Source organism: Protopterus annectens, chromosome 1.part0 (genome assembly GCF_019279795.1).
Source record: "Protopterus annectens isolate FY-2018-M chromosome 1.part0, PAN1.0, whole genome shotgun sequence".
NCBI lineage: Eukaryota > Metazoa > Chordata > Ceratodontiformes > Protopteridae > Protopterus > Protopterus annectens.
Window position 1 is genome coordinate 938,972,735 of NC_056725.1, and position 144,179 is coordinate 939,116,913.

Sequence of the window (144,179 nt, forward strand, 5' to 3'; positions counted from 1 at the left end):
GTGGGAGAGTGTTCCATTTTTTGGCTAGGGAAAAGGATAGGAGCAGCTGGCCAGCAGGACATTTTGGTTTGTTTACAGAAAGTAGATTTTGTTGGGCAGATCTTAGGGGTCTAAGAGGTGTGTAAAATGGTAAGATATTTGCTAGGGCAGGGCATGCAGTAGGTTTAAAGATTAATTTGTGGGCTGTAGTGAGTTGGAGGTAGTCAAGATAGCTGGGAAGCTCTAGCCAGTTTAGCATATGGAGGGAGGTACAATGGTGGGGGGAGTGGTCAGATTTAGTAGCAAATTTAGAGATTTTGTTGTAACAGGTTTCTAGTTTAGCAGAGATGGTGGAAGAGAGGTTGGTTAGTACTGGAGCACCATACAGCAGTGATGGCAGTAAGTAGGTAGTGGCGAGAGTTTGCCTTGTAGAGGGAGAGAGAAAGTGAGAGTTTCTGTATAGCATACCAAGTTTCTGATGGGTTTTCTTAATATTTAGTTGGACATGTGTATCGAATTTCAGGTGTTCATCCATGGTAACCCCAAGAAGTTTATCAAAAGGAACAACTTCAATAGTGGAGTTGGTATTGGTGATGATATTGAAGAATTGTTTGTTGAGAGGGAGTGCTTTTGAGGGGGAGAAAAGTATTTTGGATTTTTTGGCATTAAGGGAGAGATGGTTTTGAAGCATCCAGTTCTCTGTAGTTGTAAAGGCTGTTTGGGTTTTAGCCTGGAGCTCGGGAAGGCTAAGAGCAGAGCAGACTAAGGTGGAGTCATCTGCATATTGCACTATTTGAGTGCTAGGAATCGCAGAGTGAAAACCATTGATGAATATGTTGAAGAGCATTGGTCCGAGTATAGACCCCTGGGGAACCCTGCAATTCTATATGCTTGTACAGTGCATTGTGTTCTTTTCTTAAACTTATATCTGATAGATGCTTAAAAATGTTATCTTTAAGTCTACAATTTGTTTTTCCTACATAGTATGCAGTACACTGTTGACAGTTCGCAATATAGACAACATTTTGTGTGTTGCAGTCAGCATACATATTCAAAAAGTAATTCTTGTTGGTCCTGGGGTGTATAAAACAGTTCCCTTGTAGAATGTGTTTACAGGCTTTACAATGTAGGCGTGGATAAGTTCCCTTCTTCTTAATGTCTGAATTTTTAAGATGCATAGGCACTTGACACAAAATATCTTTCAGATTTTTATTTCTTTTAAAAGTAAATCTAGGTTGTGTCCCTACAACTCTAGTTATATTCTCATCTGTTAAAAGGCTTCTCCAGTTGTCTCTAATTATATTACATACACCACCTATATCATTACTGTATGTTAAACTTATTTTTAAACCTTCATTAGGTTTTTGGACCTGTGCATCTACCTTATTAGGCCATTTTTTTACCTCTGTGTAACCATGGTTTTGCACTTTGTTTTCTAAAGAAAAAGCTGTTGTCCATTTCCTTTTTTGAAAATTATTCTTTAGAGTCCAATTCCTGTATAAGGAATTTTCATTCGTGCAAAGTCTGGATATTCTACAGACTTGTCCCTTGACTATGTTTTGGAGTACATTGACCTGATATGTAGAAAATATATTAAAAACTGAAGGGAATCTAATAATATTTGGAGTCTCTCCACAGGGTCTGATAAATAGATTAAAAAGTTATCTGTAAACATGGGCATTTTAATCTTCCTGTTGTTCATATGGTACACCATCATGAGATGGACTCCTCTTAGATATGCCACCAAGGTTTCTAAGTACATTGCAAACAGTACTTTGGACAATCCCTTGGATGTACTTCTAAATAAGGAAAATCACCTGGGTATCCCCTCTCAGCATTTTTATCCTTGCTGAGGAAAGCCAATGAAAACAGGTTGAAAGATAAATCATTCCACAATCAGAAGCAAATATTACCAATCAACATGATCAAATGTATTCTCTGTGTCCAAACTCAGTATCACTGAGGGGAATTGTATCATCTGAATGCTATATTAGAGTTAATATCTTAATAATGTTGTCATACTTCCCCCACCCTCTTGCAACCCTACATGGATCCATATGAATCAACAGAGGACTTACGGGTGGTAGTCTAGCAGCTGAGACTACTCTAAATATTTTATAGTCATAACTGTGCCCTCATACAGATGATGCACAGTTACTCAGGATTTCACTATTTTGGTAGGATTCATGTCAATAGATCAATACCGCTTTTGCTAAATGCATTTTACTCTCTAATTTATATATACCTACTCTGAGGTCACACAACAGTAGTGAAAACAAAATTCTCCATTATTACTGAAAGTATTTTCAGCTAAATATTTTCACTGAAATTGCATTTGGCAAAAGTGGCATTGATACAATGACAAGTTCTATTGTGGAATTACACCTATAACTGCATATTTCTATGGGAAGGAATCACCTAAGTCACTAATACTTCATTTATTGCACTTAATTCTCCTGCAGTTATTTCATTGCAAGTTTCATATATCGTCAAGGAGATTCCATCCATATGCATCATACACAGGGATTTCTGCTTAGGTTGCTTTATCATACTGCCTCAAGCTCCTCATAAGTAAGAAGGTTGATCAAGAGAGAGCACTGATGCCATGTCAGGGATATTGACTCTAATGTCCAAAAGAAAAATATTGATAGTATTTAGTTTGCCTGGATAATTTAGATAGAATATTTCATAACCACACATGAAAACTTCTTTGATCCCTCTAGGTACTGTGTACCCTTAGGAAAATCACCCCTCTTTAATCCTTGGAAAGCTCTATCTATTGTGCCAGTCTAGAACAGACACACAGACAGTGCTCCCTGTGCTGTTGGAGAATGCTTGTAATATTTCACTTTCAGCATATCTAATGTGAACTTAATCTTGTTTTTTGTAAGCCTATGTTTATCTGTTGTAATATTAGCTACATTTGTTTGAGTTGCTAATCAGCCCGAGGCATCAATGGCTGCAGTACCTTTAATCTATGCTCCGACATTAGAGTTTTTCCTTAGTATGCCTCCTATGTCTCCTTGAATATTCCATCAATGCCACTTTCAATTTTTTTTATCACATCTCACCTTTCTAGCAGTGCTTGGTACTCCTGTGTCTTTCCTACGAAAAAAAAATTACAGTAGGCACATGACCAATTTTTAATCTGCACACTGGTGGACAAATAAGAAGGAAACTATAGGGTTTTTAAGGAACTTGCTATTGTCTCAAAGAAAACATCAGCCGGGCATGATTGGGCAGCAAAATGGGAAAGATCTCAAAGATGAGAAAATAAACAACACTTTTCTTTTAGAATAAAAGCTGTGCTCAATCTGGAAGACGTTCTATACATAGGACAAGAATAAGTATCCCCCATCTCCCAATAAACAAACAACATACAGAAGGCTTATTTACTTGTAGTACCTGATAAAAGAAGTTAGTCATTCCCCCAGGCCTCCTGAGATTTTAAGTAATTGTCATACAGGACACCGAATTCTGAACTAAAAGGAGAATCCCTTCATGAAAATACAATATCTCAGACATTAACCTCTTGACATGCAAAACTGAGATACTGGGTGGAAATATATGGAAACCATTGTATACCCAAAAATGTGCTGATGCCTCTCTACAGAGTCATATCTTTCCTAAAGATCATTTAGGATACATTAATGCTTCAGAAGAAATTTTATTATCATCAAAATCACTGCTTTCCTCCTCCTGTATTTTGGATAAGAAGGAAAAAAAAATCCAACATCTATATCCCAGTTTATTTAAAATTTTATGCTCTGTATGTGATAAATATGTTTCTTCTAAAAAGCCATACATGATGATTGCTTCTTTGCATAATATGCAATATTATGATTATTGATTGGGGGCGGCCACGTTGGTGCAGTGATTAGCATTGCCACCTCACAGCAAGAGGTTCTCCAGTTCGATTCTCGGCTGGAGTGACTTCTGTGCGGAGTCTACATGTCCTCCCTGTGGTCGTGTGGGCTTCCTCTGGTTGCTCTGGTTTCCTCCCACATGCCAAAGACATGCTGTAGGTGGATTGGACACTCTAAATTGGCCCTAGGTATGTGTATGTGTGCCTTCTGTGGAAGGTTGGGCGCCGGGCTGGCAACTCGACACCGTAAAACTCCACTGCCAGTCATGAGCAGACAGGTGATCCGCTGTGGCGACCCCTAACTGGGAAAAGCTGAAAGAAGAAGAAGATAATTCTTGATTGGTGTTGTTAGCTCATTAACATTTCTAAGTATTGCTGAATCCTTCCACAGAAAGGATATAGAAAGCCTTTATGAAAGATCTGCTTTATAAAGTATTCTCACTCAAACTAATGAGAAAAACAGATCACTCACCCCTGGGACGCCTAACACAGAAACCTTATTAAAGACTAGTTTCAAAAGACCACATTTTAAAAATAAATCTATCCATCTGGTCAAAAACATCTCTCACTTGCATACGCATAGTGCCATTAGCACTAATGTTACATGAAAAATACCTCTATATAATCAAAATTCAACAGATGAAAAAACACAGGTTATTTATGTAAGCTATGAAATGCTTTTTACATCTCTTTGTCAGTTTTCCAAGAACGACAGCCATCTCACACCTTGACAATATGGCATGCAACTGGCCACTTGTCACCTACCCGCTATAATCCAGGAAACCTAGTTAGGTCTATCACTTGGAGTCCAGCTTAACTCCCTGCAAAAGCACACCACACTAACACATAAAGAGAATAGCAAAAGGGTGGGAGTGCCTAACCCAAATACACCAAGAAAGATAATTCAATTATCAAATTGCAATATATTCCTACAAGAATAATGTCACATGTAAAAATAAAGTAATAACACATTTGGAAAAGGGAAGAACAGATGAAAGATTGAAGGAATTGCTCCTCCTCATTGAAGGTGTACTCTTTCCAGTACTACAGATTGTGCCCCTGACTAAAGCAGCCAGTAATGGATCACAGTGGAACTCAAGCCAACGCCTCTGCTATTTTAATAAAAAATTACTACATGTTTTCATAGCTATGTGTCTTTCAGCTTTTCCCGGTTAGGGGTCGCCACAGCGGAACTCCGGTCCGCTAATGATTGGCAGTAGATTTTTATGTGCTGGCTTGCCGGGCCTAACGCACAACCTTCAACGAAGGAACATCCAATTCATGCATGTCGACACACAGAAGATGCTCTAACTGAGAATCGAACGGGCAACGTCTAACTGTGAGGCGACAACGCTATCGCAGCACCACCACCGCATGTCTTCATAGCTATCATAACCTAAATTACACCAAAATTCCATTAGTAATAAAAACAACAAAATAAATGTAGTGTTATTATGGAACCATGTTTATATAGATCCTATCCATTCTTCTATTAAATGGAATGTTCAGTTATTAACACAGGTACTGCCCACCCCTGGTCACAGAACTGCTTTTTGTTTATTGGCTATCCATTTTCTGAATAAATGAAGCAGTTTAAGTTATATTTTCTTCTCCCTGCTCTCTCCTGGAACAGTTCTAGTATCTGATTTTTGACTGGGAGAAGCTGCATTCAACTGTTGGTTACTCTGTCAATCATTTCCCTAATGCTGCAGAAAATCAAAGACATGCTGCACCTGTAAAATGGCTTTACACCCATAGGATAAAACACCTTAAAGCAGGCAGGCTATTGGATTTGTAACTTCATCCCCTTCAGTCTGCAGAGTCACATGACAAGGAAGAACTTGGTCTGCTGTCACCGTGTCTCAGATGAAGAGCCTTGTTCACAATAAATTCTAGAGCTGTAGTAAGAAAGCACATTGCTAGGTGTCCAGAATTAGACAAGCACTCCTTTTTTTAAAGTGAAATCACATTTTGAAATGCCTCTGCTCTTTTGCGGCAACAATGTCATGGAAGAGTAAATCAATTGTGGTCTGTCAATTTGCACCTGTGATGCTTTTAAATCCACGTTGCTGTGTTAAGGCATGCCCCATATATTTAATATGTGTCGCACATATTTGGAATTTGTCTCTATTCAGTTGCAGATTGCTTTGTCTCAGCCTGGTCCAGCAACTTTTTCCGTTTCTCATCATGCTGTGTTTTGGTCTCACCCCAGAGTATATCGTCAACGATGTTCACAAAACTTCCAAGACCTTCGATGATTTGTGCAACTACTCTCTGAAAAACAACAGACTATGTACTGAAGAAATAACTGATACTCTAAGGAAGCTCTGACTTCTAAAAGGATAATTAAATGTGCACAGCTTTGAACTATCTACATCCAATTTGATCTGCTGGAAGCACTGACTAGCATTAAACAACAAGAAATATTTAGCTCTAGGCATTACAGAACTAACCTCATCAACACCTTTAAGTGAATAACACTCAATTAGAATTTCTTTGTTTAGCTCATGTAGATTCCTGTTCTGTCTGATTTAATGACTGATTGACTATCTCAATATTGTTGATACTCAGAATAGGTTTCATTTGTTTCATAATCACAACCTGCTCCATTAACTTTAATTCCGTCTTACTTCTTTGCCTCAGTGTTTCAGTAACTCCACTTAGTGCGTGCATTACTGGTGAAATATCAGGGTTTATCTTTGAGCTTTTCTGCTCCACAGTACAACCAAGACACAAAAATAAATTATTGTAATTTCACAAATATCTGTTTTGTCATCAGACTTATTATTTCTTAATGCACTGACCTTTACATAGGCACTTTAGTTTGCATTAGTATTTTTGGAACTCAGTGTACCATATTCTATTTCTCAATGTAGTATTGCTAGATTCCACTGAACAGATTGCGAACTGTACTGCACAAAAGTGTGGTCTGCCTATGAGTGTGTATCATTGCCTGTCAATTTCTTGGAAATCCTTTCCTGCATCAACGTTTGAATGTTTATCCTCAAAAACATGTGACTATGCACTGCACCAGTTTGTGTTTGACTTCAAGAATCTGAATGTTTGTTGCTATTGACTGTGCACTTTCATTTAGTGATCTGAGATAGGATCTGTACACTCTGTGTGTGTGTGTGTGTGTATATATATATATATATATATATATATATATATATATATATATATACATATATATACATATATATATATATATATATATATATATATATATATATATATATATATACATAACTATGTTCAGGAGTTCACAACCCATTATACCTAGAAATATCTAGAATACTGGATTGTTGTAATGACCCAATTTGAAAGAAAATATTGTAGGTTTTATTTTATAAATACAACATAACCCTTTCTGACCTACTGAAGTTATCTTATGATCAGAATATGTTGGCAATGTAGCTTTAGAGCCTCTTTTTGTGTATTTCAAAACCGAAGTTTCAAAATACACTTTCAGTTAACACATTACACCTTCCACCAATGTGAAACTTAAAATTAATATTTTTGCAATTGATATATAGTCTCTTAGGCCTGTGATTCTTCTTGTGACAATAGTTCTTTGTTTCTGTCCTTTCTGACACATGAATATTTCCTACATGCATTCATAGTATGCACAAATAACTCCTGTTTAGCCCCTGAATTAGTGACTGAACTGTCAGTACTTTAATTTCATTAGTTAAGAGAAAAATGCTTCTGTGTTCATTCTCTTTATTTTAATTTTTTTTTTAATCTTTAGAAATGGTTCAGTAACCTACATTTTCTACACACTTTGTTTATAGCGGTGTACTTTTTTACTTTCATGTTTAAAACCACACCTCAGGGAACATGACATCTTTTCAAATGAAAGTCTCTTATTTTCAACTGCACCATCATGGCCATGCATTTTGTTATGCCATTTTGAAATGTGGTTTCTACAAAACTCAATTACTTAAAAACAAAGATAAGATGAATATTATCATCTTTCACATCAACCACTTAATCTACTTCATAGGTGGCAACAGTGTAGTGGACAAGTACTCTTTATAAAAGTATAGTGCACTCAAACTCCCCAGTAATCAGCTAACCTAAATTATAACATATCCTAAGGCAGTTACTAGTGAGCATTCAGTGGCAGCTGTAAACTATCCTAGAATCCACTCTGTGCTCTATGCTACCACCAACTCTATGTGTCATACGACTATGTAGTTTGTACACTATAGTATCTACTATCCAAAGTGATCTTCTGATTATCAAAGAAAAATGTTATTCTGTCAGAAAGCTCAAATAATACACTGGAAGAAATACTTCCTTCTACAATTTTTGGTTCTTTGGTTTATTAATATCTTTGTTTGCTTTTAGTACATTGAGAACGCAAATAGTTTATTATCCCACTACTCTAAATCAGCAGCCAAACACTGGACTATCTTCACTCAACAAAAGACAACTTATGTGCCTTCTCTGTATAACTCCATAATAAAGTATTATTAGTTGCAGAAAAGTGTCATCTGTGCATTTCATTCCACAAACTATGTCACCATCAAAATAAATGAGGTCTATATCTTTATAATCAAGCATTCAACCCTCTCACCAGCACTAATTTTGTTTATACTGATTGGAGATTTCCACACAAATACAGGCCCATCAACTCTATTTACACTCACCCCCACTACACCAGACACATGAAAAAATACAAACAGATTGAAAATAGTACTTTCCAATGTGAAAAGCATCTGAAAACACTAACACTTCCCCCATATACACTTAGTTCATAGATGCATCTATCTATATTAGCCAGACCTCCTTCCATGCCATCTTGAAAACTTCACTGTAGTTGACTGACTGACAATTCTGATTTATAGATGTTACTGAATGCATAAATGTGCAGGGGGTATAGCAGTACTTTGTAAAGATAATCTAACATGTTTCATCTTCTTTGACAAATTCCTCATCTTGAATCCATTGTAGCCCACATTAAGACTAGTGAAAATACACTTACTGTTATCTGTAGCTACATTCCACCAGGGAAAGAAGAATCAATTTCTGAGGAAACCTTGCAATGGCTAATCTTTAACCTCAATTCAAAACAGAATAAACTTTGCAGATTTCAACATCATTACTAACCAGAGAAGCCACACATATCCTTCTGCAATTTAAGGGGTTCTCACATTACTCAACTGGATCCTTGTCTCTTCAGCTAATTATATTTCTCATAAAGGTGCTCCTTCAATTACATCTTACCTACCATAATTTCATGATGGGCCTAGATTATATGACAAATTAAGAAACTAATAGTAGATAAAGCAATATGTAAAATGCATATCACAAATCATGGAACTACAGTGATCTCAGTAAATTTTGCACAGAAAGAAATAATATAAAGAATGCCATCCTCAGTAACAAAAGAACTAACTTCATTGAATAGCAGAAGCAGCATATTTACTACTTGCAGAAATTATGGAACTCAACTGACCATCATCTTCACCCTGGCCAATCACAAACACCATTATTTTAACCTGCTAAACATAGCTCATTAGCTGAAACCTTCTACAAAAGCTCATTTCCAATTCCATTCCAGTGCATAGTATAAAGCGTGTGTCTAACAGGTTTCTTACTTTTTCCATCCTAGGAATTCATACCTCCTCTGTCTGCAAACTTCTCATGAAAGTAACACGATGGTCTTCAGCCATAGACAACTTCCTGACACAATTGTTTCTTAAAACATATTGCTCCTACCATTACCTACCCATGAACCCTACTCAGTAATAAAACCATTATGGAGAGTACTGTGTTACTTTGTGATTCCCCTACATAAAGATGGCGCCATAGATCTCAACCTCTTAAGAGGCCAATGTGGAACACATACCCTGGCAATGTGTGACAAACCATTAAAATGTGGAACACCCTATTTTTGCACTGTGCAAAAACGCACCATTTCCATGGAGCCTGGACAAATCTGAGCAGAGTCAGGGACAAACCCAGAATTAATAAGGAACACTTAAAATATTTCTACTAATACTTTGAGACATTGACAGAATAAGAAAATGTAAATTAATATAATTTTCTGAAATAACAGAAGTTTATAATTCTAATTTGTCATTTAAGTGTAATTCACGATCTTTTCTCCAATAGTCACCAGTTTTTAGAAGGATTAAAATGGACACAGGTAAAATTGTCAAGTCAAAGTCAAAGTAAACTTTATTGTCATTTAAAACTACAAGTGTAGCCTAAATGAAATGTTGTGCATCAGCTCAATTCATGAGATCTCAAAGGAAAGTGAAACAACACATACGAGTAGAGAAATAAACATAACTAACAGTTACAATACTACTCCCAATACACACAAGAAAGAGCAGAGACATTTACCAACACACATATACAAAAAGAATACCCTGCCCTGAGTTGAAAAGAATACCCTCCCCTGAGTTAAATTAACTACCCTATTTAAAGTAATACAAAACACAGTACAGATTGGACAATGCCTAAGTTATTTGTTTAATATTGTACTTGAGTGAGTTAAATAATACAGACTATGGATATAATAAATAAATATTGTACGTACTTGGAATATATGTAAGTATTTATTGCACAAATAAATAAAAACTGACTTATGTGTTCAGACCCCTGGGACTAGTGCCAGAGTTCAGAAGTCTAATCACTGTAGGGTAGAAATTGTTATTGAATTTTGTAGTCCTGCAGTGGATGCTGTGATATTTCCTGCCCAGTGCCAGATGCTTAAACAGTCCATGTGCAGGATGTGTGTTGTCTTGTATTATTTTTGTGGCATTCTGGATGTTTCTTGCAGAATAAAGATGTTTTATCGATGGAAGACTGGAACCTGTTACCTTCTCTGCAACACTCACCACTCTTTGTAGCACGTTGTTTTCTGTAACTGTGCAGCTTCCAAACCACACTGTGAAGTTGCAGGTGAGGATGCTGTCTGTTGCTTGTCTATAGAAGGTGGAGAGAATATGAGGAGGAAGCTTAGATTTTTTCAACCATCTTAAAAAGTGGAGGTGTTGGTGCTCCTTCTTGACCAGATGGCTGGTATTTCCTAACTATGAGAAATCCTGTGATATGTGTACACCCAGGAATATCGTACTCTGAACCCTCTCCACACTCTCACCATTGATCATGAGACTTGGATGGCTTGTTCACTTTTTCCTGAAGTTGATGATAATCTCTTTGGTCTTGCTGACATTCAGGTCAAGGTTGTTCACCTCGCACCAACTGATCAGAGATGTCATCTCCTCTCTGTAAACCCTTTCATCCTCCTTTGTGATGAGCCCCACGACTGTGGTGTCATCAGCAAACTTGATGATATGGTTGGACTTACGCCTAGTATAGCAGTCGTGGGTCATCAGGATGGCGAATAACAGTGGGCTGAGAACACATTCCTGTGGAATTCTGGTGTTATTTATGATGCACTTTGATGTGTTCTTACCCGAACACATATTCTGTAGTCTCTCAATCAGGAAGTCCAGGATCCATTTACAGAGATGTTTACTGATTCCTAAATGTGCCAGTTTTTCTATTAGCTGCATTGGTACCACTGTATTAAATGCAGAGCTGAAGTCTATGACCAGCATCCTCACATAGTTGTCTTTGCCCTCTAAATGCTCAAGGGAGATGTGTAGGCTACTGATATGGAATCAGCCGTGGATCGGTCAGCTCTGTACAGAAACTGCAGAGGGTCAAAATCAGGAGGTAGGCATACTGAAAGATGCTTTTTGATCAGCCGCTCAAAACATTTCATAGCAGTGGATGTTAGAGTGACTGGTCTTCAGTCATTAGAGCTGGAGGGAGTGGTTTTCTTAGGTAGTGGGATGATGTTAGTTTCCTTGTAGCATGAGGGTACTTTCACTATGGCAGGAGAGGTGTTAACTATTTCTTTGAGCACTGTGTATAGTTGATCAGCACAGCCTTTTAACACCTTGTCCAGTATGTTGTCCGGACCAGCAGCCTTCTTGAGGTTCACTCTCCTTAGCTCTCTTCTTACCTCCGCTGTGCTGAGGCTGAGTACTTCATCCTTCTCATCAGTGGATAGCTTTAGTGCCAACCTGTTGTTTCTTTCCTCAAATCTACCAAATAAGATATTCAAACTGTCCAGGAATTCAATGCTGTCCTCACACTGTGCTGACCTGATTTTGTAGTCACTGATCTCCTGTATGCCTTGCCATAGTCTCCTTGCATCCTTCATGTCTTCAAAGTGACTCTGTACCTTTTTGCCATACTGCCTCTTAGCCTCCTTTATACCCCTCCTCAGATTACCTCTTGCTACACTTAGGACTGCTTTGTCCTTAGCCCTGTAAGCTATGTTTGTCTCCTTCAGAAGCTAATATACATTAGGGATGAGCCATGGTGTCTGGTTAGCTCTAATAGTGATACTCTTGGTATTTGTATGCCAGCTCCACCTCAGTGTATTCATCAATGTTCAGATGTTGATTCACTGTGGCTGCCTCATTGAACATATCCCAGTTGTTTTTTTTCAAAGCAGTCTTGGAGGGCCTTCATAGTCCCCTCAGGCCATCTACTGATTTGCTTCTTCATGGATTTCTCTATAAGCAGTGCAGGTTTGTAAGCTGGCAACAGGAAGATGGTACAATGGTCAGAGTTTCCCATTTTTGAACATTGCACTGCCTTATAAGCTATCTTTAAACTGGAGTTAAAACCAGGGACTGCTCAATACAGAAATAAAAAAGGAAAGTAGAGTAAATAAAAATGAATAATCAAATACTGACACTTTAAGTTTTACAGACAAATCCTACTCCTGTCAGAGTCATGGAGTGTACAAATTCAGCCACTTACCTCTGATCAATTAGGGGAACAAAGCAGCAGCAGCTCCACTATACGTCTACAACCCCTCAACAGCAGACAGTCAGGTAGGAACAAAAACTCCAAAGCTGTAGCTTCCAGCAGCAAACAGCCCAGCAACAGCACTATTATGGCTGTCCCACCCCCAACTTAAATGACAAATAAATCTTGTTTGGTGGTCGGGTACACCATCACTGTAGCCTGATGCATTACAGTAGCTGTTTGGTGCCTCATTGCCCAATCCTTGACACTGTGTCCCACTGGTACTCCTGAGTCTCATCCATCCACAACACAATCTGGATAAGGAAATCACAGTGAAAACCAATATGGGACTCTTTGAAATCCAAAAAAAACAAAACAAAACAAAACAAAAAAGACCTCTGTCACTCTCTGAGCCCTGCAATACCTTTTTTGAAGGTATTGCAGTGGTACAAAAACTAGTTGCTGCATGTGATTGGCCAAATTCTCTGCATCCTCAAAGACTGCTTTTGTCTTCAGAGCAGTGACTTGATTGGCTAATATACCACAATGCCAATTGGCTGTAATTAAATTATATGAGCAAATCAAAAATTGTAAAATGGATCCAGCACTACTCAATGCAGAACAGCGAAACAGTGTGCTAAGTCAATGTTAAATGCGGAGCATTCTGCACAATCCAGAGCACTTGGCTGCTCAGGCTGGCACTTCCACTTCCTTAAGCAATTACTGTCCAATCACCTGACTTCTTTCAGCTTCAAAATTTATGGAGAAATGCCTCCAAAAAACACCCATCACACATGGAACATGGAGAGAGCACAGCCTTTCTTGACCTGGTTATATAAGTTCCTGGTGAACTTCTCAATGGAAAACCTATAGATACAATGTTCTTAGATTTATTGAAATCTTTCAGGATTGTCTTAGACAACAAACGTATTCTGGCCTGTCACTCAGTGCTATTACATGGTTCAGCAACTACCTAGAGAACTGATCTCAAGTGGCGAAATTGAACTATATCACATTAGCACAACTCTCTTTTGTAGTTGGTGTCCCCAGCTGATTGGCACTTGGGCCACTTATAGGTCTGTAGGTTCAGAGCTACTTGCTAGGCTATTGATCTGTGAATATCTTAAGAAGCCTAAGCTTACTTTACCATGGTAATTTTTAGCCCTTATATTTTGCAAACAAATAACTGAGAGATAGACCAAATAAGGATGTGTTTGGACATTTACATACTTCTCCTATCCACAAGGGACAGGGGTGCAAAACCGGGAGAGAGAATTTGTGGTTAACAATCCATTCAATCAAATTGCATTTGAATAGAGTTTGAGGCATAGTTTGCTTTATGTGGAGCATGGTTCCATAGAAGTGGATTGTCCCTGATATAGACATACAACATTTTTTCTTTATTTTGTAAAAGAGATTGAGATCCCCTTGAGTGGGTGTTTATGAAACCACTGGATTTGCAAATGTGTAATAGGCCTGACAGAATAGGAAGTATTGAAGCTCTATATGCAAGGCAGAGCATGTATGATATTGTGAAGTGGAAAAAGACTTTGATTATGAATTTTCTTCACAATTTAAGCCATTATTTTTTTTCATGAGTTCTGGTCATTCCAACTGTGTTGACAGTGTTTGGAGAGGGCTCAAGGGTTGCAAAAACTACAAGCATTGTTGGTAACTTCCTGTTGATGAAGAAAGTAATCTCTCTTTTTGTCTGTGGGTTGCTTACACTGACAGAGCTGCTTTCTTTTTTTACCTGCTCCCATTTTGTTTTCTATTTTGAGAAATCTTCTTGGCCTGGTGTTTTTGTTTTATGTGGTGGATAGACACTTAACTTGCCCAGGCTGCACATTTCACATGCATTTTCCATTGGTTAATGTGTTTTTGAGTGACACAAATATACAGAGTATATATGTGGCCTTGTCTTTACTGATAAGGAACAGGTAAAAAGATGGCAAACTGAACATTCCTTAAAAATCCCAACTGGTTTATTGTTGTTAGCCCTTTTGTTCAACAAACATACAATGAACTTCTTCAGCTATTTCTCAGTTGTTTGTTGCTGTGTTTCATTTGGAGCTTTACTGATAAGACTCAAGGCCTGCAAACACTACAATCAGTGTTGGTAACACACTGCTGGTGAGGAAAGTAATTTCTTGTCTGTGAGTTGCTTAAACTGACAGAGCTGCTTTCTGTTTTAGTGGTTCTATTTTGTTTTCTGTTTTGAGAAATCTGTTTGCCCTGGTGTTTTTATTATATGTGGCAGATAGATGCTTAAATAATCCAGGCTGTGCATTTCACATGCTTTTTTTCACTGGTTAATTTGTATCTTGACTGATGCTTAAATACACAGAGTATATCTGCAGCTTTGTCTTTTCTGATGACTCAAAGTCTGCAAAATCAGCAAGCATTGTTGGTGGATCCCTGCTGGTTATTTTTCCCACCTACTCTCCCCTTCCTTAATCTGCTTTTTAAACATAGTGATTTTTAAGCTATCTACCCTTACAGTAAATTGAGCTTTATACGCTCCTCCCTTTCTACAGTGCTGTTGATATCTTGAATTATTTATATGCCTGTCCTTGTGCTTACTTTGAAAAAAACTGCATTTTACCTTTTACTGTCTGATCTAGTGAGTTACTTGCTCTAAATTCATTATATAGCTAGCTGTTGGATAAAGTAGTGCATTTTACACTCTAGCAATCTATTTTCTGTGTTCTTACATCAAGCACAGAGATGATTTTCCATCTAGTGACAGCGGTTGGTAGCCTGGTCTGTATAGATTGGGGAAACACACTCTAGATTCCTGCATGTAGTTGTTTTATTGGCCACAGGGCTTATTAATCAGCTTACCTAGTCTTTAGTGCCTTTAAAATTCTGCACAATTGAGTGTCTGTTGGCTCATTTCTACAGAGCAAAGTACTTTTATTGAATAAATAATTTTATACTCTGTTTAAAGTATACTGCTATTATCTTGAATTACGTGGTGGTGCTGCGGTAGCGTTGTTGCCTCATAGTAAGATGCTGACCGGTTCGACTCTCAGCTAGAGCGTCTTCTGCATGGAGACATGCGTGAATGGGCGTACCTTCGTTGAAGGTTGTGCATTAGGGCTGGCAACTCAGCACATAAAAATCAACTGCCAATCATTAGCGGACCGGAGTTCCGCTGTGTCGACCCCTAGCCAGGAAAAGCCGAAAGACAAAACAACAACAACTCATTGCCTTTCCTTAAGTTTTAGTTTGTTTATGGAAGCATTTCACTCAGGACACTCTTTTAATGTGCTTTTACATTAGGTGGACTGGGATTATTCATCTAGAGGCAGTAGGTGTTTACCTGGTCTAGATGAGTTGGGAAGTACACAAAAAGGCTCTAAGTGTTGTCACTTTATTGGCCAGAAGGCTCAGTAGTGAGTTTTTTGTATTTCCTGTGCTGGTATAAATTTGACACATTTGCATGGAGCTGCTAGCCATGCCAGTGCCCTGCACAGATACAAACATCTAGAAACATTGATTATTTTCATTATACTATGAAAGTTTATTGTGTACTTTTTTTTTTTGCACTTCTTTAAAGTTTAAAGTTGCATTTTCAAACTGCTGTTCTGCACTGAAATACAATGTATCTAGTCTTTCTTAGTATTAGACATCTGTGTGTAGTTCCTTAACACCTGGGCTCCAAACCAGTCATTACACATTAAGAGTGACAAAGTCTGCAGTCTTGTGGTAGGAGAGGGCTGATTTCACCTATATGAGCCCAGAATTGCTGGTGGAAAGTTCATTGTGTGCTTAGCTGATTGGTCTTAGGGCATAGTTAGTGTAAAACGTGCCATTTTCTGATCGTATATAAGCCTCATGTTTTTGTGAGTCTTGTATCATTCATCAGAATGACTTAAAAGACCAACCAAAAAAATGTATTCAGAAAAGATACATTCAGTAAGTGCTTTTGCTATCATAAGACTTCTTCAGACTGAATGCATCCTAAAACATCGCATATTTTATATATCAACTAATTAACATTTCTCAAACATATTCAACAATTAAATAATTAAATAATTTTAATTTAAAGGTATAGCTAGTTCTTTCTGTGCTAATGCTTAAGCCTCCTTCTCTTCAAAAAAAAATAAAAAAAAATAAATAAATAAAATAAAATTTTCTTTGTCATTTAACCCTAGAGGGTTGCTGGAATCTAAACTTACTTGCCAGCCATATTCCCTCCAGTCTAACTTATCTTCAGCATCAACCCTATTTGCAAAATTAGAAACACTATCTAGCACTAAAAACTTTGGGAAACCCTTACAACTAGTATTAGAATAATGCTTTCCCCATGCATTATTATTGTATCTTATCTGAATAGCATGTAAATGTTCATATATCCTTCTGTTTAACTCTCTTGTCGTCCTACCTGCATAATAAGAAGGACAAGCTGAGCAGATTGCTAGGCAAACAATAAACTTTGACTTACAAGAAAAACAACCATGCACATAAATATTTGTATCATTTACTACCAAATCTCTTCTATCTACTGTTACATTTATACATCCCTTTAATCCCTTTCCCAATATTTGTCTCACTCAAATTAGCTTGAAAAAATTCTTAAAACACTTCCCTCTCTATTTATAAATATAGTACAGGCAGAACTAATCATACTTTTAAATTAAATTGGTTTAATTATTTATTTGTTTAATATGTGTGAGAAATTTTTAATTTGGTGATATATAAAATGTGTGATGTTTTAGGATGCATTCAATCTGAAGAAGTCTTATGATAGACAAAAGTGCTTACTGAATGTATTTTTCTGAATAAATTTAGTTTTTTTTTATTGCTCTTTCAAGTCATTTTTGTTATTTGTTTTTTCATACAATTTTTTTATTTTCCATTTGGTTTTGTTCTTGTACCATTTATCCAGAGCTGCTCATCTCTTGGCGATGGCATTAGAGGCTTTGAAAGATTTTTTATAAAACATGAAGCCATCCTCTGCAAGACAAAAAAAAAAGATGAAGTATCATTTTGCACTTGCATTGCTTATTTTCATTGTACTGTGAAAGTTTACTGTGCTATTTGTTGTAGATCAGCATGTTTATTGTACTGAGCCAGCTACTTTAGTTAGAGAGCATGTGCATGTAAGTTACTGAGCATGTGCGTCATCAGTGCCATTTTATACAGTCATTCAGTGTGAGTGCTAGCTTGAATGGAGATGGATATGTAAGTGTGTTAAAAGCAATGAGTCAGTCAGTAAGCATATGAAGTTCAAAGTATATCTGCCCCATCCCCTGGCTGCTGTGCATCTCTGGCTCCGATGTTTGCTACCTAGTCTTTTGAATTCCTGCTAGTCCCAGCTCTAGCCTACCTGATTGTGCCCTGCTGGAAGCCAAGGAATTAACTCCTGAACAGGGGAATAACTCAACCTGCTCCCTGAGAATCCTTTTTGTCCCAGAAAAGAATACAGTGAAACTTTTGAATTCCTGTTAGTCCCAGCTCTAGCCTACCTGATTGTGCCCTGCTGGAAGCCAAGGAATTAACTCCTGAACAGAGAATAACTCAACCCGCTCCCCCAAGAATCCTTTTTTTCCCAGAAAAGAATACAGTGAAAGTATGTCTTCTAATGCTGTTATTGCCTGGCTAGATACTTCTGCTAGGTAAAACAAGCAACCCTCCCAGGTTAGCCAGCAGCCAAATCTCCTCCTTATTAGCCTCAAATTACCCTTACTTCCCAATCTGTTACCCTCTTACTCTGAACTAGGATAGCTCCATCCCATACTCCAGCTTCTTATGGGACTTCTTATCTCCCTTGGGGATCTCGTTCTCCTGCTGAATTTACATACCTGGTCACTAGGTGGCGGCCTACTATCAGCTAACTGCCCTGTATTCTTTCCTGTCTCTAGTGACTCCTCCTGATTCTGAGTTCCTAGACTTTCTGTAGTCTATCTCACCCTCTACCTTGTCTCCCAGTAGGTTCTTATCTCACATTTCATTATACTCGTAGCCCAGTCTCTCCCTACAACCTTTCCACTTTCCCTCTAGTTTCTCCCTGAAACCCCCCTTACTTTCCTCCTTAACTCTACAAACTTACCTTCTGATCTTCACATCTTACTGATTGTTCTCCTTGACGTTTTCTTACCCTCCCTGCCTCTTCCCGCTCCGTTCGCCCTGCGGGCTCACTCCACTCCCCTACCTCCAAATTCCACCCACCCCCAGTGCTCCTACATTTATACATCACAAGCCACACCCCTACCCCTAATTAATAAATTAACATCCAATCTTCCCCTAATACTTTACAAGAATACACACCCACATTCCAAACACTCTTCACAATACACTCCAAAATAGCCTATTCTGACTCCAATCTATCTCCTTAACAATCCATATTTCTTGCTGACATTCTGTATTTCTATCTTAAAATGCCCCCACAACACAAACCTAAACTAACTATCCTTATTCTCTTACCTACTTTAATACTAATTCTTTCTATATCATTTAACCTTACTTTGTATGAGAAGCCCCCCATTCTCTAAAACAAACACTGCCTCTGACTCAACCAAGCTCACATAACCATGCTAACATCACCTCTACCTCTACCTACCTTTCCCCAAAGTATTATAGGCTAGCTCATATTACCTTCCATCACGCCAGAAAGTCTCAGAATAGTGTCTATAAAGCCCTAAAGTTCTTACTTACCCTTCACCAACACCCATTACTCCACAGAGATATTCATCCCAACCCAGGACCAAATAATAACATCCCACTAAAGCCCCACCAACCACAGCCTACAACCCCTTTTACCTCTACTAAAGACCCAAAATCCTTACTCATAGGTCATCTTAACATACAGAGCTTAAATAACAAAATCAGCCAACTCCATGCTCTACTCTACACCCAATCCTTTGATATCCTATATCTAACAGAAACCTGGCTAAAACCAGTGACAAAAGACAAAGAAGTCATCTCACCTGGTTATAGTATAATAAGATTAGATTGTACAACCAAAAAGGGTGTAGGGGTGACAATTATGTTTAAATCTTGCCTACAAGTTTCCATAATAGATATACAACTACCCCTTGATAGTCATGCAGAAATCCCTATCTCTAAGCTCCAGATCAATGCAAACAAGCCCATTAATATAATATACTCCTACCTCCCTCCAGGCAACAACATCGATATCCTACAAACCATCCTCTGTTGGCTTTCCTCCTCCTCCACAAGAAATCATCATACTTGGTGACTTCAACATTGATTGGAATACCTGTACCTCAGCCCAACCTGCACTCCTTATAAATCTCTATGGCTTCTCACAAACTATCACCTCACCAACCAGAATCCATAAGCCTAGTAGAAAACAAAGCACCTTAGACTGGATCCTTGTAAATAACCACCCACTCTCATATAAAGCAGATTCCCTACCAGATGATATAAGCAACCATTCCTTACTTATATAATCAGGAAAAAAAAACATTCATTCCCAACCAAACCATCTTTAAAACCATACGTAACAAAAATAATTTTAATCCAGTCAGCTTCCAAGCTGAACTACAAGCTTGTGACTGGTCTCCCTTGAAACAACTTCCACTAGATGAAGCTGTATCCTTTTTAACTCCAAATTCCTACAAATCCTAGAATACCATGCACCTACTAGAACTATATGAACTAGCACCAAAACCGCTCCATGGCTCACCAAAGAGAGTAGACAAAAAATTTGATTAAGAAATAAGATCTGGTCTAAATGGAGAATCACTAAAAATCTAACTGACCACCAGAAGTATAAATAGTTAAGAAATGCCACTAAAAGATCAATACTCCTTGACAAAAAGAACTACTACTTTAAACTTCAGCATAAACATCAACAAAAACCACAAATTTTCTGGTCAGCTATAAATAAACTCTTACACCCAGACCACACAAAGACTTCAACCCCCGCAGGTCTCTCTTTAAACTCTTCAAATGAGATTGCTAATGCCCTCAATACCTGCTTTACTGAAACTACAATCTCTTGCTAACTCCTTACCTCCTTCTTGATCTAACCTCCCATCCACCCTGACTAGCATACCACCCCCCTTTCATTTAAAGCAAGTTCCTACATCTTTCATTTTTACCTTACTTACTAAACTTAAACCATGTACCCCTCCGCTGATCTCCTACCAGCTGAATATCTACTGATTGCTGCAAAAGTACTATCCTACCCTATTTCCATGCTTATCAACAGAACCATTACCGAAGGCCGTATCCCATCTCCCTGGAAAATCTCTCACATTATCCCACTTCACAAAGGTGGTAACTACATCGAACTTTCGAACTATCGCCCCATTGCCCTACTCTCTCCTCTAGCCAAACTAATGGAAAAAGGTATCCACCAACAGCTACTTGATCACCTTCTCCTAAATAACCTTCTATCAGATTGTCAGCATGGCTTTAGGCCTTTTCATAGGACCACTACTGCTCTCTTATCCTTCTCTGACTGCATTAACAAATATCGTAACAATAATAAGCTCTTTGCAGCACTTTTGATTGACCTTTCTAAAGCCTTTGATATGGTTAACCATCAAATACTTCTAAATGTACTAAAAACTCTCTCATTCAGCTCACAAGCACTACAATGGTTCAAGTCCTATTTAGAACATAGACAGCAAGCTGTCCTCTGGGACAATAACCTTTCCACTCATCTTCATATTACTTTGGGGGTCCCACAAGGCTCTATCTTGAGACCTCTCCTCTTCTCTATATTCATTAATGATCTACATCTAAATATTCCTCAAGGCAGCTGCATTCAATATGCAGACAATTCTACTCTAGTATGTACTGCCCCCTCTGCTCCTGAACTCCAAACCATTACTCAAACTGTATTTAGCTCAGTTGAGAATTGGTTCCTACAGCGTTGCCTCCTACTAAATGCCAGAAAAACAAAGCTACTGCTTTTTACCCCGATATTTAAGTCTTCCCCTATTCACCTCACTGTCAAGACCAATAATGGCACCATCACTGCACCAGACCCAACTACCAAACTATTAGGCATAACAATTGATCAACATCTTAACTCTGATTCACATATTAATATGACTATCAAAACTGTAAGCAGAAAACTTGGCTCTCTCTATCGAATAAAATCTTTTTTAACCCTTGAAGCCAGAACCACCATTGCCCATACCCACCTTATCTCTACTCTCCTCTATGCCTCCCCCATTTATACCAATCTCTCCAAAAGTAACCTTAATAAACTGGCAACCTCCTATAACAACATTAGCAGATTTGCCATTGGCTCCCCATTTAAAACCCACCAGTGTCTAAATCTTAAACAGCTTGGTTGGCTAGAACTTCAAAACCAGCTACTTTTTAACAACTTATCATCACCCATAAAATATTACATCAGCCCACCAACACCCCTATTCTCAGTAGCCTAATCTCTCCCTATAGTAATCTCACTACCCATTGCTCAGTGAATAAATTACAAGTGACCATCCAGAAATCCTTTAACAAAGCAGGTGACTCCCTCTTCTCTAATTCAGTAGGGAGAATCTGGAACAGGCTTCCCAGCAATCTAAAATTACGTTCATCATTATCACTCTTCAAGAATCAAATAAAACTACTCCTTAAAACCCAGTGGCTTTGCCCATGCACTAACCCAGATTAAAACTAAATGTAGTATTACTGTTTTCATCCTCATTCAATAACCAAATCTGATTACTAATGTCTCTCTTTGGCTTTAATCTTCTCGAGTCTTCTAGTGCCTGCAAACTACCCTGTAGTGCATAAAATAAGAAAATCCCCCCTACTCCAGGCACCTGCATTTCAGCCTTATATATTTTTCTTTCTGTTTTACTAGTGGGTATAATCCTGAACAAACCCAATAACCACCTTAATCTATCTTACCTTTCCTACTTTTCTCTAAGACAAATGTCTATCCCTTTACCTAATCATCTGCTTACACTGGAAAAAACATTTTCTGAAATACAATCAGTGAAAAAAATGTATATGAATGTTTAAACTGATGTGTTTTTTGGTCTTCTGCCTTTATTGTCTGTTTCTTTTTTTTTCATTTATTCTTTGTAATATTGTTATTTAGCATAGTTTGGAGCTTATCTCCCTGGGCCTCTACTGAAAATGGACATGTATCCAGTTAGACTAGCCCGGTCAACAAATGTAAAAATAAAACTCTGTTCCAGTTACAGCTCCTGATGTGTTTATGTACAGTGAACAATTTGAATGCGTACCCAGCCTCAGTGTCTCATTCGGATACACAAGACATGTGACATGGAGTCAGAATGGGATCCGAAGTTGAAGCAGCTCACAAACCATGAGGCACGCAGTTAGAAGTGGAGTAATATACAGGAGCGAACTTGCAAATAGGTCAGTGGTTATTCAAAGGTACTTAAATTCATTTAAAATGATTTTCAGTCACCAAACATATGGCATAGTGCGAAAAGTGTCCAAAATAATTACCAAGTCATTTGAAATGTCCAAAATAGCGACATAATGATTAAAGTGTTTGAACAATCTCCAAAGTGTTTAAATTGTATGAAAAGGCTAAAATGTCCAATTTTTTTCACAATGTATGACTTTTTTGTAGTAACTAAGATTTTTAGAAGTGTCTGAAGTGTCCGGAGTGTTCATGGTATTTGCAGTGTTAAAATAAAGCATTTTCGGAGAGACTGTTGTGCACCTGAGCAATATTACAAGTACCAGGTCTATACTTATGTGTAAAAGAAATTTGTTGTTATGGCAGAGGGATTTTGTAGACATGCACCACTGGTGTTTGATGATAATATTGGTGACAAATGGCAAGTGTTTGAGCAAGAATATGATATTTTCATACAGGCTGCATTTTCTGATAAAGACACACATACAAGAGCATTTATACTTCTCAATTTAGCTGGCTCAGAGGCCATTGAGTGAGAAGGTTCATTTGTGTATGCACCTGCTGTATATGCAGGGGAGGAGGAGAACTGCCATATTGTGATACAGGCTGAAATGTGGGAAGACATTGAGTGCTTAAAACATATATTTAGAGAAATGTGTAACCCTCAAATGAGTATTACAATGAAAAGGCACAAAATTTTAAATGAGAAATCAAAAGCCTGGTGAAGCTATTGCAGCATATATTACTGACTTAAGAAGTAAAGCAAAAACATACAGATTTTGTGATCTATCAGATGAGTTGATAAAAGGCCATCCTGTATGTGGTGTTGATAATGATGCAGTGAGAGAGATTTTGCTTCGAGATGATGAATTAACATTTAGCAAAGTTATAAAGATTTGACCGTATGTGAGCTTACAGAAAAGCATACAAATATGCTTATGAATGAGAAAATCATGTTTGCAGTATCTACTAGTGAGAATTTTGAGTGTTGCAGACATGCTAAAAGGAAGTATCTGAAGAAGCAAGTAGATCAGATAGAGACTATAGCAAACTCAGAAAGCTGTAAGCAAACTTTCTTTGTTGATGGTGTACAGTAGACTATCAGTTGTCAGCAAAGAGTGAAATATTTTATACTGTACAAATTAATGGGAACCTGAAGATCTTAAAGTAGAGACTGGATATAAGTGCAATGTTATATTACCACAAAGTAAAAGCTGGTGAGAAACTTGATTCAACAAAGTGTGCAAAATTAGATGTTTATGGTGGTGAAGAGATTCAGACTGATGGCGCAGTAGTTCTTTCATGCCATTCTGCTGGAAACAGTTATGACTTGCAGTTTTACATAGTCAGAAGACACGTGCAGTAACTGTTAGTCCTCAAAGACAGTCTAAGTATGGGATTGGTTTCATTTAATAAAGAGATTCACCATATAAGTATGAATAACAACAATAGCTTTACACAGAGCATTTTTTAGTGAATATGTTGATATTTTAAAGACGAGCTTGGTAAACAATCAGTCACATATTCCATGAAGTTAAACTATGAAGTAAGTCCAGTTGTTAGACAAGCATGGAAGATTCCAGTAGCAATGCAGAGTAAAGTAAAAGCAGAACTAGACAGTAGAAGAACTGACTGAATGGGTATCCTCCGTGGTCGTAGCACATAAGAAAAGCTCAGATGATATTTGAATATCCATTGATCCAAGAGACGTAAACAAAGCACTTAACTTTCCTCATCATCAGATGCATACAGTAGAAGAGGTAGCCACTGACATGTCAAATTCCACTGTTTTTTTGGTCTTAGATGCAAAAAGTTCCTTTTGGCAAGTTTCGTTGGATCGCAAATCTTCATTGTTAACCACATTCAGCACACCATTTGGTAGATACAGATTTTTGAGAATGCCATTTGGAATGTGTTCTGCCAGTGAGGTATTTCAGCATGCTATGGAGCAAGCTTTTTCTGGTTATCCATGTGCTATTATAGTAGATGACATTATTGTTGGCAGCAGTGGTGAAGACAAACATGATAGAATCCTCAGGAAAGTTCTGGATGGTGCACGTAAAGTAAATCTCAAACTGAATCATCAGAAATGTAAATTCAAACTGAAAGAAGTTACTTATGTGGGTCATTTGTTTACCAGTTCTGGCTTACAACCAGATCGGTCCAAGCAAGCAGCAATTCTTGAGATGCCAGCTCTAGAGAATGTGACATCATTACAAAGTTTTCTAGGTGTGGTCAACTGTTTTGGAAAGTTCATCCCAGACTTGAGTAAGCTTTCTGCACCATTACATGAGCTTACATGCAAAAATGTAAACTGGTCCTGGCTGGAGCAACACCAAAGAGCATTTGATATTCTGAAGAAGAAAATTTCCAGTCCATCCACATTGAGATATTATGATGTTCATAAACATGTAACTCTTACATGTGATGCTTCAAAGTATGGCCTTGGTGCAGGATGTCTTCGAGAAGGCATATCAGTAGCCTATGCATCAAGAACTTTAACACAAGCAGAGATGCATTATGCACAGATAGAGAAAGAACTTTTGGCAGTAGTGTTCACGTGTTCGAAGTTCAATGATTATATTTATGGTAGACCTATCCAAACAGAGACTGATCACCAACCACTAGTGACAATTTTGAATACCGCTCCAACTGAATTGCAGTGCATTTTGTTAAAATTGCAAAAGTACAGTTTCAATATTGTTTTCTAAAAGGGCAAATACGTGTACCTTGTTGATGCTTTGTCATGTGTACCCAAACAAATGACAAAGCAGCATGAAGATACAACAGCAGACTTTGAAGTCATGGAAGTCAGAAATTTATTGTCATCATGACTTGATAAACTAAGAAATCACACAGCTTCAGACCCAATGCCATAGAAGCTGAAAAACATAATCAGTCAAGGGTGGCCAACATGACAAACCAGTTTACCGCTTGACATTCAGCAGTATTTTCCTTACTGAGACGAGCTCGTGATGGAAGATGGAATAATCATGGAAGGTCCGAAAGTGGTAATTCCTAAAGCATTACAAAAGGAATATATCAAAATCTTGCATCGTGGTCACACAAGTACTGATTCAACCAAAACAAGGGCAAGAGGCATTGTATTTTGGCCTTCTGTATCCAAAGATATACAGAAAGAAACTCTAGCATGTTCAGTTTGGGACAGCACTAAACTGCATCAGCAAAAAGAAGCACTTCATCTACACCAAATTCTTCAGTTATCATGGTCGATGATTGCCACAGATATTTTTGAACAGAATGGTCAACATTACTTAATGTTAGTAGACTCTTACTCAAATTGGTTTGAAATTGACCTACTTCCTAACGTGACATCCAGCACAGTCATTATAAAATTGAAGAGACATTTTTCTATCCATGGTAGTCCGCACAATATCATGTATAACAAACGTGCACAATTTACAAGTCAGCAGTTCAAGAAATTTGCTGAGTCTTATCCACAAGCCAGTGGGTTAGCTGAACGTGCAGTTCAGAGTGTAAAACATTTGTTGGAGAAATCCAAGAGAGATGGTACCGATGCTTTCCTTAACTTAGTCTCAGAAACATTCCTCGAGACAACTTGCTTGGTTCACCTGTTCAGAGATTAATGTACAGACAGACTAGAACAACTCTACCAATTAGTAAACAATTGTTAGTACCAAACACAGAGAACAACAGAGTGGCCAAGGCTCAACTTTCAAGAAAACATCAAGTCACAAAAGTTGTACTATGATAAGACCAGTAAATCCCTTAGAACACTACTACAAGGAGAAGTTGTGAGAATGCAAACAGCTAAAGGATACGACCGAGTGGAAATTGTGAAGAACATTTGTGAGGAACCAAGATCTTACATTATACATTCAGAAGGAATGTATTTCAGATGGAATCGAAGACATGTGTTACCTGTCCCGAAACCAGAGACACAGCAGATTGCCTGTGCCAATGACTCTAATTTCCAGAGTGACTCTACACCTGTTTGAATTCAAAAGGACAGTGTACTTCCTTCAAAATTTTTTGATGTAATCCCTGATGTTTCAGTTGTAAAAGAATCCTCAGAGACTGTACCTGTTTGTAAATCCAGTCAGAATTTCTATTTCTATGTTACCAGATTGGGTAAAATTTCCAGACCGAATCCAAAATACACAGCGACTTGGTATTGAACTCAGTTTTGTTTGCTGAAATGTTGATATAATGTCTAGCTCTTAAAATGTCTTTGTTCTTCTATTTTGCATATCGAACAAAATTAAAGAGGGAGGATGTAGATCAGTGTGTATATTGTACCTAGTCAGCCACTGTAGTTAGAAAGCACGTGCATATAATTTACCAAGCACGTCCAAGATCAGTGCCATTTTGTATAGTCATTCAGTGTGAGTGCTAGCTTGAATGGAGATGCACACGTGAGTGTGAGGGATGGTCTTCACCTGTCACCTCTAGGCTTTCAGATATTGGCCAAAACATTATTCACCCTTTAGTGCCTTTTTTAGGTATTGCCAAACAGACAAACCTTCCAACATAACAAAAGCTACTCAGGACAAGCTAAAGGTGTTACTGCTCAATGCTAGGAGTCTCAACAAGAAACTGCACTTCCTAGAAGCTCTCCTCAACCTGAGAATGCTGATGTCTGTCCAGTTACTAAAACATGGTTCAAAACCATGGAAAGCACTCCTGCAGTGTATGGCTATAACACCTTTTATACATTCTGACCACTCACTGAACATGAAAGAGCAAAAGAATAGAGAATAGTTTGACCAATGGCTTCTTAGCATGCTATAGTAGTTGTTTTGGAACAGAAATCTCTTCAGAGAGTGGTAGAGACGGCAGAGAAAATTGTTAGAACTTCTCTTCCATCTGTACAAGATTTATTCTTGAATCTTTGTCTTAGTACAGCAGCAAAGACTGATGGAGATTCCACTTATCCTGCTTATGGACTGTTCAGCCTTTTGCCTTCTGGAAAACATTATAGTAGTTTGCATTGCAAGACTGATAGATTTAGGAATAGTTTTTTTCCGCAGGCCATTAGACTACTTAATTCTCATTAATATAGAACAGGTTGGTTTATTGTGGTTATTGACTGTGAATTTTTGAATATATCTATATTCTGAGTTCATATTTCTGAAAATTGATAATCTTAATTTATTTGTATCTATATGATTTTGGCTATATGTTATTGCTTTTGTTTTCTATGTGTAATCGTGTTGTGTTTATGTTTGCACATCGAGTTTGGAGAAACATAATAATTTTGTTTAGCTGTGCACATTGTGGTATGGTTTGAATGACAGTAAAGTTTGCCCTTGACCTTGAAGTTACTAGAATCACTCGCCATCCAGCCCAATACCACACTCATGGGTGAGTTTAACTACCCCTCCATTAACTGTGACACAACCACTAACATGCAGGCCCAAAGATTCCTTGACTTTCTAAATTCAAATGCTCTGGCACAACTAGTCTGCACTCCCACTAGGGGAACAAATATCCTAGATCTGGTACTCACAAATATGAGAGAGCTCTGCACCCCTTAGTGTGATGTCCTCATTGGTAATATCAGATCACAGAGTGGTTTCCCTTTAAATAAAGGTAAAACTAGTTCCCCAACCTAACCCCAAAAACTTTAGGAACTTCTCTAAGGTTAACTACCCCATATTAAGGGAGGGCTTATTTAGTTTCCAAGCTCCCCCAAATCTAGAAATCATAGAAATCTATGCAGTGGCATACAAAAAAAGCCCTGTACGAACATATAAACAACTGCACAGAAGCAGTAGTATCAGAATGAAATAATCTCAGGTCAAACTGCAAAAGTAAGCCACCCTGGTGAACCCCTGGTATTAATGGGTTGTATAACAAATGAAAGAAAAACCTGTAGAGAAATAAGATGGAATGTGCACAACAGAGCAAAAAGTCCCTCATTAGTCTAAACAAGTGAATCAGGGAACTAGCCAAGTCTCTGAAAGCAGACTTTGAGGTAAAAATAGCCTTCAAAGATAAGGATAACCATAAGGCATTTTTCAGTTATGTCCACAATCTTAAGGGCAACATCCAACAATGTGCAGAATTAGTTGTAGATAGCATCACCTATATTCAGCCAGAAGATATAGCAAATCTGCTGGCTGACAAACTCAGCTGAAATTTTACCTTCCCATCACTCCCAGTTCTCCTCCCCATGAAATACTCTCCAGAACTTCACCGCCAATTATCATCAAAGAACAGATTGCCACTGCACTCTCTAAAGCTGTGGCCTGTTGATATACCAGGTTGCCTTTTAAACAGATAAACTCACAACTTCTGAGGCCCATTGCAATCTCTTTTTAATCACAGCCTCCGCACTGGCTTTGTCCCGATAAAGTGGTGGACACAGTCATCCTTCTGCATAAAGGGGACAATCTACTGACCCAGGAAATTGCAGATCAAGTTTGACTAGACTTATATGTAAGGCCATGGAATAAATCATCATGGGCCTGATAAATAATGACATAGGAAACCTCCAAACACTGGACTTGATCCAGTTCAGCTTTGTCAAGGGCAGGTTATGCCTACTAAATCTGGTGAATTTCTTTGAGAAAGTCACTAAGGCCATGGATGAGGGAAAAACAATACATGCTGCCTATCTTGACCTGGCCAAGGCATTTGACACAATTCCCCACTCAGGTGTTATAAATAAACCTCACAAAACTGGGCATAAATCCCTATGTCACTAGATAGATTCCCAACTGGCTCATGGGACAGGACACATGGTTAAAATGGGTGAGTCCACATCCAGCAAGAGGCCAGTTACTAGTGGCATTTCACAAGGCATAGTAATGGGACCACGTGTGATAATGTAAGGTATTGCCAGCTATGCCAGAAGTAGAGCAGTGGGTGTGTAACATATGCCAGCATAGCTAGCTGGAGTTTTGCAAAGAATTATATGCCATATGTATACCAAACTGATTTGTACAGGTACTTATGTTGAAAATGTATTTGTAAAGTTGCTTGTGTTAAAAAATGTACCAATAGTGGGTTCTGTTGGACAGAAAAAGAAGTATACGTATATGTTAGGCTGTATGGTAACTATTAAAATGAATACATTGTAACAGAGGATATTGGAAGAGAAGAGGTTACTCTCAGTCCAGCTAACTTTGAAAAATAGTTTGAAATTAAATTACTTGGTATAAGCCATAAAGATTGTAGTTGTCAGGTCTGAATGCAACCAGAGACACAATGTCTGTGAGAAACTTTCCTTAGAAGCTCTGTAGGAAGAGTAGAAGTGTTAAAATTGTTTTATGACTTCCAGAAGCTGTAATAGATCTTAGAAAAGTTGTACGAGTGTGTATTATTGACACATATGTGCTAGATTCTGGTTCAGTTGCTAGTAAAGGGGGATTATGGGAACCAAAATTCAGATGACCATATGTGTGTGATGTCATTCTGTAATCTAGGACTAAAATGATGTTTTAATACTAGATAAGACAGAAGTCTCAGGGCAGTCGGTTTTTGTAACCTGATATAGAAGGATCACTCACCTATTTCATCTTGCCTTGCTTTAGTAAGTAACCAGGGAATAGTAATTCTTGAAATCAGTCAGGAAAATGTAGTGAGAATAGTTAAGTACTGTTTTTCTGTGTCTGTGTGAATCTATTCTTCTGTGTTATTTTAATATTTCCTCTGATTGACACTCTTGTGTTTATTGTAAAGAGATATTTAGTGTTTTCATGTTTTTTATTATTTACTATTAAATATATTTAAACTTTTCATTGTGGCTGGTCCTTTAGAGAATATTTTAACCTTTGAGAGGACTTATATTTATTTGGTGTCACTGTGGCCGCTCCTGAAAGTCTTGCTGTTTGGTCAAAATTACCATTTGTATTATTATTAATTTCACTCATTATAATTAGATACCCTTGTAAGAGCCTTAGAGTAACTGGCTTTGGAGTGTGTGGTGGGAGTAACTACCTTATAGTCTGGGCAAAGGGTAGAAGAGCAAGTAAATTTATGCCAGTCTTTCCCAAGTGTGTGTGTGTGTGTGTGTGTGTGTGTGTGTGTGTGTGTGTGTGTGTGTGTGTGTGTGTGTGTGTGTGTGTGTGTGTGTGTGTGTGTGTGTGTGTGTGTGTGTGTGTGTGTGTGCATGTGTGTGTGTGTGTGTGTGTGTGTGTGTGTGTGTGTGTGTGTGTGTGTGTGTGTGTGTGTGTGTCTGTGTGTGTGTGTGTGTGTGTGTCTGTGTGTGTATGTGTGTCAGCTGCTTGTAGCAGGGGCACAGAGCACTGTTTTCCCCAGACAGAGTGGTGGAGGACTTGGTTTGGACACTTGGTTGAGGACTCAACTCTACAGCTGTGCCAGTGAGGAGTCTTATTGGCTGCCTGGAGAGAGAGAGAGAGAAAGAGAGAGCATAAGAGAGACAGAGTAAGAGAAAGAGGGAGAGAGAAACCCACCCCAGGACTGAGTGTGTTCTTTATGTGCTCTTAAAGGAAATTGTGCTTGGTGCAGACAGGTGCATCTGGAAATACTGTGTGTATCTATCTTTGTTCCAAGTGAACATTCTTCACCGTTGTCAGTGGTGAGGATTGAGGCTCCTTGATTACTGGCCCAGTGGAGGGATGTTACATCACTCCTGCTCAGAATATACTTTTCTGAAGTCAAGGGTAATGTGGAAGATTTCTGGATGACAAAGTTTGCAGACGACAGCAAGCTGGGGACAGTCATTGAATCCGAAAGTGATGTAGATATCCTTCAAGAGGGTCTAGAGCAGACAAATGATTGATGCCAGAACAATGGCCTAAAACTAACTTCAAAAAATGCATTATCATACCCTTTGTGAAGTCAAATACCTCTGGAAATTACAACATCACTAGCACACCCCTAAGAGTAGACTCAGAATTGAGAGATCTAGGTACACTGATAGATAGTAGTCTGAACTTTGACCACTATGTGTCCACAGTGGTGGCAAAGTCCTTCTATGTGGCATATCTTACAAGCAAAGGTTTGCCATCTAGATCAAAGGAAATTGTAGTTCTGCTGTACTCATTGGACCAATAAACATGTACAATGCACCATTTGGCATGTACTTGACTAGGCACTTACAGCAGCTGGAGCAACCTCAGAGATTCCTCACAAAGAAAATACAAGGTGTAAGCAACAAGTCCTATTCAGCTAGACTAAAAGATAACTATATAAACTAGTGGTACCACTGCGGATGAACTTCAGCTCACACAAATAATGAAAATTCAAAAATAACGATGCAGCGAAGCAACAAGGCAGAGTAAAAATAAAAATGTTTAATTGGTTAGCGCTTTCACATCAAACAAGATGCTTCATCAGACCATGCTATCAACTGACATCACTTCCTATATATAGAGCTCAACTATACAATTAACCAATTAAGAATATAAAATCTTAAAGAAGCATTCAACCAACAGTTATACAAATGTTTAATAAATATTAAATATACATATAGATTGTAAATAAAAAATGTGTACATATAAACTGCATAGAACACTATAATGTAGTAGCTAACTATATCCTATAACCATTCTTATTTCAAGGCATGCGCTTTCAGATAGGGTTTGACTGAAGCCCTTTCATTGAGACCTGGTGCACGGTCTTCCCGTAATTGTAGTATCCATTTTAATTCACATTGTTCTGTCAGATTCTTGATGTCACCTAGCCTTAGACTTGGAACAATACACTCAACTACTTTAAAACTAAAATCATGAGTTTCATTGTATTGAGTGGCATGCTTAGCTAATGAACTTCTCTCCACATCATTATTTCTAACAGCAGCTAGATGCTCTCTTATACACTCTCTCCAGGACCGATTTGTCATACCAACATAAAACCAACTGCACGTGTTACACTCAGCTAAATAAATAAGATTTTTAGTGGTACAATCTGCTCTAACTTTAAATTCATATTTTTTAGATGTCATTGGGTGGAGAAATTTATTTTCACGTGCTAGGACACTGCATATACTACAATTCCCACAGGGTCTCAGGCCATAACTGTTCCTTTGAAGAGTCTTATTATTATTAGGGTGACATAACAATATTTTCAAGTTCTTTTTATTTTTAAACCCAAACTGAGGACTATCCCCTAATACATCTCGTGTTTCTTGTTCACATTGCAAAATAAACCAATTTTTGGTAATGATTTGATGTACCTTCTCAATATTACTAGAGTACTGGAGCCTAATCGGTATAATCTCTCTCTTGTGTTTTTTTGCCCTGGGTAGAATGGTGCACCAGTGTATTGTCCGACATATACTGTTTGGCTCTATCATACCTCAAAGTTTTTACTTCACTGATGCCTTTCTCTACCTCTTTTTGTTGTATTTATGCTCTTACAGTTCATCTTTAAACAACTCAATATCTTCATGGAACTTCTCATCCTTATCTAAACTAGAAATATGTATACTTTGACCTCTGATGACATTTTTATAAATATAAACTGGATGGATGCTATCCATGCATAGCACATTGATCCTATGACATGATTTCCTATATAACTCTGTAAAATTTCCACTTATATCCTTCTTAATGGTAATAGCTAAAAAATCCAACATATTAGGTGAGACAGAATATGTAAACTTTAAAAATCCATACTCCTATCTAAAAGCAATAAAAATTGTTCCAACTTTTCAAAAGTTCCTGTCCATATCAGTATCAAGTCATCAACGAATCTTTAATAGAAGAAAATATGCCTAACAAAATCATTGTCTTTTAAAATGAAATTTTCTTCCCAATATGCTAAAACCATATTGGAGTAGCTATTGGCACATGGTGTGCCCATAGCTATGCCAAGTAATTGCAAATAATAAGTATCATTAAACAGAAAAATATTGTTTTCCAAGATAAGTTCTAATAACATGCATATAAATTCTATCTTATTCACATCATATTAATTTTTAGCTATTAAATATGATTTTACTGCATCAATACCATATGAATGCGGTAATATGGTAAATAGGGAATTGACGTCTAAAGTTACTAGGAAACTATGCCTCAGCTAATTGGTATAACCTGTTACAGAGGTATAAAGGTCAAATACAAACTGCTTGGTATCACGTATTATATAGGGTGATCTGTCTACTACAGGTCTAAGATTCTTTTCCACATATATGGATAGTGGATGTGTTCATAGGTTCATAGGTAGGTACTAGGCTATCGGCCCTAGGACCCATACAAGCCTAGCCAAAAAATGTACCCTGGCTTTCGCCACCCAAGAAAATTATTTTCCTGTGCCCCTGTCGAGCAGAGCCACAGAAGTGATCCTCGGGGTGAATTTCCCATTTCCCATCCAATCATCAAGATTTTTCTTGAAGAGTGCTAATGAGGAGCTCTGTTTGACATAGATAGGTAGTCTGTTCCAGAGTATGGGAAGTCTCTGGGACAGGAATCTATCCCTCCAGCATGTTCTGTTTATTGTGGTGACAAGGTTAAGGTCCCTAGAGCATGTAGCTCAGAGGGATTGGGATTTCTTTACGTGGAGTATGTCCAACAGCTCTGGGTTTTACATAGCTTTGTATGTTAGGCAGAGATCACCCCTGAGTAGGCGATATGCGATGGAGTAAAGCTGTAGTTTTTTTAGACGGTCTGCATAGGGCATCTGTTTGAGGCCAGTAATCCTCTTTGTGAGGTATTTCTGTGGTCTTTCCAGTTGTTGTAGATGTCTTGTGAGGTACATACCAAAAGGGGCATTGTACTCTATAATAGGTCTAATGTGTGATGAGTAGAGGGGAACAATGACCTCTTTTTTTCTGGATGAGAATCCTTTTGTGATGAGATGAGCCACATAGAAGGATTTCCTGACCACTGTGGCAATGTGATTATCAAAGGAGAGACTACTGTCCACCTGTGTCCCAAGGTCTCTTATCACATTTTCAGCATTAAGTAGACTACCAGCTATGTGGTAGTTCATGGGTACAGAGTTTTTACCAAAGGGGATGACAATACACTTTTTGGCATTGAGCTTCAGGCCATGTCTCAGTGAGGCCCTTTTGTAGTTTGTCCACATCGTTGGAAGTTTCGATTATGGCTCCTAGTTTGCAGTCATCTGAAAACTTTGTTAGCCAAAGACCTTCTGTGTTGGCCTGCACTTCAGAGAAGTAGATACCAAACAGGAGAGGACCCAGGACTGAACCCTGTGGTACTCCACTTGTCACTGGTCTGATGTCGGATTTGGAATCCACTACTTTCACAGTGTGGGTTCTGTCCGTGAGCCAGTTGGCAACCCATCTTATGACATAGGGATTTATACCTAGTTTAGTGAGCTTATCTATAATTCCAGAGTGGGGGATGGTGTCGAAAGCCTTGGCGAGATCTAGATAATCTGTGTGAACCATTTTACCCTCATCTATGGCTTTGGTGACTGCTTCAAAGAAGTCATTCAGGTTTAGGAGACATGATCTGCCGTTTACAAATCCAAACTGAGTAGGGTCCAGAGTTTGGAGATTACCAATGTCTTTGTTTATGAGTTCCACGATGATATGTTCCATGGCCTTGCAGACCAGGCTCGTCAGGCTAATGGGGTGGTAGTTCCCGGGGTCCGTCATGGCTCCCCCTTTGTGGAGTGGGATAACTGTCGTGGTGCGCCATTCAGTGGGTACAAAGCCTGAGGTGAGGCTATGATTGAACATGGTACTTAGGTAGGGTGCCAGTTCATTCTGTAGTTCATGTAGAACGCAGCCTGGGATAATGTCAGGTCCCATGGATGCTGTGTTCTTGGCTTTGGAGAGTGTGTTTTTTATCTGTGCAGCCGTGATTATAGGAACTTTGCATTCTTCAGGTATAGAGATGGGCCCTCTAGGGGGTGAGAGGGGAGTAAAGTTAGCACTGAACCTTTCTGCTAGGATGTTGGCAATATCAGTTGGTTCTGTATATTTAGTGCCATTATGCTGTAACTCAGAGCAGATCTGAGTGTTCCCATTTAGATTCTTGACATAGCTATAGAATGCTTTGTGGTTTCTTTAAAGTCAGTGGCAATTTTGTTTTCGTAACTAGCTTTGGAAGATTTTATGAGGGATCTCAGCTTCTTACTGAGGTTGACCAGGGTGTTCCTCCAGTCATGGGATTTTACTGTTTTTTGCAACAGTTTCTTTCTTCTGTTCATAGGTTCATAGGTTCGTACTAGGCTATCTGCCCTAAGGCATTTATAAGCCTAGCCAGAGTGTATGTGGCTTACATCACCCCCTTAGGATGAGAATACTACGCCCTTTTAGGGTTTAGTTTACTATGCCTCTGTCTAGTAGTGACACAGAGATGACCCCCGGGGTAAACCTACGATCTCCCATCCATTCGTCGAGATTTCTCTTGAATAGAGTCAGTGAGGGGCTCTGCCTAACATGGACTGGGATTCTGTTCCAGAGTGTAGGGAGCCTCTGGGTTATGAATCTGTCCCTCCAGCACGTCCTATTTATTTCTGTGTTGAGGTTTAAGTCACTTGTTCTCGTGGCTCTGAGGGATTTGGATTTTCTGAGGTGGAGCATGTCCATTAATTCAGGATTGGACATGACCTTGTACGTCAGGCACAGATCACCTCTGAGTAGGCGGTATGCGACTGAATAGAGCTGGAGTTTTTTCAGTCGGACGGCATATGGCATATGTTTAAGACCCTTTATCCTCTTGGTGAGGAACTTTTGGGGTCTTTCCAACTGCTGCAGGTGTCGGGTGAGATACATCCCAAATGGGGCATTGTACTCAATCATTGGCCTGATAAGAGAAGAGTACAGGGGCACAATGACCTCTCTTGACCTAGATGTGAAACCCTTCATGATAAGGTGGGCAATATAGAAGGTCTTCCTAACCACTTTGGCAATGTGAGTGTCAAATGAGAGGTTACTGTCAACCTGGGTCCCTAGGTCCCTGATTACCTCTTCCAGATTAATGGATTACCACCTATGTGGTAATTTGTCGGTACCTTGTTTTTCCCAAAGGGTATGACTATACATTTTTTGGCGTTCAGCTTAAGGCCATGGCTCTGGCATCAATTATCCATTTCTATGAGGCCTCTCTGAAGGATGTTTGTGTCCGCTGGAGTATCAATTATGGCACCCAGTTTGCAGTCATCTGCGAACTTTGTCAGCCACAATCCTCCTATGTTTGCCTGTACCTCGAAAAATAAATGCCGAACAAGAGGGGTCCCAGGACTGAGCCCTGTGGGACACCGCTTGTGACTGGCTTAGAGTCTGACATAGCTCCAGCAACTCTGACCCTGTGGGTTCTGTCCTTGAGCCAGTTTGCAACCCATCTTGTGACATATGGGTTTACATTTAAGCTGGTGAGTTTGTCTATGATGCCCGAGTGGGGTATTGTGTCAAAGGCTTTTGCAAGGTCAAGGTAGGCTGTGTGAACTGCCTTACCCTCATCAATGGCCTTAGTGACTGTTTCAAAAAAGTCGACCAAGTTCAAAAGGCAGGATCTGCCCTTGACAAAGCCAAATTGGGTAGGATCCAATGTCTGTAGGTCCCCAATGTCTTTGTTTATGAGTTCCATAATGATCCTCTCCATAGCTTTGCAGACCAGGCTCGTCAAGCTTATGGGGCGGTAATTTCCAGGGTCCGTAGAAGCACTGCCTTTGTGAAGTGGGACCACTGTTGCCGTACACCACTCTTTGGGTACGTATCCTGTAGTAAGGCTAAGATTAAACAGCAGCCTTATGTGTGGGTTTAGTTCCTCTTGGAGTTCATGTAGCACACAGCCTGGGACACCATCCGGTCCCATTGAGGCTGTGTTTTTAGCTTTAGAGAGGGTGGCTCTCACCTGGGCATCTGAGATGTTAGGGAGGCTACACTCTGCTGGGATAGTTTTTTCTCCTTTTGGGGGGGAGGAGAAATTTGCACTGAACCTGTCTGCCAGAATGTTGGCAATGTCAGTGGGTTCAGTGTATTTTGTGTCATTTTGGACCAACTCTGAGCATATCTGGGAGTTTCCACCCAGGTTTCTAACATAGCTAAAGAAGGCCTTGTGATTGTCTTTTGTGTCTTTTGCGATTTTTCTCTCAAAGTTGGCCTTGGATGATTTTATGAGTGATCGTAGCTTTTTGCTAGTACTGATCAGAGACGCCTTCCCTTTTAGGGATTTTGCTCTGTCATGTAGTAGCTTCCTCCTCCTGTTGTAAAGTTTGTTTATGGCTGGGGTCCACCAGACTGGGCGCCTGCCTTTGGGGGAATGGGCCTTGGTTTTATTTGGGATTGCATGATCCATGCATTCTTGAAGGTGCCCATAGAAGGCATTTGCAAAGGATTCAGCAGTGTGGGTTGTGGTTTCCACTGGCCCAGGGGCCTTGAAGGATACCACTTCAGTCTTAAGAAGTGTGAAGTTTGCTTTTGAGAAGTTCTTCACTGTGGTCTTTTGTGCAGGGGGGGGGGGGGGGATGTGGATTTCCAGTGAGATTAATTTATGGTCTGATCTTACCAAAGAGGGATATACTTCCAGTGTGGAGCATTTTGTCCCCATGTTTGTGATGATCAGGTCTAGTATATTGTCTCCTCTTGTGGGAATGGTGACTAGTTGTTCCATTGCATTTGAGTTTATGAATTCTAGGAACCTTTGGGCTAGGGTGTTGGGGCTTGAGTAATGTTCCCAGTCTATGTTTGGGTAGTTGAAGTCTCCCAAAATGATGGTATTTGGAGAGACATTCATACTCTCCAGTGTCTTCAGGAAGGCTGTGTGGGGTTCCTGAGTTTGAGAGGGTGGTCTGTAGCATGCTACAAACTGTAAGGCAGTTTTGCCTATGGTTAGTTGCACCTGGATAGTCTCCGATGCTTCATGCGTTGCCACTAACCTGGAGGTGTGGGTATCTTTGATGAAAATGGATACTCCCCCTCCTTTTGTGGTTCGGTCCAAGTTTTGGGGCCGGAAAGCATGATATGAGGTAAAACCTGATAGTGCTGGGGTGCTCTCAGGAGCCTTGAACCAGGTTGTAGAGTTTGTTTATGGCAGAGGACCACCAGATTGGCTTCCTTTTTTTGGAGGATAACATCTTGGTTCTATTAGGGATAGCATGATCCATGCACTCGTGTAAGTGCTTATAAAGTGCATTTGTGTAGGATTCGGCAGTCATACCTCTATTGTCCATCTGCATGGGTGTCATGAAGTTTGCCACTTCTGTCTTAAAAAGTGTGAAGTTGGCTTTTGAGAAGTTTTTTATGATGGTTTCCCTAATTGGGGCTGGGGGTGGGATGTGGATGTCTAGGCTGATTTGCTTGTGGTCGGATCTGACCAATGAGGAATTGACCTCTGGTGTGGAACACCGGTTTCCCATGTTGGTAATGACCAGGTCTAGGATATTGCTGCCCCTGGTGGGGGTGTGAATAAGTTGATCCAAGGCGTTGGAATTTATGAATTCTAGAAAACGTTGAGCAAAAGAGTTGGTACATGAGTAGTTTTCCCAGTTAATGGTGGGGTAGTTGAAATCACCCATTATTAGGGTGTTGGGTTGTACCCTAATACTTTCCAGTGTATCAAGAAATGAGGAGTGTGAATCCTGGGGCATGGTGGGGGTCTGTAGCAAGCTACAATTTGATTGCGGTCTTGCCCAGAGTTAGTTGCACTTGGATAATCTCGGATGCATTATGCTGTGCAACTAGCCTGGAGGTGTGGATATCCTTAATGAATATGGACACGCCTCCACCTTTAGTGCTTCTTTCTGGGTTAGGTGGCCGAAAGGTGTGGTATGAATTGAAGCCTGGTAATGCAGGGGTGCTCTCTGGAGCTTTGAACCAGGTCTCTGTCACTGCACAGATGTCAGTGTTCTCCATTTTAAGGAGTGCCACGAGTGAGTGCATTTTGAGGTTTAGACTTCTAGTATTGAGTAGCATTACCCTCAGATTTTGCTTGCTTGTACCTGTTACGGTGGTGAATTTGTCATTTGAACCTTGCCTAAAAAAGGCACTATAGGGGTGGCAAGAGCCTTAGCCAGTATCCGGAATCCTAAGGGCGACAGGTGCAGGCCATCTCTGGCAAAGCATCGTGGACTGTCGATCATGTCGTCCCAGGCAGACAAATACTGGATCCCCTTAGAATGACACCAGAAGCTTAGCCAATTGTTGAAGTCAATCATTTTGTCCTTGTACTGTGGTATCATTCTGGGTGATGGCAGGATGCTACTCAGGGTTAGGGTCATACCTGCCTGGGATACAAGATCGGAGAGCTCCTCCATGTCTCTTTTCATGTAGTCCAGGGAGGTACGTCTCAGGTCATTCACACCAACATGGACAATGACAGTGTCATATTTGTACTTATTGTGGAGTGAACTGAGTGCATGCGTTATGTGGCAGATCCTGGCACCTGACAGGCAGCTGACAGTAACTTTCTCCTTGTTTAGTCTAGTGAGTGGAACATCAGTGTGCCTGACTATAGAGTCACCTATGACTAGAGTGTTGGGTACGTTGTTACGCCTTATTGGCTGTGGTTGAGTGGCACACTGAGTTTGTGGGCTATGTGTCATTTGGGTTGTGTTGGGGGGGGTGGAGTTTGCTTGAGTTTATGCTTTGGATGTCCCTGATGCTTGGGCAGGTTTTTATTGAGAGCCTCCACGAATGTAGGTATGTGTTTTATGTTTCTATGTGTGTGTTTTGGTGGTGTAGGTTTTGAGGGACTATGTGATGAGTGTGGTGTGGTGCAAGTGTTTACCTTCTCCTCTTGACTGTCTAGTCCAGTCTTGGGTGAAGAGAGCTTTGCTTCCAGTTTGGCTATATAAGTGCATCTCTCACAGGTTGTAGTGTTGGGTGGTAGGAGGAGAGGGTTGTCTGTGTACATGAGGCAATTGCTGCATTGCCCCAAGATTCCCAGATTCTTCAGGTAGACAGGAGAAATCACTGGGAGCTGACCCTTAGACATGCCTGGATAAGTGCTTATTTATTAAGTACTAAAAACTGCTTTTCACTAGACAAGTGAGGAAAGTTGAGTGCTGTAGTAATTTGCAGCTTATGTAGTGCTTACAATGAGTTCTGAACAAGTGCTGAGTTCAAAGAAACAGATTTGAGTGCTGGAACTAGAAAACTGACTAGTTATAAGAAAAAAAAACTAAGCTAGAAGGCTTCCCTCCAACACAGAAGGGCTTGGGGGCTCAGAAGCCTACAAACAGTCTATACCACTTAACAGGAAAGGCAGGAAACAAGCTTAAATTTTTTTTTCTGTTTCCCAGATGCTCTCTTTGTACACAGTAGGAGTGCCTGAAATCAGAATATGATCTCACTGCACTCAGTTGAGTGAGCAAATGAGATGGGCCCAGAAGGAGTATCCAAACACAAATTTACAAGAGGGGCGGGCAGTTTCAAGGCCACTAAGATTAACACCAAAACAAAAACAGGCAGGGTGGGTGGGACTAACTGAAGAGCAGAGTCAAAATTTCCAGTTCAGTTAATATTCCTGCAACACAGCCCTGCCCCGACACTATGGGTCTTAATGGTGGGTGGCAATTATCTTTATGTAATTTTGGCTGGCCTTGAATTATAGGAACAACTGGGTGTTTTACTACCAAATAATCTAACAATTGCTTCGAAATAAGATTACTTAAATAACAATCATTCAAAGATTTATACACATAACCGCAAAACAAATCAATATCTAAAAGTGTTACTTTCTTATATACATCTCTGTCATTCAACATATCAATCATGGAATTTGTATAGTCTTCAGTATTAAGTATGACTATACCTCCACCCTTGTCAGCTGAGCAGACAGTTATTGATGTGTCATTTTGCAAGTCATTAATAGCCTTATATTCCTCACTACTTGAATTATAAAATCTCTTTTGGTTGCACCGTTCTTCTGAATCAACCAGTTTCTTTACATCTAATTCACAGACATTACAAAATGTGTTTAATGCAGCATTTAATTCAGGGATAAACGTACTAGGTTTTTTAAACACATCACTCATTTGTTCATTTTTAAACAAAACTTTTAACATAACATTATGTGCAAACACTTTAATGTCCAGCATTGTGCTCACATAGTCCATTGTAGAAGATGGTATAAATGTTAGTCCTCATCGTAGTAAGGATTCCTGGTGTCTTGCTAATTGTTTATGAGATAAGTTAAATACTAACGATTCTATGTTGCTCTTTGTTCCCACATCCACTTGATGTCCTGGTTGGAACTCCGCTCTCACGATGGAAGCCTCCTTTTCCTTCCTCTGCTTCCTGAGCGATTTCACCTGGTCAGTTCCACTGTGTGAATCAGCAGAGGGGGAGATGAAAAAACCTGTTCCACCACCGGCTGTTTAATTTCTTTTCTCTTTACTACCTGTTCTGCAATAGCTGGTTTAACAGATGTGGTAGCAGTAACATTATATGGAACAGTGGTAGTTGGTGGTAAATCATTATTAATGTTCAAACCCTGTTGTTTTGCAACTGCTAGTGCCTCATCATGAGATTCTGCTTGCTGCTTATTGGCATGGGCACTTAAAGTCTCTGAAAGCTGCATTCCCATAATTGATGGTGTAGATGATGGATTTATTTCTGTTGCAACTACATTCGAGAAGGTCCATGGCCATGTAAAAACATGTCCATTGGAAAAGTCTCTCAAATCCCTGTCACATTTCTTTTTCTTTAAAATAGTTAGCTGATACCCTTGTAAGAGCCTTAGAGTAGCTAGCTTTGGAGTGTCTGGTGTGAGTAACTACCTTATAGTCTGGGCAAAGAGTAGCAGAGCAATTAAATCTGTGCCAGCTTTTCCCAAGTGTGTGTGTGTGTGTGTGTGTGTGTGTGTGTGTGTGTGTGTGTGTGTGTGTGTGTGTGTGTGAGTGTGTGTGTGTGTGCATGTGTGCGTGCATGTGTGCATGTGTGTGTGTGTGTGTGTGTGTGTGTGTGTGTGTGTGTGTTTCTGTGTGTGCAAATCAAATCTCAAAGAGTGTGTGTGTGTGTGTGTGTGTGTGTGTGTGTGTGTGTGTGTGTGTGTGTGTGTGTGTGTGTGTGTGTGTGTGTGTGTGTGTGTGTGTGTGTGTGTGTGTCAGCTGCTTGTAGCAGGGGCATAGAGCACTGTTTTCCTGAGACAGAGTGGTGGAGGACTTGACTTGGACACTTGGTTGAGGACTCAACTCTACAGCTGTGCCAGTGGAGAGTCTTATTGGGCACCTGGAGAGAGAGAGAGAGAGAGAGACAGATAGAGAGAAAGAGAGAGAGCAAGAGAGGCAGAGTGAGAGAAAGAGGGAGAGAGAAACCCAGCCCCTGGACTGCGTGTGTTCCTTGTGTGCTCTTAAGGGAAATTGTGCTTGGTGCAGAGAAATGCTGTGTGTGTCTATCTTTGTTTCAAGTGAACGTCCCTCACTGGTGTCAGTGGAGAGGATTGAGGCTCCTTGATTACTGGCCCAGAGTAGGGACGTTACACCACTTCTGTTCAGAATATACTTTTCTGAAGTCAAGGGTAATGTGGAAGGTTTCTGGATGACAAAGTTTGCAGATGACTGCAAGCTGGGGACAGTGATTGAATCACAAAGTGATGTAGATATCCTTCAGGAGGGTGTAGATCAGACAAATGATTGATGCCAGAACAATGGCCTAAAACTAATTGCAAAAAATGCATTATCATACCCTTTGTCAAGTCAAATACTCCTGGAAATTACAACATCACTAGCACACCCCTAAGAGTAGACTCAGAGGTGAGAGATCTAGGTACACTGATAGATAGTAGTCTGAACTTTGACCACTATGTGTCCACAGTAGTGGCAATGTCCTTCTATGTGGCACATCTTATAAGTAAAGTTATGCCATCCAGATCAAAGGAAATTATAGTTCTGCTGTACTCATTAGACCAATAATCATGTACAATGCGCCATTTGGCATGTACTTGACTAGGCACTTACAGCAGCTGGAGCAACCTCAGAGATTCCTCACAAAGAAAATACAAGGTGTAAACAACATGTCCTATGCAGATAGACTAAAAACCCTATCCCTTTATGCTGTCTGCTAGCGACTATTAAGGGGTGACCTATGTCTGACCTACAAGGCACTCACAAATCCAGCCCTGATGGAGCTGCTACACATCGACAAGTCAAACAGCATGAGGGTCATCCGATCTAGGGATCTAAACTTGGTCAGTGATTCAAACAAAACATACTGGAGAGACAGATATGTGTCTCAGAGATTGTCCCTTCTTTGGGACAGGCTTCCTATTCATGTTAAGCAGAACCCTTCCATGGCCTTCTTCAAACTTAATTTGGATGAATGGATGGGGAATCGCAAATTCACACCTGGAGGTAGCACCTATGTCTGTTATGGCTAGGAGCAGTCAGTAACATACTCAAACCCATACCATCCTTTTGCCCCTAGGGGCCATATACTGGGTAAAAATCAGGTTATATTGGCTAGGCTTGTAAGGGCTCTTATGACGTTAGCCTAGTAATCTCCTATGAACCTATGAACCTATAAATACTGTTTTTATAATTTTCAAAAGTTGTATCAGCATGCATTTTTCTGAAGAATATGAAGTAATCAATAATGATTTGCCAATCACAAATTTTATGAGGAACAGACCAAAAATATGTGACAAACGTCTGGGCATTTTGTAAAATGCTGAATAGTTGAGAGGTGTGCCGCAGTGTCTCTTCAAGAGGAATGTTCTAAATATCCAAAGACTGAAAAAGTGCTACTTCAGACTTTCTCTGAGCTGCTCTCACAATGCCTTCGTTTTATGTCTTCTTCCCACAAATATTTTTGTAAATGCTGCTTTCTTTGACCCTGCTGACTTTCCCTCAGGATATAACATTTCCCTGTCAACAGTGTCTCTAATTTTCTCTAGAGTTTGCATATGTTTTCCCAGTTTATTTCCATCTAATTATTCATGCTGACTGCTTACTTCTTTGTCCTTCTCTAATCTTCCTGCTTATTATATACATTGTACTAGAGATGGAATTCCTATACTGCATGCTACAGTATAGATGTGATTTCAAGAACTAGCTGCAAAGAAGAATGTCCTGTATTCTGTGTTACACACCTTCCTAAGTATCTTGTTATCTCCCCAAGCTTTCTCACTGCTTCTCAGTTTGCTTATTTAAAGATGGGCCATCTCTGATGATTGCTCAGCTCTCTTTCCATAGCTTCATATTTTTGGTTGTTGCTGTTTCAGGGTTTTGTTTTCCACGAGTTAATATATTTTCATTCAGACTATTTTCCTCTTTCTGAGCAGTTTTGTCAAATCCTTTCTTCTTCTTTGCACTCCTTTGTGTTAGCTGTGTTGCAAATGTTTGTGCTGTTTGCTTAATGTGATTTTCCCTTCCTGATATTTTTCTTTGCCACTTATAAATGCAATATGAAGTAACATAGCCAGCACTGTGAAACACACTGTTTCCAGTCACTGCTCCCTGAGTAGGAACCTATTTGATAAAAGTGACATTATCATAAATGCAGCAGTAATTAAAACCATAAGTCATATGATGTCTAAATATTTTTAAAGAATGTAGCACAAGCACATAGATTTAGGCAAAAAGTATTTGCTGAAACCCAGTAAAAGATTAAGCTTTAATAGTCTTCAAGAATAGAATAATATCAGCACAGTACCAGAAGGCATGTCTGAGTATGCATTTTAGATTATTATGTCTGAACTGTAGATAGGAAGACAATTAGCTTATACACTGTAATTTGTTCATTTATTCACACTGGCGACTGTGTATTCTCATTGATCATTAACCATTAACCTTTTCTCAGAGGAGAGCTGAAAAGGTAATGTTTTCAATTGTGTGATATAATGAAAGAATACAATATGTAGTATATAATTATTATTATATGCATTTGAATTACATAACATTTGAATAACAAACGGTGATTATAAAACGCACATATCCATTTATATGAAATATCTACATCTCAAACAGGAAGTATGCTGTGCAGAAACATGCCCCATGACAAATAGAAGTGATTTGACTTCAAAAAAGTCCTTCTGCAAAGAATAAATATTAGTGCTTATAAGTGGATTTAATCATACCATGGATGAACACCACAGATATGTATGCCCCATAAAAATGGAACATAAATAAAGGAACAAGGTACTCACAGGAGTGAACAAGGTACTCACAGGAATGAAAGCAGAGCATGAGGATGATGGAGATGTGAACAGTGGTAAAAGATTCAGTTTAACAATCAGTATAAGTATGGATTATAATCTGCGATTGACATAGAAAGGTGAGATGCAGAATGCATGATAAGATGGAAAGAGAAAATGATAGCCGAACAAAATGAGAGATAGCATTAGATTATTATTTTCTATTAAAGGGGCGGCATTGACATTTAGGTGTAGCCATATGGGATAGACTGGATTGTATCGAAGGACAAGAGATTATCATACTAAGAAGAAAATTGCTCCATATACCTGAGTTGCTGTAATGAATGATGTTATGTGGTCCAATCTCGCCTACATTCTTACTCACGGGTTCGGAGCCGAACATCGGCTCTGACTCGGCCAACTTATATTTTTCTAGCACAAAGTCTCTAATTGGCTGGGCTAACCTGGTATCCCATGTTGCACTGCTCCACAACCCCAGATCTCGTTTGCCGCTCGTGGAGCTAGGACGTGGTCTCGCTTGGCTGTGGCTAAGTAGCTTTAAAACTTCTTTTTCCTCACTGAAAATTATTCTTTTTTCAACAAAAGCTATTTTAATAGCTGTTTGCTTGTTATTATCGTTGTTTTTGTGGTGTGAGTGTTTTGTTTGTGGTATTCCTCTGTTCCTACGGGCTAGGCCCGTTTAAGTTAGAGGACCTAGTCCTCCCTCTGTTGTGTGGTTTGTCTGAGGAAAGCCTTTGTCCCTTGCTTCAGTGTGTGTCTTGTTGTCATGTCAGAATCATTTAACTTAGAGATTCTGTCTTCTGTTGTTAGCGGTAGTTTCCCGCCTTATCCGTTGTGGCCTACAGTCCTGTTTCTGTGCTGTTGTGTACTGTGGTTTGGCTGTTATGTCTAAGGATCAAAAAGAACACAAACCCTCCGGGTTTAAGAAGTGTTCTAAATGTAGCTACAAGATGTCCATAACAGATGGACATGCTGTTTGTGTATACTGCCTGGGGCCGATACATTTACAAGAGTCCTGTAGTTTCTGTCACGCTTTTAGCCCCAGGGTGCTACAGGAGAGAAAAAATAAACTTATACTGAAGGGTCTTCTTAAGCCTTCCTTTGAGGAGTCCTTGGACTCTTTCTCTGGTTCACAGTCTAAAACCAAGACTCCTAAGGCTAAGAAAAGATCTCTGGCTCCATCTGTTTCATCGGAGCCACCGGAGAAGACTACCAAATTGGACTCGACCTCCTCAGCTCCCTTGTCCTCGGGGCTGCAGGAGGTAGCTGTGATTCTTGAATCTGCCTCGGCTCCTATCCTGTTAGAGCCCATTCGGAGCCAGTCTCCTAGTGTCAGACAAGGATCTCCAGATAGGAGATCACAGTCACCTTCTCTCTCCTCCAAATCCTCTAGACTCTCTGATTTGGATGTGGATAGGTTGGTCCAGAGGCTCCTGCAGTCACCGGTTTTGGCAAAATTATTTTCGGCTCTGACCCAGTCGGCTCCGGAGCCAGTCCCGATGAGTGCACCCATGTTTTCTCCTCCGAGCACCTCCTTGTCTTCAGAGCCGGAGTGTTCTGCTCTGGGTGATGTTCTGCTGGCTCTGATATCTCTTAAGGCCTTATCGGTGCCGACGTCGGCTCCTACCATGTCGGCTCCGTCCTCTGGTTTCAGAACCCGGGTTTCCTCTGTCGGGCCCGAGGGGGATACTTCGGGACTTTTGTCTGTTCCGAGCCTCCCTCTCTGCACTTCGACTCAGGGAACTTCGGTTCCGATCTTGGCCTCGGAGGTTGGTCGATCCTCGGATTCGGGGGGACCCGCCTTCGAGGCCATGAGGAGCGCACTGGCCAAATCTTCAGTCACATCACCCGGATTGGTCATTCCATCCCCTTCCACGCCGGCGAGAGCCTCTGATGTCCCCCTGTCGGTTGACAGCAGAGCCCCAAGGTCTGGGGATACCCCCATGAGCGGTCCCAACTTTCTGAGGGCCCCTCAGAGTCTGTGCCTGAAGAGCCCCCAAGAAATAAATTGTGCAAGATGAAGCACATAGACTCCCAGGATGAGTCCCTCACCTCTGATACTGACCCCGAGGAGTCAGAGTAGTCCCCCAAATCGTCCTCTGATGACATCCTGGAGATTTTGAGGCAGAGAGGCGGCTGGTCATCCAAAACCCCCTCTGAGGAGGAGTCGGTATTCCTCAAGGCCTTTGGGGATCAACCCTCCGCCTCCTGGGTGTCTCCACCCTTTGATGAGCTCCTGGATTTGATCTGTCGAAGGGCATGGGAGACTCCTGACTCGGTGGAACCTGTACCAAGACGCCCTAATAAATTTCTGTCAGCTCCCCCTGGGAAAGAGTTCCTGTCCAAAGGGGTTTCTGTGGATGCCATGGTGGTGGCGGCGGCCACTCAGCAGGAAGTAGCCGAGTCTTCTTCCTCCGTCCATCCTCCTAACAAGGAGTCCAGGAGTATGGATCGGTATGGGAAATGTACCCTCTCTTCAGCGACCTTCACACTTCGGTCTCTGAACTATCTATGTCACTTTACTTGGCTCCAGAGAGATCTCCTTAAAGAGTTAGGAGATATTCTAATGGGTAACATACCTGAGGCGTTAACACAGATGGTTAATGCCCAGTTGTCTACTCTTGGCCCGATTATCAACTCGTCCATGAGGCTCATATCTTATGCAGCCGAAGGGGCGAGCAGGGCAGCTAGCTCAGGTGTAGCCCTCAGGAGGCAAGCCAGGATGCACCTGTGTCATTTCGCGGAGGCCTTCAAGTCTTCCTTCACTGATGCCCCCTTTGATGGGTCCTCATTCTTTGGGACCAAAGTGAAAGACACCCTCACCAGATGCGAGCAAGAGGGAAAGACCCTGTCTGCCGTAGGGGTCCGTTTTTCCCTCCCATCTAGGCCTTACCCCAAGGCTCAGAGGGGAGGAAAAATGTGGTTCAAAAAGTCACAGAAGTCTTTCCCTGCTGGTCAAGGTGAGTCCCCCCCCAGAGGCAGAGGAGGGGGTGGCTATTCTGGGAGATGCCACCCTAGGGGCAGAGGAGGCCCTTGCAATTCGGGAGACCGTGATTCCTTTCGCGGGCCTTCCTGTCATTGTCCCTGATGTATTACCCGACTGTGCTATTCCAGAGCCACTCAGTGGCTGCATTTCGTTGTACCCGGAAGCCTGGGCAAGTATCACTCAGGATCGATGGGTGCTTCGTATAGTTACCGGAGGTTATTCCATCCCCTTATTGTTAGACCCTCCTCCACCCAAGAGAATCCCAGACGTTCCACCCAGTCAAAGGGATCATACAACACTAGAAATTTCAAAGTTGCTGGAAAAAGGAGTCATCCAACCTGTCCCCTCAGACCAGATCGGATTAGGGACTTACTAAAGACTCTTTTTGGTGCCGAAAAAAACAGGGGACCTGAGACCCATCTTGGATCTCAGCTGACTGAACCGCTACGTTCTAAAATCCAAGTTCCAAATGCTCACCCTTCAGTCTATTTTTCCATTACTGGGAAAAGAAGTATGGATGTGCTCCATCGATCTCAAGGATGCTTACTACCATATCAAAATGGACAGGGCATCCAGGAGTCACTTACGCTTCTGGCTGGGAGCCAGTCATTTCCAGTTTCATGCCCTGCCCTTTAGCCTCACCACAGCTCCCAGGGTGTTCACCAAGTGTTTGGCAGTCGTGACAGCTCACCTGAGACGTCAAGGATTCCAAGTGTTTCCATACCTGGACAACTGGCTCCTCACCGCCGCCACCAGGCATCTTCTCATTCAGGCCAGGGAAAAGACCATTGCCCTTTGTCATCAACTAGGAATTACCTTGAACTGGGGAAAGTATGCCTTGCTGCCCTCACAGCATGTTACATTTATAGGCAGAGCTAGACACCGTTCACATGCAGGCGTTTCTGCCTCAAAAAAGGATAGAGGTGTTGCAGAGTCTGGTTCGCGCGTTGCTACCCCTCAAGAAGGTTCAGGCCAGATGGGTCCTACAACTCCTGGGATCCATGGCAGCCACCATTATGTTAGTGCCCCTGGCCAGATTACACATGAGGCTTCTGCATTGGCTTCTCTCTGCCCAATGGTCCTTTCGGAAACTTCCCCTGTCCCATCTGATCCTACTCACCGATTGGTGCAAACAGGACCTATGTTGGTGGCTGCGTTCCACCAACTTGAACAAAGGGAATCCATTTATTCCTATGACTCCCGTTGCCATGGTGACCATGGACGCCTCCCAGATAGGGTGGGGGGGCATTATATGTGCAGGACGGTCCAAGGCACCTGGCAGGATCACAAGGTACATCTGCACATCAATGTTCTAGAGATGAGAGCGGTGTTACTGGTGTTGCAAGCACTGCAGAGCTCTCTTCCCCTAGGAACGATTGCAATTCACTCGGACAACATGTCTGTGGTGTGGTACCTGAACAAGTAAGGGGGAACCAGGTCTTACCCCCTATGCAGAGAGGCCGTGTGAGTGTGGCAGTGGGCAGTGTCTTCCCGATGGTTCCTAGTGGCAACGCACATTCCGGGGAAGGCTAGTGTGATAGCAGATAGGCTGAGTAGATCTATTCTGATGCCTTATGAGTGGCCCCTGAACCGCCGAGTTGCGGAGCAGATTTTCAACAGGTGGGGTCAGTCTTGCTGCGACCTTTTCGCCAATCCCCACAATACCAAGTGCAGCAACTACTTCACTCTGATCCCCCCCACAGGGGGAGTCACCCAGGGATGCTCTAGTCCACGATTGGCCTCCCGGTCTGCTCTGTGCTTTCCCTCCATTTTCTCTGCTACCAAGAGTGATCTAGAAAGCCATTTCCTCGGGAAGCAAGATGATTCTTATTGCCCCACACTGGCCTCACCAAGTCTGGTTCTCCTTTCTTCATCAGTATGCAGTGGACAGTCCTTGGACTCTGGACCCAGCACCAGACCTACTGACACACATGTCGGGACAGTCCCATCCCTCCCTGCGGACCCTCAGGTTGACAGCCTAGTAACTCCACTTACATCTTTAGTCAGACATCATCGTTTTTCTCCTGAGGTAGTACACATTTTATCTTCTTCTTATAAATCTTCTACCAGGAAGGTTTACTCCAGCAAGTGGAAAAGATTTTCAATTTGGGCTCAGGCCAAGGGACTGGATCCTTTCACAGCCGCCATCCCTGCTGTCTTAGATTTTTTATCCACTGTTTTTCAGCAGGGTTCTGCTCCTGCTGCTATTAAGGTTCAGCTATCCGCTATTTCTAATTTTCATACCTCTCATGAACCTTCTCTCATGGCTCATAAGCTATGTAAGGCCTTTTTGAGGGGCACCTTGTTGCTTCGGCCTCCTGTGTCAGAACCCATCATGCCATGGGATTTAAATTTTGTGTTACAGGCCCTGACATCATCACCTTTCGAACCAGCTGCCACCTGTGAATTAAAATTTCTGTCTTGGAAGACTGCATTTTTAGTAGCTATCACATCAGCCAGACGGGTGTCGGAGATTCAAGCGTTGTCCATAAAATCCCCGTATTTAATATTTCATAAGGACAGGGTTTCCTTGAGACCTAATCCGTCCTTCCTTCTGAAGGTAACCTCTGCCGTTAACCTCAATCAGTCCATTGCGCTGCCAGTTTTCTTTCCTCAATTTTCCAACAAGGCGGAGTTTCATTTTCATCAATTGGACGTACACAGGCAGCTTTGTTTTTACTTACACAGGACAAAACAACTTCGTAAGTCTGACCAACTCTTTGTGTCCTTCTCAGAAAATAGAACAGGTTTCCCTGTTTCTAAGATTACAATCTCCAGATGGATTTCTGACTGCATCTCCTATGTTTACTCATCAGCAGGCAGAGAGTTACCATTCCCTGTCAAGGCTCACTCCACCAGGGCTGTTTCAACTTCAGTAGCTTATCACTCCAGACTATCCTTGGATGAAATTTGTGCTGCGGCCACGTGGGCTTCTCCCCACACCTTCATTACTCATTACAAATTAGACGTGGCTTCTAGGGGCCAGGCTTCCTTTGGTTCCACTGTTCTCAGGAGCATCTTCCATTGAGCCTCCCAGGATAGAGGTGCTAGGGACGCTGTCCCGTGAGTAAGAATGTAGGCAAGATTGGACCACATAACATCTACAAGTTATGTACTCACCATAACGCTTGATGTATGTGGTCCATCTCGCATCACATTCTTATGTTCCCTCCCACCATCCCCCCTCCTGGAGGATTTGGAGGCGACATTTGTCTTCAGTACCCTTCGGTATTGGTTATTTTTTCTTTGCTGCCCTGGTTAGTGTCTACTCTTCTGAACTGTGGTTGTGCATGAGGTGTGACTATGAGCTGCTGCAACTAGATCTGGGGTTGTGCAGCGGTGCAACATGGGATACCAGGTTAGCCCAGCCAATTAGAGACTTTGTGCTAGAAAAATATAAGTTGGCCGAGTCGGAGCCGATGTTCGGCTCCAAACCCGTGAGTAAGAATGTGAGGCGAGATGGACCACATACATCAAGCGTTATGGTGAGTACATAACTTGTAGTTCTATCACCTGTTAAGAAAGGAACTTTAAAAGCAAGCAGCAAGAGTTGGTCAGGGAATCTGAACTGTTGGAGTGAACTGAATAGCCATCTGTCAGAACTGCAAGCCTTGTATTTATGCAGTGATATTTATTATAACTCCCAAACTCATCAGGATGCTGGTAGCTTTGTAAAACAAATAGCATTTATTTTTAGAACAACATGGAAGCTTAGAGAAAATTATATTAATACTCCAAGCAACTAGCATGTGAATAGCTATAGCTTTGAGAGAGGATTGCATTATGAATTTGACTCACTTAAAGCGGCAATGCCCTTTCACATACTTAAAATGGCAGTATTTTACATTCACATTATGCACAAGCCTTGTAGCAACATTATTTCATGTAGTATCACATCTCACCCTTTAAGAGAAAAATCATTTTTTTTTTAAATTATGTATTATGATCCTACACAACTGATGCAGCAGGAATTCATCACATGGACTTGCAAGCAATATAATTATTGTGAAACATTAGTAATGCTTTTAATGGAGTTATTTAACTGTCACAGCAACTGTCAAAACTTCAAAATCTGCTGGGGGGGTGGATCTCATTGTCATACCAGATTGTGTAAACATGGTTTGGATTGTAATTGGAGGCAGATGAATAACCTGTGGATGGAAATTTTTGAAACAAATTATCAAAGCTTGCATGAGAGTCTTTAGTCAATATGTAAGTGTTATCTGGATTAGTAACTTGAATAGTTGCGCTTGATTGCATTGACTGGACAGCACATGGTCCGCCATTGTAAAAAGTTGATCTTGAACTTCCTCTCTTGTCTCAAATGTTTGGTCGACTGTTTGTAGATAGAGGTACAGATTTGCAAGACATTGTTCAGGTCATTCTTGGCTTACACTGGTTGGATTGCTTTTCTGGAGCATTACTTTCAGGTTGGCGCTCATCAGGAACCAGTTGTATATGTTTTCTGTTTCATCTTACCATGGTGATGTCTTTTATTTACACTATGTAGGGTAATGGTTCGGACTTCAAGCAGCAGCATGACCTGGCTGTAATGTAGGTAGTGCACGTGCAGAATGATGTTGGCCATAAAATGTTTTGTATAAAGCTTTGCCTTTCTGGTAATTTTGTTTGATTATACTGTATGCAATTACTTTAGGTACAATTTTGACTCCATCTTTGATGTGTCAGTTCATATTTGCCTTCCAGAATTAGGTGTGAAGGGCTTACTCTTGTTGCACAGTATCGCCTGGGAGCCTTTTTAGGATCTGTCTGTTTTAGAATAATTTTTTGCAGTTTGTACAGCTCGTTCAGCTTCATTATTTGATTGTGGATAGTGAGAACTTGATATAGTATGGATAAACCCATGATCAGCAACACATTATTATACTCACTGGACATAAAGTGTTTACCATTGTCTGTCACTAGTTCAGTGGGTAGAGAATATCTAGCGAACAAAGTTTTGAATCTGGCTATTATTTGCTGGCTGGATGTGGTTTATACATGAAATATTTCTATGTCAGAAAAGTAACAGTCCACAGTGATGAGATAGGTTTTACCTTGAAACTCACATAAGTTAGCCGATATCTTTTGCCATGGACTTTGGGATAAAGGTCTTGACATAAGTGGATCTTGTCTTTGCAATGGTTTATGCACGATAAAGAGCCGACAGTAAGGTAATAATGTTGGGTGCAATATCTGGCCACATCACTGGTATGTTAGCTCTTTGTCAGCATTTGGTGAGACCGTGATGACCTTTGCATATTTGATGTAGCACATCTACTTACTGAGATGAGGATACTACAACTCTGTTTTGATGTAACAACAAAACATCTAATCTGGATAGTTGTTCTCTGACTATATAATACTTATGCATAATCTGTTTGGATAATACCCAACAATTTGACAATTGATTTTTTGGTTGCATAGAGAAGTTTGATTGAAATTATTTGGTCTTTTGATAGTTACAGGTCCAGTCATCATTATTAGACAAAGGCTGGTCACACACAGGATTTCTGGACAGCATATCAATGTCAGCAAGTTGTTTTCCAGACACAAGTATTGTCCTAGCAATAAACCTTCTGAGTCTCGTTAACTCTCTCTGGCATCTTAGTGGAACTTTGTGTACGCCATACGAGTTAATCATTGGAAGTAATGACTTGTGATCACATTGCAGTCAATAAATAAATATCTGGAAAGCTTTTCACATGCCAACATGCTTTCTAGTCACTCATTTTCAGTCTGTGAGTATCTCCATTCAACATCAGCTAGCATTCTAGATCAGTAAGAAATTGAGCAAACTTAGTCTTCATCCATTTGGAGCAAAAGGATGAAGAATTTCTGATAAGTCAAGTATAACTTTGCCCAAATAATTGATCATACCTAGGGTGTACCAACTGAGTCATACATGTTGGGTTTTGAAGTTCAGTATTTCTCTGACTTTGCATCTGGTTTGATTCTGCTAGCATATATGTACTGGAACTCTGATTTACTACAGCAGCATTTGTCTTGGTTCAGCTTTAAACCAGAATTTTTAATAATTTGTAACATTGCTTCTAACCTTGCCTCATGTGCATAGTTGTCCGGATTAAAAACAAATATGACATCCATAATAATAACAACATCTAGACCCTTTTATAAATCAGTCATTTTACTTTGGAAGACTTCAGTTGCCAAGGTAATAACAAATGGCAACCATTTAAAATAGAACATACTCAGTGGAGTAATGAAGGTAGTCAAGTTTTGGCTTCTTTATCTTGAGGAATTTTCCAGAATTCATTGGAATCATATAGTATGGAAACAACTTTAGCATTAACAAACTTTAGGTAGGAAGAACCTTTGTCTCACAACTGCATCACTGAGCTTTTTCAAAACAGCACATATTTGCACTTGACCATTCTTTTTCATTGCTGGGACCACAGGAGCACACAACTTATTCATTTCAGTTGCACTTTTAATTATGCCAGGGCATTGCATTCTGGTAAGGTTTGCCTCTTGGGAGTCATTAAGTCATATGGGACCAAGTTTGATTTTAACTTAATTTTGACTGTCTCGCAATCGAACACACACATCTGCACTGACTTCATGAATTAGTCAGGGACTTAGTTGCTTGGCAGTTTTTTGTTTAATCTGCACTTGAGAGCTGCTTTTGCTGTGCTTTTACATTAAAAAATTACAGAATCATCCATTTTCTGTGAGAAAATGTTTGCCTTGTCTCAGAGTTGGGAATCATGCCAGGAAGCTCAAAGTGTGGTTGTTTATTAGCGAGAAGGAATAAGAATCAGCTTTCATGCTTTTTTTCTCTACAATAAATCAGTCAAGTTTGCACAGAGCTGCTCACCGAGCAGTAGCAGTTAGCAGTGCCCTGAATAACCGCTAACACCTAGATAGTAAAATCTCCCTATAAAGTTACTGTTGGGTCCAAAATATGTTAAATGTGGCATTGTGTGAAACTGAGCATAGAGCAGCTAACTTGTGCATTAACTAGCACTACCATATCCTAACAATATACAACAGCTTGCTCTTAACCCCAGAACTACCCTAGCAGACCCCCCTCTTAAAACCCAATCCTTAATCATAAACAGTCCACTGTATTCCAGGTGCAGAAAACAATGCTATGCAATTTTCAAGTGTTTTCATGGTCACTTTGGTAGATTTGGGCATCATAAGGCAATGTGGCAATTGTCTCATGTTCTCAGGCAACCAGTTAGTCATTAAATAAAATAACAGAGTATGAGAGAGATATAAATACACAACTTCCTTGGATGCAAAAATCTCCCATATTACTAAGGTTGTTGGGAATACCCATGCCACATCCCCCTCACATACGCTGCTTACCACATACACAGATTGTCTTATTCTAAGTTGCTTAAAAGAAACCTTCCCAAATCTCAAAGACCTCCAAAGCGATCTAATGGCAGCTCTGCTACTCAGCAATCACTTAAACACAAACCCAGATGACATCAAACATCTCACATAAGCCTACACCCAACGGTCCCCCATGAGCAAAGCCAATAAGGCAAGTATATACTTTACCTAATACACTTGTCATTGGGCACGCCATTGTGTGACACACAGATGTCCCACTCACCAGGTTAGACAAGGAGAAGATAACAGTTAGCTGCCTATTAGGGGACAGGATCTGCAATAGCATGCACACATTTAAGTCACTGCATCCCAGGTGCCATTATAATTCTATCATAGTCCATGTGGATGTAAATGACCCTGTAGGTTCATAGGTTCATAGGTGTGTACTAGGCTAATGGCCCTGGAGCCTTTACAAGCCTAGCCCATAGGATTACCCTGGCATCGTGCCACCTGACCTTAGTTCCTAGTGCTTCTGTCAAGTAGAGCCACTGGAAGGATCCCCGGGGTGAATATTCTATTTCCCATCCACTCATCAAGAGTTCTCTTGAAGAGGGCCAGTGACGTGGTCTGCTTGACATGTATGGGAAGTCTATTCCATAGTATGGGTAGTCTCTGGGTTATGAACCTGTCCCTCAAGCATGTTCTGTTGATTGCGGTAATGAGGTTTAGGTCTCTGGAGCATGTGGTGCGGCGGGATTGGGATTTCTTTAGATGCAGCATTTCTAACAGAGCTGGGTCAGACATGGCTTTGTAAGTCAAGCAGAGGTCACCTCTAAGTAGGTGATATGAAGCAGAGAATAGTTGGAATTTTTTGAGTCTGTCCATATAGGACAAGTGTTTAAGGCCTAGGATCCTCTTTCTGAGGTACTTTTGTGGCCTCTCCAGTTGTTGCAGGTGTCTAGTGAGGTACATGCCAAATGGGGCATTGTACTGAATGACTGGCCTAATGAGGGAAGAGTAGAGGGAGACAATGACCTCTTTCTTCCTGGATGCAAAACCCTTAGTAATGAGATGTGCCACACCAAAGGACTTTCTGACCACAGTGGCAATGTGGTGGTCAAAAGAGAGGTTGCTGTTAATCTGTGTTAACAGATCTCTTATAACACCTTCTGTGTTCAGTGGACTACCATCGATGTGGTAAATCAAGGGAACCAGGTTTTTCCCAAGGGGGGGGGGTGATGACACATTTTTTGGCATTGAGCTTAAGGCCATGGTTCTGACACCAGTCGTTGATCTCATTGAAGCCTTTCTGTAGGATGTCAACATCACTTGGGGAGTTAATAGTAGTTCCCAACTTGCAATCATCTGCGAACATCATCAGTCAGAGTCCCTTCATGTTGGCCTGGACTTCAGAGAAGTAGATACCAAACAGGAGGGACCCAGGACCGAACCCTGTGAGACTTAACTTGTGACTGGTCGGCAGTCTGACTTGGAGTCATCTACTTTCACACTGTGGTTTCTATCTGTGAGCCAGTTTGCAACCCACCTAGTGATATAGGGGTTGATGCCCAGCTTAGTGAGTTTTTCTATGATTCCTGAGTGGGGAATGCTATCAAAGGCCTTGGCCAGATCAAGGTAGGCTGTATGAACCACCTTACCTTCATCCACAGCTCTGTTGACTGACTCAAAGAAGTCGATCAAGTTGAGCAGGCATGATCTAGCCTTCACAAAACTGTGTAGGATCCAGAGTTTGGAGATTCCCTATATCCTTGCTTATTAGGTCCATGATGATGTGTTCCATAGCCTTGCATATCAGTCTTGTCAGGCTAATGGGGCAATAGTTCCCAGGATCTGTAGTCGCTCCTCCTTTGTGGAGAGGGATGACTGCAGCAGTGCGCCATTTGGTAGGGACAAAGCCTGAGGTGAGGCTGTGATTGAACAGGGCACACAGGTGAGGTGCCAGTTCACTCTGTAGTTCATATATAACACAGCCAGGGATATTGTCACGTCCCACAGAAGCTGTATTCTTGGTCTTGGACAGTGCTGTTTTAACCTGTGCAGCAGTAATACTGGGTGCCTGGCAATCTACTCGTATTGTGATTGGTCCTTTGGGAGGTGAGAAGGGTGAAGTTGGCACTGAATCTGTCAGCCAGTATATTGGCAATATCTGTTGACTTGGTATAAGAGGTACCATTGTGCAGTAGCTCAGAGCAAATCTGGGTATTGCCATGGAGATTCTTTACATAACTACAGAAGGCATTGTTGTTGTCTTTACTATCTGCTGCAATTTTGTTTTCATAGTTAGCTTTAGAGGATTTGATGTGGGATCTCAACCTTTTGTTGAGGCAGATAAGGGAGTTTTTCCAGTCTTAGGACTTCACCTTATTCCAAATCAGTTTCCTCCTTTTGTTGTAGAGTTTGTTTATGGCAGGGGACCACCAGATCGGCTGCTTTTTTTTGAGGAGACCTTCTTGGTTCTATTGGGTATGGCGAGATCCATGCATTTGTGTATGTGTTCGTACAGTGCATTGATGTATGATTCGGTGGTCATGTAACTATTCTCCATTTGCATGGGTGCCATGAAGTTAGCTACCTCTGTTTTTAGGAGCCCAAAGTTAGCTTTGGAGAAGTTTTCATGGTGGTTACCTTTGTGGGGGTGGTGGGAGGGATGTGGATTTCCAAGGTGATTAGTTTGTGGTTGGATCTAACCAGGGAGGAGTTGACTGCTGGTGTAGAGCAACGGTCGCCCATGTTAGTAATGACCAGGTCTAGGATGTTGCGACCTCTAGTAGGGGTAAGAATGAGCTGGTCCAGGGCATTGGAATTAATGAATTCAAGGAAGCGTTGGACAGGTGTATTTGTACATGAGTAGTTTTCCCAGTTAATGGAGGGGTAGTTGAAGTCACCCAGTATGAAGTGTTAGATTGGACCCTAATATTCTCCAGGGTGCTTAGGAATGTGGAGTGTGAGTGTTGGCACATAGGACCTATAGCAGGCTATGACTTGAATCTCTGTCTTACCCACTGTTAGCTGCACCTGAAGTATCTGAAATGCATTACGTTGGGTGACCAGTCTGGAGGTGTGCACATCCTTTATGAATATGGAAACACCACCGCCTTTGGAGCTTCGGTCCAAGTTCTGGGGCCGAAAGGTGTGGAATGAGTTATAGCCTGGTAGTGCAGGGGTGCTTTCTGCTGCCTTGAACCAGGTCTCAGTTACAGCACAAATGTCGATGCTCCGTTTTAAGGAGTGCTTCGAGCAAGTGTGTTTTGAGATTTAGACTTCTAGCTTTGAGCAGCATGACCCTCAGATTGCAACTGTTTGTAGCTGTTACAGTGGTAATTTGGTCTTTGGAACACTGCCTAAAAAAGGCACTATAAGGGTGGCAAGAGCCTTGGCCAATATCTGGAAGCCCAGGGGTGACAGATGCAGTCCATCTCTGAAAAAGCATCGAGGTCTGTCAATCAGTACTATATGAATAGAGACATAATGGATCTCTTGGAATATGTGTCACAAACAGGTATGTGCCTTGCACTGAGCAGCATTCTAGCTCCACCAAGGATAATGCCACATTATGAAGATAAAGTGATAGATTTTAGTAATTGGCTTAGTTTATGGTGTCACTGCTGGGTAATCCAATATCTGTCAGCATGGGAGGACATGGTCAAAAGACCACATTGCTTAGCCAAGGATGGCCTGCACCTGTCCCTCTAGGACTGCAGATATTGGCTAAAACTTTATCCACCCCATTACAGTCTTTTTTAGGCAATGCCAAAAAAGCAAAGCTACCAAAATAGTGAAAAAGACTACAAGCAACCTTAAAGTGTTACTGCCCAATGCTAGGAGCCTGAACAAAAACCTCCACACCCTTCAAGTAAGCCCTCCTCACTCTGGAGAATGTAGACATCTGTTCCATGACTGAGACTTGGTTTAAAGTCATAGAAAGTACTCTGGAAGTGCAAGGTTGCAGTGTCTTCCACACATTTAGACCAACAACAGCACACACTCGGGCCAAATCCAGAGAGGTCTAAGTTTGCATTAGCAACAAACCTACCTCCAGGTTGGTTAAACAGGATGATACCATGGTGCTCATCCATGTGCAAGTCACCATAGATATGGTCCCTCACCATGTCATGACTAACTACAGGTCACCATCTATGTCCCTTCTCACATCTCTTACCTAAACCTACTAGAGGTACTCAGCTTACAATCGAACACCCTATTCATGGGTGACTTTACCCCTCTATGCACTGGGATACATGCACTGTCTCACACTCACAGGCACAACATTTCCTTGACTTTATTAAAACAAATACCCTGGAACAGATAGTGCATTCTTCAAACAAAGGCTCAAACATACTGGATCTGATACTCAGCAACATGGGAGAGTATTATATCCCTCCCCCCAATCACATCCTTGCTAGTGAGGTTGGATCATAATGCCGTCTCCTTTAAAGTAAAAGTCAACCCAGAAAACCCAGCTCAACTAGTATTTTTATTTATTTATTTTTTATTTTACATTTGTTAACCGGGACAGTCCGACCGGACCAGGTCCATTTACAGCAGTGGCCCGGGGAGAAAAGCTCCACTATATTAACAGAAATACTAGAATTTAATACATAGTAGTAAAACTGATACTAACACATTATAACATCAAAACTTCAGCTAGAAAGACAGAAATATAAAACAGACAGGATAAACTCAGCAGCTGAACAGACTAAATACATTTAACATTGAGAGTCATGACATACATCATGTTAAAATGAAGTACCTGTATTAAAAGTATAAACAACTGTAGCATTTACATTAGTCAAGTGATAAGCCTTTCAACTTTCCACAGAGCTTAATCAGTGTTTTTAGATTATGCATGGGCAAAGCCAGATAATTATAAGATGTGATTTTAAAGAGTTTTTGAAGTGTGAGGTGGTGGGGATAGAGGTCAGTGATGGGGGAATTTGTTCCAATTTCTAGCAACGGTGTGGGAGAATAGCACTTTTCCAGCAGTGTTATTAGCCCTAGAGATGCATCAAAGTGATTTGTCACTAGAATGGAGTGTGCGATTTGTTGCATAGTAGGTAAGTAGTTGACTTAGTGATGGGGTTTTATCAGGATACTTCAGAATGTTATAGGCAATAACCAGTTGGTGGTAATTTAGTAGTTGAGGAAATTCTAACCATTTTAAGTCCCTTAGAGCTAGACAATGATGGGATCTGAAGGTAGCGCTGTTAGCAAATTTGGCAATATATTATAGCATGACTCATGTTTGTTAAGGTCAAGTTTTCTGATACAGGTAAGAATTGGTGCTGCATACATTAGTGTGGACAAAAGGTGAGTTTGGGCTAGGGTGATCTGTGCTTGATCTGAGAGGAAGTTTTTGTCTGTATAATGAGCCCATTTTTTGTGAACCTTTTTGATAGTTTGAGAGATATGGACATCAAAGAGAAGGTTTTTGTCAATCTCTTCACCAAGGAGATTGGTTTGGGCAGGAGGAGAAATGATAGTACCATTTTTGGGAGTAATAGAAAAGGAAAGTGGAGCACACTTTGATTTATTGTGGGTAAATAAAAGCAATTTAGTTTTATTAGGGTTAAGGATGAGTCGGATATTTGTGATCCAATGTTCCACAGAGCTAAAGGATTCCTGGGTCTGTTGTTGGAGAATAAAAAGAGAGGGGGCTGAGCAGATTAAAGTTGAATCATCCGCATACTGTATGAGTGTGGCATGCTGGGTGAAGGTATGTAGATTGTTAGTGTACATAGAAAAGACAAGTGGACCCAGTACTGAGCCTTGTGGTACGCCTATGAAAGTTAAAAGTAGGGGAGATAGTGCCCTTTGCCATTGGACAGATTGTTGCCTATCAGCTAGATAGTTCTTGAACCAATCAATAGTAGAAGGGGCAAAGGATAGGGACACTAGTGAATCTAATAGTAGGGAGTATGAGACCATATCAAATGCTTTGGATAGATCCAAAAATATAGCAGATGTATAGTTATAGTTGTTTCTGTGTTGGTTTACTAGATTGGTAAATGAGAGAAGAGCGGTAGTTGTACTGTGGTGTGGCCGGAACCCGTGTTGTGTGGTAGAGAGGAGTTTGTGTGTGTTCAGGAAATACATGACTTGAGAGTGAATACACTTCTCTAGCAGCTTGGAGAGGGGAGACAGAATAGCTGTAGGATGGTAATTAGAGAAGTCATTGGAATTACCACCTTTATAAAGAGGAATAATGTAAGACACTTTCCACAATTAAGGGATGTAAGATTCTTTTATGGAGTGGTTTATGAGGATAGAAATGGGGTAGGATAGTGATTCTGCAGCTAGTTTTAGGAAGTTGGCAGGTAGATTATCAGCTGCAAGGGTGGTAGGTTTTAATTTTAAAAGTAGTTTTTTAATATTGGAGGTGGGAACAGGTGAGAGAGTAAGAATGTTATCTAGACACTTGGCTGGGATATATGAAGGGTTGTTTTTGGACAATTGGCTGGATAGTGCCATTATAGATTCTGCAAAGTGGTGATTAAATTGAGAGGTTATGTCTATGTTGTCATTGGTGGAGTTGGAAGCTGGAGTAGTAGTTTTGCCTGGTTTAATTAGGGAGTTGATAGCTTGCCAAAACTTTTGAGGATTTTTTTGAGTGTTTTGTTTGTACAGTAAGAAAGTAGTTCTGTTTATCAAGTTTAGTTTGTATTTTGGCATGATTCCTAAGCTGTTGGTAGCATTGCTTGGCTTGGATGATATTATCCCTCTTCTAGATTTTCCAGGCCTTATCTCTGGACTTCATTATGGCTTTTGTATCCCTACTTAGCCACGGTGCATAATTCATAGGTTCATAGGTAGTTACTAGGCTATTGGCCCCAGGGTCTATATAAGCCTAGCCAAAAAGGTACCTTGGCTTTCACAATTCAAGAAAATTATTTTCCTGTGCCCCTGTTGAGCAGAGCCACAGAGGTGATTCCCAGGGTGAATTTCCCATTTCCCATCCAATCATCAAGATTTTTCTTGAAGAGTGCTAATGAGGAGCTTTGTTTGATATAGATAGGTAGTTTGTTCCAGAGTATGGGAAGTCTCTGGGACAGGAATCTATCCCTCCAGCATGTTCTGTTTATTGTGGTGACAAGGTCTAGGTCCCTAAAGCATGTAGCTTGGAGGAGTTAGGATTTCTTTAAGTGGAGCATGTCCAACAGCTCTGAGTTTGACATAGCTTTGTATGTTAGGCAGAGATCGCCTCTGAGTAGAAGATATGTGACGGAGTAAAGCTGGAGTTTTTTGAGACGGTCCACTTAGGGCATCTGTTTGAGGCTGGTAATCCTCTTTGTGAGGTATTTCTGCAGCCTTTCCAGTTGTTGTAGATGTCTTGTGGTGTACATACCAAAAGGGGCGTTGTACTCTATAATGGGTCTAATGAGTGATGAGTAGAGGGGAACAATGACCTCTTTTATCCTGGATGAGAAACCTTTTATGATGAGGTGTGTACGTAGAAGGATTTCCTGACTACTGTGGTGATGTGATAATCAAAGGAGAGACTACTGTCCACCTGTGTCCCAAGGTTTCTTATCAGACTTTCGGTGTTAAGTAGACTACCACCTATGTAGTAGCTCATGGGTACAGAGTTTTTACCAAAGGGGATGACAATGCACTTTTTAGCATTGAGCTTGAGGCCATGGCTTTGACACCAGGCATCTGTCTCAGTGAGGCCCTTTTGTAGGATGTCCACATTGTTAGGAGTTTTGATTATGGCTCCTAGTTTGCAGTCATCTGCGAACTTCAGTAGCCAAAGACCTTCTGTGTTAGCCTGTACTTCAGAAAAGTAGATACCAAACAGGAGAGGACCCAGGACTGAACCCTGTGGTACTCCACTTGTCACTGGTCTGAAGTCGGATTTGGAGTCTACTACTTTCACAGTGTGGGTTCTGTCAGTGAGCCAGTTGGCAACCCATCTTGTGACATAGGGATTTATGCCTAGTTTAGTGAGTTTATCTATAATTCCAGAGTGGGGGATAGTGTCAAAAGCCTTGGCGAGATCTAGATAGGCTGTATGAACCACCTTACCCTCGTATATGGCTTTGGTGACTGCTTCAAAGAAGTCTATCAGGTTTAGGAGACATGATCTGCCTTTTACAAACCTGAACTGGGTGGGGTCCAGACTTTGGAGATTACCAATATCTTTGTTTATAAGTTCCCTGATGATATGTTCATGGCCTTGCAGACCAGGCTCGTTAGGCTAATGGGGTGGTAGATCCCAGGGTCTGTGGTGGCTCCCCCTTTGTGGAGTGGGATAACCGTTGCTATGCACCATTCAGTGGGCACAAAGCCTGAGGTGAGGCTATGATTGAACATGGTGCTTAGGTGGGGTGCCAGTTCATTCTGTAGATCATGCAGAACACAGCTTGGGTTGTTGTCAGGTCCCATGGATGCTGTGTTCTTGGCTTTGGAGAGTGTGTTTTTTACCTGTGCAGCCATGATTACAGGAACTTTACATTCTTCCGGTATAGAGATGGGCCCTTTAGGGGGTGAGAGGGGGGTAAAGTTAGCACTGAACCTATCTGCCAGGATGTTGGCAGTATCAGTTGGTTCTGTATATTTAGTGCCATTGTGCTGTAACTCAGAGCAGATCTGAGTGTTGCCAATGAGATTCTTGACATAGCTATAGAATGCTTTGTGGTTGCCCTTAGAATCAGTGGCAATTTTGTTTTCATAACTAGCTTTGGAGGATTTTATGAGGGATCTCAGCTTCTTACTGAGGCTGACCAGGGAGTTCCTCCAATCATGGGATTTTTCTCTTTTTTGCAACAGTTTCTTTCTTCTGTTGTAGTGTTTGTTTATGGCAGGAGACCACCAGATTGGCTTCCTTTTTTTGGAGGATAGCATCTTGGGTCTGTTAGGGATAGCATGATCCATGCACTCGTATAAGTGTTTATAAAGTGCATGTGTGGAGGATTCAGCAGTTGTACCTCTATTGTCCGTCTGCATGGTTGTCGTGAAGTTTGCCACTTCTGCCTTAAGAAGCTTGAAGTTGGCTTTGGAGAAATGTTTTATGGTGGTTTCCCTAATGGAGGGTGGGGGTGGGATGTGGACGTCTAAGGTGATTAGCTTGTGGTCGGATCTGACCAACGAGGAATTGACCTCTTGTGTGCAACACTGGCCGCCTATGTCTAGGATATTGCTGCCTCTGGTGGGGGTGTCGATAAGTTGATCCAAGGTATTCGAATTTATGAATTCCAGAAAACATTGAGCAAAAGAATTGGTACATGAGTAGTTTTCCCAGCTAATGGTGGGGTAGTTGAAATCACCCTTTATTAGGGTGCTGGGTTGTACCCTAATATTTTCCAGTGTATCAAGAAATGAGGAGTGGGATTTCTGGGGCATGGTGGGGGATCTGTAACAAGTTATAATTTGGGTTGCAGTCTTGCCCAGAGTTAGTTGCACTTGGATAACCTCGGATCCATTATGCTGAGCAACTAACCTAGAGGTGTGGATATCCTTAATGAATATGGGCGCACCTCCGCCTTTAGTGTTTCGGTCCAGGTTAGGTGGCCGAAAGGTGTGGTATGAATTATAGCCTGGTAATGCAGGGGTGCTCTCTGGAGTTTTGAACCAGGTCTCTGTCACTGCACAGATGTTGATGTTCTCCATTTTAAGGAGTGTCTCTAGTGAATGCATTTTGAGGTTTAGACTTCTAGCACTGAGTAGCATTACCTTCAGATTTTGCTTGCTTGTACCTGTTATGGTGGTGAAATTGTCATTTGAACCTTGCCTAAAAAGGCACTATAGGGGTAGCAAGAGCCTTAGCCAGTATCTGGAATCCCAAGAGCGACAGGTTCAGGCCATCTCTGGCAAAGCATCATGGTCTATCGATCATGTCATGCCAGGCAGACAGATACTGGATCCCCTTAGAATGACATCGGAAGGGTAGCCAATTGTTGAAGTCAATAATTTTGTCCTTGTACTGTGGTATCGTTCTGGGTGATGGCAGGATGCTACTCAGGGCTAGGGTAATACCTGCCTGGGCTACAAGATCAGAGAGCTCCTCCATGTCTCTTTTCATGTAGTCCAGGGAGGTACGTCTCAGGTCATTCACACCAACATGGACAATGACAGAGTCATATTTGTACTTGTTGTGGAGTGACCTGAGTGTGTGCATTATGTGGCAGATCCTGGCCCCTGACAGGCAGCTGACAGTAACTTTCTCCTTGTTTAGCCTTGTGAGTGGAATATCAGTGTGCCTGACTATAGAGTCACTTATGACTAGAGTGTTGGGTATGTTGTTATGCCTTAGGGGCTGTGGTTCAGTGGCACATTGAGTTTGTGGGCTATGTGTCATTTGTGTTGTGTTGGGGGGTGGAGGTTGCTTGCATTTGTGCTTTGGAGGTCTCTGTTGCTTGAGCAGATTTTTATTGAGAGCCTTTGTGAATGTAGGTGTGTGTTTTGTGTTTCTATGTGTCTGTTTTGGTGGTGTAGATTTTTTTGGGACTATGTGATGAGTATGGTGTGGTGCAAGTGTTTACCTTCTCCTCTTGGCTGTCTAGTTCAGTCTTGGGTGAAGAGAGCTTTGCTTCCAGTTTGGCTATATAAGTGCATCTCTCACAGGTTGTAGTTTTGGGTGGTAGGAGGAGAGGGTTGTCTGTGTAATTGAGGCAATTGCTGCATTGCCTCAAGATGCCCAGATTCATCAGGTAGACAGGAGAAAACATGGGAGCTGACCCTTAGACATGCTTGGATAGGTGCTTATTTATTAAGTATTAAAAACTGTTTTCCTCTAGACAAGTGAGGAAAGTTGAGTGCTGTAGTAATTTGTAGCTTATTTAGTGCTTACAACAACTCTGAACAAGTGCTGAGCTTAAAGAAACAGATTTGAGTGCTAAAACAAAAAAAAACTGGCTAGTTGTAAGGGAACATTTCAAGAGAAGACTTTATGGCGCCGGGAATAGTTTAACCCTAGCTAAGTGGCGATGCATAAAATCTATTTTTTTTCTCTATTAGTCTTAGCTCTAATTTTCCTGATAGGGGCAACTCTATTAAGGACATCAGTGAAGGTGCTATTAAAGTAGTCAACTGCCTGGTCTAAACCAAGGGAAAGTAGTGGGTCCCAGTCACATTGTTTTAGAATACTGTTTAGATCCTGGGGGTTTAGGTTGCGGTCATTATGGATTTGTCTATAAGTTATGGGCTTATGTATGTTGGTACGTTTGTATAGTAGGAATGTAGGGAGGTGGTCACTAATACTATCTGGTGGACTACCTGTCTGGAAGTTTTGCTTAGGGCTATTGACCAGTGCCAAATAAAGGATGGATTATTTTGGGGATTTTTTGTCTACCCTAGTGGGTTCCTGAATAAGTTGAGAGAACCCATACAGATTTATGTGGTTAGTGGGGCTATTAGAACTGCAGGCCAACCAGTCAGTATTCAGATGGGAACTTTTCTACGGCAAACTACATCCTATTAAGTGACAGTTTGTAAAAATTCAATGGTACCCCTATCCTAGAGACCACAGCCTCCTATGCAGAATTATTCAAAGACTCCCTATACAAACGTGTATAGTGTATATGTTGTATATTTATCTATTTATTGACATTTGGTGACTGGGAAAGTCCAACTGGGTCAGGAACCCATTTTCAGCGGAGGCTTGAGGAGAAAAGCTCCAAAAACTTTAATAAAAGATATTACATTTATAACTAAACATTACTTACCATTTTAGAACAGATGCAGACATAATAGATTTTACAGTGTTACTTAAACATACAAACATTTCAAGGTCTATACAATTTATCATTGTGAAAAGAATACAGTTTATGGTAGATTATTACAGATCCAGTTTACAAATCAGTGTAGAGCCGTAGCATTACTGGTAGAGCTGAAAAGTTATAAAATACAGTAGTTAGGCTTTGTAGTATAAAAGTTAGAAGTTTAGTAAGGATAGTAATGGAAGCAAGGGAATTATTGACACAGATGAGAGAAGTAGGGAGGTTAATGTGAGCAGCTAGTCTATGATGTATAGGAGAATATAATAGTGAGAGATTAGATGGGGAGGTTAATATGACAGATATTCTACAAGCTATAGAAGAAATATTATGAAGAGTTTGGACATGAAGAGGGAGGTATAGTGAATAAGATGGGAAGTTGTATTGGCAGTAGTCCATGAAAGCTGGAAAGGAGGAATTAGAAAGTTAGTTGCCAGATGCTGTGGGGAGGCAGCATGGAGTGAATGAGGAAGTTAGGGAGATAGAGTATTTTAGTCTTTAGTTAGAAGTAAGGGCAAATGTGAATGTTGAGATAGTGATTTTTTAGTGTCAGTTTCTAAGTCTTAAAGGAATTTATGGCACTAATATTTGAAGGTAGGGCATTCCATAGTTTTCCAATGTCATAAGAGTAGAGGTTTTGTCCAGCTCTTTTGTTAGGTTTGCATACTTTTAATAGCTGTTTATTTGTGGAACAAAGATTTCATGATGGGATGTAAGGTTGTAAGTTAGGTTTTAAGGCAGGGCAGCTGTCAGGTTTGTATATAATTTTGTAAGCAAGACATTGTTGTACAAAACTGAGATTATGGGAGAATTCAAGCCAGTTTAGTTGAAGAGTATAACAGCGGTGTGTGTGTGGCTGGATGTACCAGTTGGAGGTTGGTAAGAAAAGGGGGCCCATCCAGGAGGGAAGGGAGTAGGAGGATATTGGCTAGGGGGGGTTTAGTGGGATTATCAATGAACTGTTTGTACCTGTAAAGTTTACCAAGTCTGATGTGTGTTTTTTAGTTGGACTAAGTATGTGTTGTTTGTAGGTAAGTTTGTTGTCTATAATGATATCCAATAGCTTTGCCTGAGTTGCAATTTGTGTTTTATTCTGTGAATATATCTTGAACTCATGGGAAAGTGGTTTTGGAGAGAACAATAGTAGCTTAGTTTTGTTTGGGTTAAGTAGAAGTTGAGCTTCATTTAACCAGGTTTCAATACAGTTGAAGGCATCTTTTGTAATTTTTGAGAGATATTGAGGGTTATTGGAGGAGGAGATGATAGTGGAGTCATCACCATATTGGATGAGTGTGCTTTGGAGGGAGATTGTGTGATGTTTGTTGACGAATATATAGAGGTTGAAGTACCTACAAGAAATAAACCCAAAACAAACACTAAAAACAAATCCCACTGGTGGAATTCTCACCTAAACAGGATATATAATAAAAGAAGAAAATTCATGGCCAAAATCAGGAATAGCAACTCCTTTAAAATTCAAGTGGTCTCTTACACATGTAATCAAGTTTTTAAGAGGTCTAATTAAGTCCAGCAAGATCAGCGACAATAACAAGGCCTTCTTAAGCTATGTCCAGAACCTGAACTGTTGATGAAAGGCACTACCTTCACAAATCAGGGTGACAGCAATCTACTGGTTGATAAGTGTAGCTCAGACTTCACCCCCCTACTTCCCCTCCAACTCTACCAGATGAATTCCCCTCCAGCATACTTTTCCCCACTGTTAGCAGGGACCAGGTGCTGGTGGACTCGCTAAAGTCAAGAACACTGCCTCTATGGGTCTTGACGACATCCCTAGTTGGATCCTGAACATTAAAAAACACAGCCTATCAGGATCACTTGAGGCACTCTTCAACTACAGCCTTGAACCCGGCTATGTTCCAAGTGAATGGAGGACTGCAACAGTCATTCTCCTCCATAAGGGTTGACCATCAACTGACCTAGGGAACTGCAGACCTATCAGTTCAAGTTTAATATGAAAAGGCATGAAACAAATTATCATGGAAATGATAAACAAGGACATTGGCAACCTGCAAATATGGGATCCATCCCAGTTTTGCTTTGTTAAGGGAGGTCATACCTACATAACCTGGTTAGCATCTTTGAGAGGGTCACCAAGACAATAGATAATGATAAAGCAGTGCATAATGCTTATATTCACCTGACCAAGGCATTTGATACAATACCCCACTCATGCATTGTTGACAAAATCTCTGAGTTAGGCATTAATCCTTACATAACTTGCTGGATTGCTGGCTGACTCACAGACGAGACCCAAGAAGTCAGGATCTGTGAGACCACCTCTACCAAGACAACGATCACCAGCAGCGTAACCCGGGGCTATGTGTTGGGCCTGCTCCTGTTTGGCATCTATTTCTCATAAATCAAAGCTAACATTCAAGGGCTCTGACTCATCAAGTTTGCAGATGACTGTAAATTGGGAGATATTACAGACCCCCCCCCCCCCAAGACACCAACATCTTGCAAAAGGGTTTAATACAGGCAAATGACTAGTGTCAAAGCCATGGCCTAAAACTCAATGCTAAATAAATACACTATAATGTGCTTTGGGAAACTGACCTAAGTTAATTACTCCATCAGTAAAACACCCCTAAGTGTCAACCCATCAGTAAGGGATCTGGGAACATATGTAGACAGCAATCTTGCATTTGATCAATACATACTTAAAATAATAAGAAAATCATTCTATGCTGCCCAACTTATAGGTAAGGGTATGGAATCCAGGTCCAAGGAAGTTATAGTACCACTTTACTTTTCCCTTATCAGACCTATAATTGAATACAATGCCTCCTTTGGCATGTTTCTAGCCAGACACTTGCAACAGTTGGAACACCCACAAAGGCCTTGACATCCATTGTGGCACTGGGCAACTACTCTGAGCTGCCTGGATTCCTTACAGACAACAGGAGCTTTTCCATCCCAGTGAGTGGTGGTTCAGTAGCAGGACCACCTCCAGTAGCTCTCCTTTCCCATGCTACAGCCCTGGCTCTCTTTTTGGCATTTGTTATCATATCACTGGCCTGATGTTTGACAGCCTTGTAGAAACAGCCATGGCCACCCACAGCATTCATATCATTGAACACCTGCTACCAGACACGGTCACAGAAGGGCTTGCCAGCTAACATTTTCACTAAGATGCATGAGCCATGTTGATGGAGGCCTGGACTATAACTTCATTCTCAGCATCTGAAAATGCAGGTTTATATGGCCTGGATCTTTTTAGGTGTGATATCCCTGTATTGAAGTAAAAAATAGCTATCAGACAAATCAACAGGGGCTGTATGCTTACAAGATTATTCACACTGGGCCGAAAACAAAAATTCATTATGCAGGCATCATCGTTAAAAGCTTGTAAATAATTAATATATATGAATACAGACATCTAACACATAACTGTAAAATCAACCCTTCAGCAATAACAGAACTGAATTAGGGGAATGAAATTTGTTTACATCCAGAATACATAATAGCATTAGCAATGAAAACAAGTGTATGAAATGACACTTTTTAAACTAAGGTAACATTCCAAATTCAGACATGTTAAAAATGCTAAGGACGTGCGCAAAACCCAACTTTTGTATTGTAACACAAGTCAGTAATCATTGTAATAGCAAATGTTAAACCTTCCATACAATCCTTACAAAAAGAACATTGCAAAGTGTAGACAGCACTCTTTTATGTAATAAAAAAGCCAAGACCTCCTACGAATAACCCATCCCCCTCAGCAACCACAAATGGCAGGAACACAGAACTTCTAATGGAATAAAAGTGTTGGATATGTCAGGTATATGCAACAACCTCACCATAGAACATTTTCAGAAATGCCACGCTAACATTGCAACTTCTCCTAAGACAGAAATACATTCACATCTTCAGAGTAGTGTTTCCATAAACCCATGTAACATAAGCTGAGGAACACTGCAGTAGCAAGTGTTATACCTTCATTATAAACACAACTGTGCAATGGGTAGACATGACTAAATTTGCTAGGAAAACATGATAAAGTAATATCTGTAAGTATTACTTGTAAAGAACATAACATAACATGACAAGAATTGTAAAAAGTTCTCTCAAAAATGGAATTGCTGCAAGTCAATTTTGTCAAACAGCAGTATCTTAGCTTTTGAAACACTTAGTGAATCCAAGCAGTCTTTCCTACAATCATAGACGTTCCTTAGCCCCAAGTTGTGATTATATTATATAGATTAACCCCTCTGGACATTTGGAATATGTAAATTAGGTGTCAACTCAATATCATTCCTGAATCACTCAATCTGCTCCAAAGTGTTGGGCAGAGGACCTACATGATACCATGCACATGCCCCGATACTAGAAGACTGAGTATCCAGACCTGTGGGCAGACAATATCTTGCAAGTGTGATTTATAAGCAGTACTACACAACTATGTAAGTCTTTAACACCCCTGCTAGTCAGATGTGCACTTACAGAGGGCATGTCTGGGAGAAAACACTTATAGCAAAATTTGTTATTATATCGGTTGACTTACGAGATAACCTTAATACTACTTTTATGAATACATACTTACAAGTTAACTGTGCCTCTGAGTAAAAAGTGTCTATAAGTCATATCAAGCAGAGGCACTGGAAGCTGTTGAAGACTGGGGGGACGGAGGGTAAGAGGGGCACTTAGTGATCTAAAAAGGGCAAGTTTTTTTTAAAATTATTTACTACCACAACATAGGTTCACTTGGAGGACATTTTAAGCTTAGCCAATTTCCCTTTTGGTGCTTGAATTAATATTTCCTGATTGGCCTTACCTATCCCATGGCTATTCATTGTATATTAGCCCTATTGAGAATAAATGTGATCATACTATAGATAATTTGAGGGAACCCATGTAAGGGATGCAGCATTTAGGAACTGCCTCTATCCATTAGTTGCATGAGGGGCAATCCTGGAGTACATTTTCTGTTACCCATCCTTAGATTCAGGTTGCATTTGAATATGGACGTGGATGAGCTTTGTTTTACTTGAATTGATAGTCTGTTCTGGAACAGTGGTAGCCTCTGTGATATATATCCATCTCTCCACAACATTCAGTTTAGATACCTGGACTGAGTATTTCTGATGCCATTTGACTTGCTGATGTTCAGCAGGTCCATCAGTATTAGGTTGGAGGATGCCTTGTATGCCAGACACATCACCTCTAAGCACTCTGTAGGATACTGAGTATAGTGATAAATCTTTGAGGTGGTCCATGCAAGACCTATTGTTTAGGTCTTGTATCTTTTTAGTAAGGTATCTCTGTGGGTATTCCAATGTTGCATGGGTCTGGACAGATACATGCCAAAGTGGGCATTATACAAAATTATTGACCCAATGAGGGCTTTGTAAAGTGGGACAATAACATCTCTAGATCTGGTCACAATCAATTTGTTTATAAGCTGTGCAATATAGAAAGACTTTCCTATGACTCTAGGCACATATTGGTCAAATATTAGGTCACTGTACACATAAGTTCCCAAATGCTAAACAACTGGGTCATTTCTCAGGGGCATTGTCAATTTGGCAGTTCCCTGGAGTAGATGACTTTCCAAAGGATATGACAATGTATTTCTTGGAGTTTAGTTTCAATTCATGATTCTGGCACCAGTTATTGTTTGGGATAAACCTTCCTGCATGATGGTTAGGTCATTTGGGGATTCAATAACTGCTCCTAGCTTGCAGTCATCTCAAACTTAGTCAGCCAAAGCCCTTTGGTATTGCCTTTTACTTTTGAGATGTATATGCCAAACAGAAAAAGTCTCAGCACTGAACCCTGGGGGACTTCATTAGTGACTGGTCTCTTCCCCTATTTTGATCTCCTGCATCCTGTGAGCAAGCACAAATGTATGCATTCTTTGATTCACCTTCCTAATTGTATTAACCTGATTGTATTAAATTATATTCCTTGTATAATACAACACCACATGTTAGATTGTGTTTTAAATTTGTAGTTTGGAACAGTCTTCTAGTAAGCAGTGAACCAAAATGTATAAACCAATAATGACAAAACTACCCATTTCAGAAAATGTCAACCATAAAAGGCCACTCAAACGTTACAATCCACCAATATCAAAATACGTAAAATCTCTGCAGAAGTAAGTCATCTAAATAATTCCACATTAAAGGGATCTGTAACTAATGAAGAATTTGCTGCTAGCAAACAATTTTATATTTCATTGTTTCATCTACAAATAAATTGCCTGTTGCCCTTGAAGAATAAATTGCCTATGCTACATTAAAAAAAAATGATAAGCTAGGAATTTTGCAATGGGGAATGGATGGCAAACTGATAACAGAATCATAGTTACTAGGTAACTCCTCCAAAGGAGGACATTCATAGGACTGCAGCATCCACTAAAGTACAACACACTACAGTGTCAGCGATCCATCTGCATACTGTGGGAGTAGAACCCACAGACTTCTGCATCAAGAGCAAGTATACTAGCTGTTGTGCTACTAACAATGCAAATGACACAGCATAAGTAGCACTAAACCTTTCTTTTCCTGAAGCTCTCAGCTCCTTGTAAAATCCACTTGACACTCAACTAAATCTCCCAACTTCGTAGCACAAGAAAATCTGGAAAAAGCCAAAATGTATTTTTTGGGGGGGGGGCAAAGCTCCTAAACCAGGGGCACATTTTAAATATTACTTGTATAATCTTAGAAAGGTGCTAAAATAAAGTGGTATGTATTGCCATGTGTTTCCTGAAAGATAGGAAGACTGAAACTTAAAGGGCTATCATTCTTTAGTGAATTCAGTTCTCATTGATTTGCCAGAAAACCACAAATTTTAAGAGGAACAGACCAAATGTATGAGCCAAATATTCTGTGAAAATCTGGACAGCTGAGAGCTATGAACTCAACTCCCTGAATCACAAGTGGTAGTATGGGTAGAGAATTCAGGTTCTTTGGCTCTGGCAGTACCAACAGGACAGCGGCAACATAACTCCTGTAACACAGAGCAGTAAGAGAACAAGAACAGCTAGTTTACTTAGTTTAACTACCGCGTGCGAATCCATGTTAGCATGAACACTCCACTTTGCTAATTTTTCTCGACAGGTCTTGCAGCTGTAAAAGTGCGTGTGTGTGTGTGTGTGTGTGTGTGTGTGTGTGTGTGTGTGTGTGTGTGTGTGTGTGTGTGTGTGTGGGGGGGTCCTCCTCCCCCGGCTCTATGATTCCGGCACAGTATAAACTTCTGTGTGGCCCTTTCATCAACCAATCTCATGACATGCAGACAAAAGAAGGTATAACAGAAATGGAAGTTATGTGACAAACACTGTTAAAATAGTCAAGATTTCAGGGTAATGTCATAGGTGCTGGGTTCCAATCTAGATATTTTGGCTTGCCAGTGCAATTAGTAATCCTTACTGTCACTGTTTCACTTTTAGGAGGTCTCTGCTTGGATAAATCAGCACACTGCCTTATGTCTTTCCCATTTTTTTTTAGCTTCTGCATTTGCGTGACGCTTAGCATCTTGCACTATTGATTATTGGTGGTGACTAGCAGTGAGTGACAGTTAATTACTCAAGGCAGAAACTCAAAATGTTATTTGGCATACACAAATACTTAGCTATCAGTAGCACAAATGAGACTGGAACCAGTGGACCTCTGTCAGCACTCTGGATGGTACTCAGTGCAGAAAAGACACCTGCCATGCAAGTTTCTCTGTGGTCAGTGTGTTAATGTAGTAAGATCTGAATAACATCAGAAGTAATACAGGGTGCAATTACAGATTTCTTTATTGAGGCAGTCAGGATAAAGTATTGTCAGTGACCTTTTAGTAGTAATTGAACATGAAATACAGCTGTCAAGTTGCCAACCAAAATTTGCAATACAACTATGTGTGAAGAATGCTGAATAAGTTACTATGCTGTATGTGAAGTGTGTTAAGCATAATAATGATCATAGTTAATTTGAAGTACATTTACATTTGTATAATGTCACCAATATTTGTTGGGATAAAATTTGACTCATTACAGTTAGCAGCATTAGGTGTGTAAGACAGTATGTCATGTAATGTATGTATGGCCCCTTCCTCAACATGTGTTTCTAAGGTCACTTAAATCAATGCAAATGAAAATGTTTTACAGGAATACATAATTACCTCAGATATATGTCCAATATCATAACAACTCAAAGTCCAGCGCATACATGCTTGTAACAATTAAATCTTCAGCCATGTTCAAATTGTTACACCACAGCTTACATCCTGAAAATGTTAGTTCTCCTGTGGCATTAACAGTTAGTTAACAGAATATAACAGTCCAGCTTTCTTTTTTGTCATGAGCTCAATTCCTAGGTGCTATAAATCACAGTTTGTAAAACGTATGTTCCTCCAACCCATTATGCCCTAATTTATTCAAAGGTATCTGTTAACAGCACTGATTAGTACCAGCATAATTCAAAATATTATGTCATATCTGTCTGTCGCAAGAGTATATGTATGATTACAATTCAACATTCCAGAGAACATGTCCAAAGGTGCCAATATATCATTTTATATGTAAATTGGATATTATCAGCAAAAAGCATTTGATGAATTCACAGTGGATCAAGTGCAAATACACTGAACATCACACATTGCCAAGTCTCACTGCTATGCTTCATGCCTGTAGTGTACCTTGAAGCACTCATACCCAAATGCTCTGCTAGGTCATTTAATGCAGTTAACAGGGTTGCCCTTCTTTGTTCACAGGCTGAAACATGATAGATTTGAATTAGGCACCAATTTCCTGATATCCTTGAGAAGACATGGCAGACAATAGTGAAGGTGGTGCTCCATTTAGAACCCAAAGATGATGTCAGGAGTCCAGTGTCTTTGTTAAACTCCCTTTAATACAGCTATAAGCATCTGCAGGAAGGCTATACCAGGTCTTAGTACAAGGCTGAGGCTTAGAGTAGCTTGGCTATGGCAGTCCCCAGTGCAACTGGCATTCCACATACCAGTACAATACAATGTCATCACCTTTATAGTGACATGAAAAGGAACACACAGGATCGCGTGAGCTGATAGGAGGCAGAATTTAGAACTGTTAACACTCCTGAGTTGTGTAATGGTAGTCACCCCATACCAGCCAATACAATACCATGGATTGACAAGACATGCAGTACTTCTTTATGCTTTTTTTTGTTTTCAGTTCTGTACAGCTTCTGAAGAGATTTAATTGTATTAAGAAGAGCAACAGAAATAATTGTCAAGCAAGCTCAGGCACGAATGCAAGAAAAATCATAATACATCCAAAATGTAGATACTTTTACCAAATTTCAGAACATCAGTCCATATGAGCTTGAGACACATACAACTGAGTAGGCATACCAAGCATAGATGCCTGCTACAATGGCTCTTGATCATTGCATTAGAGAATATGTAAATCAACTTAGCTCATTCTGGGTTCAATTCCAAGCAGCAGTAATTAGCTTTTATCACAGAATAATATATAAAATCTATTTTCTGCAGTCATTAAGTGCAATTAGAATGTTAATCTTTGTAAATGTATTTCTTTAATTGGAATGTATGTATTATATATGGAATAGTCACCAAACTGTTTACCTAATATCTATTATAACAATGAGACTGATGTATTTTATGGCACATTTATGACTTACAATTCATAGCTGGATGTGCCAAAAGTTACTAAATGTACGTGTCAATATGGATATATTTTGAAAGATGAAAATTATATGGGATTGATGATATTTTATATGTTCCCCTGTTAGGAAAATGTATAACTGCAATGCAATATGTAGGCTTAGTGTATTGAAATATATAACTGCAATATGCAGGTTTAGTGCATTAAGGGTTAAAAGGAGTTAATACATTTATTCTGCTTATTCTGTGTGAAAATATGCAGCTGCTAGAAGCTCTGAAAAAAAGAACAATGGATGTCTATAAATCCTCCATGGTCAGCAGAATGTGTATTGAGGCCAGGACTGTACCTTGAATGTATCATATCAGAACTAGAGAAAGAATTGTGAGAAACTAAGGAAAGCTGAAACAAGCCCAAGGCCTGGTAGTTTTTCTCAAATATGATTTTGCAAGACAGCAATTATCTGACCATGTCAGCAGGAAATCTAATAATAGCATCTTTCTGTGAACTTGCAGAAAACTGTATAAAAACTGTAGGCTGAACTATGGAAAATCAGACAACCCTTGTATCTACATGCTTTGTCTCCTTGCTGCAAGTAATAAAGGGTGCCTTGCTTGAACCTAACGTGCATTGATCTTTGTGTTTTCTTTTACAGATTGGTCCTTCGGACCAGAAACCCTCTCTTCACCTCGGATCAGACGGCCAGGTGGCTGAAACCATACGGGGAAGAAACCAAATCGGCTCTTCTTATATGTAAAGTCCTCTGACTGAACTGTCGTCAAAAGAGGCCAGCCACTTTCTGATCTGTGACTGAAGGACGGGTTTTCCGCAAATCGGCGATCAATCACGTGGGCTCAGGTAAGGTGAAGCTACTTTTTTTTCTGTTTCAGGATCAGGGACTAGATGTGTATTGTTATTTGTCAGATTGTATTTTTCTTACAGTCAGGGATAGAAAAGGTACTGTCTTGTCATAGATCAGGAAAAACAGAATAAGTAGACTTTAGGCAGTTATTCTGAAGAGACTATAACAAAATCCGTGGTACACGTTAAAACTAGAGAATCAAGGTGAAGTTACGTAACAATCAAAGGTAAAGGGAAATGGGTAATAACTGTACAAAAACACCCCGAGACCCACCGTTAACGGAAGATGCAAAATATATGCAGTCACAGCGCGCAGACATTAGATACTTTTCAAAATGGGTTATTAAATACAAATTTGACAGAAAATTAGAAGAATCCTCACTCATCAAACTTATTAAACAACTTAAAACTGATTCTAAAGGTCAGGTAAAAAAGCAACGACAGTTAGGAATTCCCCAGGCACACAGGTGGCTGGAGGAAGTAAACCATAGGGACCAAAAGAACAAGGACTCAAAGACAATGTTTTTAGATAGGGAAGATAACAACCTAGTAATAGCATCAGCACTTCCGCCTCCCCCTCCCTTACCAGAATATGGAGCAAGTAGACAGGTTGATCCACCCCCACTATATCCTGTGGTCACTGAGGATAGGGAAGATATAAAACTGAAACTATCTAAAATAAGGGATCCCACTGAAACTAGGTCCCGAACAAAAGCAGGTAATCGAGAGTCATGGCAGAAATCTAAAGACACACAACCTGCGTGAGAAGAGGAAGAGGAAATATGTCCACTCATAGAAGTACAAACCCTCAGGCAGGGCAGGGTAATCCGGATCCAACCATCTTAGTATATAGACCCTGGACTCCGGAAGATATCCGGAAAGCTACAGAAGGGATTCCCCATCCGAAAATTAATTTTAGAAAATTTTCAGACGATTTACAAGGAATGAGGCTAAGTTATCATTTAAACGGGGAAGTAATAGAAAGGGTAGTTCGACAAATTGTAGGGCCAGATTGGTACATGATTTGTGGCAATTGGAATCCTCGTGATGCTGAACAAAAACCCCTTCCTCATAGCAGTGCAGATTTAGGCAGCTAGAGTAAAAGGACTTACAGACCGCATCTCTGAAAAATGGAAACCTAGGGCAGACTGGACGTGCATTAATCAATGCATCCAACAGGAGGGTGAGACAGTTGACCGATATTTCGCTAGGCTGCTGGAATGTTTTAACAACCACTGTGGGATGCAGGTCCCCGAAGACCAAAAACAAGATTCCCCATATGAACAGCAGTTGAAAAATGCATTTTTAAAAGGTATTAGTGCACCTATAAGCAGTTTTATTACAAAACATATGGTTGATCATCGAACTAGCAGGTTACAATCACTACTCGAATATGCTAGGCATGCTGAAAGGCATTTCAATAGCAAAAAGAAAAAGAAGGCTCAAGTATTTTCTGTAGAGGACGGAGCATAAGTTTATGTAGTACACCCTGGGAAGAAGGGCAGGAAAAATGCACAGGGAGGTAGGCAGTCTGATCAACGATCAGAAGACTTTGAAGGACGTAAAAAAAGGGGTGAATGTTTCAAATGTGGTAAAAAGGGATATTTGACAAGGGATTGCAGGAAAAATAAGAGAGCAACAACGGAAGACAAGGAAGGTGAAGACTGACTATATGATAGTCAGGAATCATTAGAAGGGGCTAGTGCAGTAAGGACAAATGAGAATGTGAAAAGGGAAATAGAGGAAGTACAGGGAATTGATGACGGTGAAGTAGAAAATGAAGTACTAGACTTGGCTTTATTGAGCTTGGAGCTCTACTTAGCAGATACCAGAAGTTATACTTTCAGTGGAAGGCAGGGAAGTCAAATTTTTGTGCGACCCAGGGGCATCACGAACCCTGATACACCCCTCCAAATTGCCAGAAAACTCAGAATCATCCGACTACATATTAGTCAAAGCAGCTAATGGGCAGCTATATCAGGAGTTCCTCTCCCGCAATATTACAATAACTGATCCTGTTTCGGGATTGACACAGAAAAGTAAGATTGTAGTTTCTGCAAAGAGTCCAGTGAATCTCTTGGGCAGGGATCTCATGCAGTTATTTGGCATAGCAGTAGTCCCAACCATGCAGGGAATGGAAGCACAGCGACAAACTGACACCTTTACAGTGCAATCGGGAGGTGAAATATTTTATTGGTATAGTCAGGACTTGGTCACAACTGGCCCAGGGACTGTGACCAAGGAGCTGATGAACGTAGCCATCAGTAAGTTTCCCACCCTCGACATTGATAAACAACACCTGTTACATTGTACCCTATATTTTTGTAATACACCAGGACCCGATAAGGAATATGAAGAAAGATTATTTAAGAATCATACAAATAGATTGGTACTGTGTAACCTGTACTGGGACACAGAAGGGAATAGTGTAGTCAGCTGTTCGTTGCCCCAGGAATTTTTAACACTTTATAAATCTAATCGATTACCACATGTTAGCTTGACCAAGAATAAAAATATACAGTGGGCGGGCCTAGGGGAGAAAGCCACAAGATGGGAAAAATAAACAGAACTGGAACTGTCAGGACAGGGAATACAAGTACAGAAATTGAATTGGGTGACACAGACCAACCCAGCTGTGCACCTGCATTCTCTCGAAGACAGCTGATGGATGCTCCTACTGAAGGAGGAAGAAAACGCCTTGCGAGATATACCAGAGACTCTCTGGTCAACAGGGAAATCAGATGTAGGACTTATCTGTATGGCAGGGCCAGTTAATATCACACCGAAATCAGTATTTAGACCACAGAAAAGACAGTACCCCTTAAGGAAAGATGCAGAGGCAGGGATAAAACCTATTATAGCAGCATTACTTAAGGGAGGGGTGCTAGTGGAATCTCCTGATTCTCCGTGTAATACACCTCTATTTCCAGTTAAAAAAGCCAATGGAGAATAGCGTATGGTCCAGGATTTGCAAGCTGTGAATGACGCAGTAGTACCAAGGGCGCCTATAGTGCCAGATCCACACACTCTGTTAAATAACTTAAAACCTCAACAAAAATATTTTTCTGTGGTGGATATTAGTAACGCATTCTTTTCAATACCGATACACCCAGATAGCAAGTATTGGTTTGCATTTACATTTCAGGGAAAAAGATACACATATATGCGACTACCACAGGGATATTGTGAGAGCCCTACGATATTCTCACAAGAAATGTCAAGTAATTTGGCAAGGTTTAATCCACCAAATGGTAGTCAGGTCTTACTTTATGTTGATGACATTTTGTTGGCGGCCCCCACCCTGCAGGATTGTAGGGAAGATACCGTAGCACTTCTAAGATTTTTAGCCGCTGAGGGACATAAAGTAAACAAAGATAGGCTGCAGCTCTGGAGAAAACAGGTTAAGTACCTAGGATATGTGATATCCAAGGAAGGTAGAACTCTAGATGAAGACAAAAAAGTCGCAATCTTGCAGGCACCAAAACCCACCACCAAGAAGGAAATTATGTCCTTCTTGGGAACGACTAATTTCTGTTGAAGCTGGATTCCAAACTATGCCTTGGAAACTGCACCCCTAACTGATCTTATATATATAAGAAGCCTATGGCAGTGCAGGAGTTGTTACAATGGACATCAGAGGCAGAATCTGCTTTTTGTAAACTGAAAGAAGTAATAGCGTCCTCTCTAGTTCTGGGATTACCAAATTATCATAAATGATTTTTCCAGACTGTAGATTGCAAGCAGGGTTATATGACATCAGTACTAACACAACAACATGGGGATAAGCAACTCCCCATTGCTTACTATTCATCACAATTAGACCCAGTGGCATGGTCCTTACCCCACTGTGTGCAGGCAGTAGTTGCAGCAGCGATGGCAGTGCAAACTTCGGCCTCAGTAGTCGTGTTCCACCCCCTCACTCTGAGGGTACCCCACGCAGTCGCGATTATTTTGCTACAAGAAAAGGTGGCATATCTTTCCCCTGCTAGGCATCTCTCCTGCATGACTATATTGTTGAGCCAACCTCATATGACAATTGAACGATGCACGACTTTGAACCCTTCTACTCTGCTCCCGACCCCTGCAGACGGCACATCGCATCGCTGCCTGCAGGTAATCGAGCTAAAGACATTACCTAGAAAAGATCTCACAGATGTCCCCTTGGAGAATGCCAAGGTGACATACTACATGGATGGCTTGTGCAAAAGGGGTCCTGCAGGACATAACCTAGTAGGATATGCAGTAGTCTCTGATACTGAGGTTGTAGAAGCAAAATCCTTACCACACAATTTATCTGCACAGGCAGCAGAATTGATTGCCCTGACATGGGCATGTACCTTAGCAAGGGGTAAATGTGTAAACATTTTTACTGATAGCCAGTATGCTTTTTCCATTGTACATGTGTTTGCACAACAGTGGAAAAACCGGGGAATGATAACATCTACTGGCAAACCTATAAATCATGCGCAGTTTATTTTAGATCTTTTAGAATCTATTCAGTTACTTCAGAAGGTGATCATTTGCAAATGTGCAGCTCACACCAAGCAACAAGATAGGATTTCAAAAGGTTATGCAAGAGCTGATACAGCTGCAAAACAAGTAGCTACAGAAGTATTTCTTTTAAACGAGGAATTACAACCCTCTGAAATTCTGAATCTGGGTATGTTAAAAACAATGCAGACACTCACTATGCAAGCTGAAAAACAGCAATGGATAAAACGAGGAGCAATCCTCAAAAAGGGGTTGTACATCTCTAAGGAAGGGAAACCAATACTACCCTCTAATTTGTTCCACTATGCAGCATTGTTGAGCCATGGGCAGTGCCATGTCTCAACAGGGGGGGATGATACAGTTGGTAAACCAGGTGTTCACAGCATACGGATTTACAAACTATTCTAAAAAATTTTGTTTAATGTGTCAGATTTGTAACAAACACCATGCACAGGGGGCGATAAAGCCCAAGCAAGGGAGTTTACCCACACCACCATATCCATTTCACACTATCTGTATGGATTTCATAGAATTGAACAAATGTGAGAATAAGAAGTATTGCCTTGTCATTATAGATATGTTTTCCAGATGGGTGGAAGCCTTTCCAACCAAAAACCCAGATGCAGCTACAGTGGCAAAAGTACTTGTTAAGGAAATTATTCCTAGGTTCGGCATTCCAGAGAGAATCTATAGTGACAATGGTACGTACTTTGTAAATCAAACCATACAACAGCTGAGTAAGTTTTTTGGTATTTCTTTAAAAAATCATTGTGCATATCATCCGCAGTCTGCAGGGCTGGTTGAAAGACATAATGGTAAACTGAAAAGCAAACCGAGGAAATTGATAGTTGAGACAGGGAAAACCTGGCTGTACTGTTTACCCCTGGCACTGTTGAACATGAGAACCGTCCCTACAGCAAAAGGACTGACTCCTTTCGAGAAGCTGTATGGGAGGGCTTATTATACACCCCAGTGGAAACCTCTCATGTCATCAGACCAGGAAGCTGATTTTACGTTAGTGAATATATGAAAAAGTTGTTGAGTTCTAAACATCTGTTGCAGTTTAATTCTGTTTCAGGTCAAAAATAAACCGAAACATCGGAAGTGGCAGTGACGCCAGGAGACTGGGTGTGGATTAAAATCATGAAGCGAAAGAACTGGGCATCGCCAAAGTGGGAAGGTCCCTACCAGGTGCTTCTTTCAACACCTACTGCAGTCAAAATAGCAGAGCGAGCTTTGTGGATACATCTGACACACTGCAAGTTGGTGAAGAACTTCGAGCTGGACAAAGACCTTACCTCTCCATCGGGACCCTAAGCACAATAGTCTGGCTACATAGGGGGGGGGGGTTCAGATCAATAGAAACTGATCCGTCTCAAACCCAATGAAGCAATCACCGGTGCTAAGGTCCTATAGGGCAGAGAGTAAGATCACGTGTCCTAGGCAAAGATGACGGAAGCAAGAAAGATCCAAATACATCTGTTTGGAGGAACCGGAGGAAACAGGAACGCAGAGCAATCATTCCCACAGAAATATTGCATGACCATCCTGTTAACTGTACTGGTAGCAATAATCTTTTTATTATGGCCATTTCTCTTCTCTGCCACACAAGTAGAATGAAGTAAACATGCAAAGTGGCACCCAAATTTCAATACTTATCAGGCTATTAAGCACGCTTATGCAGACACCCTCAATATCTCCAATTGCTGGGTCTGTGCAGCTATTCCTACTGCACATGGAGGAATACCCTTAATACAGGTTCCCTTAAATATGAACCAAACCTGGCAAGCCCTGCTGAAAGATGCAGTGAATGTGACATCAATTACAAGAGTGACGCTATTCTTACCCAAGGCAAAAAGAGGAACAATGTGCTTTCAAAACTACAGAAAAACAGAGGTTGGATATAGCACCTGTAACATTACAGTGATACATTACTGTACTGGAAATTCCTGCACCACGACAAACGATGGCCAACAATTGCAAGTTGGCAATAGGAATGACTCCACTGAAAAAAAGAATATGGTTGATGAAAATCAAATTGTGTATAGTAAAATGTTCTGGGCTATGACCCAACAAAAGCCTGGCAACTTTAAATTCAGCAACATCTCAGTCGCAATTACTGACTGCTACTTCATGTGTGGTGATAGAGCATATAAATGGCTACCAGACAATTGGTCTGGAAGCTGTTTTCTGGCATATCTGATTCCAGCAATATGACATGTATCTACACTACCCCAGGGGAAAATTTGAAATGTTTGAGAAATCAAGAAACCCGCACATCTGGTGGGACAAGTTGAAGCATCCTGGATATATCACTATGATTTAGCCCATGTGAATGACAAAGGACTGTCGCACATGGATCTGGGTGATGACATCATACCTTGGACGGGCATAATACCAGCATACGGAGCAGTGAAATCAATCTGGGAGCTGAGAAAACTATCCAAACTTCTTGAAACAATGAGTAATGTGACTTTTTCCACCCTAGAATTGTTGACTGATGAACTCACAGCCATGAGGACCGTGGTGCTTCAAAATCGCATGGATCTCGACTTCACCCTAGTGGTGAAAGGAGGTTTGTGCGCTTTAATCCAGGAGGAGTGCTGTTCATTTCTTCCTGACAACAAACATGAAATAGACAGCCATCTCAAAATAATTCAGTAAGTGTTGGCTATGACCAAACCAGGACCGAATCCATTGAAAGACTTTTTCTAAAAATGGTTCGGGGTTGGGGCAGCATCTTGATGAACATTCTGATTGCCATCTGTGTAGGGGAAGCCTTACTGATGGTGTGTGGATGCTGCTGCATCCCCTGTATAAAAGGACTGGTTGAAAATTTCATAGACGTTTCGATTTCAAAGACTTTATATCAGAATGTTGAGTTAGAGGTACTGATTAAAAGCTGAAGAAATACTTTCACAAGCTTGAACTGAATGACTCTCTAACTGAAAATCCTAAGTGGGAAATGGTTAAGGGAAGAACAACTGTTTATGCTTGTTTTGAAAGTAGAATAAAGTATTAAAAGGGGAGAAATGTTAGGAAAATGTATAACTGCAATGCAATATGTAGGCTTAGTGTATTGAAATATATAACTGCAATATTCAGGTTTAGTGCATTAAGGGTTAAAAGGAGTTAATACATTTATTCTGCTTATTCTGTGTGAAAATATACAGCTGCTAGAAGCTCTGAAAAAAAGAACAATGGATGTCTGTAAATCCACCATGGTTAGCAGAATGTGTATTGAGGCCAGGACTGTACCTTGAATGTATCATATCAGAACTAGAGAAAGAATTGTGAGAAACTAAGGAAAGCTGAAACAAGCCCAAGGCCAGGTTGTTTTTCTCAAATATGTTTTTGCAAGACAGCAATTATCTGACCATGTCAGCAGCAAATCTAATAATAGCATCTTTCTGTGAACTTGCAGAAAACTGCATAAAAACTATAGGCTGAACTATGGAAAATCAGACAAACCTTTTACCTACATGCTTTGTCTCCTTGCTGCAAGTAATAAAGGGTGCCTTGCTTGAACCTAACGTGCATTGATCTTTGTGTTTTCTTTTACATCCCCCCACCTGCCTCACTTTTTTTGCAGCATAGCATAATTTTTGCTGCAACACAAATGACCAACAGCATGTAGAGCTAAATAAATAGAAACCAAAACCACATGAGAAACACAAACAAATAAAACTGACCAAATCAGTTATAAAAAACAAGCATTCACTTTATTTACTGAAAGAACGATGACTAAGCGCTTTCACCCTTCAAACCATGGGCATCTTCAGAGTCAACATTTAAAACACATCATTTTCTTATATATTATTAAAAAACCTTCAAGCACCAACCAAATTAACCCTAAAAGAATACATGACATTTAAAATATTGAAAACATAACAAACGTGTACCAAAAATATATAATACTATCATAATAATTACTATTGTCTTGTTACAGAACACAAAAACTTTTACCATTTAAAAGACACAAACTATTTCCTAGTTGCATAACAAGAACTTTTTTTATACATCCCTAGCCTTCTGTTTAAGAGCAGGTACTATAAAAATTCCATCATTCAGTCCAGGCTCATGCCTGACATTGAGTCTTAGCTGCCACTTTGTTTCCTTCACTGATACTTCAATGTCAACATTGCCTCCAAAATTGTTACCATCAACTTTGTCAATAATAAAGAATATGCATTTTTTAAAATTATTACATAAAGTACTGTGTGGGTATAAAGAACTGCTTGTTTTTTTATTTTTGATGTCCCTGTTGTGTTCCATTATCCTGTCCCTTAGTCTTCTAATGGTTTTACCCATATAGAAGCTAGGACATGCCATACAAGTTGCCACATAAACCACATTATGAGTGTTGCAGTTGCAATGCCCCGGGGAGCTCAAAATTCTATCAAACCCTTCAGTTGTTACATAGGGACTATCATTGATGAATCTACAAGCATTGCAGCCTCCACATTTGTACTTTTAGATTTGTAGCATCTACCCTTATTGTTATCATTACTTTCAAAAATGTCCTTTAAGTTCATACCTCTACTATATCCAATTTTTGGCCTAAGCCACAATGTATATTTTAGAGAGGTATCGAAATTTAAATCCCATGCTCTAAAAATAATTTTTACTAGTCGGTGTGCATCCCCATTATACTGTACCACCATCAAATATCAAAACAACCCCCCTTTCAGGCCAAATGGTGCTGCAAGAAGATCTAAAACTGAACCTCTGGCAGCATATGTTGACAGGTATTCTAAACTTTTTTGAAGAACATCCCCCATATAACAAAAGACTCTTGGGATTTTTTGGCAAAGCTAAGGGAAGTGAAAAATGTGGAAGGATGTATTTTTGTGACTATCGATGTAGTCAATCTTTTTTCTGTTATATCTCACGACACTAGACTTGACTACTTTCATAGTAGCCTAACCAAACATAGCACTTTGGGCAACAACAAAGACAATTGGTTAGTTGAGCTTATGAATTTGGTTCTGAAAAACAACTTGATCCAGTTTGAGGGTGAGTACTTCTGTTAGGTAGCAGGTGTTGCTATGGGACTAAATGTGCCCCAGTTTACTCAATCTGGTGCTGCTTGAGTGGGAGGAAAACTTTATTTTCACGTCACCATTTATGAATAAAATAAAGTTATTTTTGAGATTCCTGGATGACATTCTTATTTTATGGAGTGGGAAACCTGATGAGGTAAAGGCATCTGTTGAATATTTAAATAACACCACTAATTTCTTATAATTTACTTACAAGCATGATAGTCAGCAGATTGAGTATTTGGACATTTGCCTCATGAAGAATGGGAACAATGGAGGGGGATTAACCTCCACTATCCACAGAAAGGATACTCAAACACACTTTTGCATTATCAAATTTGTCATTCCCCATCAGAAAAGGAGTGTGGTAAAGGGCCAAATGGTCAGATTAAGTAGGTGGGTGAGTGAGGACGAGGATTTCAAAATAGAAATGTATAAATTGATTGGTATGTTCCTAATAGGGGTTACCTGATCAAACATTTGTTGAAAATTAGATGTAAAATTTTAGAAAAAAGGTATACATCTTTTGCTCCTATATTAAAAAGTAACTCAAATTCAACACAAGGTTCCAACACAAACGATTTTGGTAATGATGTGATGGTGATTCTGTGTAATGAAGATGCACACTGACTAGTAAAAATTATTTCTAGAGCATGAGATTTAAATTTCGATACCTCTCTAAAAAATACATTGGGGCTTAGGCTAAAAATTGGATATAGTAGAGGTATGAACTTAAAGGACATTTTTGAAAGTAATTATAAAAATAAGGGTAGATACTACAAATCTAAAATGTACAAATGTGGAGGTTGCAATGCTTGTAGATTCATCAATGATAGCCCCTATGTAACAACTGAAGGGTTTGATAGAATTTTGAGCTCCCCGGGGCATTGCAACTGCAACACCCGCAATGTGGTTTATGTGGCAGCTTGTACGCCATGTCTTGGCTTCTATGTGGGTAAATCCATTAGAAGACTAAGGGACAGGATAATGGAACACAACAGGGACATCAAAAAAAAAAAAAAAAAAATGGGCAGTGCTTTATACCTACACAGTACTTTATGTAATAATTAAAAAATGTATTTTCTTTATTATTGATAAAGTTGATGTCAACAATTTTGGAGGCAATGTTGACATTGAAGTATAAGTGAAAGAAACAAAGTGGCAGCTAGTGCGTTAATACAGTGTTATCGTGCTATTCATTATACAGTGTTATCGTGCTATCCATTCCTGTGTGGTTTCTTATTTCGTTACACTGTGGATGTGTTGGTGTTTCCACTGTCTCAGGCACTTTTTTGAGTTTATAGTAGCTAAGGCTAAATGCCAAGCATGAGCCTGGACTGAATGATGGAATTTCTATAGTACCTGTTCTTAAACAAAAGGCTAGGGATATATACAAAACGTTCTTGTTATGCAACTAGGGGATAGTTTGTGTCTTTTAAATGGAGAAAGTTTTTGTGTTTTGTAACAAGACAATAGTAACTATTATATTATTATTATATATTTTTGGTTCAAGTTTGTTATGTTTTTAATGTTTTAAATGTCATGTGTTCCTTTAGGGTTAATTTGATGGGTGTTAGAAGGTTTTTTAATAATATATAAGGAAGTGATGTGTTTTAAATGTTGACTCTGAAGAAGCCCATGGTTTGAAGGGTGAAAGTGCTTAGGCAATGTTCTTTCGGTGAATAAAGTGAACACTTGTTTTTTATAACCGACGTGGTCAGTTTTATTTGTTTGAGCATATGGAGCTAGACTGATCACTGGGGATTGGACTGCCATACCTCCACAGGTAGCTGTGGCAGCACCACCCCAGGCAGCAGAGACACCCTGCACATCTGATCCCAGTATGTCAACATTGCCTCCACAACTCCTACACTACCTTCTTCAACTGGATTAAGTAGCTCTACCCTGGGGGCTGGTACAGTGTTACCCATAAGAAGGAGTACTATGGATGATTTTGTCATCTGTCATTGTTGACAGGGCTGGTGGAAGATATTATGGCAAGAGGATTTAATGCCTGAATTTGCAGAACTGAGAAAGCCTTGCATAGAATAGCCAAATCAACGCCATACCCAGCACTGCCACAGGTGTCAGCAACAGGAGACAGTGATGACAGTTCTGAGGGTGAGGACTAGATTCTCACTGTACTCATTCTGGACATGGATGCACCTCTGATGTCCCCTATCTATCCTCAATCAGGATCCCCCACCTTTTGTGCCCATCACCATCCCTGTCTGTCTTGTATGTCCTGTATACATGCACCTGCTACCTATCCTAACCCTCTTAGTCTTAACTACCATCCCCAACATTCTTCTCTCTGCAATAACAAAATAAAATTGACACCTGTCCTACAAAAATTATGTCCCATAAATAGCTCTCCACTTTACCTGTGTGTATCTGACATACTGCATTTGATTTAAATTGGCCATACAAAATTATTAAGCTGTTGTCACTCACCCTGATGTAGTGACCATTCAACATCATCAAATCATTTGTACAAATAAAGTCATTTAATGAATACGTTCTCTCCTAGTGCTCTCCTACCACTACCCCGCACATTCTTCTTTTCTTTCCCCTTGGTCCTACCTTCTTGCCTCCATTTCACTATTGTCCTATCAATCCATTTTCACATGTTTAATCTGGTCAAAAAATAGAACCACACACAACACACATGGCCAGAAATGGCCCATAAACCAATCCTTCAGTTTTAGTCCTCAGCACTTACGTAACACTTGACATCACATAGCAGTGGTATAAAATGATGGAAAATTGCATTTCACTTTCTATGGCAAAATCTGAACATTTTACCTTTAACTACAACAGTATGACTATTATCGCAGAAATGTGCTTAGACTTGCTGTGCTATAGAAATATAGACAGAGAGCACTACTGGAGGATAGTTACTCTTACATGCTCATTAGCCTGCAGGATGCATACTTTATAGGATCTTACAAATGTTATTACTGTGATGAAGCCTGATGCCTACATTCTCCATTGCCTCAATCTTTTGTCACTGTCCCTTCAAATTTGGATTTTAATTTTGTAAAGTATGAGTTCTTGTGTGTTCTGCTCAGATAATGCTCAAGTGTTCAGACTGCTTTTGCATAGTGTAAAGGGTTTGAATACAGAAGTATGTCAAAATTATTTAATGTTTGTTTACATTAATATTATGACTAGGGTTGTAGGGGGTATATATGGTATTAACCCACAATTGCCTGTTTATTTATTAATCATTGTTCTAACCTCCTACCCCTGCTTGCTCTTTATTTATACACTTTATTATACAGAGCATGACATTATCCTCCCTATTATATCCCTGTATCTGCACGCTATTGCCAGTTTAAGTAGGAGTACCCAAGGCTTAATTCTCAGTCCACTGCTCTTCACCATATTCACCAACAGGCTCAGCACAGCCGCCCAGCATGCAACCATCATTCAATACACAGTTGACTCCTCCCTAATATGCGCAGCTCTCTCCTTACCAGAACTCCTACAAACAACCCAACAATCTTTCCAAGAGATTGAAAAATACCTATCAGACTCTCAACTCATACTCAATCCAAATAAAACAAAGCTTATGGTCTTCACTAATAGCAAAGTTCCAGATAACTCTTCCCCTTCACCATCTACTCAGCCAATAAAACTAAAATTAAACCTATCCAGCACACCAAACTCCTGGGAGTCACAATTGACAACAACCTAAAATTGGACAAACACCTCACTCTAACTATCAAATAGGTCCGCATTAAGCTAAGCTCACTATACAGAGTTAAGCCATACCTAACTGAGGCCACTAGACATTCCATAGCTAGGGCTTATCTACTCTCTACCCTTCTGTATGCCTTACCAATATTCACTTGTCTCAGAAAATCATATTTAAACAAACTGGAGTCCTGCTATAAAAAACACAAGATTTGCTACTAACCTCCCTTACAGATCATATCACTGCAAAGCACTTCATAAACTAAATTGGATTGAACTACCCAATATCCTAACCCTCAACCAACTAACTTTCATTCATTCCATCTTCCACCATCCAGACAACTGTCCAGTACTCAAGAGCTTAGTGCAGCCCTACTCAAATGGCAGGCCACTAGGATACTCCAACAAACTACTACTCAAAGTAACAAAATAACTAAGTCCGGGAATTCCATGCCTCAGAGAATGCTAAATTCTAGCAACACATCCAAATTTAAACTACTGCTTAACACACCTAAACAAAAACTGGCTTTTCTCCTGCACTAATCTAAGCTGATCATTCTGTCCTTGTTCTTAGAACCAAAATATCTCTTCCCTTACTAAATTCTAACATCAAAACTATCCCTTCTATCACGGAATTCCTGTTTCTCTCTACCTATCTCAAGCTCAGGTACTTTTCCATTATCGGGGCAACACTGTTAACATGATTGTTCAGCTGTAATCCAGTTCATTAGCATGTCTGTTAACCACTTGTCTGTACAAATTATTTGTTGCAATAATTTATTTGTTTATTTGTAAAAAATAGAAGTTATTTTAAATTGCACACACATCTCGTTGACAGACGTGTTAAGATCTTAGATTACAGCTGAACGATAACGTTTAAAATACTGCCTCACTAAGTTACAAGGACAAAAAGTAGAAAAATAAAGAAATACTTCCAATTCAGATAACAGGCCTTTTTTTTAAATTTTGCTATACACACCACATTACTTGGCATGAAATGTACTATCTCCCTTTACAGTGTCGTAATTCACATGTAGTCCATGCAGTTCTCAAGTGGCGAAACTTGAACATATACTCATGATGAATATATTTCATTAGAGGGATTGTACTTCATTTGGCATGAAATTATGTTAGAAATGCAGGGAAATGGCTATGTATATGTTTGCCTTGAAGTGCTTACAACACAGAAGTTGTTAAGATGCGACTTGGAATTGAAGTAATTATGTTAACCCTTCAAAAATAAAGTATTAGTACATCCCAACAGCGGTCATTTCCGTTGTCAGCGATGCCTTGCTAAATCAGTGGCTGATGCTTTAAAAAAGGAAACACTTTAATACTACTCATTTGTTTTTTTTTTTTGTTTTGATTTTTTTAATATTCCGTTATTTGGCAATTTTTTTAACTATTCTGTTATCGGGCAAACAGTGTAGATGCAGCTGCTGAGCTGCGAATCCACTGTCAGACCATGTATTTTTGATGTTGATGTTACCAGGCGTATGTCAAATCATTACATGGATAATATTTAAAAAAATAAGCTGTAACCACTGCATTTTACACACATCTCTTAAGATTATAATCAAACATACACAGTTGGACACTGGAGTCTGAGCTCAGCAACCGCATTAACAGTGTTGCCCCGATAACGGAAAAGTACCCAAGCTCACTACTGCTGCTGTCTTTATCTACCTATTTCAAGCTTCCTACAGTTTCATTATATTCCCTCCTTCTTGTACTTCACCTTAATATTGCCTTAACTATCACTGTTTAGAACAACTAACACTACCATAGCAACCATCAGCCATATTCTTGTTCATGCATGTATCTCATAAATTTTTACCAGCAAAACCATGATATTCATCTACTGATCACTCATTTCTCTATGATGGCACAAGCTATTTCATGCTAGTTTATTTGTTAGCTTTCTTTTTTTCCACTTTATATTACTTAGTTTTTATAGTTTATGTATAAACTATTTACTACCTATATTTACCAAAGTTATGTATTCTTGATTGTTATCGATTTCTTGTATTGTTTTTAATGTGTTTTTGTAATGGAGCTTCTCTCCTCAGGCCTGCACTGAAAAAGGGCCACTGGCCCTGTCGGACATCCTCTGTAAACAAATGCAAAATAAATAAACAAATAAATAAACAAACAAACAAATAAATAAATAAATAATCATTATGATGACAATCCCAAGAATAACACACTACAAAGATGTCCAGAAATGGCCCATAAACAAAAATGATTTATTTCTCTCTCTCTATTTCTCTCCTCTCCCTTCTGTCTCATTAATCTTTGTCCTCAGTATTTGCATGATACCTGGCACTGAGCAGCAATTGTAACTGATGGTAAATGGCAGATGTTCTTCGTGTTTCACTGTTGCAGTCATCACATTTGGGTTATCTGCCTGCAGGTAGCCCTGGGTCTTAAGACCAGAGTCTTCGGATTTCTGCGTCAGATGCTGTCGCTTCTTCCATGATGTCAGGTCATCAGGGGTATAAAGCATTGCAGCTGATGCCATTACATCAGTCTTTCTTGCCATGCCGTACCCGAAGCAGAAGCAGTTCGCAAGTGCCGGTCGGCTGACTCCTGAAATTTTCATTTTCGAGTTTCAGACCTGAAGTCTTCAAAAAGATAAGTACCCCACTGGGGATCTTTTTTTCTTGCTCTAACCGATGTCAGAAAAAATGAACAATTGTCTTGCTTGTGGAAAGCAAATACCTCATAGAGATTTTCATTCTTACTGCATCACCTGTTTAGGCCCAGATCATGACATCCCTCACTGTCAGTTTTGTGCCTTTTTCAATGCCCAAACTATTCATCGTCTGGCTATTTTTGTATCTAAATACTTTCGTTTTCGATCTCCATACTCCAAAATGGCTTTTTTAAGCCATCTGACTTCCGATCTTCTGAAAAAACATAAGGATGAAGACAGAGACAGCCCGCATAGGACCAAAACTGCCGACGATGCTTCCGATAAGCTAGTTGCCTGTCTGCCAGTACTCAGTGAGGCGTTTTCACAGCCCCTGATACCCACTACTACAGATTCGCAGGCCTCTACTGAGACCTATTCGGAGTCTGGTATGCCGCAAGATGCTTCTTTGACTATGGAACCTGCGGATATCTCTACCTTGGATGGGTCCGGAGCCGCTGTGCAGGCACCAGCTTCTGAGGATGTATTCAGGCCTACTGATTTTCATATTAAACTGATGACTTTGTTTCACACTAAGAATACTGAATTCCTCAGGCCTAAAGCTTGCACTAAGCCTAGAAAACTGATGACCAAAGTGCATTCTCAGGCTCATATGCCTCAAAAACAAATGATTAGAATGACTGAAGACCTTATTACCTTAATTAGGAGAAGCCAGTCTTCTCCCTCTAAGAGACCTATAACTGATTTTCTTCCTGATTCTTCTGATTAGGATTCTGATATCTCTGTTCCTTCTGACTACCAGGATTTACCCTTATCTACTTATGAGGATTCTGATGCAGAGGACTCCATTCCCTCTGCTTCCCCTCCAGAATATTTTTCTTTTGGTGAAACCTTGCATACCCTTAGGGAGCATTTCCGCTGGGAAAGCCAGGACTATTCTCAGTCCAAAAAGAGACTTAGGAACTTTTTAAAGCTGCCTCAAGAGAGGCCTCTAGCTATTCCTCCTGTTCTGGAGATTGTAAAATGATGTTTTCTTGGAATCCAGCCTTACCCCAGACACGTTACCTCCAGCTCCCAGGAAACCTGACAGGTACTACAGAGTACCTGACTCTCACAAATTCCTTTTCAAGAATCTTACTGCAGATCCAGAGACCATTTTCCAAGGACCAAAAGGCATTAAGGCTACTACTGCAAAAAATCCTACCCCTTCTGATACGGATTCTAGAGCTTTAGACAGATGGGGTAAGAAGGTATATATTTCTGCTACTTTGGCCATTAGGGCTTTAAATTGCCAGTTTCATATGTTAAAGTATCAGTAGCATATTATGGGATTAATTAAACAGAAAATGATGTTTATTCCTGACTGGGCTGAACACAAAGATTTACAAGAGTTACTGCATTCTGCTGACCAAGTAGGTAAACATACTTTGCAATGTGGTTTTGATGCTTTAGAAGTATCTTGCAAGGCTGCTGTCACTGGGTCTGTACTTAGAAGGCATGCTTGGCTTAAGGAAAAAAACTTGCCAGATCATGTTAAAGCTAAATTACTGGATGCACCCTTAAACCAAGAGCATCTTTTTGGAAACAAAGCAGAAGAAGTCCTCAAAGGATGGAGGAAAAAGCTAAATCTATGCAAACTGTTCAAGATGTCTTACAAGTACAGCCACCTAAATTTGGTAGGCATTGGCCTTCAAAGAACTGGCCCTTTCCAGTACCTTCCAGGCCTTCTCAGTCCAAACCCAGGAGCAGCAGACCACCAAGATTTCAGTCTCAGGCTATGCACAGATCTATGCAGTGGGGGGTCCCCTCTTCCAAAGCAGGGAGTAGTAAGCCACCCCCTTTGGAAAAATGGCACAATGGTTTATCCTTAACTCTACCAAGCTTGGCTCAACCACTTGCTCCCTTAGAAGGAAAACTCACCCTGCATGCAAAAAACTGGCAACTCATTACTCAAGACAAATGGGTTTTAAACATAGTTTCCTTAGGATACAGATTCCAGTTACACTCACTCCCAACCCTAAGTGGATGGCCAGACCTCCCCCCAAACTAGTTGACGGAGGCCCAAAAGCAAGTGCTGTCTCTCCTAAGCATCAGGGCTATTCAACCTGTCCCAGCAGAACAAAGGGGACAAGGTTTTTATTCAAGACTGCACCTGGTTCCCAGAAAAAAAACTCCTGGCATCCTATCCTGGACCTTTCTAATCTCAACACCTTTCTGGTGGTTCCAAAATTCAAAATGCTAACTCTTCAACAGCTTCTTCCTATGCTAGCCAGGAATGCCTGGCTGGCAACTCTAGACTTAAAACAAGCTTACCTGCACATCCCAGTAAGGGTATCCTGCAGAAAATACCTACGCTTCAGGGCATCAGTTCTCTGCACTTCCCTTTGGCTTATCTACTGCGCTCAGGGTATTCATAAAGTGCCTAGCTACAGCCATTGCATTTTGCAGGCAGAAAAATATTCAAATGTACCCATATTTGGACAATTGCCTGATTCAGGCAGAGAGTCAGGACTTGCTATTACAACACCTGGCATTTGTAAATAAACTTCTAACTTCACTGGGGTACACCATCAATGTGAAGAAATCACAATTGTTAACCTGCCAACAGATTGTATTCCTGAGAGCAAGCTTGAACACAACTTCCCAGATGACATTACTCACTACAGAGAAACAAGTTCATTTAACAACCTACTTCAAACTACTGGCCACAAAAACCCAGCTATCTGCAAGCCCTGGGGTTCATGGCCTCTTGCATTCTGTTAATTCCATATGCAAGACTGCATATGAGGAAACTTCAATGGTATTTAAAAGTCTATGGAGTCAACATTCTCAGCACCTGGAAACAATGATTCCTATCATTCCTTGTCTAAGGGCAGAGTTCCTTTGGTGGGCAGAGGCCTGCAACCACAACAAGGGACTCCCTTTCACTCTACCCCATGCCACCCAAATCCTAACAACAGACACATCAGACTATGCATGGGGGGCTCACATGGCAGGGCAGTGCATTCAGGGTAAATGGAACCCAAAGGAAATGCACCTGCATATCAATTAAAAAGAAATGTTAGCTGTACAGAATACTTTGACAGCCTTCAAAGACCTTATTCGTCCAGGACAACCATTGGTAAAGACAGACAACACCACTGTTATGTGGTACATAAACAAGCAGGGGAGAACCCATTCCTACCCACTCTGCAGACTAGCCATGGCTCTGTGGGACACAGCCTTGAGCTACCAAGTGAACCTGCAGGCTCAATTCCTACCAGGCAAACTCAATTCACTGGCAGATGACTTAAGCAGAAATCTCATGGACCCACATGAATGGAAACTGGAACCCAAGATATTCAAGCTCTTGAGGAACAAATGGGGGACACCAGAGGTAGACCTGTTTGCCTCCCCTCAGAACTACCAGTTGAACAAATTCTGCACCAGAACTCCACACAGTCAAGGATGCCCTGTCCTTTACCTGGGAAAGCCTCTCAGTTTATGCCTTTCCCCCTCTGCCTCTCCTCTTGAAGGTTCTGCTGAAGGTCAAACAGGACAAGCCAAGGACAATACTCATTGCACCAGACTGGCCACGCCAGCACTGGTACCCCATTTTGTGCAGTCTGACGGTGCTACAACCTTGACACCTGCCTCAGACCCCTTCCATATTGTCCCAGCAGGCGGCCCAGATTCTGCACCCTCAGCTTCAAACCCTGAACCTTGCAGCCTGGCTAATTCCCTGTGCTCACCTCCAGCAACCCTCAGTAAGCAGATGCTGGATGTCATTATTGAGGCAAGGAGGCCTAGTACTAGAAAACCCTATTCAGAAAAGTGGAAAAGATACTATTCCTGGAGCCAGGCTCAGGGGATGGGCACAACAGTGCCCAGCTTGCCTCATATTCTAGATTATTTAACAGAAATGCGCCACAAGGGCCTATATTTCTTTTCAATTAAGATTCATGCCTCTGCCATATCAGCACATTATAATACTGAGCCACCCCTCTTCTCTCATCCCCTGCTAAAACAATTCCTTAGAGGGGCCAAAAATGTAAGACACCCCCAGGAGAGCTCCCACTCCCGCCTGGGACCTTAACCTTGTATTGAAAAAACTCATTCTTCCCGCTTTTGAACCAGCTGCTACAGGAGAGTTGAAATTCCTTTCTTGGAAAACATCCTTGCTTTTACCCATCACTTCAGCAAAAAGAGTGTCTGAAGTGCAAGCCCTCATGGCAGTGGAACCCTTCATTATCTTCCATGCGGACAGGGTTTCCCTCAGAACTAATCCATCCTTTATGCCCAAGGTGGTGTCTAGTGTGGCTCTAAACCAGTCCATTCATTTGCCTTCTTTTTTCCCCAATCCTTAGAATAAAGGGGAAAGGATACTGCATTCTCTGGACATGCACAGACAGCTTAGATTCTATTTGGACAGGACTAAGCCTCTCAAAAAATCTGACCAGCTGCTAGTTAGCTTTGCTGCTGGGGCAGAGGGGAAGGCCATTTCAAAACAAACCACTTCCAAATGGATAGCACATTGCATCCATTTCTGCAAACACCATGGAAAACCTACCCCACAGGGAATAAGAATACATTCCACCAGGGCTGCATCCACCTCTACTGCATTTCTCAGAGGAGTCCCTACCAGGGATATCCTGGAAGCTGCAACCTGGAGCTCTGTACATACTTTCACCAAGCATTACCACCTGCCTATCGTTTCTAAATTTAGAGCTGGATTTGTCACAGCAGTGTTACAGGGCCTTATTGCTAGCTCTAATGCTCTTTAACTACCTCCACCCTTCCTTAGCTTTGGGAATCAACCCAAATGTGATGGCTGCAACAGTGAAACGTGAAGAACATAGTACAGTTGTGTACACTTATCATAAATGTAGATGTTCAAGTGTATTCACTGTTGCAGTCCTGGTCACCTTCCCTCCAACTCCCTGACTTCTCTTGACTTTTACCTTTCCTTCTTGTTTGGCATATATTATATTATGAGTATTTGTTTTTTGCTGGGGTGTTCCATACCATATAATTGCTTCCTATTGTGTGGGCACCTGACATCTGGGGCAAGAAAAACTGATGTAATGGTGTAGGCTGCATGTTTTATACCCCTGATGACCTGACATCATGGAAGAAGCAACAGCATCCAATGCAGAAATCCGAAGACTCTGGTATTCAGGTCAGCTGAGGGCTACCTGCAGGCAGATAACCCAAATGTGATGACTGCAACAGTGAATACACTCAAACATCTACATTTATGGTAAGTGTACACAACTGTATTTTCTCATCTTATGGCAAAAACTGGTGAGTTTTTGCCTTTGGCAGCATTAGTCTGTAGTCCCTTATGCTACTGTGCTTAGCCTTGCTGTGTTATGGAAAGACAGATTAATATCAAAATGAAGAGACTGTTGCTATGTATGTTGAACAAGCTGCAGGATTTCATGTACCCCATATGAGATGTTTCAGTTGTCATTATTGTTATGCAGTATGCTATACACATAATCCCTTGCTTCATGATGTTTTCATTGTCCCTTCAAATGTGTATTTTAGCACATGATATTTGTCTTCCTGTGTGGTGGAATCAGTCTATGATCACATCTATAGGCTGTTGATGCAAATTAGCATTTATTTGAATCCAGCATCAGGTGTAAAATTATGAACATTATCATCTCCCATTAAATTATGACCTATTACATTTTGGATTCCACCACTAGTACCCTGCTTAGTCCTTTTATGTGATTCACAGTCATACCAGCCCTGCTCATACTTTCTCAGGAATGAGTGTAAGACGTCAGATTAAAGCAAGGATTTATGGGGAGACAATTATACAGCATCAGGCACAATTTAAAACAGTTACTCCTACACACTTAGAAAGGGTGGGATTAAATCTTTAGCATTATCATGCATTTTCTGAAGTATACGAAAAGTCTGACACAAGTATGTATGTTACCATGTAGTAACTTTATTACTCAGTGATGTGACATAAACAAATACAATTGCATAAGGAACACTACATCATGCCTTAAACATTTGGACTCTCAGCTTATATGAGGGCAGTGTAAATATGGACCTGTACTGTCCATATAATGAATACTTTATTACAATGATCATAATACATGTGTAAATCATGACACAATAATGTTAACATGACACACATCTGTTCTGAAATGACTTAGAATGAGAACTGTTTATATGTCTGAACTCGTTAGTTGTGCAAAGCTTGGCATGGAGCACCACAGACCACTGTCAATTTCTGTTCTGAGTTCAAAACGTCAAAATAATTATGCCTGCACTAATACTTTGCCATCACTCCTGCTAATGATCTTGCCAGTGGTGCAGTTCAGGAAGCAGTTTTGACAAAAAGAAAGTGGCTTGTATTACTTGTGCATGTTTTACTGGCTTATTGTATTCAAGATATGATGAGTTAATTATGATGTTGTTTAAACAGAACATACTGTGAATTATGTTTGTAATCCAAATGATGTACAATGTTGTAGGACCTTTGGATATGTACTGGCTGAATAGTATTAAGCAGTGTACTTTTATGTATTTCACATATATGTTTTGTATTTGCATTGCACATTAGGAAATAGTGACAATGACACACCAACTAATGAAGATGTGCGTACAATGAGCCTGAACTGATCACTCAAGAATGCTTGGTTCTCACACCACTGTTTGATAACTATGATGATCATCCATCACATGCATGGTCAATATACCATTACATGAAACAGGTAGACATCACTCACACTACCACAATGTTTAGGAATGAAAGGATATATGATTTATCTCAGCAGTATACAATTATTTGTGATCAGCACTTTGATGTTCTGTCTGCTTGTCAGAACACATTCCTTTTCACACAAATATGTTACACACTATCTGCTCTGCAACACAACGATGATGTCATCCTTTGAAATGTGCAGTATCTCACACTTACAGTCAGACTTCTTCTGTGGTGCTTGGGGTTGATACAATGTACTCTAGTTTGTATATTTTGAATGGTAGGGGTTCAACGTCATTATTTACTTGTATCTGTGTGTGTGTGTGTGTGTGTGTGTGTGTGTGTGTGTGTTTGTGTGTGTGTGTGTGAATCTAGAGCTAGGTAGGAAAGGTTTCACTCACAAATCTAATGTGTAGATTTACATTGGGAGAGGGCTCTCTCACCACTTTCAGTTCTTTTTATCACACACATCTCCTTTGCAAAGCAATGATGATGTAATCCTTTAAAGTGTGCTCTGCCTATCAGCTATAGTCAGACTTCTGTGGTTCTGGTGGTTGATACAATGAACACTACATCTCCTTTTGTCAACATTTCATTTTTTAATTCATGGAGATGTGCCCCTGAGTGACCATGATTACTTCTGTTTGTTTGCGTCTTTCGGATTTTCCCAGTTAGGGGTCGCCACAGATGAACTCCGGTCCGCTAATGATTGGCAGTAGATTTTTTACGTGCCGAGTTTTCCAGCCCTGGCGGACAACCTTCAACGAAGGTAAGTCCATTCACGCATGTCTCCACACAGAAGATGCTCTAGCTGAGAATCGAATGGCCCAACGTCTTGCTGTGAGGCGACAATGCTACCGCAGCACCACCACCGCAGTATACCATGATACAATAATTGTAATTAGTGCTGTTTGTACAGTAATCTATTCCTTGTTAAGCTCCCCTTGGCTCTTGATTATGTACTTCAAGTTGCCCTTGCCACATACTATGCCATCCACGCATGCTCGCATACTGAAGTTAAGATTATTTACAGGCTGTTGTTTATAGTATGTGCTCGAGCCTACATGTACCTCAATATGGCTGCTAGCCAGTGTTCCAGCCCTTTGCTGTTCAATGTGCAGGGTTGCTTAGCATCTTGCATATTTGAACACTGTTGCTTGTTGTGCAAAAATGTCTGACTGTGCATGCTTACAGTGAAGTGTGTATGCTTCTTAATGAACCCCTGGGATTATTTCACCTATCAGCACAGCACTTTGAAGGGTTTACAAAACAGTGACTGGTTAGTGGTTTAGACAGTTACATATTGAAATGTACAAAGAAATACAGGCTGGCACAAACTTTACAATGGTTACTGGAGTATTGTGATTCAAAAGCAAACCTGAGAATATATTTGTAAAATAAGGAAATGCAGAATTTTTTTTTTTTTTTTTTGCAAAAGACAATAAATATTGCAGTTCTGTATATAATCACTGTTAGACGTCTGGACATGCAGGATCAGGATGCAGTGGCTGTGTATTCTACAGATGGTACCCTGTGTGTGGCAAATTTCAGCATTTCATGAGTATGGATAGGATATTTGGAGCTTTTAGGTTAAGTTAGACAGCAAAATACATAAATTAGATATCCACTCCAATGGTTATACTAGCTACACTGAGATGCAAGAACTTGACATGTCTGCTCCAGTGTTCGTGCCTCCAGGCAACGCAAGTTCAGCCTTGAGTTGGTAAAAAAATTGTATACATTGTTACCAAATTGAATAACAAAACACAAAAAAAAACTTTGCACATATTTAAAAAGAAAGAAAAAATACAAATCGTTTATAATTACAGTTATGATGTTTTTGCAGTACTGTAAACCTACTTATGGACAAATATTTGTTTGTTTTCTGATGTTGAAAGCTATATTAATTTAATATTCTGGCACATGATATAATGAACAAGCTGCATAGCTTATTAAATCTAAAACTAAATTAAATACAATTAAATCTTAAGGGAATTAAAAATGTCATTATTTTTGAAAACATACCCTTCGAGGGAAGGTGTAAATTTCCATCAGCCCGTTGTTTTCCTGGAATTAAATTAAAGCACGGTATCTGACTCTGAAGAATTGGTCATGAAACAGTCTGCCTTTGATTTAAATTTAATCAAAGTGTTTTCAACTAGTGAGCAACCGTGAATTCCCAGAAAGATAAAACTGTTACTGCTGAACTTCAGGAAAAATATTACAGAAAAGAAGGCACATACATACTATCTGACAGCCGAGTACCCCAGAGGTGTTTGTATTTATACTGCAGTTTTATACAAAAAATTTAATTAATTTAGAATGTACATTATAAGGTTTACTATATATGTAACTAAATTTGTCTGTCAGGACTGATCTCTGTCGCGTGTTGCTGTGTTTTAAGTCTGATTTTGCACTTTCATTGCAACAAATACAGGAATCATGACTCCTTGATACTTTATGCAACATTAATCTCTTCCTGATTATTGCTGTAGGAGTCTAGTCATTTGCAGAAGCCAGCTGGGATGTACTTTGGAACACTAGTTCAAGTAGGCTATTTGGTTCATGTTTTTCACAGCCAGAGGTGCCGTATGTTTCCTCCCCAGGTTCCTGCCTGTAATTTTGCTCGATGCCTTCAGTTACTTGATCAAATTGTTTAATGAGAGGAATGATATCCACATAGTTGTTTGGTGGGCACTATTTAATAGTGGAATAAGGAATTTGCAGCATATAATGATTTATTGTTGAGACCGTTCACGTAAACACATTACAATTTGCACCTGAGAGAATATTTTCAGTTCAGAATGCTGTGACCAGAGCATTATGTCACTCAGTCTCCTCTCATTTTTAAGAAATCTTCTTTATTAATTTTGAAACATAATAAATTAAACAAAATATATGCAGACATCACATCAATATGCATTTTTGAAAGTAGCTTTTCAAGTCATCAATTCCTAATCTCTTTTTTAAAAACAGTATCAGTTTCCATCTTCTTGCTATGTCTTTTTTTCTACAGTGCTGGTAATACACATAGCATTATCTCTGCTATATATCCCCTGATCTGAGCATTCTTCCTGAAACTACTTTCCAGGCCAAAAATTAATGTTATCCCATCTGCTTAAGCTTATATGCATGAATTAACTTTGTGTCATGTTAACAAAATGTTATCCTTATTGAACATTCATGTGATGCATCTTATCAGACTGATAAGAAAAAGAATGCTAACTAAGTAAGCCTTTTGGATAAGCAGTTTGTTTCTAGAGCAACCTCACTCCAATGGGTGGTTAATTGACTTGTCCAGAGCCACACAGTAGACAAATGGAGAATGTGAGAATCAAACCCAAGACTGCTGCAGGGTTTTGCTATAGCAACAGCTAGTCTAAAAGCTCTGCACCAAAATGCCAGACTAAGGACCTACTATTCATTCTGCCCCATATCTCTTCACTAATCTGTATCTTTCTTCGGGGTTGGGAGGGTGGCCTAATGGTTAAGGTATTTGCCTTACAAACACAAGATGTGGGGTTTGAGTTTCAGAAGGGATAATTGGCTAGGCTTAAAATGGCTCGCAAGGGCAGTTAGCTTAGTACTAATCTATGAACCTATGAACCTATGAATCATATTCATGACAACTATATTTCATTCATTCACACACACACACACACACACACACACACATATATATATATATATATATATATATATATATATACATACACACATATATACTTACCTACTCTTCCGTTGCCAGTAATGTTTTCACATTGTGATGCTCAGTTATAGCAAGTACTCCTATCCAGCAGCCACTATGCCCTCTTTCAGGTGTACAAACATGTTTGACACATTGCCCTTAGGCAATATAATACTGCAGAGTTGGCTGAGACTTCCCAATGTATCCTGCTGTTCTCCTTCTTTATATTATATTATTTTTTCCCGTAGTTCTCTCCATTTTAAAAGTTTGCATTTCATTTTTGCTTTTGTTACTCAGTTAAATTAACTTTCTTTCAGGGGACGTTAAATGCAGTCCTGTTCTATCACTTTCCTTATGTGCATCCCTCTGTCTCATACTTTTTCTTGTACTCAGCCTGCAAGTCTGTCATTCCATAACAATTAACAAACATTTGCCCAGCTCATCCATCAGAAATCCACACCAAATGACCCAGGATATTCATCTCATTATAACCAGTTCTATTTCTGTATCCTCCTTTCCTATGATTCTTGACAGTCCCAGCAGATAAGCATGACCAGACTTCATCCAATTGCATTATACTCTGCACACTTCTGTCACATGCTCTCTTGGGCATTCCACTCCCTATTCTAGTGTACCATGTCCTGCATACTGTCACCCCTTCTATAATTTAATCAGTGCCTTCTTTACCCATCTGTAACAGCTGTATTTAATGCATTAAACTCATACCACTTACTTCTTGAATGCATTAGACTTCTATCTTAAAATGCACCAATTTACGTGCCAATAATATGTTCACTGTTATTATCATTAACACTTTCAGTCATGTTGAGCATTTTCCTGTTTTCACTCCTTTAGCACCGTACACAGTCATATTAAAAATCATTGCACATCCTTCCATATTATTTCCCCAGTGCATGCCTAACAAATTGCATGGTAACAAATTTCAGCACTGTCATTCTATATATATTTGGTTATAAAGTTATGTTGTCACTGGTTAACAAAATTAAAACCTACAGCAGTCAACATAGTTGTATAAAGCTGTCATGGGCTACTAATGTATACACAGTGAACAAATCTTCCATAACCTGAGGCTGCCTTATTTATATAAATAGATTAGTTTTGCACCATCAGTCCTTATGGTTATTCTCATAGCCCCCTACTTAAAGTAAATGCACCTTCTTCTGCAGACTCATTAATATACTCACAAAAAGTAGTCGACTATATTAACTTATCATTTGTAGTAAGTAGGCTATCATTATAGTTGCCAAAAATCCAATTCAACTCAACTCTGTCTCTAAGCTGATGAAAAATATAAATAAAGTAGATGAACAAATAAATGCATGTATACACGTATGTATTTATTTGTTTGACACTTGTTTACCAGGAAAGTTCATCTGAATATTTATTATTTATTTATTTTATTTGATATTTGTTGACTGGGATAGTCCGCCTGGGATAGAGGCCTTTTTCAGTGGAGGCAGAGGGAGAAAATCTCCAACGTACAATAGATAAAAAGAAGATTACAGACTTCAGTAAAATAAGCAGTACAAAGAGTAATGATTGTCAAATGCATTTACAATAATGGAGGGAAGTAAGAGTTAATCCCTAATAGTGTTAGTAACAGAGTTTAAAAAGTAACGTATACTGAAGACATGAAGTAATGTTCTTTGACTGTCATAAGCTTGAAAGATAGCAAAAGGTGGTAGGACAAGCCATTTAGTAGGATTATGTGGGGGGGGGGGGATTAGAAGGAGTAAGTGTTAGGAAATGAGGTGTGAAGTTAGGATCATAGTTAGTATAGTGGAGGTCAAGGTTTAAGTAGTTAGGCAGCTTGTAGAGAGTCAGGAAATTATCTACTTACTGATAGGAGGTAGCTAGGAAAAAGGAGGCCTAAAATATAGAGGCAGGAGGTAGGTGACTGAAGGAAAGTGGGGAAGAAGAAGTTAGTAAGGTGAAAAAAGGAAAGAAGAGATGGATATTAGCAGGAGGAAGAGAGTGATGAGGCGATGTGTAGTGAACTAGATAAGGACTTGGGAGAACTTTCAGGTTCAACTCTACAGCTACCTTTACAACTGAGCATGTAGTATACCTCACCCAGTCTACAGCTTGCCAAGCATTTTATGTAGGGAAAACGGATAGAAGGCTCCGAGACAGGATTAGGGAACATCTATATCATATCCGCATTAAATCTACTAAGAATGCTCTTTCGTAGCATATTCAGGACACTGACTCACAGCATTCTTTTAGGTTCCAAGTGCTCCAAGTTAATACCACTAGTATTAGGGGGGGGGATACAAGGAATTACACTGAGAGAACAGAAGTCAAGTTGATCATTAGGTTATGGGTGGAACAGGAGCCTGCTTTGAATGATAAAATCTCTGTTAAACCAGCCCTGAAAAGCAGGAAGCTAGTAGTAAAGTTTTAAATGTTTTTCTGATGCTTTTTGTGGATTGCACTTTCCGAACCAACATATTGCTTATTTTATATATGTTCCTATATATACATTTTTTGTAATACGGTTTTGATTGTCTATTATATATTCCAAGTGATTTTTTAATAATGTTAGAAGAGAATGAATTTTAGTAGAGTTTTTGTAAACTGCCTTATTAGTTTTATCAGTATTAGTTTTATAAATAGATTTCTTAAACATGAACTTTTTATGGTGTACATGTTGATATAGATGTTAGGTAAGAGGTTATGTTTTTTAAACAGCAAGATGTGCTGATACTTTAAGAATAACAATGTAGCAGGATATGATGTAATAATTGTTGTGATTAATGTATGTATAAATTAGCTCTGTTTTATGAGTGCTTTTTGGCTTGAAGAAACCCACATGGGTGAAACCGCTTGCCACTATCTGCAATAAACACTTGGATTTTAGTCTTTATGTGGACTTGTTTTTTTGGCTTCCTGCCTTATTGAATCTCATTCGTTCCTGCATTTTATTTGATGTTGCTGTACTTTATCTTATGCTGATACAGCTGAACAGTCCTGGTCTGCTACTCAGCGTTTTGACTTTGTGCTAGATAAGGACTTGTTTCGGGGAGGGAGGTTACAGGGGCATATTGTGAGGTGGGTTAGGAATTGTTTGAGTGAGTTCTTGAATTTCTTGGTCTGGGATATGCTTCTTATAGTCAAGGGAAGCTTATTTCAGAGGATGGCTGGAGAGTAGCTGTATTAATTCTGACCTGCAGATTTGTTAGTTGTGTGAATTTGCAGCAGGCATTGATCAGAGCTCCTAAGAACATAGAACCCATTTTCAGTGGAGGTCTGGGTAGAAAGGCTCCAATAACAGGGCATAGTAATACACAAGGTCATTTAATATATGCATAGCAATACACAATTCGTAATACAAGTGGGGTGATTTACATATTACAAGGTGGCAGAAGAAAGAGTGCAATATTCACAAGTATTTACAGTTTTCTGTAACTGGCTATTTAGTATTATTGTGTTTCTATAATGTATACAACTTAAGATCTTGCTTGTTTACAGAACAGAGGTAAGATCAGGTTTTGCTGATGAGTCCTTATTAAACAGAGATGGAGGAGATAGTGGACAGTATAGAAGATGGGAAGAGTGATAGGAAGGTGACAGGAGAAAAAAGGAATGGTAACAGAGGATGAGAAAAAGGAGAGGATGACCATAAAGATGATCTTATAGCCTGGTGTGATACATTTACAAAGCCAGGTTTGGTGAGAAAGTGTTCTTTTAAACAAGAAACATCTTCATTAAATTATCACATATGACAAAGGCAAGCATACATTTATATAAATGAAAACAAACAATACTGACATAATTTTAGTTGCAAACATTATAGTCTATCAAGGGTGCCAGAACCATAGGGCGAGGGGGGTGGAGCTCTCCCCCCACACTTTTACAGCTAAAAGACCATATAAGCGATGTAGGCAGGGAGGTTTCAACAATTGTGGCAGCATCTTCTTTAAGAAGGAGGATTGGAAGACCCGTATGTACATCTCACACCAACACAGATTTAAACACTTATGCACAGACTTTGTTCAATTCAGTGAGGCCCATTGATCACATTTGTTGCTGCCAGAGTTAATTTGTTTTACTGTCCTTATGAAGGGTTGTTGCTGCCTAAGTTATGAACATGTAATTTGTTCTGCTGAGTGAGGTAAGTGTGTGAGCAAGTTTTCATGTTGCCCCTATTGTTGATCACATGTTTTGCTGCCCAGGTGTTTTTGCTGCCAGAGTTATGTGGGGGTGTTGAAGCCAAAGTTATATGGGAGGGGGTTGATGCCAGAGTTACATGGAGGGGTGCTCTGTGTGTGTGTGTGTGTGTGTGTGTGTGTGTGTGTGTGTGTGTGTTAGTGTTACTCAGGCTCAAACCCTGTACCTTACATACAAGAAACAAGAGCATGAATTCTCTACCACCACTTGTGATTCAAGGAGTTGAGTCCGTAGCTCTCAACTGTCCAGATTTTCACAGAATATTTGGCTCATACGTTTAGTCTGTTCCTCTTAAAATTTGTAGTTTTCTGGCAAATCAGTGAGAACTGAATTCACAAAATAATTATAGCCCTTTAAGTTTCAGTCATCCTATCTTTCAGAAAACACATGGTAACACAAAATACTTTATTTTATCAACTTTCTAAGATTATACGAGCAATATTTAAAATGTGTCCCTGGTTTTGGGCCTTTGTCCCCCCAATAAATTTTGTCTTTTTCCAGATTTCCTGTGTTGCAAACTTGAGAGGTTTAGTTGAGTGTCAAGTGGATTTTCAAGGAGCTGAGAGGTTCAGGGCAAGACAGGTTTTGTGCTGCTTATGCCAAGCTTGTTTGTGTTGTTAGTAGCACAACAGGTAGTATGCTTCCTTTTGATGCAGAAGGCTTTGGGTTCTACTCCCATAGTATGCAGATGGATCATTGATACTGTACTCTGTTGTACTTTAAAGGGAGTGGACGTGTAGCCATTGATAGCAGTGGGGGGTAGTTTCATTTCATTGATATTCTATGTTTAACTCCTAGCCTAGGGGGTTGGTCTTGCCATATAAGTGTTACATCTGGTGCTATTTTTGCTAAAATATCTGAGCTTTGGCTGGCTAAGATCTACCTGCAATCGACTGGACATATAAGCAAATTTAAGTACACTTTTATCTGTACCTTTTAATATAGTACTGCATTTTATTTATTTTTTCACTGAATATTAATTGAATTGAATATTGTGGGCTCTGTGTCTCTATAGTTAGTTCCCTACCCTCCCTCCCTGTTCTTGTTTTGGTGTTAATCTTGGTAGCTTTAAAATTGTCCACCGCTCTTGTAAATTTGTATTTGAATACTCCTTCTGGGCCCATCTCATTTGCTCACTCAACTAAGTGCAGTGAGATCATATTCTGATTTCAGGCACTCCTACTAGTCCCAGCTCTTCAGCTGTATCCACTGTGTACAAAGAGAGCATTAGGGAAGGACAACACCTGCAGCCTGTTAATCCTGCTCTGTTCCCTCCCTCAAAAAAAAAAAAAAAAAAAAAAAAAAAAATATATATATATATATATATATATATATATATACATATATATATATATATATACACACACACACTCTATTCAGCTATTCTTACTGTAACTGTTTTAGGTTGCTGTTCTGCGTACTGTTATCTTTCAGTTGCTCTTACTCTGCACTTATTACTGCTTGTTAGTAGCCTTCTAATTTACTGCCTTCTGCACTTGTTTTTAGTCATTTGTTAATTTAATTGCATGTATTTAAACTGTATTTGCCGTAATATTGCTACACACTCAAGTGTGCCAGCCTGCACTGCATTTGAATTGTACTTACTGCTGTTTTAGTTGCTTTTCTGTAAAAAAAAAAAAATTCTAACCTTGTTTCCTGCCTTTCCTGTAACTAGTCTAGTCCAGATATAGACATACTGTATCCAGGACTGTTGGTAAGCTTCTGAGCCCTCCAAGCCTTTCTGTGTTGGAGGGAAGCCTTCTAGCTTATCAGTGGGAGTGGTAAGCACTAAGTAGCCTATCTACCACAAGAGAAGTGGGTTTTGGCCCACAAATTGTAGTTTATTGACCATTTGGGCAGTTTTTCCATTTCTTTCAACTTTCTGGTTTAAAAGTCCGTGTTTGTGTTTGTTCCCCACCTTTCCTGTTAACTAGTCTAGTCCAGGTACAGATTTGCTGTATCCAGGCCTCTTTGTAAGCTTCTGAGCCCTCCAAACCTTTCTGTGTTGGAGGGAAGCCTTCTAGCTTATCAGTGGGAGTGATAAGCACTCGGTAGCCTATCTACCACAACAGGAGTGGGTTTTGGCCCAGAAATTTTAGTTTATTGGCCATTTGGGCAGTTTTTCCATTTCTTTCAACTTTCTGGTTTAAAAGCCCATGTTTGCGTTTGTTCCCCACCTTTCCTGTAACTAGTCTAGTCCAGGTACAGATTTGCTGTATCCAGGCCTCTTTGTAAGCTTCTGAGCCCCCAAAGCCTTTCTGTGTTGGAGGGAAGCCTTCTAGCTTATCAGTGGGTGTGGTAAGTACTAGGTAGCCCATCTACCACAAGAGGAGTGGTTTCTGGCCTGGAAATTGTAGTTTATTGGCCATTTGGGTAGTTTTCCATCTCTTTCAACTTTCTGGTTCGAAAGACTGTATCTGTGCTTGTTTCCCGCCTTTCCTGTAACTAATCTAGTCCAGGTACAAGTTTGCTGTATCCAGGACTGTGTGTAAGCTTCTGAGTCCCCAAGCCTTTCTGTGTTGGAGGGAAGCCTTTTAGCTTGTCAGTGAGAGTGATAAGTACTAGGTAGCCTACCTACCACAAGAGGAGTGGTTCCTGGCCCAGAAATTGTAGTTTATTGGCCGTTTGGGCAGTTTTTTCCATCTCTTTCAACTTTCTGGTTTAAAAGCCCACATTTGCGCTTGTTTTCCACCTTTCCTGTAACTAGTCTAGTCCAGATACAGAGCTGCTGTATTCAGGACTATTGGTAAGCTTCTGCGCACCCCCAAAGCCTTTCTGCATTGGAGGGAAGCCTTCTAACTTATTAGTGGGAGTGGTAAGCACTGGGTAGCCTATCTACCACAATAGGAGTGGTTTCTGGCCCAGAAATTGTAGTTTAATGGCTGTTTGGGCAGTTTTTCCATCTCTTTCAACTTTCTGGTTTAAAAACCCACATCTGTGCTTGTTTCCCACCTTTCCTGTAACTAATCTAGTCCAGATACAGATTTGCTGTATCCAGGACTGTTTGTAAGCTTCCGAGCAGTGCCAAATTTACCTTAGATCTGCTAGTTCTCTCCTCTCTTGCACTTTTACTAGCTTGTTAGTTTAGCACTTTACCAGACTTCTTGTAGCAATTATTGTAGTACACAAAAGTGCTACCAGCACTAAACATTCTACAAGGAAACAGCTCCAGTACTTATTAATGCCCACCCTCTAGGCATGTCTAAAGGTCAGTTCCCTGTGCTTTCTCAAATTAACCTGGAGAACTTGGGCATCCTGAGGCAATGTAGTAACTGCCTCATGTACACTGACAACCCTCTTCTCTTACCCCCCAAGTTGTGAGAGATGCACTTATATATCCAAATTGGAAGCCACGCACTCTCCAGCCAAGACCGGAGTAGCTGGTCAAGAGGAGAAGTTCAAAACTTGCACCACACCACATGGAACACATAGCCGTCCAGAGCACACACCAGCATTGCCTTCACATAAAAACACAAACCACGCACCCACCTTCGCAGAGGCTCTCAATAAAAATCTAACCAAACAGCAGAGACTTCCAAGGCAGAAATGCACTCGACCACCACAACACAACACTAACCACAAGACACATAACTCTCCTAAACAGTGTGCCACTCAACCAAAGCCCCTGAGGCAAAACAGCATTTCCCAACAAGCTAGTCATAGATGACTCGATAGTGAGGCACATTGATGTCCCACTCACTAGGTTGAATAAGGAGAAAGTAACAGTCAGCTGCCTGTCAGGCATCAGGATCCACCACATAACGCATGCACTCAGGTCCCTCAACAACAGGTACAACTATGACTCTGACATTGTACATGTGGGTGTAAATGACCTGAGACATACCTCCCTGGACTACATGGAAAGAGACATGGAGGAGCTCTTGGATTATGTAGCCCAGGAGGGTATGACCCTAGCCCTGTGCAGCATCCTACCATCACCAGAATGATACCACAGTACAAGCAGAAAATGATTGATTTCAACAACTGTCTAAGTTTCTGGTGTCATTCTAATAGAATCCAGTATCTGTCTGCCTAGGATGACATGATTGACAGACCTCAATGCTTTTCCAGAGATGGTCTGCATCTGTCACCCATGGGCTTCCAGATACTAGCCACGACTCTTGCCACCCCTATAGTGCTTTTTTTAGGTGGTGTTCCAAAGACCAAATTACCACCATAACAGCTACAAACAAATGCAATTTGAGGGTCAAGCTGCTCAACGCTAGAAGTCTAAATCTCAAAATGCATTCACTCGAAGTACTCCTTAGTATGGAGAACATCGACATTTGTGCTGTAACAGAGACCTGGTTCAAGGCAGCAGAAAACACCCCTGCACTACCAGACTACAACTCATTCCACACCTTTTGGCCCCAGAACTTGGACTGAAGCTCCAAAGGTAGCCCAACATAACGCATCTGAGATACTTCAGGTACAGTTAACATTGGATAAGACAGAGATTCAGGTTGCAGCCTGCTATAGGTCCCTAACCATGACCCAAGATTCACACTCCACATTCCTAAGCACCCTGGAGAATATTAGGGTCCAACCTAATAGTCTCATACTGGGTGACTTCAACTACCCCTCCATTAACTGGGAAAACTACTCATGTACCAATACACTTGCCCAATGCTTTCTGGAATTCATTAATTCCAATGCCCTGGATCAGCTCATTCTTACCCCCACTAGAGGCAGCAACATTCTTGACCTGGTCATTACTAACATGGGCGACTGTTGCTCTACACCAATAGTCAACTTCTCCCTGGTTAGAGCCAATCACAAGCTAATCACCGTGGAAAACCACCATGAAAAACTTCTCCAAAGCTAACTTTGGGCTCCTAAAAACAGAGGTGGCTAATTTCACGGCACCCATGCAAATGGAGAATAGTTGCATGACTGCCAAATCATACAGCAATGCACTGTACAAACGTACACAAATGCATGGATCTCGCCATACCCAATAGAACTAAGATGCTCTCCTCAAAAAAAGGAAGCCAATCTGGTGATCCCCTGCCATAAACAAACTCTACAACAGAAGGAGGAAACTGATGCAGAATAAGGTGAATTCCCAAGACTGGAAAAACTCCCTTATCAGCCTCAACAAAAGGTTGAGATCCCTCATCAAATCCTCTAAAGCTAGCTATGAAAACAGAATTGCAGCAGATAGTAAAGAGAACCAGAAGGCCTTCTATAGTTATGTAAAGAATCTTCATGGCAATACCCAGATTTGCTCTGAGCTACTGCACAATGGTACCTCCTATACTGAGCCAACAGATATTGCAAATATACTGACAGACAGATTCAGTGCTAACTTTACCAGCCCCCTGCAAAGGACCATTTACAATACCAGTAGATTGCCAGGCACCCAGTATTACTGCTGCACAGGTTATAACAGCACTGTCCAAGGCCAAGAATACAGCTTTTATGGGACCTGACAGTATCCCTGGATGTGTTCTACATGAACTACAGAGTGAACTGGCACCTCACCTGTTTGCCCTGTTCAATCACAGCCTCACCTCAGGCTTTGTCCCTACTGAATGGTGCACTGCTATAGTCATCCCTCTCCTCAAAGGAGGAGCGACTACAGACCCCGGGAACTATCGCCCCATTAACCTGACGAGTCTGATATGCAAAGCTTTGGAATGCATCATCATGGACCTAATAAACAAGGATATAGGGAATCTCCAAACTCTGGATCCTACACAGTTTGGTTTTGTGAAGGGTAGATCATGCCTGCTCAACTTGGTTGACTTCTTTGAGTCAGTCACCAGAGCTGTGGATGAAGGTAAGGTGGTTCATACAGCCTACCTTGATCTGGCCAAGGCCTTTGATACCATTCCCCCACTGAGGAATCATAGAAAAACTTTCTAAGCTAGGCATCAACCCCTATATCACTAGGTGGGTTGCAAACTGGCTCACAGATAGAACCCACAGTTTGAAAGTAGCTAACTTCAAGTCAGACTGCCGACCAGTCACGAGTGGAGTCTCACAGGGTTCAGTCCTGGGTCCTCTCCTGTTTGGTATCTACTTCTCTGAAGTCCAGGCCAACACAGAAGGACTCTGGCTGACAAAGTCGCAGATGATTGCAAGTTGGGAACTATTATTAACTCCCCAAGTGATGTTGACATCCTGCAGAAAGGCCTCAATGAGACCAAAGATTGGTGTCAGTACCATGACCTTAAGCTCAATGCCAAAAAATGTGTCTTCATCCCCTTTGGGAAAAACCCAGTTCCCTTGAATTACCACATTGATGGTAGTCCACTGAACACAGAAGGCATTATAAGAGATCTGAGAACACAGGTTGACAGCAGCCTCTCTTTTGACCACCACATTGCCACTGTGGTCAGAGAGTCCTTCTATGTGGTATATCTCATTACTAAGGGTTTTGCATCCAGGAAGAAAGAGGTGATTGTCTCCCTCTAATCTTCCCTCATTAGGCCATTTATCAATGCCCTATTTAGCATGTACCTCACTAGACACCTGCAACAACTGGAGAAGCCACAAAAGTACCTCACAAAGAGGATCCTAGGCCTTAAACACTTGTCCTATATGGACAGACTCAAAAAACTCCAACTATTCTCTGTCGCATATCCTGTACTTAGAGGTGATCTCGGCTTGACTTACAAAGCCATGTCTGACCCAGCTCTGTTAGAAATGCTGCATCTAAAGAAATCCCAATCCCTCCACACCACACGCTTTAGAGACCTCAACCTTTTTACCACAATCAACAGAACATGCTGGAGAGACAGGTTCATAACCCAGAGACTGCCATGCTATGGAATAGACTTCCCATACATGTCAAGCAGAGCACCTCACTGGCCCTCTTCAAGAGAAATCTTGATGAGTGGATTGGAAATAGAAAATTCACACCGGGGATCCCTCCAGTGGCTGTACTCAACAGAGGCACTAGGAACTAAGGTTGGGTGGCACGATGCCAGGGTAATCCTATGAGCTTGGCTTGTAAGGACTCCAGGCCCATTAGCCTAGTACACACATGTGAACCTGTGCAGTCTTGTGAATGTCCTCCTTTGGAGGAGTTACCTAGTAACTACAAACCTGTTATCAGTTTGCCATTTATTCCCTATTGCAATATTACTAGCTTATCATTTTTTAATGTAACGTAGGCAATTTATTCTTCAAGGGCAACAGACACTTTATTTGTAGATGAAACAATGAAATATAAAGTTGTTTGCTAGCAGCAACCTCTTCATTAGTTACAGATCCCTTTAATGTGGAATTATTTAAATGATTTTTACTTTTGCAGAGATTTTGCATATTTACTGATATTGGTGGATTGTAATGACAGAAGTTTGAGTGGCCTTTTATGGTTGAAATTGTCTGAAATGGGTAGTTTTGTCAGTATTGGTTCATAGATCTTGTTTCATTGCTTACTAGAAGACTGTTCAAAACTAAATTTAAAACACATTCTAACAAGTATTGCTGTATTATACAAGGAATATAATTTAATACAATCAGAAAGGTGAATCAAAGAATGCATGCATGTATGCGTGGCCCTAAAAATATGTAAGGAGTCAATGGTTTGAAAATAGCCCAGAGGTAAGCTGCGGGTTTTCATGCTGTTTCAATGAATGTGAGTTTCAAAGGCTGAGATGTTTACTGCTCATGCTAAGTCTGTTATCATTGTGAGACTGTATTTATTTAGCAAATTGCTATTAGTGATTGTGCTATTTTATTTCAATATCTGTAATTATGGTAGAAGTAAATAAGAAAACAGTATGCACACTGACAGGTTTGAACAGTGCTTATGGTAACTGAGGAGAAATGACCAAGTAATGGAACATTGGAGTGGCTGGGGAAGGGACTGCTGCTGGAGCAGTAGGGGGTTGCTGCAGGAGTGGCTGCTCTGGGGGACCCAGTCTATTACCCTGTGTTGGGACCCATTTAACCATGATCCAGCTCTGGTATTTTGCACTATTTACTGTAAATGATCAGAAGTTGGAATGAAACAACAAAGTGTCAGTTGTAAAAAATAATAAGGATGTACATTCTGTATTTGACAATAAAGGAAAGAAAGAGCTTATTATTTTTTGTACAACTGACACTTCATTTTTGGTTCGTGGTTCGCAGTTTGTGTAATGCGCACTTTGGCATCTACCTGTACAGACCCATGCAACAATTGGAATACCTTCACTGATACCTTACTAAAAGGATAAAAGTCCTAAACAATAGATCTTGCATGGACCACCTCAAGGATTTATCACTACACTCAGTATCCTACAGAGTGCTTAGAGGTGACATGTGTCTGGCATACAAGGCATCCTCTGGTCTAATACTGATGAACCTACTGAACATCAGCAAGTCAAATGGCATCAGAAATACTCAGTCCAGGCATCTAAACTGAATGTTATGGAGAGATGGATATATATCACAAAGGCTATCACTGTTCCAGAACATGCTATCAATTCAAGTAAAACAAAGCTCATCCATATTCAAATGCAACTCGAATCTAAGGATGGATAATAGAAAATGTACTCCATGATTGCCTCTCATGCCACTAATGGATAGAGGCAGTTCCTAAATGCTGCGTCCCTTTCATGGGTCCCCTCAGATTATTGATGGTATGATTACAGTTATTCTCACTAGGGCTAATATACAATTATCAGCCATGGGATAGATAAGACCAATCAGGATGTTAATTTAAGCACCAAAAGGGAAATTGGCTAAGCTTAAAATGTTCTCCAAGTGAACCTGTGTTGTGGATTTAAATAGTTTTTAAAAAAATGCCCTTTTTAGATCACTAAGTGCCCCTCTCACCCTCTGCCCCCCCCAGCCTTCAACAGCTTTCGGCGCCTCTGTAATCTATCCAGTCATTGTCAGTCAAACATTACATGGCTCATTCAAATCCTGCCTTCTTTTAAATCACATTCCTCCTCTACATGTATTGTTCCCAAAGTTTTCATTTTTTTTCTATGTAATTTGCTCCTACCCTTTTCTAAAGATCCCAGTTCCAGTTATTTTATCTCTGTTACTTTATTCACTACTTCTAGTACAGTTGGTTTTATACTTTGCTTTCCATTTTCTAGTAATTGCTTTTTTGGCAGCCACCATAATTAGACTCAGCAAGGCCTTACTATGTCTAGGGAATTTTGATTCTGTATCATATTTCAAAAAATAAGTTCCTTAGTTACACCAATTTGCTCACCCAATACCTCTGACAGAGTAGTCTGCAGGGAATCTTTAAAGTCTGCCAACTCATTATACTCCCAGAAAATTTGTTCCCAGTTACTTCTTTCTTCCCCATCACACCAGCAACATTTGTTGGCTACCTGAGGAAAAATTCTTTGGAGTCTACTTGTGGTATAAAAATACCTATTTAAACACTTCCAAGCAAAAATCCTAAATCTTCTAGACTTTGGTGCATATTTGGGAGACATACATATATGCCCCATTGTTTCTTTGTGAATTGCGTTCTCCAATCTCTCTTCCCAATCCTTTCTAACCTCCTTTGATTGATTCTTATGGTTATCATTCAAGGTTTTGTATGCTCTACTAATTATTCCTTTTTTAACAGCAGCTTCTGTTCTAGATTCTACTAAAACTGTACCAATCCTTTCTAACCACCTCTGATTGATTCTTATGGTTATCATGCAATGTTTTGTATGTTCTACTAATTATTCCTTTTTTAACAGCAGCTTCTTTTCTAGATTCTACTAAAACTCTACCAGTGCTGGTCTTTCCCTTAGGGTCCCCCTATTTCTTTCTCTTTGCCTATACTCTGATATTAGTCCTTGATAGGGAAGGCAGTCTCTGGCAAGCAGTCCAAATAAATTATTGGCCTCTTCCCATTCTATTACCTTTCACTTCCTAATTATTTGCTCCCAGTAACTTGATTCTTTTGCCAGTTTTCTCCAATAAATTCCAGCCCTCTCTTGCATATTGTCTGTATCCCTAATTATAGTCATCCCTATCAGAAGAATCTCCTTTCTCCATTCCTATGTTGGCTTAGTTCTTAGAATACTTTCTGCTACTTTAAGAATATAATATTCTGAATTATTATTGCTATTCTCCTTAAAGGCTTGCATCCATAATCCCAGTCTCTCCTTGTTTCTTGAGCTTCCCCCTTGTTTCACCATCATCCCTTTCTACTTTGACTTGAAGATTTCTGCTTGTTCCATGTAAAGGAGCCTTAACTGTATAGCTCTGAAATACTCCTTCAAATTCGGCAATGCCATACTGCCTTGTTCTATTAGAAGAATCAGTTTATCCCAGCTGACACTTGCCTCTCCCAGTAAGAACATTCAGCGCTTAATTGCTATCCACAACTTCTCATGTTGTTGATAAAAATATGCCTGACCTGTGTATAAAACTAAAGGGACTAAAACATTTTAACTGCTTATATCTTGTGATCCATATACATATAACAGATCTTCCAATTTCTCTGTTTTTGTATTATCTTTTGTTTAGTCATTTCCCACATAGCTTTAACTGCCACACCAGAATCCTTTGTAATCCATGCTCCTAAGTACTTCATTTTATCATGTCCCCCATAAGTATGGATATTGTTGAATCAACCCATGTGTAGGTACATTATTTACAGCTGTTGCCTTTGTTTTAGCTTCATTAATTTTGTATCCTGAAAAGATTTGAAACTGCCTCAAATGCTACAGAACAATGACATGTCCTTTTCTGTTTTTATCAGGCATAAAATAATATAATTTGCAAATGGAGCCAGCTTTTCTTGACTACCATACCAATGACATCCTTGAATTTCTGACTCCCTTATTTTCTTTGCCAATGGTTCAAACTATAATGCAAATAACAAAATGAAACAGGACATCCCTGCCTTGTTACTTTGATCAAACAAAAATTATCAGAGGAACCCACCCACTTTATTTTTTGTCTCCAATCCCTCATATGTCAACTTTATGCTTTTATCAGGGAATGTAAACTCCCGGCTTACTCTGTCAAATGCTTTCTCTGCATCAAGACCCACCAGCAACAGTGATAGTTTCTTACATTCTGCTTTCCTCTGGGTCATCAATGTTTTGTTAATGTTGTCAAATGTCTGGCTCCCCTCCAAAAAACACACTGATCCATATCTGTCAGTTTTGGCATCACCTTCACAATTCTTTTAGACATTATAGACATAAACACTTTATAATCGTGGTTTCGGATTGAAATAGGCCTGTATGAGGCTAGAACTGATGGGCCTTTACCCTCTGTATTTATTATACCCACCATCACTTTCTTCCAGGATATTGGTACTTCTCCTCCTCTTAAAATACTGTTAAATAAAACCTTCCAGATCTTTATATTTTTTTTTTCACTTCTAGCTTCCAAACTTCCACAAAAATACCATCTATTCCTGGGGACTTTCCTGTGGATTGGTTATACATCACTATTTTTATCTCATCTCCTCCTATCCTAACTGTTAACAATTGACCCTCATCTACCTCTAACCTTGGCATATTTAATTCTTCCATAAACATTTGCATTTGTACCTTTTCTTGAGTCGATATTTCACTTCTTTATAAGACTTTCATAAAATTTCCAAAATATTTCTAGTACCACTACAAGATCTCTTGTTATCTTCCTTGTTATAGGCTCCCTAAGCTTGGCAACAGCCCTTTCTACTTTTTGTTGCCTGAGTCATTGTGCTAAAAGTTTTTGTGCCCTGGAGTTAGTATAAAAAACAGTTGCTTAATAGTAATCTTTCTAAACTCATGCATATTATTGAGGTAATCTGTTATTTTCTGTTTAGCATTCTGCAATTGCTCCTCATCTTGTTCTGTAATATTTCCCCTATTCTGCAATACTTTAACATTTGTCAGTCGATATAAATAGTTCTTTTTTACTTCTTAACCATATCTGTCTTTCTTTTATTTCCACCCTATTTGTAAACCCCACTTTAATTTTATCCCACATCCTAGCAATATTTTCAGAAGAAAATGTTATCTTCTCTTATAACTCCTGCTACCCATTCCTTAAATCCCACTCCTTTCAATAGATAGGCGGGAAAGCACCAGTGTCTCATTTTTATTTCATGGACAAGAAAGTGTTTTAGTGAGTGTTTAAACAAGTGAGTACTAGATATCAGTTTAATGTCTGTGGGGATATAGTTCCAGGCTTTGGCTACTGAGTTTGAGTACAGAGAGTGTTTGATGGACTTTTGTGTTTATTGTTTATTGTTAATTTTAAGAAATTGTCTCTCAGGGGAGAAAATGGGGCAATTATGTAGGTATTGGTTAAGAATAGAGCTAACAGCAGGACAAGCTAAGGGGTTGTATATCATTTTGTGTGCCTGGAGAAGTTGGAGATATTTAATACAGAGAGGTAGCTCAAGCAAATCTAAGGATTTGAGTGCATTGCAATGATGGGAATTATTTGGTTGATTTGCTGCAAACATTGCCACTTTATTATAACATGGCTCTAATTCCGATGTTAGTTCGGCCTGTAGATTGGTCAGAATGGGAGAAGCATAAGAGTAAGGAAGGAAGGAAGAGGATGTGAGCTAACAAGTGTGGCTCTGAATGGATTGATAAGAAATTTCTTTGATCTATAATGCATTGCACGTTTTTGGTGGATTCCTTTATGAAATTTTGAATATGTAGGTCAAATTTAAGTTGGTTGCCAATTAGTAAGCCTAGTAGTTTGGTATGGGAAATGACATCTGTAATGGTGATATTTAATGAGACAGTATTGAAGTTGTCTTTGCCAGATTTTAGAGATTACAAAAGAATGAGTATTTTTTTGGTTGATGAAATGATTGTCAGTTAACCAGTTTTTGATGGAGTTGAAGGCATTTTGTGTAATGGTTTGTAGATGTCGGAGAAACATGTTTATAAATATATTAAAGAGAAGGGAGGCAAACATGGAGCTTTGCAGGGCTCCAGTGTTCACTGGTAGGAAAGGTGGGAAAGCAGAGAGTCATTTAACATGATTAGATAGCTAGTGAGCTAGTTAAGAGTAGAGTTGGGTAGTTCTAAGGCAGCCATTTCTGATAGTAGTTTGGGCTGGGACACAATATCAAAATCTTTAAAGAGGTCTAGAAAGAGGGAGGAGACTACTTATTCATTGTTACCCTGGTATCAATGATTGTTTCTAAGAAAGATATAAGAGCAGTTGTACTACGTGCTGGTCAAAAGCCATGTTAGATCAAGGTGAGTAGGTTTTCATGACATAAGTACTTTTAGAGTTGTTTGTGGAAGTGTTTCTGCAATATTTTAGATAGAGGGAACAGTAAGTATCCTCTACATGAGAAGTCATCCTGGCTGCCTGTATAAGTTGCCCTTTCACCAAACTTCTTTTCTGACTAATTGGGTGGGCACTGGTGAAGGGCAAATAAGAATTACTAAAAGTAGGCTTCCTGTAAACCTTTGATTGAAATTTGCCATCCCTAATTTCAATATTTGTGTCCAAATAGTTTATTGTACTTTTATTGTAAGTGTATGTGAATTTCAAGAAGATAGTGGTGTTATTCAAAAGGTAATAAATTTAATGATCCTCACCTCTGGCCCGTCCCAGAGAATAAATATGTCATCCAAAAATCTTAGATATAACCTGATGGATAACCAAAAATCAGAGACAAAAGTATGCTGTTTCTCCTATTCTAATAGAACCAAGTTCACATATATTGGGACACAGGCTAATATAGAGGATCTTATTAATTAAATTTAATTCATTTCAGACTTATTTATGGATAGGGTTTACCCACGGGTTCTTGTGACCAGTATCGCACATGAAGTTAAAGTAGAATGGAGAAACAAGTATAAGCCCCTTGTAGGCACCAAATTAGCTGCACCAAAGATTGTTACTAATACTGTAGATGAAACTACAATAGGGTATGATAACTGAGTTCAATTACATTGCACCAAAAATCAAAGAGATTATTTCTTGTAACAGGAACATGCTCAAGTTCAATCCTGATTTGAGGGGGTCTTAGGTACTGACCCTAAGTTTGTATTCAAAATAGGATGCAACTTAAAAGTGCTTATATGAAATGAATGCCCACCATAAAAAGAGAAAGGGAAAAGCGGGTACTAGTAAGTGTGGGAACTATGGACAATGCCACTACATTATGGAAAGTGAGGGCATTACTTTGGACAACACAGCAAAAAGTATTGTAGTTTTCAGACAGGGAACTTGTAACAGTAAAGGAATAGTTTATTGTGCAATTTGTAGCAAATGTCCTTGTTTTTACATTGGAAAGACAGAAAGAACTTTAAAGAAAAGAATATATGAGCACACATATAGTATTAAAACTAAAAACTCCAACAATGCTCTATTCATACATTCCCTCTCAAAGATTTTTCATGATGAATTTTCATTTGCCATTCTGGAGAAGGTTGATATGGACCCCAGGGCAGTTGACTAAGAAAATACTCTGCAATATAAGGAATTAGTGTGGCCATTTAGGTTGAATGCCTTTACATACCCTGACTTGAATAACTATGTTTCCATGAAGCCCATCTTAAAATGGAGAGCATCTAAATTGTAGCTACTGTTACTGTTTTACTTTTTGAGTTTAACATTTGGTTGTCATAGGATATTCTTATCATTTGTTTTACGTATTTACTAAGCACACTCACTGGAAAAAACTAAGAACATATACACACCTGATAATCTTCATAACAACCAATATCATTATATTTTGTTTGTTTTAAAAAAAATTAAACAAGCGCATTTACTATGTTTGTATTTCAAATGTTTTAAATATTTCAAATGTACTTAAACAGAATACTTTAAGACAAAAGCTGTACAAGTTATATTGTACTGTATTTTATTTTATGTGATAACTGGATATAATTCTGGTAGAGTTTAACATGTGCTACTACTTTAAGAGCAAAATGGTTGATTAAAAATTTGAATATTTAATTGCTGTGATTCTGCCTCAGTCTGTGGATGTGTGATGGAATTTAAACTGTTCTATTACTTTATTTTTTTATTCTGATGAAGTTCTGAGTGCTACAGGATGAAAGTGCTTAATCGATTATTAAAACTATTTAGATTTTTTACTTTGGCTCCACTCTCGTCTTATTTGCGTGCCTACTGCCAAGCCACCATTTATTTGCTGGTTTTGGTTTTTTCAGTGGTGTTTTTTGCCTGATTTAGTGTGTTAAATTTGGGAAAGGAATAAATGTATTTTAGTTGTGAAGAGAGACTGCCAGAGAGAAGTGGGCTAAGATATGTTTTGTTCATTGCAGTTTAGTTCTCAGTGTAAGAAAGCGGGAGCTGCTTGTGAATATTGTACTAGATTGAAAGAGGGTTATTCATGGAGGTTAGCTGCAACCTGAGTGTAAGTTTCAAGGCACATGAATTTGTAGGGTTGTGAACCTAGTAGCAGTCCAGCACATAGCTTAACTAGTGGTTTGGCTTTGTTAAGGGTAAGGTTGTGGTGTTCTTTAGAAGGGGAGTTTGCTATAAACTGTCAGATGGAGTTACGGTTGGCTTGCAGGGTTGTTATATTTTTCTTTGAAGTGGAAGCAATAATAGGGAAACCATATTTAAATTGGGAGAGATGAATTCTCTTGCCCATGGTTGTTCTGGCTGGGCGGAGAGAAATGGGGAGATTTTCCTTGTGCAGAAGAGGAGGTGGTTAATTTTGAATCTCTTATTTTGTAGGTGGGAGTGGAAGTTGAAAGATGGGTCAAACCAAATGCCAAGGTACTTCAAGGTTGTGGTTGGTTCTGTGAGAGAGTTGTTTAGGTCTGCAGTTTTGGTTAGGGGTTTGTGTGAGTTTGTGTGGTGAGCTGAAAAACTTAATTTTCATCTTTGAAGGATTGAGTAGAAGACTGTGCTTTATTGACCATTGATGGAGTGTGACTAGATCTGATGGAAGCTGGCATTGAATTTGTGCATGAGGATGATAAGATCTATAAATGACCATGTCGTCTACATACAGCATGAGTGGTAATTTTGGCAAGTCATAGCTGAGCTTGTTGATGAAGATCAATAATAGGAATGAATGATAATGGAGCCATAGGATTCTCCTTTGTTGGGGGTGGCGGACTGTATAAGAGATGGAACAGCTTGTTTTGATAACAAGGCAGTTATTTAACCAGGGTAAGGAATTAGAGCAGCTGCCAGTTTCACTGGGCTTGTTAAAGAGAAGACAGTGGTCAATTTAATCAAAGACTTTTATGAGGCTGACAAATAGTGCTCCAGTTGTCAATGCTTAGGGGAATATCATCAGTTAATGCCCATAGTGCTTTAAAGTGCTTTACTCTGTCCAAATTAATGTTGTTTTCAGGAGAACAGGGGGTATGTTTGGATATAACATGACAGTTGTAAATTACTTTTACAAGAAGTTTTCCTAAAGTGGGGAGGATGGATATGGAGTATAAATGTGATGTATGTTTTTGGAATGGGTTGTGTAAGAATTGCTATGATTGTAGATAACTGGTATGAGCTGGAAATAACTGGAATGAGTGTCATTATTTGTTAATTACCCAAACTTGTATTGAACAGATGCCATCTGTCCTTTATGGGCCAAATCTTCTTGTACCTTTCAGAATAAAGTGTGCACACACTATAGTTTGGTTAAGAATGCTTTATTATGTACAGTGATGGTAGATGTCAATACTATCTCCAATAACAGTGCTGATAAACTGAAATAGTCCTTAGCATATGCCTTTATATTCTTCATATTCCTTTCTTCCTGAATAGTATAATCAATATTCTGGACTGCTGGATATTTGACCTGACTTCAGCCCTCATACTTGAGTGTCTGTACTCCAAAGACTTTCTGCACATCAGTCTAAACAAACTAGCTTAATTAACTGTGTCTGAACTATTTCCTAATAATAACAAAATCCTGTTAGTTTTTGCATGGCTCTTTAGACTTGGCTCCCAAGCCTTGTAAGATCTGTTTGTCCTCAATATACTGCACATTCAGTTCTTATCAGTATTCTTGACTGAAGGTTATTTTCACTGAATAAAAGTGCATTCACTAAAACTGTATGCACACTGTTGCATATGGCTACATTTCTAGACTTATGCAAAGCAAATACTGTATTTTTGTACATTTAAATGATACCTGCTCTTACGAGTTGCTTAGGAAGTGAGTTACCAACTGTGGTTTTGCAAATACCTGGCTTGATGTTTTGTTAGAGACATAAGTTGCATATGTGTGAGAAAGCTTTTACATGGGGTCTTCTTTACAGTAATGAATGAACCATGGGATTAGGTTGTCAAATACCAGGAATATTATCCAGTAGGATGGTGACTTCTCTGGATTTTATTTGTTTGAAGCAGAAGAGTAAGATGCATGGAGGAGGTGCTGGAATATCAGTGTTAAGTGGGAAGGGGTAGCGTTAACTTTTGAGAGACTGAAAATTATTTTAGGACAGTATTGCAGGATAGTTTAACTGGGTGGCCATGGTGGTACAGCGGTTAATGTTGCCACGTCACAGCAAGAGGTTCTCCGGTTCGATCCTCGGCTGGGGTAACTTCTGTGCGGAGTCTGCACATCCTCCCTTTGGTTGCGTGGGTTTCCTCCGGGTGCTCCGGTTTCCTCCCACATCCCAAATACATGCTGTAGGTGGATTGGACACTCTAAATTTGCCCTAGGCGTGAGTGAGAGCGAGTGTGTGCCTCCTGTGTGCTGTGCAAGCTTGGGCACTGGGCTGGCAACTCGACCATGTAAAACTCTACTGCCAATCATGAGCAGACAGGTGATCCGCTTTGGCGACTCCTAACTGGGAAAAGCCAAAAGAAGAAGATTGCAGGATAGTTTAACTGTCTCATTGAATGAGGTTTGAAGGGATGTTTAGTTGGCTAACCTCCCTACAAAACTGCTTCAGTTTCTTTAAGAGGTGATGTCGTTGGTATTTGGGATGCTGAACTCTGTTTCTACTGATAAGCTGTTTTGCTAAATTCTTTAATGAGAAATAGGTTGCTTTGTTATCAGGGATTGGGTTTTGTTTCCAGTTGTACCATGTCTTACTCCTAAGTCTAAGAACGTGTTTGAGCTCTTTTGTTTGCCAGTAAATTTTAACTGGTTTAAAAAGTTGTTGGATTAGGAGGAAAGAATTTGTCTTGGAGGATGAAGGAAGTTTTGAGGTAAATTGCTAGCATTTGTGCTGGGACTGTTACCTGTATGAATGGAATTTCAGTCAATGTTACTGAGGTGTTTTTGAGATTAGAAATGTTATTACTTAATTCGGAATTGACATAAGGGAAATCCAATTATTCCTTGTATCTGAACTTATTGCAGATACAACTCATCAAAAAGATAAGTTTTAATAAATAGTTTTCATTCCTTTCCCCTATGATTTGTGACTTGGAGTTTCATTATTTAAGTTAAGGGGTGTAGGAGCACTATACTCATGACAGACTTTCTGCTAAATGGTGAAAACACTTTGTAAAACTTATTTCATTGACCTCTCTGTGTGATAAATTGTGATTAGATTATTAATTAGAAAGCCAAATTAAGACCCATAACAGCCCACAGGATTATATGTAGATTTTGTAAGTTACAAAAGTACAACAAAGTAACACTTCATCGCACAAGACTGCCTTATTTATATAAATGACTTATTCTTACACAACTAATCTTCATAGTTCATAGATGAACAAAATAAATTCATGTATAGCTGAATTACTACGGCTTACCACCGGTAATAGATTTATTGCCACTGTAGTTGCAAACAATGCAAAATCCTCAATGCTTTTCCTCCCTCCCTTAATTAATTAATTAATTAATTAAGGTAAAATAAATAAAATAAATAAATGGGCACAATGTCCCCTATTAATTATTGTGTATTTCAGTTTCACTAAATATTTTATTACTCAATAATAATTAATCTTCTAATGAGGAGGTTGGTGAGCTAAGAAAAGAATGAAAACATACATTTCTTTTAAATGCAGAACATTATTGCACATGACAGATTACAGCTCCAAATCAATGTGGAATGTGGAACGTCACATACCATACTGTCCCATGTGTTTCCTGTAGTGTTACATAAAATGACTCCCCCTTTTTTCGTTTGACTTGACCAAGTCCTCTCATTCATCTTCCACTTCTGCTGAGCCAGCAGTATCAACCAGATCTGTAAGTCGCATACATTTAGACTCTATTACACCACAAGATGAAGTCATTGACAACTCTCCTGACTTGGTCAATACTTTCTTAGCATTAATAAAAATCACTACCTTCAACACTGCAGGGAGATTCAGCCTAAACTTCATTTTATGTTTCTTAAGTGGTGCAGCATTGGGATATAGCAGTATTCTCACTCTTTAGAAAATCAAGCAGTTTTAAAATGCATATACACTGCTACACAATGTGAGCAAAATTAACATTGTTTATAAAATTACACAGGGTTAAAGAATTTATACACCAGAAAAATTTAAATTATTTACAAAATTCCACTTGGCTAAAGCACTCATGTACTATTATGCAACACTGGCATAACTCACATTGTTGCTGTCACATTCCAGCTTCAGCTAATGGCTGGAGTCCTCTATTTAGCACTCTAGTAAAGCTTTTTCTGAGGATGTGGAAAGCAATTCTCCTACACCTAGAACACAACCCCTGAGCTCCTTTCTTAAAGAGTGGTCCTATACTACAGGATATCATTTCACACATACTGTCTCCAACCTTTCATGCAGACTTGAAGAGGCAGATTATCCAGGTTGCCCATATTTTATTTGTGCCTTTAACATCTATAATCAAATCGGAATCTTATCTATAACTAAATAACTAGAGGTCTCTGACACTGACAGTAACTTCAGCTACATAGATAGAGCCAAACTTACTAGACATTTCAAGGACTGCTTCCTGAAAGGACAGTATATTCACTAGGTATTTGAGTTTCTCACAATGTTCTTTCCATTTCCCCAGCAGTAGATAGCAATGGTCAGCCTTTGCTTAACAGTGACTAGACAATGTCTCCCTTTCTCCTCCTGATGTGTTGAACAATTTGCCACAACCTTGTTGGGACTATCTGACTCTTTCATCATGGTTTCTCAAAACACCTTTCTTACCCAAGCTTTCATTTTTGGCAACTATTTTTCCTGTGAACTTCTTGGCATACTGTTACCACACAGTTACGTCAAGAGAGTTCTAAAACCCTCTCTAAGCACTGCTCAGAAGATCACCTTCTTTATCTTAATAGGTTTCCTCACCACTGGTGTTCATTAGTGGATGTTATCAGAAGATCATCTTCTTTATCTTGATAGGTTTCCTCACCACTGGTCTTCATTAGTGGATGTCAAGGTAAACACTGTGAGAGACACTGATCCACCTCCTTGCTGCTACCTCAGGAATTAAGGGCTGGAAAATAGCTCATTTGTTCTAAGCTTCCCTGACCTCACCCAGAATGTCTCATTCTTTTCTGATATGTGAAATAAACTCATTTTGCACCTAAGATTGTACCAGATATTTCTAAGAGACCCTCCATGTTTGTCTGAGTGTTCTTGGTGTGACCATCTCATGTTCTATGTGTCAAATCCAACTCATCACCATCTGATGAATATATGACAGATCTATCCCTCTCTTCCTCCAAGTGCTGAGAACCTATGGCCTCAGGTCTGATGACATGACACAGAGTCTACCACAGACCTTTAGCCTTAGGTGTTGTGTTATGGCATTCCCATGTGATCCTCTGTGTTTTTACTCATGGTGCATGCTATGGACTTGGACAGAAGTGTAATAATTTACCATTCATATGCTGATCCAGAAAGTTATACTTCTTAATAATACCTGTCTGGACACTGCCATCTTTCTCTCATAAGTACTGAAGTCTCCTATCTGGCAGGCCATACCTTGTTCAACACCTCAGATGTAGGTACACCCTGCTCAACATCTCCGGCATAGGCCATACCCTGTTCAAAACCTCAAGTGTAGGCTACACCCTGTTCAACATCTCCGGTGGTGCAAAAGCATAAACAACTATTAGACAAACCTCTCATTCATCAGAAAAATCAAAAACTGCACAGTCCTCAGCCATGGCTTGTGAATATCCCCAAACCCGACCAAGGTCTTCCATGAAAAAAAAAAATTCTAGAATAGGACGAAGACTAAGACAATCTAAAAATCTGATTCCAGAGACCAAACTGTGGTCAGAGTTGAATTTGTCTCTGTACAGAGCTACAGTGGATATAAAAAGTTTACACACCCCTGTTAAAATGCCAGGTTTTTGTGATATAAAAAAATGAGACCACAATAAATACTTTCAAAACTTTTCCCACCTTTAATGTGACATAGAACCTGTACAATTCAATTGAAAAACAAACAAATCTGTTAGGGGGAAAAATATCAAAAATAAAATCTTACAATAAGTTGGTTGCATAAGTGTGCACACCCTTAAACTAATACTTTGTTGAAGCACCTGACCATCTGACCAGCACTACTAAGAAAATAATCTGTTCTGCCCACAGAACTATTATTTATTATTTATTTGTCTTTGTTGACCAGTTAAGTGTTACTTTGTTAACCATTCAGAATGATTAATAAAGGGCACTAATGAGTACTAACATGGCTATAAATTAATTGTTGCTGGCTTAATTACCTACGCATCATAAAGGTTGTTGAATTAATTACAATATTTGTTTGCTAGTGCAACTTACTAATTTTCCTGTACAGACACTATACCAGCCAATTCACGATATCACCACAGTACATAACAGAAGTTAACCTCTGCATGCTTTTCTTCCTTCTATATAACTTGCTGTGACTAATTTCATTGTGATTCTTTCAGCATGCCGACTCTGATTTCTACTTTGTATATAATACTTGTATATATTGTGTTTTATCAGTCACTCTGTATATAATGTCATTTATCCATTGCCTTCACACCCTCAAGACAAGTCTGATATTCAGTTTGTATATAATATATGTATATATTAAATTTTGTTATTCATCTGTATATAAAGGAATTTATGTTGGGTGATCGAGTTTGTGGAAACTCGAACTTCACATGGTCAAGACTATATGTCTGACTTTCTGAAAACTCAAATGAAACAAAACAATCAAAATCTACCTGCACCTCCCAAATCTGGAGTGCTGCGCACCTCCACCCTCTGCAAACTATAGATACCAAGTCCAAGATTGCACTAGAGAGGGAAAAAGGGTAAATTTACTGATCCCCGCTGTACCGTGATCTTCATACAAATTATTAGAGTTTTCGGAAAATGGAACATATGGTCTCGACAATATGAAGTCTGAGTTTATGAAAACTCAGTCATCTGACTTAAACCCATATAATGTCATGTATGCATTGATTTTACTTGGCTAAGACTGAAACAGGTCTAATGGCATCAGTGCTTTACCCTGGTTAACAAATTCAAAATAAATAAAAAGAAATCTAGTTGTTCCATTAATTCTCTAAACAAAAGTATGCATATAACTATGGACTTTGTAGTTTTCCTTTTTTTCTTGCCAAAATCTTTATATTCTTTCTTTTTCATTTTATCACTTTCTGTTGACACCTGTTTTCGACAATCCTGGTTTGATATTCACAGTTCCGCTCTTGGTCCTTTCCTAAATGCTTCCTGAGCAAGTAATTCACCTTAGGCTTCTTTTCTTCATGGCGTATCTTCGTATGCTTGAATCTGATGGTAACAACATATACATAGGGCCCATGATTGCCGACCTATGCATGTAGTCAATTTCAAGGAGGCCCATGCCATCTTCAGACCAAATGGTATATAATCTTATCAAGCAACATTTCTTGTATATCATGTAACAGACAATGCAGTAGTTTTCTTGCTTTCCTATCCAAATGGTCTAACACTTTTTGGGGTCAGTCAGTGACAACAAAGCTTGGTGTTAGAACAGGGAGGGAAAGTTAGTTTATAAGTTGACCTTTATTCCTAGATAAAAAAGCAATTTTCAGCGTTAGTTTTAGTCTTCTAAAATAATATATATCAAGCTTTATTCTCATTGCTTCCTGGTGTATTGTTGTCCTTTATTTATTCCCTGATTTTATATAGCCCAACTTGTTCTAATTATTTTATGTGACATTCCTTTCCAATGTTAATAGTTCCTTGATGCTTCAATATTCCTGTTACAAATGTTTCAAGGTTTGAACAACTTGTAGCTGTAAAATTGTTTGTCAGGTAAACTCTATGGTTTTGATAATTCACAAAAAAGCAGATGATATGTCATTTGAAAATATTTTCTTGATGTCAGATTGTACCCATAATCTACTCTGATAAGTAAACAACTTAAAGGACTAAGGACAAGGCAAAACAGTAATGGTGACAAAGATTCATAATGGAATTTTTTCTGCTAGATTCTTCCACTGTAGATAAAAAATTGGTTCTGCTGTGAAATGTCAACTTCCAGAAAGCTGGCATTCAAAAAGAATAAAAAAAAAAATGCCTGAAAATCAAAAGGGTGAAAAACTCCTTTTTTTTCTTATTTTATTGCAGTGTGCAAGCCCCTCAGAACCCCCAGACTTATATATACTAACTCCTCAGTTGCACCATCTCAAAGGAGTAAGAAATTTCCCTAAAGAAATAAATCGTTACCGGCATACAATAAGCACTCACAGAGGCAATGATTTCCTAGGGCAAAAAAGTTTGGCCTTATACTGTTCATCTTTTTTTTTCTGCAGATTGCTAACACTTGTGCATGGGTAGAGAGGTCTAGAAATCTGACTTTTTGATAGTTCAGTTGCAGAATGGTTTCCCATGTTTTCATAATAATTGCAGTAGTGTTTATCTATATGTGAGGAGGCTTGTTATCTGTAAGCATTCTATAAATCAAGAATATGGAATAATATCATATATATTTTGTTAATCTGTCCCTGCCATACTGAGATTTCTGCATTCTTTTACAGATCTCCATTATGGCTTTGTTTAGTAAAGGATGATTCTCAATTTTACATGATTCTCTTTTATTATCTTTCTTTTTATCACCATGAATGAATGTTTATCTAGATGATTGTAGACTTTGCCTGCATCAATTCCTGAATATAGAGCTTATACATTATTGGAAGGAATGTAATAGGTAAGTCATTCTTAGGATGGTTTGCAGGGTTAGTTTTAAGTCAGAGTATAGCTTTCTGCATTGTTAACTAGGCTGGTGTCATTTCAATGTGTGCATGCAGATATTGTTTTGTTCAAGGCTAAATCATGTTGTTAGGGTATTAATAACTTTATTCAGAAGTTGGTAACTGCATCTGGAGCTGTAGCTTTGCAGTAGGAATCCTTTCTTAACCTTGTCTCTATATTACTAATAGTTACTTCATTCCATTCTGTATATTAGAATTTCTTATTTTTTATTTTATACATTTTATCAGCTCAGCATCAATTTTATGTTCAACAGGATCTTTGTAGATATTGCTTCACAGTTTTTTAAATTTCCTCTGTTTTTGGTATCTCCGTTGTTGCTGCACAGTAATGTATTCTGTTAATCTAAGTTATACCATGTCAATCTCTCTCTCTCTTTAGATTGATCCAATTACTAGATTTATGTTTTACTAATCTTTTAACATTATGCGTTGTAATCATTTTCTGCAGCCTCCTTTTGACATACATATTATTATACTTATCAATTTCTGTTAAATCTGTCATGTCTTCCTTTAAATTATTATCTTCATGGTTACGATTTTCTTCTATAATCTATGTTTCCTGTTTTTTCTCCCTCTGCATAATGACGTTTTTTTTTTTTTTGAACGATGTGCCAAATGAGTTTTCTGAAATGTTGTTTTGTGAGACATGATCTTCATTAGTGATGCCTTGTGTTAGTTACTTTCTCTCTAGCTCCGTGAGCATGTACCTGTTTTAATGAAGAATTCTCATTACTGATATACAGCATTATTTCCTCTTTCATTTCTTGGACATGTACCTGTTGTAATGAATCATGATGATAGTGGGAAATTATTTGCCTCTTGGTTCCAAGTGAAATCCTTCACTTCATAGTTGTTCTATAGCTTCATTTTCAATTTGTTTCCTCTGTGGAATATTGAACTGCTTACTTTTTAGTACATTCCTCTTCAGTTTTGTTATTCTCTTAACTCTGTAAATAGATTAATTGTACTTATGTAACTTGTCTAACAATACACTGCAATGATGCAATTGCTTTTTTTCTGTCTTTGCCATACAATATTAACTAAATATATTGTTGTCAATGATCTTAATCTGCTTGTTTTGGGTTTAAAAAGAAAGCTCAATTTCTGCTTTCAAAATAGATGATAAAATGTAGGATTAATTGTGTCTCACCTGCTTAGCTACACAGCTTCTCCTAAATGAGCTCTGTGAAATACTGCATTAATTTTGAGTGAAGCAAAATTGGACTATCTAGATGCAAATAATTTTACTATGTATAAGCAGGGACTTAATCACTAATCTGAGGCTTAAATAAAGACATATTGGTGCAGATGTTTAGGACCATGGCTCATGTGTATCCTGCACTGGACTTTGGTTTAAGTCCCACAGCCTCCATTTGCTTAAAGTATGACCCTGAGAAAGTCACTTAAACAGACAGTGCTCTTGGGCTAAGCCTGAAATTAGTACACGTGGAATGGATTACTACTCTGTCCCAGTTATATGTGTTTGCATCTGCAATATCGACCAGAAAAAGTTGATAATGCAAACATTGACAGTGTACCACACATACACAAGGAAAATCCTCTCACATGCAAAGTAAAAGTAAAAATAAAAAAGATAAAACCAGCATTGCCCCCCCCCCCCACACCTCCTACTGATTATGTATACTAACTATGACATCACACTACCCCTGGGGAATGGGCATATTTCCCAAAACTGGAGACTGTTGATGTCACACACCTATCAGTCATCTGCATTGTCAGCCAAAGTATGTCTACATAACTGATGTTGACATTTGGGAGTTTCAACTCAAGTCACTGATCATATATATATATATATATATATATATATATATATATATATATATATATACAGTATACACACACACATTATATATATATATATATATATATATATATATATATATATATATATATATATACATACATTAAGCATGTATAACAGAATTAAATAGATTTAGTAGTGATTTAAGTAAATTAGTTTTTTTTGCTGAGCTTAGTAACAATAATGTTAGTGCTTTCTATCTGTCTACCCACTTGCTAGCTCGCTCTTCCACTGTCATTTTATAGCCCTTTCCTCTTACTCCTCTTCACTTTTACATTTTCTGCTAAGCTGCATCTGTCCTCCCTTCCTTAGTCATTAGCTGCATATCTACACGTTTCTTTTTCAGAAAAGGGTTGTTTTCCTCATTGCTCTTAGAGTTTACACCCTTGATCATAGGTGACTAGACAATCTCTTCAACTTCAAGCGAAAGATATGCTTAATTTGCAAAGTCTTTGGCAAGCAGAGTTTGATCAGTTTGATGATAGAACCAGCTGTACCCCCTATACCTCTCAGAGAGTAATACTATTTTCTACTCAAAACCTGTCCAATCCACTTTATGCTTTGTCCTCCACCCCAGCAAACAGGTATTAACTTCATGTATTCATCACAGAATCTGGCACAGGTGTAAAACTTTGAGAATAAACACTTAGAAGATCTGTTGCAACCGGTCCAGAAAAATGATATTTCCAGTACACAATAAGAAGTGGAAAGCTAGTATGGAGACAGTCTTCTGCTCTGGCTTGACCTAATAATTATTATACTCTCTGGTCTAAACTATGAGGCATTGGTAACAGTTTAGAGTCAAAAGTTATGCCCATATTCACCAGAAATGTTTGTAGTAAGTCAGAGAGTGCACATGCCCTTTACCTATATGATGCAGTAGCTATCCATTAGACCTGGCTGAAAAGCCATAGTTTGCATTCTGGAACTTGTATCCCCTGGATACTCCCTTTTTAGAGCAGATATGTCACACATGAGGGCAGAAAGCATACCCTGTCATATTCACCTGGTCCAGTCTGGCTATATCGAATAAGGGGTCATAAGTCATTGTTCAGAATTCACTGACTGAACATAGGAAATCCAATAAATGGTTACTACATATATGTGGGCTTTCTCAAAGCAAAATGCTTCCTGATTGGATTAACTTGCTCATTAGAAAGGATGATGATACCTGACTGGGTACTCTGGTCTACCAATGACATTACAGTTGCAGTTATCTTGGAAGAGTCCATTAATGACCAAGGTCAGAAATTTTCAGCAGTCATAAATGTGTGAAACCGTGGAATGCATGAGTATCTCAGGGTCAGATATATGAAGAAATATCAAAGTCAGCATCTTCAAACATTTGCTCTTCAGTACTGCCCTCATGGAAACTAATCATCTTCATCCAAATGAGTTGGATTTTCTCTGCTCTAGTGCCATTTTCCTGTATATCCTTGGTATAAACATTCTGCTGAAAATATTTCACTTGAAGTATGTTGAGATGGGTAAATCACTGAACAACACCTGGGAACTGCAGTTGCTAAAAGTGTAAAAGTTGCTAAAAGATTATGATGAGGAGCATTTTCATATTTACATACCATGCAAACTCCATGCAAGGTTGTTATTTCAGCACTGATTGCTGATGCAACCATTTTGTAGTTTAAACTAGCCTGATGTCAGGCAGTTAATGCTTACATTTATCTTTCAATAGCTTGCTGTTAAGTGTGTAAATCCAAATATCACAATCAAGTGTTCTATCCTGTCAGAGATCTACTAACTTGTCTTAATCTCAGGTTTAAATTGACATTGCTTCTTAAAGAAAAACAGTTAGACACACAGTTTAGGACATTTTTTGTTTGGACTCTAGATTTCACAGGAATTATAAAAGTAGTCAGAATATTCATAACTAAGGGTCATCTGGGGTGTAAACTCAAGATCCCTTGTTGTTTTTGAAGATGAAACTTTTGCACACTTACACCTTGAAGGCATATGCCGAGGCACTAGTTTGTTGGTTTGTTTTGTATAAGATAAAAACAGATTTTATAAGCTTCATTTTAATGGCCAATGGTGTTAGACTGATACCTAATCAGAAGGTTTGCAGTATTTTTTAAAACAAGACTACTCTTTTTGTGAAAGCCTGCTTTAGCCATGTCATGCCTCCCCCCCAAAAGTTAAATATATTTACTTAAGTTTTATTTAATTTATCTCGTTACTAATTTTCGACTGTACTGCTTACTGATCTCCATGATTGAGACTAAAGTTACATTTTTCATTCTTTATTAAATGGCGAAAACACACATACATCTGATTTAAGTTGTAATTCTTTTGTGAAGTTATGTGAGTTACATGGAAATGCAAACTATTTAATTAGGTGTTGCAGGACTCATATATGTGATTTACCTGATGCAGCTTATTTGCAGCTTGCTTCCTTGCCTGCTAAAGGAATACTGATCATTATTTGGAACATAACTGAATTCCAGACTAATGAAATACTTAATAGTTATTTTATAACATAAAGAGAAAATCTATATTAAGTGAACTTAGCAAAATGCAGGTGTATTAATATCTGGGCCAATAAAATTGGATCTTGGCCTTTCAGTGACTATGGTTATTAGGCAGCAGTAGAGTCCAAGGACAGGTATATATGTATGCTTCTTCATTACTAACCTTTTATTCTATAAAGTAAAGCAATGAAGGTTTACTCGCATCTGTTTATTACATTTAAAAACAGTTTTTGGTATACTGGAAATCACTTAAACCGATGTAATATGATTTTGCTTGCAATGCCAGGGAGTAACCAGACGCCTCTTGTAGATCTTGGGCTATACTGCTTTTACTCTGTAATCCTAGTTATATTCCACAACTAACACTGTTATGGTATTAACAATACCCTATACCTTTAAACAATTAATTTCTTATGCATATTTATTCTCATATGGAATTAATAATAATAATAATACCATGATTTCATTTATTTTAAAGGTTTCATCATGGCAGGCTTTGTCCAGTATCAGCTGATTTTAAAATGTATTTGGTTTGGTTTAGTATTCTTAGAAAGGGATGCAGAGTTTAGATAAATATACAGTGTATGGCACATAGAAAATACCTGTACAGATTCTGGAATACTTAAGGGACAAACTAAAATGGTAAATATTGATATCCAAATCTGAGACATGCAGTTCCATGTTAAAGATGGGGATTGGAAATGTCATACTGTACAGAACTTCCAAGCAATTTGTTAATTAGTATTTTTTTTTATTTATTGTTCCATTTTTATTTTACTGATCAGTCAAATAGACTATTAGGGCCTTTGCTCAGCAATTTATTTGTTTTGTTTATTGATTTATTTACTATTTGATAACTGGGTAGGTGGATTGGTCTGTTGACCCTTTTCAGCCAAGACCTGAGCTCAGAGAGCAGCAGATACAATACTTTTACAGCATAAATCAATACATAGTTTTTCAAGATTTATAATCTATAAAGAGGACATAGTGTAACATACAATCACAACATGCTGGGGAGGATCTGACTTTTCATAGAAGAGAAACAACACACGGAAGGATCAGTTAGTAAGATACAATCCAAACTGATAATTAGTAGAACATATATTACAAAACAGAAAGAATGCACTTATTTATTATGCATTTGAGGTTTATAGACTTCAGCCTAGATTGCTGTATGCTAATACTATCGTAAGGGAGATCACTGTCATGGTAACGGTCACATTTAGATTCTGTCTGAAGGTGGACTTTTGGTGCATTCTTAAATTGTTTAATAGTTTCTGGATTTTTAACATCAGAAGGCAGATGGTTCCAGATGGAATGCCCCAGTCGAGAGAAGGCTTTTTCTCTAACAGTAGTTTTGAATGGAGGGTACATCAGGCCAAGACCACTGCTCTGGAAGTTTCTGAGATTATAGCTGCTTTCCTGTATGTTATGTTTACATTTAAGTGGTGGGCAGTAACCTTGCATTAGGGTCTTGAAGATAAGGGTACTTAGCAGTAGTGTTTCCCTATTGGTCACAGATTGCTAATCTGTACTTTCAAGAAGCTTGCAGTTGTGTATAAGAGGGCCTGCTAAAAGCATAAAACTACACATCTTATTTTCTGCCACTTGAACTTTACTGGTATTATTAACTGAATGCAACACCAGAAAAGACAGACCATATTTGAGTTTGGGTAACAGACTAGTTTTAGTTATAATTAATCTGGCAGTAAGTGACAGAAGATGGCTGATTTTGTAGCAAAATTTTTAGCTAGGTTAAGACTTTAGACTGTGCAGTAAAGAAAATGGAAGGGTTGAATGACAGACTTGGGTATTTCTTTTCAATGTTGTTAGGCATAATATTCCCTTTATGGTGTGATATTAGTAAGAGAGGAATAACAGGAACTTTCCTACCTGTAGTAAAGACTGTAATGTTAGTCTTCTTGGTGTTGATCAGGAGCTTGTTGATGGAGGGCCAGCTACACAGCTGATTGAAGCTATCATGCAATTTGATTTGCAGGTCAGTGTGTTTATTACAGCAGTGGGTTCCAGTAGGAGAATGTCATCTGCATATAACAGTAACTTAGGACCTGGGAGTTCAAGAGTGAGATCATCAATAAAGAGTGACAACAGAAGTAGACCAAGTATAGATCCTTGGGATATGTCTGCATTAAGAGTACAAGTAGATGAGCAGGAGAAGGAATTATTGCAGTAAACCTGGGAGGTTTGGTCCTTAAGATAGCTTTGAAATCATTGAATTTGTTGAAAAGCCCTTGTCATTTTGAAAAAGAGGCCATTTGTTATTAGGCCTTCATTCATGTTGAAGTAAATGTTGTCTGTTGCTGTTATGAGGGCTGCAAATGTACTAAAGCTGTTACAAAAATCATGCCGTGCATCACGGAGGAGACCTTAACTATTAATATGGTTTAATAGTCAAGAAGTTTTGAAATATCTTTGTGATAGGACAGAGATTGGAAATATTTATGTAATCTTTTAGTCCACTGGATGTGGACTCTTTTCTGATAGGGATTTATTGCAGAGTGCTTAAAAGCTGAGATGACAGAGGCTGACATAAGTCACATGTTGAATATATAGGTAACATTTTTAGCTATTTTATTAGCAGTGAGTATTAAAGTAGGGTGTAGCCTATTATGTCTGATTCATGAATTGTTCAGATTTAGAGGAAGGGACTTAGTTTGTTTAAATGTTTTTTTGGGTGAAATGGAAAGTTGCTGTAACTGAGGCTAATGGGTATAACTGAGGCTGTGAAGTCTCTTCATGTTGTGAAGTATTAGTAGTGCTAGTTGAAAGGCTATTTGTTATGTCATGAATAGAAGCTAATAGGAACTATGCATAGTCTTTTGCAAGTTTGGAGCAGTTCATGTTTAAGTCCTTCTTAGTGGCATTGAGGCATGTAATTGTCCTTGTTCTCTGCTTTTTTTTTTCTTTCTAGAACAGGCTAGATGTTCCCCAGCTTGCTTCTTGTTTCTTTCTAATGACTATTGCTGTTGCAGTTTTTGTAGCTATTCTGGTTGCTTTCCTTATCTCAATGAAACACTGATGTAGCTGAGTGTTTTGAGGATAATTTTTCCAGGTTTTCTAGGCATTATCCCTGGATCTGATTTTATTTTTAATTTCTGTTGTGAGCCATGGGCATGCTTGTCACCTAAGTCTTCTTTTTTAGGTGGAATAATGCATTCTGAATATAAGAGGGCTTAGAAGTGAAGTATTGTAATGCCTTACAAGGGTCTGTCATGGCATAAAGATGGGACCAGTTTATAGTGTTAATAAGGAGAAAAGTGGTGATAGTTAATCATTAGGGATGGATCTTCCTATGACTGTCTAATGAGGATTGTTTCATGTCATAAATGATGATGATGTAGATTTGATTGGAGAGTGGTCAGTTAGAATGTTAGAGGGCACATCAGTAAGAAGGCATGTTAGTTATTATTAGGTTAAGTATGGAGCTGTTACCTGCTTTTGTATTAGTTATTGGTGTTGCTATACAATTTGCACCAGGCTCAATGGCTATAACATCCTATTAAGATACAGGGGCCCTTCCCAGAGGCGTTAACATTAATGTCACCATTTGCTGCATATATTTAAAGAAAGCAGGAAAACAGGAAAACTGTTACACGTTGAGATATGGAAGTGATAAAGTGGAATAAAGCATCTGTAGCAAAACTACCCTTCCAGAAAATGATCTGATCCATGACACACCACACAGAGACTCCGGTTTGAGTATTATAATTCTATCCAAGTGGTCCGTTATTTAAATATATATTTTTTGTGAGGGGCATTAGTTGCTAAAGTTCACTCTTGGGACTAAAACACAATGACACAGTAACTTACTCATTTTCAAATTAATGCCCATCATGAGTATTTCATGATAATCATAGAATCTTTCTGAATATTAATGCCATTTTGTAAATATCTTAGATACCTTATTTTCATATTCATATCTATAATGTCTTCTGTTATACACTTTGGATATTTTATAAACTTTAGTAGCATAGTATACAATTGATTCCTTTGTCAAAGAGATATCAATAGTCTATTAATTGTGGGAAGATATCAATTCCATTGGACCATTCAAATTCATTTTCTAAGGGAGATCCAGGAGCAAAGGGAAAGTAATTGACTAACTTTAGGTGGGAGCTAATGGATTTATATCAATGTCTCCATCTTCACAGTCCAACACCAGTTAATCTCTTCCCCACATACTGCATTTACTAACAAATATCAACCTTTGAAAATTAATTTTAAATTTAAGAAAACACATGGCAGAGTTCTTCAAAATACTGATAGAAAGAAATTATTACTCAGAGTTTTGTAATGTAACGAGTAAAATCATTCATACACGTTAAAAAATATGTGTGTGTGTGTGTGTGTGTGTGTGTGTGTATATATATCTATATATATATATATATATATATATATATATATATATATATATATATATATATATATATATATATATATTATATATATATATATATATGTATTTGCTGAACTGAATCAACACTTCTTCACTTGCAATTTACAAGAAGCACTTCAGTTCGCCACACCGCTCTTAAAGCAATAATTTGTTGTTTATTCCTTTGAAAACGAACAAAACACATAAAGTGCTTTATGTGTTTTGTTCGTTTTCAAAGGAATAAACAACAAATTATTGCTTTAAGAGCGGTGTGGCGAACTGGAGTGCTTCTTGTAAACTGTATTACTAGTTTTCAACAGTTCGTGTTCATTTGGATTACTTCTTCACTTGCCCATGGCATTATTAAACCATAGCAGTGCAGGATGTTTTAACTAAGATTAGGGAGATAGAAATGCATTCACTGGTGCAAAGGAAAAGTAATTTCTAAAGCAATTCCATATGATTAATGATGTTTTTATGAATTTCATCTAGCATGAGTATAGCAGAGACAGCTCCATATAAAATGATCAAAGGTCCTTTTCTGCAATAAATATAATGTGATATGCCAGCACAAATACGAATATTTTGAGAACAGCTTCTCTAGTTTGTAGCTCTTTACTAATAGAAGCCTAAAGACCCCAAATGTATTAATGTCTTAAACAGGTGCAAACCTAGATCGATTGATATAGTCCAAAATTTGAAATAATAAAAGTAAAGTAGAATTCTTCAGATGGTTAAGAGAAGGCACCGGAATAAACATCAATAAAACTAAAGTAACATACCTGCATTCTGGAAACTAATCTACTAAAGGAACCTAAAAGGTTCTGGTGGGCCATAATAAACATAAGTGCCAATACACTATTTCCATAAGTATCACTATTTCCATAAGTATCCACTAGTGCATAGACCATTATAAAATATATAAATTAATTGAAAGACCACATATCCCTCGTCTTCCCTCTTCAACAAAATTCTTTAATATGCTCCCACCCTCCTTCAACCCCACCATACACTCATAATTTCCTATCCTCCCTTATATTTTAAAGCCATTTCTAAAAAAGACTTTCGAGAATTTTCAGATAAGACATACTGCCATTACTTCCAGATTTCCACATATTATAACCAATATTGCTAAGAGCAGATGGTTCTATTTTAAGTAACCAATTGCAGCATATATTCAGCCTCATCCTTACTACCAAATGTATTCCACCCAATTTTAAATACTCTGACCCTTCCAAAAGTCACAGACTATTGACTGTTGCCAATTCATGTCCTATAATCACAATTCTGAGAAAACTAACCTACATGCAAATATTATAATATATTCAAAAGTTTGAGATACTCTCAGACAGACAGCATGGATTCCATCCCAACTACAGAACACTAACAGCAATATATATTTTCACTAACCAGCTCTATAGCCATACTGAACATGAACTATTCACAAGTACCATTTCCTGGCTCTTAAATGTGCTTTCGGTATTTGAATAACACTACTACTACTTCAACTGATGGGCAAAAGTAGATTTGATCAAGAAGTAATTCAGTGAATCCAAAGCTACCTCAACACTATGACCTTTAGCAATGCTCTCACAGAGGTAGAATGCACAACAAAAGAAGTCCCACGGGGCTTAGAGATGGGGCCCCTGCTGTTGTCTGTATTTGTCAGTAGTCAACCTTTTGAGTTTGAAAATATTAACTCCGCATTGTGCACAGATGATATTATGGTTAAAGTCATCTGATACATTAAATAAATAAATAGTTATGAGATGATTTTTATCCAGATATGGAATCTCTGACTTTTAATAATCTAATAGTTAATATGCAAAAATCTGATGCTATTATTTTAGAAACTCAGAAGAGACTAATACAAGTTCAGCTTCTAAACATTAAGGAATAAAAACGATTATCCATACGTTCAACTAAACTATAAAGATGTCTGGGGATTATGATAGATACGTTTTCTTTAACACATAGAGAGAAACAGGGTGACAAAGTTCAAAAGCAACTAAAAGTACCCTGTAGAGTCATCTATTGCAGCTGAAGAATCAATAGCCAAAAATGTTCAAATTCCACATCTTATGTACACTCTACTATTAATCTGTCTAAATTGTGAATAAAATATTGGTACTGTTCTAACAGATTAGAACAAATTATTAAGCTTCATTCATCAAATAAGAGGGAAAACCACAGTGATAGCATACAGAATACCAGTTATCAGTTGAAGCAACAGCAGATATTTTTTTCTAAATATTCTAACCTACAAGCTATTAAATGAGAGCTACTGAGTACCTTTAAAAAACACACTGCTAGTCGGATGTCTCTAGTATAATGTAAGAAATGAAGACTCTCTATAGTTACAAAGACCCACTGCATAACATGGCAACAACAGAAAGAGACGTCTACAAAACTGACCCTCTTGCACGGAAACGTCTATCAGACAAAATGCAATAAGCTAGCTAACCACCTCTTTTTATAAAGTTTTGTTAAGCACTTGTCACTATCAAATACAGGTGCAAATGTTATAGGGAACCAGATTAGATGTAGGAGAATTGGTGGCTAAACTATCCTAGACAAGTCACACTATACTCAGCAATGTGCAGCC